The 143,495-nt window shown below is 32.1% G+C and overlaps 15 protein-coding genes across 21 annotated transcripts; 9 read left to right on the top strand and 6 right to left on the bottom strand.

Annotated features, from left to right (window-relative positions):
* Nucleotides 1–6,329: 6,329 nt before the first annotated feature.
* LOC124826362 (protein argonaute 7-like) lies at nt 6,330–11,417 on the bottom strand. 2 transcript variants are annotated; one of them, XM_088111035.1, is made up of 3 exons: nt 10,858–11,417; nt 8,221–9,457; nt 6,330–8,055 (listed from the first exon to the last, which is right to left on the bottom strand). In XM_088111035.1, the coding sequence occupies exons 1-3, from the start codon at nt 11,129–11,131 to the stop codon at nt 6,597–6,599; spliced, it is 2,970 nt and encodes a 989-aa protein (XP_087967161.1). In that variant the 5' UTR covers nt 11,132–11,417; the 3' UTR covers nt 6,330–6,596. The 2 variants fall into 2 exon arrangements, with proteins under 2 accessions (XP_087967161.1, XP_087967162.1); XM_088111036.1 differs by lacking the exon at nt 10,858–11,417 and adding an exon at nt 10,208–10,850.
* A 23,694-nt stretch (nt 11,418–35,111) lies between these two features.
* LOC124826361 (protein argonaute 7-like) lies at nt 35,112–38,741 on the bottom strand. Its single transcript, XM_047299177.2, has 2 exons — nt 37,070–38,741; nt 35,112–36,904 (listed from the first exon to the last, which is right to left on the bottom strand). The coding sequence occupies exons 1-2, from the start codon at nt 38,338–38,340 to the stop codon at nt 35,446–35,448; spliced, it is 2,730 nt and encodes a 909-aa protein (XP_047155133.2). The 5' UTR covers nt 38,341–38,741; the 3' UTR covers nt 35,112–35,445.
* A 510-nt stretch (nt 38,742–39,251) lies between these two features.
* LOC148202905 (uncharacterized) lies at nt 39,252–40,922 on the top strand. The gene is made up of 2 exons (XM_088109696.1): nt 39,252–40,455; nt 40,695–40,922. The coding sequence occupies exons 1-2, from the start codon at nt 39,259–39,261 to the stop codon at nt 40,920–40,922; spliced, it is 1,425 nt and encodes a 474-aa protein (XP_087965822.1). The 5' UTR covers nt 39,252–39,258.
* A 1,413-nt stretch (nt 40,923–42,335) lies between these two features.
* Nucleotides 42,336–48,456, bottom strand: LOC124826360 (hyperosmolality-gated Ca2+ permeable channel 2.4). Of its 3 annotated transcripts, none has more exons than XM_088111034.1 (11): nt 48,172–48,456; nt 47,323–47,648; nt 47,031–47,186; nt 46,808–46,871; nt 46,413–46,622; nt 45,756–45,947; nt 45,173–45,471; nt 44,793–45,069; nt 44,345–44,620; nt 42,936–43,169; nt 42,336–42,826 (listed from the first exon to the last, which is right to left on the bottom strand). In XM_088111034.1, exons 2-11 carry the CDS (start codon nt 47,601–47,603, stop codon nt 42,671–42,673), a joined length of 2,145 nt encoding a protein of 714 aa, XP_087967160.1. In that variant the 5' UTR covers nt 47,604–47,648; nt 48,172–48,456; the 3' UTR covers nt 42,336–42,670. The 3 variants fall into 3 exon arrangements, with proteins under 3 accessions (XP_087967160.1, XP_047155130.1, XP_047155132.1); XM_047299174.2 differs by having other exon boundaries at nt 48,054–48,455; XM_047299176.2 differs by lacking the exon at nt 48,172–48,456 and having other exon boundaries at nt 47,051–47,186; nt 47,323–47,460.
* Nucleotides 48,457–52,979: 4,523 nt separating this feature from the next.
* LOC124826359 (uncharacterized) lies at nt 52,980–57,496 on the top strand. Of its 3 annotated transcripts, XM_088108572.1 has the most exons (7): nt 52,980–53,310; nt 54,315–54,366; nt 54,691–54,797; nt 55,089–55,118; nt 55,364–55,465; nt 55,899–56,006; nt 57,153–57,496. In XM_088108572.1, the coding sequence occupies exons 3-7, from the start codon at nt 54,703–54,705 to the stop codon at nt 57,217–57,219; spliced, it is 402 nt and encodes a 133-aa protein (XP_087964698.1). In that variant the 5' UTR covers nt 52,980–53,310; nt 54,315–54,366; nt 54,691–54,702; the 3' UTR covers nt 57,220–57,496. The 3 variants fall into 3 exon arrangements, with proteins under 3 accessions (XP_087964698.1, XP_087964696.1, XP_087964699.1); XM_088108570.1 differs by lacking the exon at nt 54,315–54,366 and having other exon boundaries at nt 52,981–53,310; nt 57,153–57,490; XM_088108573.1 differs by lacking the exon at nt 54,315–54,366 and having other exon boundaries at nt 52,981–53,310; nt 57,157–57,233.
* A 9,934-nt stretch (nt 57,497–67,430) lies between these two features.
* LOC148202904 (vesicle transport v-SNARE 12-like) lies at nt 67,431–72,811 on the top strand. The gene is made up of 6 exons (XM_088111025.1): nt 67,431–67,622; nt 67,716–67,823; nt 68,495–68,553; nt 68,654–68,842; nt 72,000–72,170; nt 72,416–72,811. The coding sequence occupies exons 2-6, from the start codon at nt 67,727–67,729 to the stop codon at nt 72,566–72,568; spliced, it is 669 nt and encodes a 222-aa protein (XP_087967151.1). The 5' UTR covers nt 67,431–67,622; nt 67,716–67,726; the 3' UTR covers nt 72,569–72,811.
* A 1,244-nt stretch (nt 72,812–74,055) lies between these two features.
* LOC124823960 (uncharacterized) lies at nt 74,056–76,265 on the top strand. The gene is made up of 5 exons (XM_088108659.1): nt 74,056–74,478; nt 74,782–74,881; nt 74,976–75,114; nt 75,755–75,850; nt 75,938–76,265. Exons 1-5 carry the CDS (start codon nt 74,193–74,195, stop codon nt 76,073–76,075), a joined length of 759 nt encoding a protein of 252 aa, XP_087964785.1. The 5' UTR covers nt 74,056–74,192; the 3' UTR covers nt 76,076–76,265.
* Nucleotides 76,266–77,780: 1,515 nt separating this feature from the next.
* Nucleotides 77,781–84,259, top strand: LOC148202903 (serine/threonine-protein kinase VIK-like). Of its 2 annotated transcripts, none has more exons than XM_088108467.1 (9): nt 77,781–78,271; nt 78,386–78,460; nt 78,721–78,837; nt 79,260–79,354; nt 81,838–81,897; nt 82,046–82,167; nt 82,690–82,775; nt 82,881–82,996; nt 83,613–84,259. In XM_088108467.1, exons 1-9 carry the CDS (start codon nt 78,002–78,004, stop codon nt 83,629–83,631), a joined length of 960 nt encoding a protein of 319 aa, XP_087964593.1. In that variant the 5' UTR covers nt 77,781–78,001; the 3' UTR covers nt 83,632–84,259. The 2 variants fall into 2 exon arrangements, with proteins under 2 accessions (XP_087964593.1, XP_087964592.1); XM_088108466.1 differs by having other exon boundaries at nt 77,784–78,271; nt 83,605–84,171.
* Nucleotides 84,260–85,340: 1,081 nt separating this feature from the next.
* LOC148202902 (transmembrane emp24 domain-containing protein p24delta9-like) lies at nt 85,341–86,917 on the bottom strand. The gene is made up of 4 exons (XM_088109695.1): nt 86,685–86,917; nt 85,966–86,178; nt 85,555–85,631; nt 85,341–85,464 (listed from the first exon to the last, which is right to left on the bottom strand). Exons 1-4 carry the CDS (start codon nt 86,907–86,909, stop codon nt 85,341–85,343), a joined length of 639 nt encoding a protein of 212 aa, XP_087965821.1. The 5' UTR covers nt 86,910–86,917.
* A 4,790-nt stretch (nt 86,918–91,707) lies between these two features.
* LOC148202901 (rhamnogalacturonan I rhamnosyltransferase 1-like) lies at nt 91,708–97,354 on the top strand. Its single transcript, XM_088111024.1, has 9 exons — nt 91,708–92,198; nt 92,298–92,612; nt 93,523–93,590; nt 93,670–93,761; nt 93,841–94,003; nt 95,046–95,335; nt 95,734–95,938; nt 96,201–96,358; nt 96,669–97,354. Exons 2-9 carry the CDS (start codon nt 92,342–92,344, stop codon nt 96,943–96,945), a joined length of 1,524 nt encoding a protein of 507 aa, XP_087967150.1. The 5' UTR covers nt 91,708–92,198; nt 92,298–92,341; the 3' UTR covers nt 96,946–97,354.
* Nucleotides 97,355–105,420: 8,066 nt separating this feature from the next.
* Nucleotides 105,421–111,811, top strand: LOC148202900 (uncharacterized). Its single transcript, XM_088111022.1, has 4 exons — nt 105,421–105,580; nt 105,907–105,996; nt 107,775–108,042; nt 111,249–111,811. The coding sequence occupies exons 1-4, from the start codon at nt 105,538–105,540 to the stop codon at nt 111,550–111,552; spliced, it is 705 nt and encodes a 234-aa protein (XP_087967148.1). The 5' UTR covers nt 105,421–105,537; the 3' UTR covers nt 111,553–111,811.
* Nucleotides 111,812–112,949: 1,138 nt separating this feature from the next.
* Nucleotides 112,950–117,733, bottom strand: LOC148202899 (phosphate transporter PHO1 homolog 10-like). Its single transcript, XM_088110483.1, has 13 exons — nt 117,264–117,733; nt 116,469–116,826; nt 116,300–116,348; nt 116,065–116,136; nt 115,591–115,720; nt 115,343–115,463; nt 114,932–115,190; nt 114,671–114,775; nt 114,390–114,434; nt 114,171–114,320; nt 113,547–113,825; nt 113,313–113,449; nt 112,950–113,239 (listed from the first exon to the last, which is right to left on the bottom strand). Exons 1-13 carry the CDS (start codon nt 117,730–117,732, stop codon nt 113,137–113,139), a joined length of 2,277 nt encoding a protein of 758 aa, XP_087966609.1. The 5' UTR covers nt 117,733; the 3' UTR covers nt 112,950–113,136.
* Nucleotides 117,734–119,713: 1,980 nt separating this feature from the next.
* Nucleotides 119,714–121,000, top strand: LOC124836233 (uncharacterized). Its single transcript, XM_088108722.1, has 4 exons — nt 119,714–119,889; nt 120,096–120,218; nt 120,311–120,413; nt 120,493–121,000. The coding sequence occupies exons 1-4, from the start codon at nt 119,795–119,797 to the stop codon at nt 120,733–120,735; spliced, it is 564 nt and encodes a 187-aa protein (XP_087964848.1). The 5' UTR covers nt 119,714–119,794; the 3' UTR covers nt 120,736–121,000.
* A 1,539-nt stretch (nt 121,001–122,539) lies between these two features.
* Nucleotides 122,540–124,590, top strand: LOC124836237 (uncharacterized). Its single transcript, XM_047311363.2, is given in 2 exon segments — nt 122,540–123,925; nt 123,928–124,590. Coding segments are annotated over 2 exon segments (1,473 nt in total). The 5' UTR covers nt 122,540–122,838; the 3' UTR covers nt 124,314–124,590.
* A 7,630-nt stretch (nt 124,591–132,220) lies between these two features.
* Nucleotides 132,221–135,401, bottom strand: LOC124836230 (uncharacterized). Its single transcript, XM_047311356.2, has 3 exons — nt 135,269–135,401; nt 135,031–135,160; nt 132,221–133,297 (listed from the first exon to the last, which is right to left on the bottom strand). Exons 1-3 carry the CDS (start codon nt 135,399–135,401, stop codon nt 132,268–132,270), a joined length of 1,293 nt encoding a protein of 430 aa, XP_047167312.2. The 3' UTR covers nt 132,221–132,267.
* Between the last annotated feature and the right edge of the window lie 8,094 nt (nt 135,402–143,495).

The following is a 143,495-nucleotide window of genomic DNA, read 5'->3' as shown; positions in this document are numbered from 1 at the left end:
AAATATTTATTAATTATGCAACAAAATGAAATAATACATCTTATCACAATAATTTTGGGTCAAACAACTTTCACTATACATTTTTCACACCATAATTAATTATTCAAAACCACAACATATATAAATTATTTTTTTTAATGGGTCTTACATTCAACAAACCAAAAGAGTAAATTATTTTCTTATCACAAATCGTTTTTTTAATAATTTCTCATAAATATAAAAATTTCTTAAAACAATTTAAACAAATTAAAGAGTAAGAAGAAAAGAAAGTTGCACAGCTAATTTTTATACTGATTCAGATCACACAGATCCTACATCTAGTTGTTAATTAACTCAATCGAGAATTAATGTTTCACTAGCACAAACCAACAAACTATTACAATCACAAAGAAAATAAACAAGTTTAAGGTTAAAACACCTCTCTTGTTACCACAAGAGATGAAACTCACTTCTCCTCAAACCCACAAGGGAAGAACACCTCCTCCAAATGCTTCACGAAGGATGACCACCTTCTTTGAATTTTCACAAAGGATGCACACCTCCTTTGAATCTTCACAAAGGATGACATACTTTCAACTCAACAATAGTAACAACACTCATTCACACTCCTAGTGAAAGTTCTCGCTCTATACCAATATGCCAAGTTATCAAAGCCACAACATAAGGGTTACACAAACCCTAGAACACTTATCACCCCACACAGCAGATAAGAATTTCAAAATACACTATCTTGTATGTTAGAATGAGAGTTCCAATATAATTTGTAAAGATTTAACTCAAGGATACTTCCAAAAATCTGTTGTCAGCTATTTATCGTGTAATAATCGATTATCCAATTATGGAAATCGATTATGCATCAATGAATGCACAAGAGTCAAAAACTTGCTTGAAAAAATCTCATAATTGTTCGTGATAATTGATTTTGGCAAGTCATATGATCGATTATTGATAATGGATTATCTTGAGTATAAAATGAAGTTTTCTGATTCAAAACGCATTTAAACGCAACCTAAGGCAAACAATACATAGAATCAAATATAAAACACACTCTATACATAAATCTACTAAATTACAAAAGCTTTAACATAAAAACAAGTATTCAATCTTCCCGCAACAAGAGAACTTGAAGTTTTACTTTGAGACATCATCAAAACTTCAGCTTTTTAGCTTTATGCTAACAACATGGATTTTTTGGTTGGCCAATGCCAAAAGCTGTTTGTTTGCCACAACCCCTTTTCTTAGAGAACTCAGAAAGTATGGACAAAGTGAAACCTGGTGGAGCTGGTGTCAGGGTTGCACTCACCTTTAGGTTCCCATATGCATCATACTTTCTCGACCTCTTTATCTTCTTCTTTTCAAGCAAGTCAAAACTCCCTTGCCTCACATGCTCCCTAGTGTTGTTGTTACCAATCTTGTTGTCATTGGTGCATTTGGCACTACAGGAACTATCATTGTTGGTGTCGACGTTGGTGCTAGCGCATGTGCTGGTGTTGTTGTTCCTTCGCTGTTTCCCACGTTCATGTTCATGTTAGATTCATGTTCATTGACAGAGACACCCTAGATGTGGTGGAGTTTGATAGGAAAATCTCACAATACACACACTCATATATTTTCCTGAAATTGAGTTTCGCTATTCATTGATAATTGAAAGGCTTTAAATAACCATGACACTTATAATATTACGGGGAATAAAAATAAAATATCAACTATCTTAAAAATAAAATCTGCTTAATCTATCATAAAATAATATTGTACCTAGATAAACCGAAAATCATAACTACGTAGGCCTATTTTATCTCTATCAAATCAAACTAAATATTATTATACCCAAAAACTAATAAAATAAGATTTAAACAGAAATTATTAATAAAACCCTAACATTTAAGTTTATCCCAACAAACTCCCCCCATAAACTTAAATTCTTCCTTCCTTCGTTCGATTTTCCATTTGCATCATCCCACTCCGAGTTTGCATCTTCTCTCCAAGATTTTCAGCTCTAGTTCATACAACTCGTTCTTCTTCGCTTTTACCTGGGTTGTTAGACAACCATGCTTATCCTTTAAATACAGTACCTGATTTTTCATAAAAACTGAATTACCTTTTTCAATCATCTGACCCATGCTTAAAATATTGTTCTTCAGCTTCAGAACATAGTAATCATCCCTAATCTCTCTAACTCGTCCATTCTTCTGCATATGTCGGATTGTTCCACGCCCTTTCATGGCCACCTTGGAGTCATCTCCAAAAGACATAAATTTGGTCTCCACCTTGGTGAGTTTATAAAAAAAGTTCTTGTTTCCACACATATGATTGCTTGCCCCAGTATCTAGATACCATACCGAGTTGGTAGAAATCTCATCAACCTTCATCTCTTCTTCATCTTCTTCTTCCCTATTTTTATCTCGTTCAAGAACGCTAGATGCTTTCTCTTCCTTTTCAAGAGCTGCCTTCTTCAGCTCCTCAAGCTCAACCCTCTGTTTATTCATAATTTCATTAGCTTCATCTAGAAGCCTCCTTATCCGCTGAATCTCTTCATCTTTTTGTTTGAGTTCTTTCTCTAGGTTTTCCTTCTCCACAACTGTTGCATCCTTTACTAAGATCACTTCATCCATTATTGGGATTGGGCTCTCCATGTCCATTGCATTCGAGCTCTTTGCCTACGACAGGATTCCACACTCTTCTTCAACATCTTCAGTAAAGAGATTCGTCTCCCCCTTTGTCTTGGACTTGCAATACTTTGCAATATGACCAACCTTGTCATAGTTGTAGCACTTGCTTGATCTACACTTGTTTTCAAGCAAGTCAAAACTCCCTTGCCTCCCATGCTCCCTAGTGTTGTTGTTACCAATCTTGTTGTCATTGGTGCATTTGGCACTACAGGAACTATCATTGTTGGTGTCGACGTTGGTGCTAGCGCATGTGCTGGTGTTGTTGTTCCTTCGCTGTTTCCCACGTTCATGTTCATGTTAGATTCATGTTCATTGACAGAGACACCCTAGATGTGGTGGAGTTTGATAGGAAAATCTCACAATACACACACTCAAATATTTTCCTGAAATTGAGTCTTGTTATTCATTAATAATGGAAGGACTTTAAATAGCCATAGCACTTACAATATTATGGAGAATAAAAATAAAACATCAACTATCATAAAAATAAAATCTGCTTAATCTATCATAAAATAATATTGTACCTAGATAAATCGAAAATCATAACTATGTATCCCTATTCTATCTCTACCAAATCAAATTAAATATTACTATACCCAAAAACTAATAAAATAAGATTTAAACAAAAATTATTAATAAAACCCTAAAATTTAAGTTTATCCCAACAGTGGTATCAGAGCCGATTTGTCTTGGAGACCAGCTCAGACGAGTATAATGATCATTATACCGTAAGTCTTCCTAGCAAAGGTATTTAGGTAAGCGAGTTCCGTTAAGATGAACGACGGTTGGAAATGGCTACTCATGGTTGTGGTTGGTTGGGAATGCTTCTCCTAGAGGGGGAGCGTACCTATGTAGAAGGGACTCACCCTCGAGGGAGAGATTGTTGAGAATCCAAGTATGAGTCCAGCTCCCACATTGGATAGAAATAAGAAAGTAGAGCAATATATAAAAGTGAAAGACTCATTAACCCATTGCCTTAAAGTTTTGGGTAAAGAGTGGTGTCGATCCCTTATATAGTTGGCTCAAATGTTATTGGTGTTTATGTAACCCACAAAGAACCTCCTCCTCGATAAACTCAACAAAGTTAACCTTACATAAATGGTGTTGTTGTTGAATGTTGCTTCCATGAGGATGCTTGTATTTCCAGAAATAGAAGGGAAATAATGGAGTTTGGATAAGGAAGAGTTTGCAAACGGCGAAGGAGCAAAGAAAGTGTAGGCTTTTTCTCTTTTTAATCTTTAGAGGTAAAAATTGTGAATACTTAAATACAACTCACCTCAATTACTCTCTCTTTCATTTTAAAAAGATATTATTTTTCTCCTTATAATTTTTACAATTAAATATATTATTAATAATTATTATTTTATCTCCGTTTTATTATTAAATATATTTTTTATCTGTCACATCGATTAAATTTTACATTAACATTTTTAAATTTTATATCTAAATTCTCATCAATCTCTAAATTTCTTTAAAAAAATAATAATTAATTTACTTTAAAATCTCCTCAAATTCTTCTATAATGATTTTCCTCTTAATCCATCCATGAAACATAGCCTAAAAGATTTTGTATTATACACTCCACAGTTTCCAGTCTTTCGGTTGTCGAGTGTTCTATGGTATATGGCGGTCCAAATTTCAAACTTTCATTAATAATTTAGAAATCACTGTAACAGCGAGATGTATTTTAAAAACCTAACGTACTATTCAGTGAAAACATTATTCATGAATTTGATATATGATAAAAAAAGGAAATGAAAAAGAAAAGAAAAGGAAACATAATTAAAGAATCTAAGGTGTACTATAGTGGGACCCTTAAGGGAGAGTGAAGTTGTATGTTGTAGGATCTTAGTAAGGGCAGGCCACTATCAGTTGCAGAAGCCATATTCATTTATCAGTCTTTCTGTCCCTTCCCTTGCCATGGACGTGCAGTTCTGAAAAGCATCTCATCCACATGCAAAAGTAAGACACACTGCATGTCTCTAGGCTTCCTCTCATAAAAACAAAACCTCTTTGCTTTTAACCTTAAACTTTCAGTTCACATCTTCGATATACAAACAACTAATATAGTATAATCCCCAAAATTATTATGTTGGGATTAATGAGTGCAAAAATAAGATGAAACAAGACAAAGGTAATAAATGATTTCATGAAAATAAAGGAATCTAGGACAAATATAGTTGGGAAATTCATTTTGATAATAGATATGTCTGTGAATTATCGAAGATAATCAGTACAGACAGTATGGAAAATTAAAAATATTGACTTTTCTAAGGTAAATATTGAGCGAAACTATGAATCTATGATGGTTGAAAACTGTGAAATAATTTATGAAAGTAAAATGAAAGAGAAAGTGAAGGTTGAATATAATAACCATATGTTACAGAGCTTAAAGGGACAAAAGGGGAACTTCAAAACACTTACTTTACTTCCTTTTCAAACCCATTCTTTTCTTGGCTTTTGTTTTGTTTCTTCATCTCTCTCTTTCTCTGTCTCTGCATCTCTAATAATGCAATTTGGCTGGCATTTGCTGTGCAGTGTGATTCTGTAACTGAGCTTCTGTACCATTCCCTGTGGGTCCAATAACAGTCTTTTACACCTCTGATTTTTAGTATACCCATAAACTTCATTGTCTTTTCCTTTCAAATTTGGATTCTTTACTCTGCCACATACACTCTCATGGTTGCATTGCATGCCAAAAAAATGCTCCAGTTCTTTCATTTACACCACTTTCTGTGTTTTTTAACCCCCTTGATTAACTACGTGTACAAATGGTTTAGCAACTTTTTCAGTGTGTATTATTGAAGAAGTGAAAGAGGTAAAATGCAAAGAAGATATTACAACAGAAAAGAGATGTACAAAGCTATGGTTGCATTGACTGCATACCAAAACAATGATCCAGTTGTTTCATTAATGCCATACAGCCTTTCTTAATCACAAGTATTATCTGTATGTAATGGAGTGTTTAGCAGCTTTTTGATTGATTTATATAATGTGTGGAAGAAATAAGAGATGAAAAACATTTATGTTCTAGTTTTCTTTGACTTGACTTCATTTCTTTACTATTGTGCCTAGATGAAGTCATGTTTACAGTTATATCAATAGGTGCTATTAGTCTAGTTTTTGTACCACCAATAGTTCACGTTTGTCAGGGTAACATGTTAAAGCTGCATGCAGAGATTGGATGCACAACTACCCATACCTGAAAATTGAAGATTATAGATTGTGAGGAACTGAAGCATTTTGTCTTTTGGTTGAAGCTATTTTTTTCTCTCTGCCTAATCAGTTGTTTATTCACATATGAATTTGTTAGCATTCATCTAAAATATGCATTAAATTTAACATTGTAAAGAGATATTACACAGAACCAGGGAATATAAAACGGAATTCTGGTAAAAGTGGATTGAAGGAAGAGAAATAGGCTGTGAACAAATACTAACATATCAACCTCTGACATTATTCTGTAAGAAAAACATTACATGGATCTTATAGATTAAGATAAGCATTTTCTGGTGTAGCAATCATTTGCTCACAAGTCAATAAAATGGCTTTTACTTGTGAATATGTTTAAAAGCAAATGTAAAAACCATTTAAGTAGTATGTAGAATCCAAGGGCTATTCTAACTGAACGGACCTTAAAACCTTCAGAAGTAACGGAACTTTTACAAGAATCATAAAATCATACTAATATATTTATGAATGTCTTAGTTTAATTAGAACTGAAAAATACAGTCAGAAAAGCCTTCTAATCAGCCTGCACTTTGGCCTTTGTGCGGAGAGCTTTTTAATTAGATAAAATGCAAATCTTACAGGTCTTCAATTTTTTTCTGCAGCACTGATATTGATCCTGCACATGCTATATCAACTGATTACATGTCATTTAAATAAACTATCTAGAAATGGAATGGCATTGGCGAAGAGTTATCACTAGCAGTAGAACATGAGCTTTTTGATGTTTTCACTAAGTTTAGGAAGAGGTGCTGTCTTTGGAGGAGCAGCTCTGGATAGTGTAGATGTACTTCTGAACAAACCTAAGGACTCTGATCTTTGGAGGTAGAGTCTGCCTCTGTATGCAGCTAAATGGGCGTAGTATGCTGGAGGCACCAAAGAAATTGGCTTGGTGCACCTGACAAAAGTGTAGCACAAGTTGTAAACCAGTTTCTGCAGTTCATCAGAAGTAAACTGGTTTTCATCCCACAAGACATGGTAGTGAGTTGGCCTACTTGTTCCTTTCACACCCCAATGGCTACAAAGGTAGAAATCAAATTCATTTGGATGAGTGATCACTGAATCAACCACAGTCCCTGGAGGAATGTTTTCATATAGAAAGTGGTTTTGAGTTGAAGACTGGTCAGTTTCAAGGGGAAACAACCTTGTGTGATGCCTCTTTTGCACAACTGCAAAAGTAATGGAAGGTTTGTAACCTGGAAACCTTGTGCATGCACACCTAATTGACTGAAGTTCGTCTTCCAACACTTTGTAAAACTGAGTTTCACTGACCCCATCTCTGAAGAAAATAATTCTGCTGGGGAGTTTCTCTACCTCCTGATAAAAATCATCGAGCAGTTCCCCCACCATTGCACCAAGATCCTGAATGATTTCTTGTCTGTGTGTTTGAGACCTTATTCTTGAAATGTATTTGTTTGCTGTCGGCCAATTCATGCTACCGACAACAGCAGCAACAGATGGACTGAAATCATCAAGAGGGTGAGGATGTGTCACATCTGCACCCATGAATATCACTGGCTCATCAATATGAAAGAGACGTGGTAACTGTGAAGGCAATGAGTTGTACAAAGCAACCGTGCAACCACCAACTTTGGCGTTAATTTTGAGGGCCAAATTAGCCAGAAATTGTGAACTCAACTTGCTGAGATTGGGGTACAGGCAGCATTGGCTCACAACACCAACACTGGTCTCGGCAATTCGTTTCAAGTCTGCATACCCTTTGTGTTTTCTCTCCATTATGCAAATAAGAAGTTGGAGATTGTTTGAGGCAGTCCTCTGGATCCTCTTGAGCTTAGATTCCAAAAGGGTGACATTGTTAAGAATCTGGCTTGATTCAAACTGGGGACTAATAACTGTGTTCTTGTTGAGAAAAATGCCCAACTGTTCACACCTTTGAGATAACTGGTTTATGAATCTGGGGACACTGGACTTCTGCTCAGGTGTGCCCCCAAAACTAATCAGTGCCCACCTTTCAATAGTAGTTCCTTCGGAGACATGGCCATCAAGAAGGTTCCATTGCCGGTCATGACGCGAAGGAGTCAAGTTTCTCACATGACCTCCATCTCCAAGCTTTAGTTTGGGAGGGAAAAGAATTCTGCCAGTCAACTCTGTCATTTCTCTTGACACTTGGAGCTTGAATTCTTTTTCCTGATCACCACTGCCAAAAAGATTACATATTTAGACATTATAAACCAATACAAAAAACATTATTAATATTTCAAAATAAACAACCAAAGGATCCATAGAAAGTACATAAGAACCATAAATAATATCTATTCAACAAGAAAACATGGTGTACTATATTAACATGTAATTAAACTACCTGGTAGGCCCAACATTTCCTCTCATGACTCCTTCAATAATGGTTTTTCGTTCTCCCGGTCTTTGGCAGCCCATCTTGAGTATTCTTGCCGTTTGATCATCAGTGAGTTTTCCAAGGAACTTCTGGCCTTCACAGATCACACAAAGCTCCATAGGAAGATAACAAGGTTTACTCCTACTAATTTGCAAGCATGGCAATTTTCGGAATTGTATGTCATAGTTATAGTGATCTTTAAAGTAATCGAGCAGCCTCAGATTCTTGCCATCTCTGTCAGAAAACCAAAGGTTTTCGGTAGCCTCCTCAGTTAAGCCACAGACACGGTATCTTTGAACAGTTTCCCTATGGCAAACAAAGACCCTGATGTTCTTCAATGCCTTCTCAACTTCCTTCCTTTCTTCAGCAGTTAATTGAGCTGTCTTCCTTTGAGAAAGGTCTCGAAGGAACTCAAGACGTTTCTGCAGGTATGAAATGACTCCTATGCTCTCATGGAAAGCAGTTACTGAGAAATCCACATTGAGAGCCAATCCTTGTTGTGTTGGTCTGAGACTCTGAAAGAAGCCTCTCAATCCAACAGCTCCTCCACCAATGTCTTTGCTTCTTCCCATTGAACTCGAGTAGAATGACCTTCCAACAGGAATGCATTTCTCGGTAGGGCTCTCCCTAAGAACTACATCCAAAGCATGCAGATAATCCTGTGGAAGTGGAATCCAGTCATCACCCTCTTTGCTCAAGTAGTTATTCAACTCCTTCCCATTGATTTTGGAGACCAACTTGATATTTATCCTGAAAAGTTTAAGCTTTTGATGCTTGTCATTAAAATGAGAGATTTCTCCATAAGGTGATGGAAGCTTGGTAGTGGGGATTGGAAGACTTATGTAGAACTCTAGCTTATCATTTTGGAACTGAACTGGACTGTAAAGATTCTTTCTGCCATCATATGCTGGAATAGCACCTGAGAGGACAGGAGAATTGTTATTTACCAACTTGTGCTTGATTTCTCTGGCAATATCCTTGGAGGGATGGGGAGTGATTTCAACATTGTAATGATATATCTTCTGTGATGGATCAAATTGTACCAAAAAGTGGTTGGCAAGAAGAGAGATGACAGTGCCTTCTTGGCCACCAGAGTCAGGCCTCCTTGCAACCATCACTGACTGTGCCTTCCTTTCTGGAATTAGTTTCTTCCCATCATCTCCTTTCAGGGATGTCTTTGTTTGCTGCTCAACTTCCTTTCGAGCTGAGTCAGTGTAACAAACAACATGGTTCATCATTTTTCCAATTTATTTTGCAGCCAATGGATTGATTCAAAGGAGAATAAGAGGTAAAGAAGAAATAAATCCTTCCATTTTTAGACACAGACAAAAGTCTGGCCTTTTTAAACTTTTGAACCAAAAAATAATTTTTATCAGAATTCCTTCCTCGTGTCCAGTTCCTTTCCAACCGCACAGTATGGTAAGCTCAAGTTACTAAGTCTTTATAGGCTTATTGGACATTTCTTTGTTTCCACTCTAAAATTTAATTTTTCTACATAAACACAATAGATTTATTTTTCTAAGAAATGTTCACTATTGCAAAATATTATATTATTTCTTTCTTGTATAATATAAATATTTTTATAGAAAATCCTTATTTTGGATAATATAAAAAATTAAAAAAAAATTATCATGCCCTCCTTTTTTAAGTAACTAATTACAAACTAATAAACACCTATATAACTATATACCCATATATAAACAGGAGAGAAGTGTGTCTTTTTTTTCTTATCAAAATTGTGTAATTTTACACTAAATTTATCATAATCGGGAGATTTTGAAAATTTTACCGGTTTTAAATAAGTTGTATTTGGCACGAACACTTAAACCGGAACAATCTTGCACTTTTTTTATATATATATATAGCCTAACAGACTTAACAGAACAAAAAAAAAAAAAGTAGAAGGATCACATATGAACTTGGACAAGATAGTGAATAGGAAAATCCACCATACCTCAGAATATGCTAATACTGCCTTCCAACAACTTACTGGCACCAAAAAAGGGAAAAAGAAGGAAGGCTTTCAACATCGCTGGCTTACAGAGATAAATATTAACGAAGAAGATGTGTAGTAATAAAATTCAATCGTGAAATACTATAGAGAGAAAAGAGTTGAACAGTTTTTCCCACAACTGTTTAACTGTTTGATAAAACAGAATACACTGGAGTACTACTTTTGACCAAATCAACATTGAAACATAACTCATTGATTGCAGCAAGTCGCACACTGATATGAACTTTGTTTTCCCCAGCAAGACCTTATACTTTCACATGAAAACCACCAAACTAATGCAAAACATTGACCAAACCCTTAGTGATTGAACTCTAGAAATATACCAATATATGAATTTCAACCCCAAATGAGATGTTTCGAAAATATACGCATAACATAGAAAAGAACTAGGCAGAAATGTTTTCTTCATGGTATTGCCATGGTGGTTTTTTTCTTTTCTCAGAAACTGAAGGAAAATTGTTTTTTTTTTTTGTTTTCAAGAAAACCAAGCAAGCTGGCTAAGAGAACAATGTTTTGGCTAGTGAATTAACAAAACAAGAATGCAAACAAAAGGGTTAGTTTGAAAGGGAGGGAACAATGCTAGTGCTTACCAGGAGCAAGTGGTGGTGGAGCGAGCTTGTAACACGAGGAGGGGGAGCTACTGAGTTTGCATGGAGGTTTGTGAAAATGGGTTTTTGATTTAACGATCTGATTTTGAGGGAAGGGTGGAGTCAAAGGAAGTTGTTGCAGATGATAATGGTGTTGAAAGTGATGATGGTGGTGGTGGTAACGGTGATGCTGATGAGAGTTGACTCCATTCCTGAAGCTCATTCTTCTGGTGGTGAATTTTTGGTTAGCATTGGTGCACTCCTCTACCTCTTCCATGGTTTGGTGAAGAGAATAAAAGAAAGGAAATGAAGTGATAAAGCTATCAGAGAGAGTTTATAAGAAGATGGGTTTTGTCTGGTTTTGGAGTTTTGAGCACAGGTTTGAACATCGGATCACAGAAGCAAGCAATGTTGTGCTTAGAACATCAGGCCTAGACATACCCTATATATCATTTTCTGTTCCTTTTCGTTCAACTCCCCTTGATGTGTTTAGATTCATTGTATAGCAATGGAAAGAAGATTTAAGAGGCTGTTTCATTAGAACTAAAAAAAACTGTCAACAAAGATCATAAACTGTTATTATGTCATGCTTATCTCTTCCTAATTTTCTTTTTAGTTCATTTTAATCTAATTTAAAATCCTTTCATTTGCCTCATCTTTAGTGTACATGATCAGTGGTGGTGGGACGTAAAAGGGTCATTCATGCACTTCATAAGGTGGGTCTGTTGAGACAAACATAAGTTGAATGTGATGATGGGACAATGTTATGTATGTGGAGCATTAAGTTTGGTTTGAATGTATACCGCATAACTCCACTAGTCTCTATTGGCTTTAATGCTGTTTACAGTATCTTTTTGCCATAATTTTGTCCATACTTACTGATGTAACTCTCAATTTAATTATACCCTACTTTCATTCTTTCATAATGAAATGATTCCTTCATTCTTTTATAGCTTCTCAGGCAATATTTGAGTTCAATTCAGTCTTATTTTGTAAATGGTCCAAAGCATATAACTATGTTTAATTATCCATATATATATATGGTTCTTGCTTATGGCATAAAAAGGTAATTATCCATATAACCATGTTTAATTTATCTCTCAAAGTCATGCTAACAATAATTGACCACAGACATTTATGCTTAGACTTTTTCCCTTACCCTCAGTTTGCATAGGGCAAAATCAACTTTGCATTATATGAAACCTTGACATGTGAAATGATTTCATATTAAATGGACCTTAATAAGTTGTTATCAAGTGAAAATATTTATATAATATTGCATTAACTCTGTGGGGGACCAATGTGACTAAAACCTACATTCCACAGCCATTTTGTTAACTGGGTCCATTTGATTTTTTTATTCATTAATAACAAAAGGGGTAAAAAAATATAACTTAATGCTGGAACTGAGAAGTTGCAGAATGATAGTTACTAAATTGAGTGTGTAAGTTATCAGAGACTTTAATCTCTAGCCAACCCTAAATTTGTGATGATTCCTATACCTTCCCTTTGTGTCAACTCTTCTGTATGTACAATATTAGTTTATTTTAGTATAATTTTTTATAAGCATGTTTATTAATTCAAAAGTGATTTTGTATGGTGACTTTATTTACAGATTCAACTGTGACAGTTATTACTACCTTCTGTACATTGTATGGAATATGGATATAAGATATGGTTGTAAAAAGTGGAATCAGACTACACTTGCTTTACCTAACAAATTTCAAAACTTTAATTTATTATTGATGTACTTGAGATATGCCTGCCATGAAAGATACAGCATGAGGAATCACACCCTTTTCATGGTTTTGTGTCTGCCATATTTCTGTGCTTATTATTGCCAATTCCCAGAATCACCACACCACATACAAGATTCCTTTCGTAGTTTGGAACTATGAAAAATTTTCAGTAATAGGGATGCAATTTAATAACATTGCTGATAACAAAAGTGTTTATTTCTATATAATTATTTAATGCCACTAAGACTGGCTAACCACTGAAACCTGACATAAATTTCTTAAGCAGCAACAATTATAGTTTGAAATTTGTGTGGACTATATAAACTTCTTGGTAGTCTATGCAGACAGGTTTAATGATGTGGTAGAAACCTAGGTATTGATTATGGTTGTCTAGGTAAGATTCTGTGTGATGTTTTAAGAAGTATCATAGTTTTTTTTGTGTGTGTGTTTAAATTTCAGTTTGATTAGAAGGGTTAAATTGAAAATTTTATTTTGAAGTGTTTTTTAGAAGCAAAATATTTAATGTATGAGAACTTCAAGTTGGAAAAAGAATGAAAATGGGTTATATTTCTTTGATATATGATGTTAGTGGATGTCATGTGAGTTATATTATATGAGAAAAACACTGTGTGCAATTAAAATTTTCTTCCAAGAAAACAAAAGAAAATGATTTCATCTTACTGTTTTGTTTTGTTTTCCTTAAAATACAATTAACAAAACATAGAAAAGGGTGTCTCCATGAAGGAAAAGATGAATAGGAAAGTGGAAAACAAAATCGATCTAAATAGAAAGAAAGAATAATATTGATTTTAAGGTGGATTTTTATAGTTTGGGTTTGGAATGAAATATTTGATAGATGAAGTGATTAACTTATGTATGAGAAAGGGAAATTCGAAGAGTGTAATTTTTGCATATTTGAAGAGATTTTAGAGCAATGGTGTGTGCAGAGAGATAAGAACAAATATTTCCAGATTGGCATCAAAGTGATTGAGAGGTCATTTTTGTTTTTACTTGTCACCTCTTGTTCATTGCTTATGACATGTTTGAATTCATTGCGCATAATTTTGCTTTGAAAAAGAGTGTAGGGAATCATAAACTTCCATTGTGTTTTTTGTCGGTAAATGGATTCCAAAGAGGGACAATTGTACAAACATCAATGTCAATAATTCATAGGACTTCACTATACCTCATTTCTTCACTTCTCTTTTTACATTTAATTCTTTTAATATGTTCTTTGAGAAACTTCAAACACGAACAATTTTCTTTCCCACTTCACCTTTTCATTTAAATTTATAATGAAATGACGGATTCCAAGTATAAAGAACCCTGGCTAGGGACATAATTCATGTACACAAAATATCAAATTTAATGATAAAGTTAATGTGGTAACTTTTTCGTACTATAGGTCATAAAGATTATAAGAATCTTGGGAGACATATATTTATATGAAGTCGATAATATATATATATATATATATATATATATATATATATATATATATATATATATATATATATATATATATATCATAGTGTTGACCCTAAAGACCTGCACTAAGACTACACTAAAAAATTTGGTACTATATTTTATAAGTCTAGGAGGCAGACATTAATTATGGTATGGACCAAGAAAATGTAAAGAAATAATTATTCCAATGAATGTATATGTATGCGTCCCCATATGAGTAAAATAAAACTGATAGTAGAATTTAATATTTCAAAAGAACCCTTACATTGGTATTGGTGCCTTAGTAAGTGTTAATCAATTTGATAGAATGGAAGCCGTTGGTTGGAATAAAATAAAATTGAAATGACCAAAGCAATAAACACATTTTAAATTCTAGTTGGCTGTTAGCTTCTTGGTGATGTTATATCAAAACCATGGTGCACTCACGAGTAAGACGAAGAAGCATATTATGTGTTTTGGGCGTGGGTAAGGTAAATTGTCCGATAAATTGTACGAGTTACATTATCACAACGATATTCTAATATTAAAATTAGTTAATATTTGATAAATAATAATGAATGTAATAATTAATTAACGTAACTTATTTTTTTATTTCAAATATTTATTTATAATTTTTGTGATAGGGTTTTTTATTAAGATTAATTTAATTATGAATAATTATTCTTTACTTTTAAATTGATTATTTTTAACGTTAATTTATTATGTCATTATTTATCTTGATTGATTCAATTAAAGGTAGGATGGTCTGTTTGGTGATCATTCGAATGTTGTGGCCGAGTCTTCAAGCTAATGTCTTATTCAAGATGGTGCATGGACAACTAGCCTGTTTAGAGGTCAGTCGAACTTGGTGATTTGCTATCTGAACTACGAGAAAACTATCTTGACTAGTTTGTTTGGTGGATAGACAGACTCGTTGGTTAACCACTCAAACTATCGTGACCACCAGACAATTGTACGTCATGTTATGTAATTAAGAATCAAATATTCATTCTTTTTAAAAACACTACACTTATTTTTTTTAAATCCATTGTGTTTAATATATTTTTATGTTTAAAATTATATAAAAAAAACACAAATATATTAATTTTTGGGTTAAAATTGATGTTTTGATATATTATGAGTTTACTTAGGCTTCAGAGACGTTAACTTTTTTTCATGTATTTTACATAAACTTCCGTTAAAATCATTCTTGTAGTAATTAATTATTTTGGTCATTCAGTGAAACAAGAATAAAAATAGGAAATGTAAAATTTTGAAAGAAGTATTTGTACACATTTAGTAATTTTTCAAACTCTCATTTTACATCTATAAATAAAATTGATGGTCGATAAATATAATTTTATATATAAATAAAATTTCATTTTGCATAAAGTGATTTTGTAAAAAATGAGTGAAATTAAAATGAGAGCTAGGTAGGCAGTAGTTGTTGATATGGTGGTGATAGGTGGAGTAACAACTTGTCCTTGCGATTTCCCTTCAATATTCCATTTGACCCTACTTTAATTTCATTTGTTGTCGTGTAGCATAATCACTTAAGTGTAGTGTTGTGTTGTTTGGGCATTGATTATTGTCCTTGTCATCTTCAAGATCTTAGGAGAAAGAAGAGTGTATGGTACTACGTAGTGTGTCTTCAAGAAGGTCTACCCCATCGCTTGTTGCTCCCTTCTTATGTTATCATGTGTTGGCTTTCATCAATATCTACCCTACACCCTCACTTTTTTATACTATTTTTATTTTTATCTTTATTACAACTAGTTATGATTCCATATTAAATATTTTTTTTATGATAGTTTATTTTTACTTTTACTTCTAACTAAATTTTATAATATAATTATCCTTTTTGTAATCAATTATATGTCTAACAATCCTTTTAATGTAATACTAAAGTTATATTATACAACATTTCATAAGGTTATATTAGTGACCAAAATAAAAGTTGACTATTGGTTTAATATTTTTTAGTAGTTAAAAAATTATTTAAAATTAATTTGTTAGAAATATGAAAATACCTTATATCAATAATAGTATATTATTTCAGTTACTAAAATATAGAAAGGTATTTACCATAGAATAATTAACTTAAAGTTAAGATAAATAATGTAATGACAAAAAAATAATAATTTAGAAGTAATAGTCATATTTAAAAGACGACTCTCAATTATTTTTGTTAATAAAAGGTCAAGGATATAAATAAAATTTCTATTAATCCACTTTTATTTTATGAAAACTATAATTTTTCTATAATTTCTTTCTAAAACTTCTTTTACCTTTTTCCTAGAATTCTAATTCCTCTCCTCGTTCTTTTGAAGATGAAAGATCATGGGATTGATCCTAATGAAGTGTTCTAGTCAAGAACAAAATAACTCTATTTTTTATCTCTTCTAATAAGTGTTTTGAGTTGCGTAAGGTCTCTGATCCAATGCATGACTCAAAATAACTCAAAGTGATTTTCTTTTTTTTCTATGATTATAAAGATATAATTAGATTTCTAATTGGAGTTTTGTTTGTATAGTTAGATCATATTTGAGTAATAGAGCTCTAAGAAGAAATTTTGAGTCAAAGAATAAACTTTTAAAGGTAAGAGAAACCTATTATTTTTATTTTGTTCAAGTCCAAATATGTGTGTGATTTGTGAAAAAATGGATGGAATGAATAGTTTCTTAATTTGGCTTGTGATATGTGATGTAGTAACTTAATTGGTTTATAATTGATGTGTGTGTATTTTGAAATTATGAAATTTGATTGAGACTCTATGATTGTTTGTCTCATTAAAAAGTGAAAATTTGAAGTATAATGTTATTAAATTTTTTGAATGGTGCTATCTAAGGATGTTTTGAATCAAATGATACTTATTTAGGACTTGAAGAAAGGGTAAATTATTCGGATAGATCATTGGAAAAATTTAATACATAAAAGTTAAAATATGATATATGATATGGTGTTGGACACAACTTAGGTATCATCGGGCGCCTTTCTATTAATGAACTCTAGGGATTTTTGACATTAGGTGTTACCTAGGTATCGTTAAACACTCTTTAAATAGTAAGTTCTAGGAGTTTCTAACGTTGAGCATCACTTAAACATCCTCGGACGCTTGCTTGATAGTGAGTTCCAAAGGTTTAAAGTGTTGAACACTAGAGAGACCACTAACACTCACTTAAAAATCCAAATTATATATATTTTTAACAAATGAAATAATCAAAACCTTGATTATTTCTACCCAAAAATATATACTATATTAACCTTAAATCCTTAAATACATATATAACAGGAAAATAAAATCGCAACTTTCAAACTTGTTAATTTTTAGAATACACAAATTTCATAATATCTATTTAAAAATAAAATACTAATTTACCACCGTACATAAATTTTCATTTGTAATATATATTAAAACATTATTATGCCGCATTATATGTAAACTATATAATAAAAACAATTCAGATGTGGTATATTATCTAACAATTTACTAAAATATTATATGCTACACTTATATATAATAAACTAAATATATTTAAATTTTTCTCGAATTCTATAATCCGTAATTACCTTAATACATTAACTATTTTCATAATATTTAATAAAACTATAAACTGCAAATCAACTAAAAATAACAATACAAAATCTATATTATTATTTAAATTGAACAAAATAGAATAATTACTAAAATAATTTCATAACAACACATAAATGCAAATATATTATTGGGTTATGTATGTTTTTAGTCCATCAATTATCAATCGATTTTGTTTTTCGTCCCTCTTTTCAAACTTTGTACACTTTGATCTTTATTCTTAAGGAAACTATAATTTTTCGTCCTCCAAAACTAACGCAGTTAGAATTAGGCTGAGTTGGCTAACGGATTGCCACATCATTATTTTTTTTTCTGACACTAAGTCAATCTTTCCCTCACCGTACGGTAATGACCGAACGATATTATTAATGGTCGAACGGTTATGATGACTGAATGGTGATGGTGACCGAACGGTATTGGTAATGACCGAACGATTATGACGACTGAATGGTGATGGTGACCGAACGATGATGGTGACTAAATGATGATGGTGACCGAACGGTATTGGTAATGGCCGAACGGTTATGACGACTGAATGGTGATGGTGACCGAACAATGATGACGATTGAATGATGATGGTGACCGAACGGTGGGGGACAAATTACCTCAGTTTCAGGAAAAAAAAATGTCGTGACACTTCACCGTTAGCCACCTCACCTGATTTTTAACGTTGTTTGTTTTGGAGAACAAAAAATTATAGTTTCCTTAAGGAGAGGGATCAAAGTGTACAATGTTTGAAAGAAAGACGAAAAACAAAATCGTTTGATAGTTGAGGGACTAAAAACATATTTAAGCCTATATTATTTATCTTTAACAAATAAATAGACATGCAAATGAAAGAAACAACAACCGCATTTGCTAAAATCCTTTTAGTTTTGTCCCACTTCAACATACACATAAAAGAATATCACCCATCAAATAATAAGCTTTATCTAACCAAAACAAAAATATATAATTTAGTCCAAATAAAACTACTACAAAAAAGTGTCATAAGAAAAGAAAACTGGTTAGCTCTCTTTATCTCGATTGACAGTACTTTCTTATCTCCTTAAAAGATAACAATGCAATCATTCTCCGTTTTCATTGAAAGCTTAAATTTCAACCGTGATCAGAAAAACACCCATACTTTACACCCACTAACTCATGAATTTTTTGATAAAATAAAATATATTTATCACTCTACCTTTCACTTCGCTGCTCAAAGTTTCTTAACCCAATTTTATTGTTACTATTGCATATTGAGTAATCAATTGTCAGTTTTTATTAGTGGAGGAGTTAACAATCTCTTCCACCTTCCTTTTAAACCCTTCAAACAAATCTTATATTTTTCAAATGTTATTGGAAAAGTTGAACCCACAATCTCACTCTCTCCTTCAATCTTACCATTATGTGATTAAAATTGGGGTGTTGCTCCCTCCACCCCCACACATCTCTTCCTCCACCTCCCCTTTACTATTTTGCCCCTTCCTCCACCTTTCCTTTACTATTTTGCCCATCAGTAAAATTTTATTTTTAAAATTGTTGTTTTTTAATTTTATTCATTTATAACATATTTCACTGATAACCTACGTAGTTTCTTGTATGAGTAAAATATTTTTCTACAAAGCTTGGTGATCGTGAAAAGAACTATCAAACAATCTTCTTCTTGTTCTCGGTGCAGTACGTGGTGCAGTGCGTTTATGGTGTAGTGTCCTTGTCGTGGTTCCTCTCCAGGTACGTAGTCATAATCCTTCCAATAATCCTAAACCCTAAATCCTTCCATACTTCCAATAATCCTTTTAATATCCAAGCCTATAATCCTTGCATGAGTCGCAAAACGTAGTAAAATAAAAACGAAACGTAAAAGGAACACTGCCTATGGACGGATGACATCCTTCAACGGATGTCAACATCCGTTTAAGGCAAAACGGATGTCGACATCCGTTTAAGGCAAAACGGATGTCGACATCCGTTTTGCCTTAAACGGATGTTGACATCCGTTGAAGGATGTCATCCGTCCATAGGCAGTGTTCCTTTTACGTTTCGTTTTTATTTTATTTGTTTATTTTATTTACAGTAATTTATATTTAAATTTATAATTTTAAATGTTATATATGGTTAGTTTTTAAACGTAATAATTTTGTTAAAATATGAATTTGTTAAAATATGAATTTGTTATAGGTGGAGAAGAAGCTTAACGGAAGAGAGAAAGGTAAACGAAAATGGAAGAGAGGAAGAGGTGCAGAGGGAAGTAAATCAGAAGTTTTAAATAAATTAAAATATTAAAATAATAAAAATAAAAAATTTTAACTTTTGAGGATATAATTGTCATTTTAGAAGGATATAATTGGCATTTTAGAAAATTGGGGAGGTGGAGGAAGAGACGTGTGGAGGTGGAGGGAGTAACACCCTTAAAATTGTGATTGTTATCCATGTTTATGTAATATATTTTGTTGTGTCTCCTAAATTAGTCTTTGTTTTTAATCATTTAAATCTTGATCACAAATTTCCTTGTCAAAACTGATTATAAAAGTCTTCTTTAATTTTCAAACATTTTTTTAAAATGTAAAAATAATCCAATTTACTCTTTCAACTCGATCATACTTTTTAATGTTATTATATTTATAGAAAATATTAAGGTATGTGTATTTCGTGTTATAATTTTTCTTTCTAAATGGTTTATTTTTAGTTTGATATGGCTAATGTTTTAGTCTATGAAGTATACACAATAAATATTTTGTATGATTACAATTTATAATAAATCATTATTTTCAATTTATAACTAATATTGACCGAGCTTCTCATGGTTTGAGGGGATTTTTGGCTCCTCGATTTTCTTAATATATATAAATTAGTATATAAAAAATTGTTTTATGAAGGTCTAGGGTAAGCCAATCACTGTAAATTATATGTTTAATCATATTCCTATAGATACAAATATAAATAAATTTAGTATAGGTAAGGAAAGAAAAGCACATTGTACTAGTAGTGTTCTGATTAATTGTGTGAGAGAAATATGTGAATTATACATTCAAACATTAAAAAAGCATAATTAAAAAGAAGTGAAAAGAATGAATTCTAATTTACAATATAGGGAGGAACTTATTGCTTCTAAGTAACATTGATATTATAGAAAAAAATGACAAGATACCATCCTTTCAAACTTTTTTTTTAATGAAATACACCATCTAAAATTTAATAACTAATCTAAATTATTCTTATTTATTTGCATGAGAGTAAAGGAAAATCAAGAAGAAAGTTGTAGTAGTATAAATTAAGAAAACTCTTCATGTCATGTTAGGGTATGAGAAAGCTCAAATTAGTTGTGCCCTACCATTTGAAAAGTTCATTGATTGATGTTCTTTGCTTGGTTATGGTGAGATGCATTTTCTGATCCAACCTTTAGCCTTTAAAGTCAAGCTTCACAATAATTAGGGTTTTTCAATTGATGATGGTTCATCCTCATCATCATGGTACTCTTCCTCCTTTGACCCCACCAATTCATCCCCTTTGGTATACATCAAATGAAGAAGGCTAACCAAACAAATTCAAGCACATGGAGGAAGTCAATGAGCCCACACCACACTCTTCAAACTCTCTTTTCAAGCCATCATTTGGTCATTCTTACCATACTCATGCTTCAATCACAAATCCTCTTTAACACCCTTTTGGCTAAATTCTTTGAATTAATAAGGGTTGAGTGGTATAAATCTCATCTTCAGATAATATTAAACAATTCTATACTAATTAGTGTAATTAACAATCTATTACTTTAAAGTACATTAAAGAATTATTCTAATGAGTTTTGATAAGACTTTTTATCTTCATTTTTTATTTAGGCTCAAAAAGATAACTCCATATGAGATACTAGTAATAACTAACATCTTAACTAGAGCATTTATACCATCTTTAGAGTGGGAAGTTCTTCTATTTATTGAAATAAATTGAAAATTTTCTTAGTACAAAATTCTCATATAGTCAAGCATGAAAGACTATTCTCCAAGATATAGAAATCTATTTGAATCAATGACTCCCACCAGTTAAATTTTGAAATTTCTAACGTAATGATTTTATAATTATAAAATGTGAAAGATTTGATATGAATTAAAAATAAAACAAATTTATAGTATTTAAATAAATACAAATATCACTTTACAAATTAATTTTATAAAATTTAAAATGATCTTTTTAATATGTCATGAAAATGTGTAATAAAGTAATAACATAAGCATGAGCAATGTTTGTAGATTTGAACATTAGCATGAGTACTTTTAATGTGAATAGTGACAGTGTTAGAATTGGGTTGAAGCATTGTAGTTGAGACTGTGATCTTTTTGAGGGCCCTTCAAACTTGGTACATCTACCTTTCTGTTGTTTCTTTAATTCAACTTTTTTTTTTCTTCAACTTCCTTTTTCTTTCATTCTATGCAAGGCTTCACGATCTAATGCTGGCAAACTTTCATTATGCAATGATTCATATACAGGAAAAAAAATTATATTTAATCTTTAAATTGGGATTGAACTTGATTTTAACTTTTGTACTTTCAAATCGACTGAAATCGGTTTTTAAACATTTAAAATTGTGTTTTTTTGTTTTTCCAAACTATTTTTTTTATTTTTTTAATAGCTCGAGAATGGCAAGAGTTATGTTTTCAAAAGTTAAAGAATTACTTTTATTGATTTTCAAATTATAAAACCTGAAATTAAGTTTTAAAAAAATACAATACCAAAATTGCACTTTTTTTTTTCTATTTATGAAATAACTAAATAATCCTTAAAACTCAAATGGTTGTACTTTACATGTCTGGCTCAAAATTACATGCTCAAAATTAGATAAACTTAAAGAAAATATAGTGTGTATTAACCACTATAGAGGTCAAGCAAGGAGATTTTTTTGTTATTACATTTGAAGAATGAGTTTTGTTAATTGCTTATCCAATGCTAGGAAGAATATATACCTACTTTAGAATTTCTGAATTAATTGAAAATACAAATTGGATTTAGAAAATGCCAACCGGAAATCATTTTTGAAAATCCTTGCAATGTATTTATTGTTGCTGAATTTAATCAACTTGCAATTCACAACTCAAATTGAACAATAAAGTTCATAAGACATAATTTTTTATTTTATTTTCATCAAATAATTAGTGTGCAACAAAAATTTAATATAAAATATTTATAATTGTCAAAACTAAATTTGATTCATTTCATTCTCATACATTCACAACTCAATTCCAATTTCATGTTAAAATCAATTCACAAATATACTCAAATCTTATCCCTAGAGATATTGAGCTTATGATAATCTTAACATTACTAATGAAGAAAATCTTATCCCTATATACAAGTTTCATTTGGTACTTAATTTAAGTTCTAGTTTCAAGAGACACTTTCCAACACCTCAAAAACCACAATTAAGTTATGGGTGTTCAAGCCACAACAAATTAAGCATAGAAATTGAATACTAACATTGAAATGGAAAAACATATGTATTTACATGGCAAAATACACAAGAAATCAGCTTATTACATCTAATATCAACAAATAGGTTTAGTTCTCTATGGTAAAGAACATAGGATTTACAAATTTGAAGGATATGGAAGAAATTGAAACTACATATCAGAAGCAAGGCCTTTTCGAAGGATCTAGGTAGCTACTCCATGCTCCCAGCCCCTCCCATTCGTGTCTTCATGTACAATTTTGTGACCCATCTTCCTCCTCAATCCAAGGGAAAAACCTCCATGGATGAAGATGAAGACCCAAGAAGGAAAAGCAAGAGCTTCCTAGCACCCCCAAATAGTCTCCAAGAGTCTCTCACCAGCACCCTAGGCGATTTTTATTTGTGAAAATCAAAGAAGATCCTAAAATCCTCATGAATACATGTTTAAATATCTAATTTCACATACCAGACCCGACATTCTCGTTGGACTAAGTAAAGTCGTTAGGCGACTTGACCATGCTCGTTGGACAACTTAGTCTTGCTTTTTAAGCAAATTGATCTTGCTCGTTGGATGAATTGGGTTAAACTAGCCAGGTTTGAAAAATGTGTTTGAATGAATTATAATTAAATGATAATCTTTGATATATTATTCAATCTTCTTATATTTTCACTTATCGATAAAATATTCTACAAACAAAAATTAAATACTCATCTTTCCAAAATTATTTAATAAAACTTTAATTATTTAAAAAATAAAAATAAACATAATGAAAACAATGATAATGAAAATGATCAATGTGTGAATATAAGTGCTTTTTTTAGAGTATTATTTGTGAAAGTGTTTGAGTTGATGCTCGGAAGAGGTAAAAATTTTAAGAGTTGTAGATAATTTTATTTTTTTGGGGAGTTTTTTATTTTTAGAGTTGGTAGAGGTAGAAGAATAATCAGAAATATTCATTTTCAAAGATGAAAAATTTTATTTTTAAGACCCTAGGAAATTATAATAACTAGAAAATATATCTTCCAAGTGATTTATTAATTTCAATTTAAAAAATTTATTTTATTTTAGAACATTATGATAAGAGATGAAATGGTTTATTTATTTAAAAGATTTATGTTATTTAAAAGGTTTTTTCGAAGAGATAAAAGGGTTTATTAACTTAAAAAATTAAGAGATAAAAGGGTTATTAATAGATTTATTTTATTTAAAAGATTTTCTAAAACATGAGATTTGGTGAATAATTATTCAATTAATTATCTATTAAAGAGACATAAAGTGGTTATACGGGACGTATAAATTGAAAGATCACATCAATATAAAAATATATTTTCAAGTTGTTTTTTGTTATTATTCTTCGAATTTTATGGTAGATAAAATTGGATTTTGGATCGAGTGTCAGAGAAGTTAATTAGATTACTTAGAATAACTCAAACGTGTGAGCAATTTATTAACTATATAGAGTGAATTTGAAATTATAATATTAAGAGTGTTGCCCTTTTACCTTCAATTTAAACTGATTTGCTATCTAATATTTGATATTGATTAGTTCATGTTTCAATTTAATTTGCTACAACCACAAAACAGACATCTTAAATTTTTTCTTATAACATTATTTTGGTCTATGATTGGGTTCGCTTTATAATCATACAATTTTTTCAACAACAATGTTATGTTACACTTTTTTCTTACATATATTTTTACCTTCAATTATTTATATTTATACTTTTCTATTGTCTCATGTTTATCATTCTCTTTCTCATTGTTTTCCTTTTCTATTCATATCTTCAACAATTATAAAAAGAACGTAAAAATATCGTTTTTCTACTTTTTCAACTATCTTTCAAAGTAGATTTAGTTTACCTTTCGGCAACCTTCTGTCACCATCACTAATCCTTTTGAATTTACCCATCATCACTAATAATGTAATTATATATATATATATATATATATATATATATATATATATATATATATATATATATATATATATATATTATTTTATTTTATTTTTGAAACATCTAATTCCGAAGAACAAGGGCCTTATAATTCGGGTTTGGTAGGTCTATTTGTTAAACTCTTATGGGTCGAGTCAAAACATGGATTGGTGATAGTGGTCCACCTCTAATTTGGTTTATTTGAGTTATTTATATTATTAGAGTTTATTTTCTTAAAATAATTTATATAACTAATATGTATAAGGAAATGTAAAATAACCAGTATTGAAATATTAAACTTAAAATAAATAATTTCTTGTTTAAAAAGTAAATTTTGAGTAAGAAACTTCATAAGTATAGTTATTAATTATAATTAGACTTTGTGAGTTCGAAATGAGAATAAATATGTGCTTGTGGGTATTCTCAAAACTGTCGACATGAAATACTCAAATTGATAAATTATAAGTATAAATAATATTTAACTTTTTTTATGGGTGTGGATATATATATATATATATATATATATATATATATATATATATATATATATATATATATATATATATATATATTTGCTTCTTTTTAAATTATTAGAAGTCTTTAATTTAGTTTGTACTCTAAATTTATATAATTATTATAAAAATTTTCATTATTATTAAGCATTAAACAGTAAAAAAACAATTTTTTATTGAATCCCTAACAATATTATTTTTTTTATAAAAAGTGATTTAATATATATTTGGATAACTATAAAGATAAATATATTTATTACTTAAAAAAAAGAAGGATGAAAGTTTTTTAATATTTATTGAATATGCAAAAATAAATAAGACATGAGCCTTTACACCTCTTTTAACTTCAATTTTATCAGCTTAACTAACTTATTTGTTAAGTTTTAACTCTTCATTATTTTAAGAAATATTAGAGTTTCCAGTTTCATCAATTGGAACAAGATATAGATTAGATAAAGTCACTAGTCCAAACAGCTCAGAAAAATGGTAACTGATTCTAAAAGTTTATTTGAATTTATTTTTCTTTTTAAATTTTAAATAAATAAAAACTCATGAGATTACCTGTTATATTGTCATCTAGCTGATAACAAAAAATGGTAAATATCATAATCTAACAATTTATTTTGAATTATTCATCGTCTAACATATCCGTTAATGTTAATTTAAGTTTTTCCTAACTTAACTTAATTTCTCACAATTGTATATTAATTTATGTCTGATATTTAATCAATGGACTGGAATCCAATACTTTCTTTGATTCACTGACCAGTTAGATTTTAAAGAATTAGTTATAATTTATTTTAAGAGTAAAATGTCAAATATCATGTATTAAAGTGTTCTTTAATCAAACTAGTTTCTTAAACTTCCAAAATATCTATAATAAATTTAAATATAGTTTTGGTTGTATTATACCTTAATTTAAATATCAGTGTTTTTTGATAAAAAAAAAATTCTATTTGCATTTTCACTATTGATAATATGTAGGATATAAGTTGGTATATAATAAAAAAATATCCTAGGATAAACACAAAATTACAAACACTCTAATCAAATAAAGAGTGACTCATTTTGTATGCTCAATTGTGTAGAACGCAGAGGTTGTATATTTATCTCTCCAACTCAATATGTCTTCATAGTTATCTTGCCAACTTTCTTGGTTATTTTCAATTCTCAACTAGCTAGTTAAACTTATAAGATTCAACTTAGAACAACCATGGACATAGCTCTTTCCATGCTAGAACAAGCATTAGAGGCTCGTGACCAAGCTATCAAAAAAGCCATTAAAGGTTATGCCTATACTAGGACTTGGACCCAAGGCCATCTTTGCTAACCACTTCTTCCGATCAACATGTCTCATGTCTCATATCTCATGTCTCATGATAGATATTACTACAAAAATAAGTTTTGGCGACCATTATTTTTTACTTTTGTCGTTAGTCCAAATAACGTCTTATTTGGATACATCAATTTAACATTGGAGGAGAAAACGATGTTGAATGACGTCGGTTAGCAGCCAAACCAACGTCTATTGACGACGAACATCACTCAATTAAATTGACCTTTAAAGTCATCAACGAAAGGATTTGTACTTTTGAGCGCGTCTTTTTGCAAAAGCTTTGGCGTTTAGTGATAGGACATCGTTGAATGTATATTTTTGTGAATGCTTTAACACTTAGTTGAAGGGAAACCATTGAGTGCGAGAATTTACACTGAAAATGGAGGGCAATTGTCATCGACTATGGTAAGGGCCGACTATTATGATTAAGGCTGATGCAAATGTGGCAATTTTTTTAAAAAAATTGTTTGTTTTTACAATTTTATCAAACTTGAAATACATAAAACCAACACTATTTTTTGTATTAAATGTTTCCAGCACACATTTTCAAGATTAAAAGCCTAAACTAATCAAAACTAAGACTAAAAGCTAAATCTATCAAAACTAAGAATTAAAATTAAACTAATGAATGTCTTGAAGAAAAACACAATTGTTGCTATAGTGGGTCCTAGGTCTTAACTCTATCGCTCTAGAAGATACACTGCCTACTCCGGTTGTATCTTCTTCATTGCGTCCTCTGTTATTGGTGATGGATTCTTAAACCACCGCAAAAATAACATAACTTCATTATGTTTTCATACTAATGTTTAAAGGTTAATATGATTTGTCATATGATAAATGTATATATTATTACCTCAATCAAATCATCTATAATTCCTCCTCAAATGATGGTTTTGTTTCAAGACATAATATAGTAGTCACATTCTCATGAATCTAGCTACTTGTTACACTAAATATAACAAAGAAAATAATCACATATCTAGGTCATAAATTGACATATGAAAATTAATAACTAAAATATCAATGAGTTCCAACCTTTCAATACAATATTTGAATTTATTATGCTTTAGGCCTACCTACAACTCTAATTACATTTGAAACATAGATTAATACTAATATATAATTAATTAATATGAAAAATTGTTACACTTACAATCAAGAACAAAACCATACAATTGTACATTGTCTTGGTATGATCACCATCCATTGTTAATGGGTCATATCATAAATCACAAATAGTTAGTCGATTAATTAAGTAAATCTTCATAAAATTTTATAATCAGTAACACATACCCACCAATTTTACTCAACCATCCATGTTTGCAAATATGTTTGCTTGAATTCAACTATGTTTCTAAAAGGTTGAATGGTCTAAGGTTCAATATATCCATACATGGATGTCCGACCTTGATCCACAATGATTATGTCCAAGTACCTATATAACAACAAAGTTAAGTATATATTAAAAAGTAACAATTTTAATATTTAAATATGAAAGAAAATGAAAAATTTTACATGCACCATTGTTGTAGAATTGAAATATTTAACATCTTGTTTTCCACGATGACTTCCAGCGCATCATTTAGAGTAATATACATAAGCACATGGCACTCGAGGTCAAATACTATAAATTCTTTAATGAAAAACAATTGTTTCAACTTAAGTATTATAGGCAAGTACCACACCATCTTAGGAGGTGAATCATCATTGTCTTCATCACCATTGTTTCCATTAACTTTATTTTTAAATTGTGATAAATTTGTTTCATGTGAATATTTATAAAGAAATTTTCATTATAAATAAGACCTCGTAGCTTTAGTTGAAACAAATTAAAACGTGTAATGTTTGAATTGTAATGAAAGAGCATGTACTGAGAGAGAAACTTTTGAGTTGTAATCTCCATTACAGTGAATGTTCTTCCGTTGATGTAGATTAAAATTCATTAACAATTCAATTGAACCACATTAGTTTTTTTTCTTATATAACCCCTTTCAAGTAAAGTATTCTTTATGTGAAAAACATGAAATAACACAAGAATATAGGGTTGAATTGTGCTTTAAAATTTTCATATTTTTTCACTTGCATCATTTGCGTAAGTAATCATAGTTTCATTCATTTTTAGAATATTTAATATTAGTTTTCTTGAATTACAATTGAGATTAAATCCATTATTTTAATTGGAATTTTCTCAAATTAGAGTCAATTGAGCTTTTACTAAAATCATTGATAAAAAACAGTTTTTAAGCCCTGATATATGCTAGACAATCTAGATGGACGAGTCTCACCAGATGATTATTATTAACTTTTACTAGATGGTCTATTGAATCATGATTATATATTATATGTTTGAATGTATACTGTTTCGGATGTGTAGGGCCGTGCTGCTCCAAGTCTCCAAATCCTCCTGTGGTCTTGCTTCGGGGCCGGTTCCTCTCCTCAAGGCTTAGCTCTCCTCTTGTTCCTGAGGGGTGGAGACCTGCAAAAGATTCTCCGATGCCAAAGTCGTTTCAGAGCAATGGCTTTTCTCAAGGATAGCAATAAATATGCATTCAATGTAACCTATCTATCACTCACCGTGGACCTGTATTTATAGTTTTTGCTATGGGCTTGGGATTAGTGAAAAGTTAATCACGGCCCAAAATGGCCCAATAGCTTCTAATTTCTACTTACCTCCAAACCAGATTAATTTACCTAAGCCACAACGATTAGCCATTTGGCCGGTTAACAAGGTACGGGCGTCCGCCCACGTGATATGGGCGTCCGCCTTACCCTATTCGATCCTTCACATTTATTTAATAGGTACTCTTCCAAGCCTCCAATGTCAGGGAAGGCGGACGGTCGTTGGCCCTTTGGATGACTCGGGCCACTGAACTGGGCGGACGCCCATTTACATGGGCGTCCTTCTGTACGGCGCCCGGCACTCTGGTACAGATTTGACGCAGTGGCCATACATACTTTCCAGACGTTTCGTCTCTCGGCCTTTTCTTGACGAACACCTTTTGTGAGTGTAGAGAGTGCGGGGTTATCTTGTGGTGATAGAATTCCATGTGAGTTCTTCAAAGTTTTTCTTACAAACAGAGGTTCTATCCACTTGGGCGGACGGACATTTAGTCCTTTGGGTGACGTGGGCACCGAAACGGGTGGATGGCCGCCTACTCGAGCATCCTTCCGTACGGCGCCCGGCACTCCCTGGTACATATACATATCTGAACATTCTAACGTATGTTTTGTGAAGTACCTAAAAATAGGGTTCTCACACACGCACGCACGTGTTTGTGTATTTTAAATTTTTAATATTTTTATTTTGTATTTTATTATGTTAATTTTGTAATAGTTGCAATTAAAGTGAGAAAACAATAAACTTAATACAAACATAGTGATCTTAACAAAATTAGAGATATAAAAACAACTTGAGAGATGATGAAAAAAAAAATGGTAGAACAATCACATATTGATATTAAAACTGCTAATAATAATAATTTCAGCAAGGGACAGAAATAACAAGTATAACACTCATTACATCAACTAAAAAGTTTACAAAATTTGAAGTGAATTTGAAAAAGTAGTACAAACCCCAAATCATAAATATGCATGTATCTATTTGGATTGTATTAATAAATTGTAGAGAAAAAGAAAATAAGCAGAAGCTTTTCTCATAGAAAAAGTTCATGTCAAAGATCGATTGATCGATTCTCTTCAATGCACACATTAATTATAAACAGTAGCACTGTGCTGCAATCATCACATCTATAGTAGGAAAGAAAGTGACCACAAATCTTAGATGCATGTGATTTATAAGTATTTGAAAATCATTATGATGCTACTTTTTTTTTATAATTTAAAACACTAACGAATACTTTTACACATATCTATTTACTCAATTGCATTTCTTTTATTCACTGTTTTTTCATTGTGAAGGTAGAGATTCCTGGGGATGCACAGCTGTGACTCCATTAAATTTAAATAATTTCATAAATTAAAATTAAAATTTTATTTTATTTCAACTAAACAATCACACCTTATTTTAAATAAATTTTTATTAATCACGTTTTTTTATTTCAAATAACAACTCATAATTCAATTTAACATAATTTAAATTAATTATATCTTATTTTAATTAATTTTAAACGTAAAAGTAAAATTATAATCTTATAATTTTATTAATTAAAACATTTTCTTTTAATCTATCACACATGTAATATCTCACTCTTTCCTCTCATTTTCCTAATTTTTCACCATCTTGTTTTAATATATACAAACTCATTTTCACATTTATTTTCTCATAAATTCATTTATTTCCATTCTCTAAACCAAATACTAAGAAAAGCTCAAATATGAGTTTATTATATATGATGAATAATGTAAGATGTAGTATAGGTGAGGAGCCTAAAGAGAGAGTGAAGTTGTATGTTGTAGGATCTTAGTAAGGACAGGTCCCTATCAGTGGCAGAAACCATATTCATTTATCAGTCTTTCTGTCCCTTCCCTTGCTATGGACGTGAACTTCTGAAAAGCATCTCTCACCCACACAGACTATCTAATATTTTTCTTCTCTTTCTATTCTCTTCTTCTATTTCAAAAGTATTAAAACAGTTTAGGTCAATTTTTCACTCATTTACACAATAGGTAGTGTAATTTTTTTGCTTATTCACTCTTTGGTACCTTAGAGTCAACAACAATTTTCTTGCTTCATTCTTATAGTTTAAATTCTTTATCAAAGTATATCAATAAGCTGTAAAACAAAAGAAAAAACATACTGTGCTTATTGGTTGTTATCTATTTTATATTTATGAAGAAGTGGAACACTTGAAAAAATATGGATAAACACTTGTCATGAAAGAGGACCATTGAATGTACAACATTAAATGTTCTTCACCAAATAGTCAAGTAAGCATTTAATGCTTGCAATCAAATGCCTCCAATATTGATGTTCTTGACAAAGAAGACAGAGTTAAAAAAAAAAGACAGAGAAAGAGAACCTCAAACCACCTTTGTAAGCTCCATTGCCTCTCCAAATCTTCATGAGAAGTGGTTTATTCTATCTTTTATAACTTTTTACAGAGTATATAGACTTTGTAGGTCTATCTTTTATTAATTTGTAAGACATTATTAAAGATAAAAAAAATTATTTCAAGAAACTAAAATATATAATTTTATTTATTTCTTAAATATTTTAAATTTTAATTTCTTTTATTTAGATAAAATATTTTAAGTTTCTTTATAAAATAAAATCCTATATTAAAATATTTTGATAATTCAATTTTATCTTTGAGTTTAAGTTTGTTTAGTTTGACTTTTTTATTCAGATGAATTCATCTCGAATCATTTTGATAGTTGGATTAAGACGAATCATCTTGACATTCAATTTATGTCAAATTGTATCAATTCTAGATTCGATATAACTAGTCTTGACCATTACATGAAATTGTTCAATTTGATTTTTGGTCGGACTAATTTGTTTTGACCTTTAATTTGGACCTAGTCGTCACGACCTACGATCCAAGTCGACTCGTCTTGACCTTTGACTTGAACCGACACATTAAGATCTTCGGTCCAAGATGACTCGTCGCGACCTTCATCCAGACTTACTCGTCGTGATATTTGATCCAATTCGAAGTCTCAACTTTCAGCTCAGGTTGATTCATGTTGCTCATCCAGAGTCAAATTGTCTCGACCTTCAACCTAGCTCACTCGGCAAGACCTAAGGCCTAGGTCGACCTTGCAAGACATTCGATCTTGGTCGACCCAGGTCTGAGTGACCTGTCTTACCTTTGACTTAAGTTGACTTGACTTTTTCTTTGACTCAGGCCAAATTAGTTCGACCTTTAGTCTAAGTCAACCTGATTAAGCCTTTTGGTTAAGCTGACTCGACTGAGCCGGCTTGACTCGACCTTCATAAAAGAACTGAAAAGGAGTGAAATTTTAAACTTCTTATATTTTTAAGGCATTTAAAAAGTTTTTACTTTGTTCACTTGTAATACCTTTCAAAATTTCTTAAATTTCAATTTTCTTTTTATTCGCTTTATCTAAATAAGTCATTTTAATATAAAAAAATTTAAATTTTTCAAACAAATTGTATTGTACTTGTCCAGATACATCTCGGCCACCCAGGATAAGATGCACTCAACTTAAGAATATTCTACCAAGACGAAACCATCTCAAACATACTAATAATGTAGATAAAATATGTTTAAGTTAAATATAAAGGTAAAGCGTATTAGCAAAAGTTAATTAAGATAATTATGTCACATTGATCAGACTCATCCAAATAAAAATCTATAATCATTATATAATAACACATAATACGAGTTAAATTAATTATGTTCATTTATTATTACATTCAATATTGTTGTCAGCTGTATTTTTATACTATTTCTATTTCAAATCCTAAATTCCCTATAAATTTTAAAACCATGCTAAAAGTGAAATATAAGACAAATAAAAGTCTTAGGAAAATGCAATAAGTCATAAGATAGGAGCATGAAAATTGAGTCATCTATATTGCCTAGGTGTAGATGCCTATGGAGCAAACAGTTTGATGATGGAGTAGTAAACCATCTCATGACCAATAACCATGTATATATGTTCTAGTTAACTAGTTAGTTAGAATATTGTTTGTAGTTCTAACCATTCATAACCACATTATGTCCCCTTTATAAGTATGTTTGCGTGCTTTCATAGGAAGATGCAAACCTAAACGCTTATCTTCATGATACAAAAGATTATTTAGTTTATTCTTTGGTCTTTGTTTTCATTTTGTAGAATTTGTTATTTATTTTATACAAATCTTTCATTATTTTGGACTCAATTTGACATTAGACGAACGATAACAATTTTTTTTGTAAGTTTATTGGAAATGCAATTCAACCTTCTTGTATATTTCTTGTTTTAAAGTAAATTATCATTATTTTATGATTTTAGATTATTATGATTTCAAATTATACTTATAAAAAAATCCCAATAAAATCACCGACCTAAAAGATGGATGACATTTTAAATTATAGTGAATGATATTTTGATAAGACATGTAATTGAATATTTGTTTTGGTAAATTAAAAATGTTGGATTTGTGTTAAGGAAATGTTGACTGAAATTATCTATCCAGGAGGATGGTTTGATGACTGCATATGTAATACTTTTTTATGAATGTACAGTGAAAGAGAAAGTAAACGAGGAATATAATAACCATAAATTATACAGTTTAAAGGGACAAAAGGGAAACTTTAAAGCACTCACTTTACTTCCTTTTGAAACCCCTGCTTTTCTTGGCTTTTGTTTTGTTTCTTCATCTCTCTCTCTCTCTCTCTGCATCTCTGATAATACAATTGGCTGGCATTTGCCGTGCAATGTGATTCTGTAACTGAGCTTCTGTACCATTCCCTGTGGGTCCAGCAACAGTCTTTTACACCTTTGATTTTTAGTATACCCATAAACTTGTCTTTTGCTTTCAGATTTGGATTCTTTACCCTGCCACATACACCCTCATGGTTGCATTGCATGCAAAAAAAATATGCTCCATTTCTTTCATTTACGCCACTTCCTGTGCTTTTCTTACCTCTTCATTAACTACATGTTCAAATTAGTGTTTAGCAACATTTTCAGTATATATTGTTGAAGAAGTGAGAGATGTAATAGAAAAACAAGATATTCAAACAGAAAAGAGATATGGTTGCATACATTGCATGCCAAAACAATGGTCCAGTTGTTTTATCAACGCCACTTATTGTATATAATGTGTCAGAAGAAGTGAGGGATGCAATGAGAAAGGATTATCTTCTGGTTTCCTTTGACTTGGCTTCATTTCTTTACTATTGTGCTTAAATGAAGTTATGTTTATAGTTATATAAATAGTTGCTGTTAGTCTGGCTTTTGTACCATATGTAGTTCACGTTTGCTAGGGTAACAAGCTAGTTGCACATATTGGATGCACAACTACCTAAACCTGAAAATTGAAGATTATGATTGCACAAGGAACTGACAACTATTTTGTCCTTTGGTTGAAGCTATTTTTTGTCTCTGGAAAATCAGATGTTTATTCTCATACCAATTTGTTAGCATCCATCTAAAAAATACATACAATTTTAACATTGAAATGAGATACATGGAAACAGGGAATAAAAGTGGAAAGGAGGGAGAAATGTGTTATGGATTTGGGTCTCTAGTTACAAATACCACTATATTAACATCTAACATTTGTCTGTAAAAATAATATTACATGGAATAGAACCAATACATTAATATAAGCATGCTGGTGTCACAATAATTTGCTCACAGGTGAATATAATGGTTTTTACTTGTTACCAGTTTAATAGCAAACATCCTTAAAACCTTCAGAACTAACTCCGTTTGTACAAGAATTATGAAATCATACTAATATTCTCTTGAATGTCTCAGCTAAACCAGAAAAATACAGTCAGAAAAGCCTTCTAATCAGCCTACACTATTTTCCTTTGAGCGGAGAACCTTTTAGTTAGATAAAACGCAAATCTTACAAGTCTTCAATTTTTTTCTGCAGCACTGACATTGATCCTGCACATGCTATATCAACTGATTACATGTCATTTAAATAAACTATCTAGAAATGGAATAGCATTGGCGAAGAGTTATCACTAGCAGTAGAACATGAGCTTTTTGATGTTTTCACTAAGTTTAGGAAGAGGTGCTGTCTTTGGAGGAGCAGCTCTGGATAGTGTAGATGTACTTCTGAACAAACCTAAGGACTCTGATCTTTGGAGGTAGAGTCTGCCTCTGTAGGCAGCTAAATGGGCGTAGTATGCTGGAGGCACCAAAGAAATTGGCTTGGTGCACCTGACAAAAGTGTAGCACAAGTTGTAAACCAGTTTCTGCAGTTCATCAGAAGTAAACTGGTTTTCATCCCACAAGACATGGTAGTGAGTTGGCCTACTTGTTCCTTTCACACCCCAATGGCTACAAAGGTAGAAATCAAATTCATTTGGATGAGTGATCACTGAATCAACCACAGTCCCTGGAGGAATGTTTTCATATAGAAAATGGTTCTGAGTTGAAGACTGGTAAGTTTCAAGGGGAAACAACCTTGTGTGATGCCTCTTTTGCACAACTGCAAAAGTAATGGAAGGTTTGTAACCTGGAAACCTTGTGCATGCACACCTAATTGACTGAAGTTCGTCTTCCAACACTTTGTAAAACTGAGTTTCACTGACCCCATCTCTGAAGAAAATAATTCTGCTGGGGAGTTTCTCTACCTCCTGATAAAAATCATCGAGCAGTTCCCCCACCATTGCACCAAGATCCTGAATGATTTCTTGTCTGTGTGTTTGAGACCTTATTCTTGAAATGTATTTGTTTGCTGTCGGCCAATTCATGCTACCGACAACAGCAGCAACAGATGGACTGAAATCATCAAGAGGGTGAGGATGTGTCACATCTGCACCCATGAATATCACTGGCTCATCAATATGAAAGAGACGTGGTAACTGTGAAGGCAATGAGTTGTACAAAGCAACCGTGCAACCACCAACTTTGGCGTTAATTTTGAGGGCCAAATTAGCCAGAAATTGTGAACTCAACTTGCTGAGATTGGGGTACAGGCAGCATTGGCTCACAACACCAACACTGGTCTCGGCAATTCGTTTCAAGTCTGCATACCCTTTGTGTTTTCTCTCCATTATGCAAATAAGAAGTTGGAGATTGTTTGAGGCAGTCCTCTGGATCCTCTTGAGCTTAGATTCCAAAAGGGTGACATTGTTAAGAATCTGGCTTGATTCAAACTGGGGACTAATAACTGTGTTCTTGTTGAGAAAAATGCCCAACTGTTCACACCTTTGAGATAACTGGTTTATGAATCTGGGGACACTGGACTTCTGCTCAGGTGTGCCCCCAAAACTAATCAGTGCCCACCTTTCAATAGTAGTTCCTTCGGAGACATGGCCATCAAGAAGGTTCCATTGCCGGTCATGACGCGAAGGAGTCAAGTTTCTCACATGACCTCCATCTCCAAGCTTTAGTTTGGGAGGGAAAAGAATTCTGCCAGTCAACTCTGTCATTTCTCTTGACACTTGGAGCTTGAATTCTTTTTCCTGATCACCACTGCCAAAAAGATTACATATTTAGACATTATAAACCAATACAAAAAACATTATTAATATTTCAAAATAAACAACCAAAGGATCCATAGAAAGTACATAAGAACCATAAATAATATCTATTCAACAAGAAAACATGGTGTACTATATTAACATGTAATTAAACTACCTGGTAGGCCCAACATTTCCTCTCATGACTCCTTCAATAATGGTTTTTCGTTCTCCCGGTCTTTGGCAGCCCATCTTGAGTATTCTTGCCGTTTGATCATCAGTGAGTTTTCCAAGGAACTTCTGGCCTTCACAGATCACACAAAGCTCCATAGGAAGATAACAAGGTTTACTCCTACTAATTTGCAAGCATGGCAATTTTCGGAATTGTATGTCATAGTTATAGTGATCTTTAAAGTAATCGAGCAGCCTCAGATTCTTGCCATCTCTGTCAGAAAACCAAAGGTTTTCGGTAGCCTCCTCAGTTAAGCCACAGACACGGTATCTTTGAACAGTTTCCCTATGGCAAACAAAGACCCTGATGTTCTTCAATGCCTTCTCAACTTCCTTCCTTTCTTCAGCAGTTAATTGAGCTGTCTTCCTTTGAGAAAGGTCTCGAAGGAACTCAAGACGTTTCTGCAGGTATGAAATGACTCCTATGCTCTCATGGAAAGCAGTTACCGAGAAATCCACATTGAGAGCCAGTCCTTGTTGTGTTGGTCTGAGACTCTGAAAGAAGCCTCTCAATCCAACAGCTCCTCCACCGATGTCTTTGCTTCTTCCCATTGAACTCGAATAGAATGACCTTCCAACAGGAATGCATTTCTCAGTAGGGCTCTCCCTAAGAACTACATCCAAAGCATGCAGATAATCCTGTGGAAGTGGAATCCAGTCATCACCCTCTTTGCTCAAGTAGTTATTCAACTCCTTCCCATTGATTTTCGAGACCAACTTGATATTTATTCTGAAAAGTTTAAGTTTTTGATGCTTCTCTTTCAAGTCAGGGATTTCTCCGTAAGGTGATGGAAGCTTGGAAGTGGGGACTGGAAGGCTTATGTAGAATTCTAGCTTATCATTTTGGAACTGAACTGGACTGTAAAGATTCTTTCTGCCATCATATGCCGGAGTAGCACCTGAGAGGACAGGAGAATTGTTATTTACCAATTTGTGCTTGATTGCTCTGGCAATATCCTTGGAGGGATTGGGTGAGATTTCAACATTGTAATGATATATCTTCTGTGATGGATCAAATTGTACCAAAAAGTGGTTGGCAAGAAGAGATATGACAGTGCCTTCTCTGCCACCGGAGTCTGGCCTCCTTGCAACAATCACTGACTGTGTCTTCCTTTCTGGAATTACTTTCTTCCCATCATCTCCTTTCAGGGATGCCTTTGATTGCTGCTCAACTTCCTTTCGTGCTGAGTCAGTGTAACAAACAACATGGTTCATCATTTTCTTTTCAATTTATGCACTGAATGAGTATCAAAAATTACACACCAGAGTGTGAACATGGAAACAACGTCCTTCTTCTCCCATTTCCCATCAAGCCAAGGTGTGTAGGAAATGTGAAGGATTTTTAAAAAAAGGAGAAAGCCACAATATGTTTGGTTTGACGAGGGTTCTATGGAATTTCTAACCGGGCGGCTCTGGAAAAAGTTGTGGAATGTTCACAAGGTATGGTATGTTTTGAGAAGGCGGAAAGCATGATTGATAGTTTGGATGAGGAAAAAAGATGAAAATCAATGGAAATCTATATGAGATTTGGATTGAAGAAGAGTCATGTGACAGTGAATGAGGAAGAAAGGCATGAAGGGAGAAAAGGAGAATGGCAAGGGGGGGATGAGGGAGGGAAAAAGGTTTTAATGAGTGGTCAAGTCAACAAGGTTGTACAGGTTGTACAGGTGTATCTTACGTGAGTGATTCAGAATGACAGTTTTAATGAAGAGTGGAGTGCTCTTACTTTTGGGCCCAACAATAAAATCATCTGGGCAGTCATTATGCTCCACCACTGCAATCTCATCAAAATATTTTCTATAATGAATTCTAAAATCTCAAATCTAAACTTTTGCATTTTAAAATATATTTTTATTTTATATTTTAGAATGTATATTCTAAAATACATTTTTTTTATTCTGAAAGATATTATCTAAATTATAAAAATTATTGATAACATATGTGTTGTTTGCTTTATTCCTTCTCTTTATATACTGCTCCTTTCGCTTGTATTTGCACTTTTCTCAGTTCAATGAAAAACTATTATTTCCTTTTGTCTCTCTCTTTCTTACTGAGTAGAAACTCTATGATGGTATCAGATGTTCTTTCTGCTGCTGCACATTGATTTTTTCTTCTTCTTGTTTTTTTTTTCCTTTCATGGCTTCTCAAGACCCCACACCTTCGTACCTTTACCTCCACCCCAATGAAAACCCTGCCATATCCCTCGTCTCACCGGTTCTAAATGCCACCAACTATCATTCCTGGAGCCGATCATTCATCACGGCTCTCTCTGCTAAAGACAAGGTTGAATTCATTCTTGGATCAGCCGTCCGGCCCTCCAAGACTGATGCTTCTTTTCCAGCCTGGTTCCGTTGCAACAGTATGGTTGTTTCTTGGCTTCTGCATTCGGTCTCTCCGTCCATTCGTGAAAGTATCATATGGATGGATCTTGCCATCGACATTTGGAATGATCTGAAACACCGCTTTGCCCAAGGCGATCTTGCCAGAATCTCCACCCTCAAAATGGAAGCCTCCACTTTATCCCAAGGCGAACTCTCCGTCACTGACTTCTTCACAAAACTCCGGGTTATTTGGGATGAACTCGACAGCTTCCGCCCGGACCCTGTCTGTATCTGTAAGCCAAAGTGTTCTTGCACTGTTTCTGCTATCATTTCTCAACGTAAAAATGAAGACCGTGCCATGCAACTCCTACGAGGTTTGAATGATCATTATAGCAACATACAATCTCATATCCTTCTTCTTGATCCTATTCCTCCTATTTCAAAAATTTTTTCCCTTGTTCTTCAACAAGAACGCCAAATAATGCATGAACACATTACTGCCACTATCAACACTTCTTCAACGTCTGCACCCACCCCCATTACTTGCAATTATTGCAACAAAACTGGTCACCAAGAAAATACCTGTTTCAAAAAATATGGCTTCCCCAACCAAGAACACAAATCGTTTAAAACCAACACTACCAATCCTCGCAAGATCTGCACTTATTGCCACAAAAATGGTCATACCATAGACGTATGTTTCAAGAAACACGGTTATCCACCCGGTCAAAAATTCTCCCTCAAACCCAGTCAGGTTCACAATACCATTTCATCCACTGATGCTGACACTCAATTGAAAAGCATGGGTCAAGAGTGCTCCTCTCCTGAAACCGTCCAACTTACTCCCCAACAATACCAAATTCTTGCTACGTTGTTTAAACAGTCCACCTCCAATGCGCACATCAACCAAGTTGGCACTGTTTCTACACACAATACTCTAGGTAATATTGTTTCAATTTTCCAAATGCAATCTTGTAATATCTGGCTTCTCGACTCTGGTGCTACTGATCACGTTTGTATATCTTTAAAATTTTTTACTGCTTATCAAAAGATTAAACCTATTCCTATATGCTTACCTAATGGCAAAATCATACATGCCCATTATAAGGGAACATTCAACTTAATAGTAAACTTTCTCTATCTAATGTGCTATATGTCCCTGATTTTTCGTTCAACCTTATCTCGGTCTCACAACTCATAGCTAACCATAAATGTCAACTAATCTTTTCTCCTTCTGGTTGCATTATACAGGACATACAGACACAAGAGAATATTGGTCTGATTAAACATCACCATGGCTTATATTTCTTTGATTACTCTACATGTAACACTGACAATAACTTTTCTCCTGTTATCTGTTCTGTTCAACATCCCAATCTATGGCACGCTCGCCTTGGACATCTCTCACATACTCGGTTACAGCTTTTACAAAACAAACATGCTTACATAAATACTAATGATAATCAGAGTACTCTATGAATTATATTCTAAATTTTTTGTAATTGCAGAAATCCTATAAGAAAATAGCTAATAACAAGTTAGTAAGCTAAGTGAAGCTACTAGTAAGAGAAATGAAGAAACCGCACAAAAATATGGACAAAACATCGTTTGCAGAGGAGATAAAAAGTGTACAAAACCAGATAGAAAATGCAAAGGATGAACAGTAATAATTAATTAAATATGTTAAATTTAGTAATAATTAATTAAATATTAAATTATCTATAAAGCACAATTTAATTATATATATAGATACCTTGTTCTTATCTTATTTTTTTAATTTAATCTATCTCTGTGTCGGTATCCTGTCCTTTTCCATAATGGATGATTTTAGATATAATTAGTTTTTGTTAGTCAAGTTATAATCATGTTTCATTTAATTTGAGGTTCTCTTGGTTAAACATGTTACGGTTTTCATTTTCTGTATAGATTTAGATTAGTCATTGTATTCATGCTTGTGCAGTGTTTTAAATGATTTAGATGAAACAATATGAGGTAAATTAGATCTTAAACTCATTTTTGTATGATGATACATAATTAATTCCATTGTTACGAAATCACTTAATATGAAAATTTTTGGTAATTTATTCTATTAGTTCATTGCATTTCAGTTAGTCTCTCAGTCTAACATCTTAGTCAAACATATTGTGATTTTCGTGTTCTGTATATATTTAGATTAGTCATTAGGCTTGGATTCATGTATGTGCAATGGTTTAAATGATCTTGATGAAGTAATTTGAGGCAAATTAAATCTTAAACTCATTTTCGTATGAAGATGCATCATTTATGTTATGTTAATTAATTAATTTTATTGTTTTGAAAATACTTAAAAAGGAAAATTTCAATAATTTTAATTAATTGAAAACACGATATAATCAATTAAAAAAGGCATGCATTCAAATTTCTTTCTATTTTAATCAATTAAAATTGTCAGTGATTGTGTTTTCCATTTTTTTTTCTGCCTTGTTTTTGTTCAACCCTGTTTTAGAAATAAAAATTCAAATCATATCAAATGAAAACATCTCTAAAGATAAGAAAAATTATCCTCAATCATCATACAATCTGGAGTAGTCAAACTATCTACAAACCTTAACAATCTCATAGTTATAGCCAAAGAGCAATTTTAATTTATATTTATGGAAATAATATAAATTTAAACTTAAAAAATATTCATTTATTTATTTTCAGAGATTGTGTCCAAAAAGCCTTTTAAAAAAACCATGTCAAATGCAGAAGATTTCTTTCAACCTTTTGAGAATTATTCTTAACTAAACAACCAAGAGAAACAAACTGGTTTACACATACAAGACGTGACAATTCAACTTCAACCAAATTTACAACAGAAAAAATTAAGATAACAACCAATAGAAAGTTATTGATTAAGCAAGAATAAGATAAAAAAAATCTAAACAATTTATATTATTCAGCTCAAATAAGCACCAACTTCAGTGTCACTTACTCTAAATGTGGCAATCAAGCAATAAGCATTCTCTTTGGCTATGACATATTTTGTTTAGAACAAATATATACAAACAATGGTATAGGTAAGTTTTAGGCTCTTCATCTATGACAGTGGTAAAAATTGGCCACTCCTTTGGAATTCAAGACTTCTCTATTTGCACAAACAAGAATATACAAACACCTTTTGATTATGAAATGTGAATATTTTTCATCGTATAGTGGAGAGAACCACCACAACAGTACTAATATTGAACCCTTGTGCCTTAGCATTAAGCCTGAGGTATAAGGGGAGTGCGAAGGTCGTCATAGTTTGGTAAGTATTGGAGTGGAAGCAATGCAGGATCTTTGTAAGCATTCACCAAATTCTCATAAAACTGTGTCATTGTAGCACCATTTTGGTCTTGCCTATCCTTCTTTATTAAGCTCTGCAAACATAAACCAAAATCAGAATCAGAATGACAATGGATGAACCATGCAATAACCCTCTATTGTTTCAGAAATTATAAGGGTTGGATGGATAGTGGAGAAATGTACCTCTGCAGAATATGCAACAAATATGGGAAGAAATCGTTTTCGGCAGTACTCGTTGAAAAGAAGTGTGAGGATTGGTAGAGGCATTGTCAGAGTTGAGGCCATAGAAAGCTTTTTCAATGCAAAGATTCCCACTGCAATAATTTGCATGAGTACCAGAGAAAATATCATTGAATTGTGTATAATGGGCCAAAATTTCCCAGCTGTATCGTACTTTGGTGCATATACATTTATGAACTGCATAATATAATGGAAGAGCATCAGACTGAGTTATATCAGAAATTTCTCACTATTTCATGAATAAAATTAACATTGGCAAAACTTCTACAGAATTATAAAGGCTATATAACCAAACTTCACCGATCCTATAGTTTTCTCGATTATTTGGCAAGAATCTGGGAAACCAAACCGCTGCTCAACTATTAGCAATGTATCAATAAATACTATGCAGAACTTTCTTAATTGGAAAATCAGCTTAATTTCTTCTTAATAAAACCATTTATCAACTACTATGATCTCAACACTTTCAAGTATCTACTTAGTTCCATTGTTTTACAGAAAAATATTTCTCAGCAACATCGACCTTCCTAAGTTCAGAACTCCTCCCGAACAAATTTTCAATAATGGACAAAATTAACCAACATCAGATTTACTTTCATAGACACAAATCAATGATCTCAAAGATGCCTCCTCATCTAAAAGCCTTTTGCATTAGAAGTATGATTAACGTTATCATTTTACTTGGTGCTAAATTTACTTACTTTATATACCTAGATATGGCATAAATATCAATGTCCTTACGTATCCACGTAAAAAATCCATTGGTATCTTCGGATAAATCGGTTGCAATATTATATTACCTGTACCCGCGTATATCTATTATCCAAAAAAATTTAAGATTATAATTTAATTTATATTTTATTATTAAAATTTAAATAAATTTATATTTTATTAGACTAAATTTAATTAAAATTAAATTTTAATTTATATTTAATTAAATTTAATTTATATATTTTTTTAGTAATTTTATTTAGATTTTATTCTAAAAATTTATAAAATATATTTTTTAAAATATACTCATATATTATATTTTTTTTAATTTTATTTTAAAAATTTATAAAATATCTTTATTTAAATATATGCGAGTATTCATGGTTTTAAAATATTCACGAATATTTTTAAACAGGTATCCCAAGAGTTATCTAAACGGTTAACGGATATATTTTTTTTATTACAGGATTGGATAACGAGTAGAGTCTATATGTGTCCGACGACCCGTTGTCATACTTAACTTTTAGCAACTTTGGTACCACAAACAGAAGATAATTATAATTATGAAAAATTAGAAATGTTTGTAAATAAAATAGTCTTCTAACATATATCAGAAAAAAAACATCGAAAGAAATGCTAACCTGGTTTCGATAGATGATGTATGCAAGACAAAAGTAGGCCAAGAGGAATGGCAAAATTAATGGAGCAAGGAAAAAATATGTAATACCAAGAAGTCCAAAAAAGAGGACCCTCGGAATATCCTTGTGGTATGGAATAGATGGAACTTCAAATTCATCGTCGTCTGGACTTGTGAAAAGCCTTGTTATCCGACACAAAAGAAAAGGAATTACACGGAACAGTTCTGAAGACACACTTGTCCATCCTTGGGTGACAACATAGGTAATAAAAAATGATGCCTACAGTCAAACCAAAATCAACCACATCAGAAATATAGAAATAACTTTGTTATATTATTGTAACTTTGTTGCTTAGATCAAAGTGATAGATAGTATAAACAGTTTTGTTCTTAATCAGTTTTGGGAGGACAATTTTGCACATGTGTTAGCCATTAAATACTTTTATTTTAACCTGTGCTGGAACTGCAACTGCCAGCTTCCCAGGAATGTTCTTAGGATCAAGGATGGCTTGCAGCATGGATAGAATTGAGCCAGAAAATACAGATGCAAAAAAGACATTCCATACTGTGAACCACAGCACTTTTCTAGATGCACTCATTTCTATATCACTGTGTGAGATGTATCCTTGAATGGAGGAAAGGAATTTCATGGCCGGAGGCACCACTTTCAGAAACAACTGAAGAATAAGACTGGGGAGGTATCCTGTCACTATTTGACTGAAAAATTTTCTGAAAGCAGATTCACAAAAGCTTCAGTAACTTTTTGCATTAGGAAATAAAACATCAAATGACAAAACAAAAGTTATCATGTTAATAAACGAAAGTAACTTACATGGAGAGAAGACTTGTCAAGAAGGGAAACAAAATTTCCAATTCATTAAGGTTGGTAAGTCCCTGTACGAATACTACAGGTAAAAGGAATGAAATAGTGAAAAGAGTACACACAACTACAACCACCAACTTAGAAATCCATCGACGCATGAATGATTCAGAGAAGAAAGGCCAATACACATCACGAGGTTCTGGAGCAAATTCTGTAATCCACTGGGTGGGATTCACTGATTGCTTTATATGAAATGCAGTTGCAGCACCCAAACGAGACCTGAAGAACACAAAGGCAGCTCGAGCCTCCTTCAATATTCAACAACAACAGATATTAGTGGATGTAGCATGCACTTTTACACAAGAAAATTTTAAATAGTTAGATTTAAAACATTAAGAGATTACTTTTAAATGAGTCCAGATTCTCTGTTCAGTTTTTAGTGATGACCCTCTACTGAGTCTTTCAAATACACTGATGTCAGTACATCAAAATCAGTATATTTTCAAGGCTCAGTCGAGGTTCAGCACCAAAAGCTCAACAGATCCTTTTAAATTGTTTCTTTTGGAAAAAAGATTGAAAGATTACCACATACTTCTCCTGCCAATGAAGCCTCTGATTGCTTCAATCTGACACTCTCCTCAATGTCCTCTAATTTCTTTTGATATTCCTCTATAACATTGGTTTTCTGCCCAAAAATTCCAGAAATACCACGATTCATACGCTTCTGCCGACTGGGATCTGATCGTAATTGAGTAACTCTTTTGTACAATTTTTTGGCCTCACTCTTGATTAAAGCAGTGGAAAGATAGAGATATCAGTTGTATAAATCACAAAAGTGAAAACACAAATAAATAGAATACCAAAACACCTAATCTGATCAACAACATAGAAGCCATGTTCTAATTATATGTTCTAACTGTCTAAATATATTACTTTGTATTGCTTTTGTTCTTCCAAGTAACTATCCTTCCTTCTATCATAACTAATTAACTGTTCTAAACATTCAAACTAGATACTTTGATTTCTTTTATTCTTCCAAGCAATCCTAAATTGTTTCTATCATCCTTTTGTGATTCACTCATAGCTCTAATTTGATTTCTTTGTCAACTATAAGGGAAGGATACACATACATCTTAATGCTTAATGCACACCTTTAAAAGACTAAAAAAGAAGTTTCCAACAAAAAATAAAATATAGAGGTGAAAATCAATTAACAAGAAAGGAAACTAAAATCAAACATGATTCTTACCACGAGGCTATGGATTTTACCCGTTCGAGGAACAACCACATGCGACAGATATGTAGAAGGATAAAGCTCACTAAAGAATCTCTCAACACTGAAACTGATGCTGCTAGAAGAGGAAGTGGGAATGCTGTGAACTAAAATGGTGAAGTGATGAGGCTGAGGTTCGGAAGAATAAAAGTAAGAAATTCTTTTAGACGATATGTATTTATATTCCTGACAACAGAAAGACAGATATATTGTCATGTGTGAGTTGTATCTACTTGTACACTTCAATTAATGAAGAAAATTAAAAAGAAAGAAAAAGCCTTGTATTAAGTATGAAGCACAATGCATAAAACTATTCAGATTGCTTAAGCAGTTACAAAATATTGCCAAAAGCTAAGAGTTTGTGTTCTTACAAAAAAGAGTAGCATGCAAATGAAGCCACTGACAATATATACAGCACTGAAGTGGACCCACAGCCTGAAACAAAATCATAAAGAATAACATTCTGATACAGTTCAATCCATAATGAATCGGTAACAATACACCAATGTTGGAAAAAAAGCACTCCCAAGTCTTAGGTAAAGCTCTCTAAAGCAAGCTAATTGGAAAAACAAAAATTCTTGAGTTAGTATTCACCAATGAGAGCCACTGTTTACATTTGATATGGTGAACACATCCAAGGAGTTGCTGACAAAGTCCACAACATCAATATCTTTTAGCTGATTTCCCCAACAATTAACTGGAAGAATCACTAGCATCCCAATCATCCCAGCAAAGGTAAACATTTTCAAACTGCACACAAGAAACATGAGAAGTCAGTTCACAATTTAAGAGGTTTTATTCAGATGCTTCTGTTGCTTTGCTTTGGAAGAGTTGAAATATGGAAAGGGGTGACACACAAGTTTACTAATCATGAAGGTGAATGTACCTGAAGGTTATCATGCGCATAAACACAACACCATCTAACCCTGATAATGATAACAGTTCCTCCTCAGAAAGCCTCCATGCTTTTGCAACCCAACCTGCAGAAGGAATCAGTCTTTCTAAGTTGAAACGACTCCTCCTCTTCGATATTCCTTCATCCAGCAAGCGTGGCACATAAACTTCATAATTGCTTGGTTGTTTCCTCAATATAGAATACAGTGTGAAGAACAGCACACACAAAGCCGTGTTGATGCCAACAGATGTCAACAGTGCAGACACGATCATGTTTCCAAGGAAATCTCAGAAATCAAGAAAATGGTGTATAAGCTACTGCAAGAAACACAAACAACGGAAACAAATAATCAAATCTTTTTTCAGATTTGAAGCAAGCTTTGTAAATAAATTGCTTGAGGTTAAAATACCCTTTTGGCTCATCTTATTCTTAGTTTCGGTTTGGCCTTCTAAGTTTAAAGATAAATCACTTCATTTCTTCAATAATCTCTGTTAAGCCAAGTTGATTATTTCACTAGTTTACCACGCTATCTTAGTAAACTTGGCAATAAACAACGAAAATTTTATACATCATATGAGGTTTGCTACACCAGTCAAAGTTAACAGGGTTATGCAACAAACTATAGGAAGAAACAATTTCACTGGATTATTTGATTATGCTGTAAGACTCATACTAATTGTCAAAAGAGGAAAATGAAATCAAAACAAAGAAACTGCTCATACTCTTGAAATAGATGTTGAGAAGCCTGAAATGAAAAACCCAGATTCAGAAACTCCCAAAGTATGAGACTTTATCACTGTATGATTGGTGCAGTCTCTGAACACCAAAAGTTGAACCTACCCAAATGGCTATATTGGAGTGTTGGAAGGAATAGCTGATATTATGTTGCAAGTTTTGCTGCGTTGACTAGAATTACAGAGTGAGAAGAACCAAGAGTTGAGAACAGAAAAAGTGTGGGAAGAGAACAAAGATTACTCAAACGTCGTCGTAGGGAATACGCGTCAAAATAGTACGTGTGTCAGAAGAACTTTGGAACATGAACCAGTTATGCCAACTACCAAATTAGGAAGAGAATTACATCTTCTTTTATCGTTGTGCAACTACTTTCACTGATAGTTTATTTACCTTAACTCCACCAAACATCTCCTGAAGATTCTTTTCCTTAATTTTTCCAAGCTTTAAACTTCAAAACTAGACTCTTCTTATTCAAAGGAAAAGATGAAATCTGACAAAAGATATACGTGTATTATTTGAAGCAAATTAAAACTACATTTGAGAAATGAATACACCAGAAATTGTTTATTTAAAAATAATTTTTAGAAAGAAAAGTCAAGTCAGTACTCAATTATTAGCCACTAATTAAACATGTTCATATATCACTTTCAACTTAGCATTATAAAACATTAAATTATACAAGAATTTAAATTATAACATTGTACAAAATTTAGATTACAAGTAATATTCTAATTATTTTTAATTATAGTCAAATCTCACTTTAACTAGTCGTGTATGAAAGCGATGGAGAGGTTTTCAATTTCCAGTTGGAAAATTTATGTGATTAATTGATTTTACATTTACGAATTCATATTTTATTTTGGAGGTAGTTGAAAGGATGTTATTATAATTATGGTAGAACAGTCAACCGATGGCTTCCAATTTTCACTCATGGACTGTTTGTTTAAATAGTTTACGAAAAACGTGTCATTCTCATAATTTCTGAGATTATGTGAAATCAATTTTTTTGAAGATGTTTTGTATGATTTTTTTGTCATAACTTTGGTGCCTTAATTAAAAATAAATAAATAGTTTATAAAAACATATTGGAAATTAGGTTGCAAGTGTGAATGGCTTTATGCATCTCTTGTTGTTCACACTTCCCACTTTTTAAACTATCTTATTTTATCAATATTTGTATACTTCGTTTTATTGTTTTGAAATTTTAATTCTAAAAGATTAAAATTTGTCCTTTAACTTTAAGCAAAAATTAGAATTAGTCCCTCTTCAAAAATTTTGCACTAATTTAAATAAATGTGTGAATTTAATTCTTTTAATTAAATTTTGTTAGATTTATTTGATGTTTCAAATCCGTTTCATAATAGCATTTGAATTGTTTATACTAATTTCAATTTTTAGTGAAAGTCAAGGAACTAAAAACATATTTAACTCGTTCTAAAACTACAACAAAATTTGACTTTCATCATTTCAAATTTGAAAATTAACGTTTTAAGATTACAAATATTTCACTTTTTTTTAGTCTAAGGTAGATTTTTTTTTATTTCCATTTAATAACATTTTAAGATTACAAATTAAAATAACAATTTTTTCTTTTTTTTTTTTTTACGTGTAAGACCCCAATATATATAACACTCACTAGAAAATGTTATTTTGTGGAAGTTGTAAAAATTTTCACAAATTAACAAGATTTAGGATTATGGTAGATGATCTAAATGACAATTAATTTAATTTTTTTTCTTGTTTTTCATTTTTCACTGTTGGGTGAGGGTATTTGTTCATTCAGTAAACATGTCTTGGCTTTTGATTATCGCTTTGTTGCTTTCCAGTAGTGCAAAATTGTATGAGTATAATTATGATGAAGTGATCTGCCATATGCCCCCTTTCTCTCCTTCCATATGTAAATAAAAAAATTTAATGATATGTAAAAGATCTTGGTATACAACACTTAAAATAATTGGCTTCTAGAACTTGATAGAGGGTATATTAGTTTTTTAGTTCAAATTAGACTAATACTTATGCAAAAATTTAATTTAACTAAAATAACCTTAAGACGTTGAATATGTTATACCTAAATTTTATCTAAAATTAAATAATCTATTTTAGCGATGTATTATTATTACAATTCAATTCGGTCAATAGATACGAATCAATATTTTAAAAGTTACATAACATTTAATAGATAAGGGAAGATTTGATTTACTTTATGACACAATATAGAACAAAGCAGCACCCCCACAGCTATAAGTGCAAGAATTTGGATGCATATTATTATTTACTTTTATTTTTATTGTTATCATTATTATTATTTTGTTATTATTATTATTATTGTATTGTTAGCTAGAAACAAAAGAGATGGGAAGTAGCACACTACTCCACACTTCAAATTCAATTCTTCATATTATGAATTCTCCTACTTTAGCTACGGACATCATGGACCCAACTATCAACCAATCGTGGTTTCAAAATGGAATTTTTTTTTTTAACCATTGACAACTTTTTTTAAAATACATTTGTGATTGGTTCGTTTTAAATATTCTTTTAAAAATAAATTCAAATAAACCAATAAAATGATGATAAATGTTCTGTTAAAAAAATGGTTAAAATATCATGATCCTTTCAAAATACAAATAAAATCTCTCTTTTACTGGATAAGTAATCATGCAATTTTAGCTTATCGCTATGCATATCCCTCTGTTTTGGTGGAAGTAAAATATTTACCTACTTCATCACCAAATGGGACCATATTGTCCATGACTGGTATGGAATATAAGTGACTTTATAATTTTAGGTGATTGAACATAATTGTCAGATATGCAAGTCAAAACCTCATTTGGGTACTCTGGTTGGATCTAAACGAGAATAAGCATGACTTAGACTAAGAATGCAAAGTCTAGTTAAATTGAAACCAATGAAGGAAGTAACTTAAATGACATTTAATAATCAACATTTGTTGATTTTTACGTTGCTTAAGATTGCTTTAATTGTTTTAAAGCTTTCTGTATTCGGTGTTGTTATTCTTGTTTGATGAGTCAAGATGATATAATTCTATTACACATTGACTTTGTTTTTAGAAAATGTTTCCTACTTTGCCTTTTCTTCTATCAGAAATTGATTATAAACGTTTTCTTACTTTCAACTTCATCGTAAATTTGTATTATTGTACTTCCATTGGTTGAACTCTATTTCTAGGATGCAATGATGTTCGAGACAGTGTCATCATCTGAACAAATTAGTTTCTAGTTGCATGATGCAGCCAAAATTTATAGTTGATTCTTATCAACATTGAAACTTGCCTAGTGGGTAGTAAGAAAATACCTTGGGATACCTGAAAATCATGTTGTTTAAGTAAACAAAACCCTAAAGCAGTGTGGCATGTTGTCTAAGTAGCTTTAAAATTGGAAAAGGATTGCTTATGATTGTGTGTTTTCTGTTATATTTCGGAATGCAATTGTCATAACAAAACACTACTTAATTTTGGATTCTATCTTTGTGGTTATGGATATGTTTCATTTTATCCCATGTTACAAAGTAGATTATGCAAGCTTAATTACAAATGTCGTTTTCAAGGAAGTAGTAAGACTTTGTGGCATCCTTAAACCCACAGTGAGTGATAGGGACATAAAGTTCTTAAGTTACTTTTTGAGGACTTTACAGGGAAAGCTTGGAACTAAACTTCTATTCTCTATCACATGTCATCCCAAACTGATGGTCAAATCGATGTGGTTAATATGACTTTTATTTAAATATTGAGGCACATGATAATTTATGATTCTAGAAAGTGGGAAGATGTTCTTCCTCACATAAAGTTTGTATACAATAGGACGGTGCATTCCAGTACTTTCCACTCTCCTTTTGAGGTTGTCTTTGAGTTCAATCTCCTAACACCTCTAAATCTCTTTGTTTTATCTTAAGAATAACTCTAAGTGGTCACATACACCACTAATATTTTGTTTGTGAGCTTTAATGCCTCTTAAGTACTATCCTATTGAACTCCCTTCTTGTCTTCTATCTTTCATCTTTTATCATCTTTCTTGTTTTTTGATTATATATGTCTTCATTTCATTTTGTATATTATGATTCCTCTTATTCTTTTTTTAGTTTATTTTTTAATTGAATAGTTTATGTCAAACATTTTGAAGTGAACTTTTCAATTATTTTAATGTCTAGTTAAAATCTTTCTTGAATTTTCTTAATCACCATAAACATTATATTTACTATTTTTTAAAATGGATATTTATAAAAAAATAAAAAATAAGTATATAAATATAAATATAAAGACATAAACATAATGAATTTGAATTAAGGAATACAAAACTAACTTGAAGTTTTATATAAAAAATTATAACACAAGTTTGCAAGTATATATGGTGTAGTTTTTTTATTTTGTAATTGTTTATATTTGAAAATTTTGAGTTCATAAATGAATTTTTAATATGAAAACGGAGACTTAGACTAAAAAATAAACTCATTTAAAATTTTATAAAAAATATTACAAATAAAACAAATTTGTTGTTTTACTTATAAAACATGTTTTACTTCCCTTTTTAAAAAAAAATATTTTTTATGCGTTATTCTTAACATTTAATGAAAACAAAAGCATAAAAAATAAAATAAATAATTTATTTAAAAGTACACTAACATATTTTTATATATACTTTTCATTTATTACTTTATTTTTTAATCTCTATTGTTTTTAAAAATATAAAAATTAAGATTTTTAACAACAAAATTACTCATAAAATATAAGTTGCAAAGTAATGTAGGTCAGTAAAACATTTTTCTTTTGAAAATCCTAATGAAAATTTAAACTTATATGTGTAAATCTTTAGACATAAAGATTAAACTTACACTAACCCATCTTAATTATTACACCCTTAAGACTGAAATGAAATCAATAAAATGAAACTAATAAACTCTGATTCCAAAACATTCAAAATCAAGAAATCCTAAAATCATTTTTTCGCAGCAAAATTGATAGCCCAAAATTGATAACCCTAAAATCAAGAACGCAGCTCCCACGAAGACGGTGCTCACCCTCACAGCCATTCTTCCGCAACCAGCCGTCGCTCAGAGCCAGCCGCCGCTCAGGGCCATTCGTCAGAAGCCACCATCGCTGTCCACTCCACTCACAGTTCACAAGCACATTTTGGTTGTTTAAAGTGTTCCGTCACCGTCTTCAAAGCAGAACGGTGTGCAAGAGCAAACTTTAGCTAGATTGGAGACGAAGGGGGTGCGTCAAGTCAGGTATTTACCAACTCTACTTTCTAAGATTTTTGGGTAACGTGTGTTTAGTATTTTGTTGAATGTGTTGTGCTCTGTGGTTATTTATTAATCATCCAGTTATTTATCTATGGATGTAATGCACGAGTCTTTCTGGATATGAAATGCTTAATTCTTATGTATATTAAAATGGTTGGAAATAGTTATGCAATCCAAAATTTCATTTTTGGATTGTGTAATGTCTGGAGCAAATTGTTATTGGTTGTTTATATCACAGTGGTGTATGGCTTCGTGCATAGTCCAACAACTGGACCCTTAATCCACCAAACAAAAAACTATTGGCCAATATTAATTTCTTCAAAAAAAAAAAAAAAGACTCAAGTTTCATGTCGTGTGCTAGCCGCTAAGTGGTTCAGCATTCTAGAGCACACCAAAAAGTTCCCTCCTCCCCCCTTATTATATTTCTCTTGTGGTTGGTTCAATGTTATGGTTCAGTAACAAATCATGTCAACTATGTTTGCTCAGATTAATTAGTCCATTCCTACTACATAACCAAAACGCAATCTGTTTATACTCTGTATTTCTTATTTCTCACTATAAACAAAAGTTTCCACTAGATATATCCTATACGTAAAATTGAATATGGAATTGTTAAATGTGATAAGCAAATTTAACTCCTAAAACTTAAATCCAATAACCAAAGTTAGTATTTTCTTGACTAAGAAAACGAGAGACGATGATAATTTGTTCATTTGATTTTTTTTTTTATGAAAGACTATTATTTATAATATATTTTCTATTGTATTTTTTCCATGTTTGTTTATTATTAATTAAAATTTGTTCGTCAAGTGAGAATTAAGATAAGTATAAATTTGTAGTTTTCAGAAGTTAATCACCATCAGAATGATAAAGCCATGAAGATTTTCAACAATAAACCATGAGCTGTGCTAGGGTCATCAACAATTTATTTTTTTATCGTTTATCATCTAAAGTTACCACTGGATTCCCTTGGATTTGTGGCTTTACAGTAAAAGAGTACATCCTTCAACGAAATCAAAGTCTAGAATAAACAATTATTTGGTAAGATTTCCGACCATATTAAACTCTCTCTCTCTCTGGAGTATCTTCAATGATCTGTTATCTACCTTTTTCTTTTTTCTTGTAAAAATGTTTTTTTTTTATGAAAATAACGCAAAGTGTTTGTTGTAAATATTGTTACAATGGATTTGTTCCTTGTCCCCCTCATACTCGATAAAATGCTCAAATGAACCACAAGTTTGGATATCTGTAATGTTTCAATCATGTTTGTCTGTTGATTAGTGTTGGGAATTTAAGCATGTATGTGATATTGTGTATGCATTTTACTAATATAGTACAATTTGTTGCTGGCCATTCCTTTACTAGGACTCTCATTATATGGAGGACAGCGCACGCCAGGAGAAAGTTAGAAAGTATGAAGAATTTGTTGACAAACGCTTGAAACCCGATCTTATTCATGCTATTAGTCAACGGTATAATGTTTGCTCCTGTGCATTCTATTTATTGTTTTGAAACAATTTGTATGAAATGCTTGTCTTACTAAATGTGTTTTTTTTTTCAATACCCTAAATCCTTTTAATGGGAAATTTATTTGTATATAAGCTATATAGTTAGTTCATTCTTTATAATAAGTAATTTATGTGTGTTTCTAGGTTTTTTATGGCAAATTATGTCCTTGAAAATGGATTTAAAGTAGTTTTATATGTGCATGACTCAAATTGTGTTCAATGGTATTTACTCATTTTCTCATCTCTTTGTTTCAGGGACAAGGTTTTTGAACAACAGAAAATTTTGTATCCTTTTTAGGTTCTGTGTGTGCAGATAGAATCAGTTAATAACCTTGTAAGACTGAAACATCAACACAACAACTTTATGTATTATTCATTTCTCATAAAGTCTGCAGTAGCATTGAAAGTTCAAGTCAAGTAAATCTTAGTAGTAGGCTGAACTGAATTGGAGATTAATCTGCTTCTAATGAATAACACCTAGAGGTAAAAAGCAATTTTGACGTTGTTATGTCACCTGACTTGTTCACTAGTGCTGATCTGCGAAGAAACATTGAAAACCTCGAGAAGAATAGTGTAACCAGTATAAGAACTTTGGTCAATCTTGGGTCTGAAGTATACCTGCAGGCAGAAGTGTAAGTCATTAGAATTTCTTTCACAAAATTTTGTTTTTTTTAGTTTTGCTATGGGGCACTCATATTTTATCACTAGTCCATATAAATCATGATCAAACATGTTTTTCAATTGCATATCTTATCTTTGTAGTCACTAGTCATTGACATTTTTGATATATTATCATTATCAACGTCAGTCATCATCGTCTTATCAACTATTAGGATTTGTGCTACATGGGCCAACGTGGATGTAGACACCGTTCTACTGCCACTCCCCTCCTTCTTTTGGGTACAATCAATGGACAGAGATTTAAACTCTAGGAAACCCCTCCCTCACTACTAGTACAGCTAGTTCATTTCATTTGTGCATTATAATTTGTGCATCTTTGTTTTTGTCTGAAGTCCATGAAATGTAAATCTCCTATATTTCATGTATTTTATTTAAACTTTACAGGCCAGATACTCAACGCATATTTGTGGATATAGGATTTGGATTCCATGTGGAGTTTACTTGGTCTGAAGCTTTGAACTACATAGAAAAAAGGGAAGAAAAGATAGCCAGGTACAAGTTTTGATTCAACATAATTTACTCAGCTGAAGCTTGAAAACCAGTCTCTTTATTTTGACTTTTCAGTCTATTTATTATATTGAAACTTACTTTAGTCAACTCATGGTCAAGATCCATATATTTCCTGTTGACATATTCTGTATCAATATTCTCTTGAGTTTGATTCATCCATGTACATGCATTTTTCAAAAATGAACTGAAACACTTTGTTTTCTTTAGTTGTGCTTTGTTATTTCTTTGGCTAAGAGGGGTAGTAAATGATTGTATTCTATACTTATGTAGGATTCTTATCTTTCATATGATTGACATTAGAAAAATTTTCTGTGGTTTTCCTTTTTAATCTCACTTCCCTTGCATGTGTTTTGGACATGGACAGGCTGAGAGCTGATGATTGATGTATGTGTAACTTAGGTTAGTGAACTTTCAGGATGGTTTGTGGGTCATAACACTAAACAAATTTCACTAATATAGAAAGAGAAGATTGTTTAGAAGGCTTCATTAACGTTATAAAAATGTGTGCTTAAGCATTTTGGGTAATATGATATTAGTCCATCAATTCTAAGTGATAGGACAACAGCTACTTGGCTTTGTTCCATTATGAGATTAGATGTCAAAATACAACTACAAAAGTTTTGTTAAAAATCATTATGGAAACAGTTAATAGATCCTAGTTTAAATTTAATGCGTTTAGTCCTGGAATTGTGATAAGGCCTCGAACTTTTTGATCTATTTTTTATCTTTTGGCCATGAGGGTCAAAGTTATCTTCATTTCGTTCTTCTTTGCCTATCTGTCTAAACATGGTCAGGTAGTTTTATTTTTGTTAGATATAGTGTTTAATGTTAATTAGGAAAACATAGCCTCTATTGTTAATTAGGGAAACATAGGCATTTTATATTGTGTGATATTGGTATATATTGTTTGTAAACTATCTTCTATTTACCATATTTATGTTTGGTTGTTGTCATATATACTTGTATCAGTCTCCATTATAAATATATTACACTATGTGTACTTTAGATACCAGGGACATTAACCCTACACCTAGTTTTTTTCTATATTCAACAATATCCTTTTCATTTTAAGGTTGAAACCTGAAAATAATGTTGCATGTTGATATTTAAGGCATGCTTATGTTGCAGGCAGATAGAAGAGTACACCCGGTTGATTGCATCAATTAAAGCCCAAATCAAGCTTGTATGTCCTTAATTCCTTTGCTTCTTATAATTATTCTTGCGTAAGTGGTGGTAATTAGTTAATTACGTACTACTTGTCAAAGCTTTCAATATTAGCTTGCATATCGTACACAGCCTAAGACCACATGAGACAGATAGGAAGCTCAAGCTGAAGAACCCTCAAAGGGTCTAATGCCCTTGAGGCCAAAAGCCTACATGGCATGTAGGTTATGACCAATTTTTGGGTCAACTCACTAAGAAAGGAAAAGGTACCCCACCTCATAGGGGGTTTGCTCTAGCATGAACTGGTGCATACCAATAGAATTAACTATGGACATTAAAATGTAATCTACATTACCAAATATGTTAATTGAAACAAAATGCATGTTTTGTTTTGAATACCAGTGGTAAAGCGTTTGCTGTGCTTAAATTTTTTATTACCACTCGTTTGACTACGTTAGATTTAATTCAAGTTGAAGTCTACCAAGGAAATTTTATTACCACTTGTGTATTGTTCTTGACTAGTTTGATTAATTCTCAAAATAATATTATAATTAGTTGGAATTTAGACATAGGTTATGTGAATTTTCTAGTCATGGGGCATGAACATATAAACAGTAGAGTCTAACATGGTTGAAGATCAAGTTGAAGTCTACCAAGGAATTATTGTTTCTGTCCTATTTTGCTAAATATATTTATATTGTTCGACTAGAAAATGTTGAATTAAGTGTTAGATAGTGAGAAAAGTAATATGCACGGTAAAATTTCACCTTACTGTCCCCAAGTTATGGGTCTTATGTCAATTCATAGGATTAGCACATCTGAGAAGTGAGCTAGATTTTTAATGGACTGGACTCAAACCTACTTGGGTCTGTCTGTTTTTGTGTTGACCATTAGGTTTGACTGAGTTGAGTGGATTTGCCAAGTTAAGTGATGGCTTTTTTATAAAAAAGATGCTGGGTGCGGTTAAATAATTCTAGTAACCAAGGATTGAATTTTCCATCAAGATATTTAGGAAAATTGTTATCTATTTCTATCCAATAAAAATTATTTATTGTAGAGTTTCATGAACGTTAAACTCTTACAATGCAGGTTTGTGAAGGATTCGAGAATTACTTCAACTTGCCAGCTGGAAATCCTTATCAGAGCGGATATTTTGATATTTACCAAATATTACCAAGTTTGCTCATGTCTTTAGCCGTTATTAACGATGCAAAGAAGGGGTGGGGAAAAAAAAAAATGCTGAACAAAACAGTTCTGATATTTATCCACCTCAATCTTAAATCTCTTTATGTGATCTTGTACCAAGTACATGAAAGATACATTAAATGTATTAGGTTTTCTAGCTACCCTTTTTCTTTGTAGTTATATAGTACCATTGTGATGCCTCAGCCTTCATGTAATTTTTCAAGGCGAGGTCTAGGCTTCAGTTATTGTATTTTTGGGTACTTAAGATTGAAAAGAAATAATTCTTGAGGGCTTGATTGATCCCTCTCACAATCTTCTATTTATAAGAATAAATTGATACACAAGTACATGATAAATAGGGTAACCCTAGACACAATATAATCATGATAAATAGGGTAATCCTAGACACAATATAATCATGATAAATAGGGTAACCCTTGACACACTATAATGATGATAAAATAGGATAAATATCCTAACACTCCCCCTCAAGCTGGAGCATACAAATTGTATGTACCAAGCTTGGAACAAATAAACTCAATCCGAGGACCCCTTAATGACTTAGTCAATACATCTGCGAGTTGATCGTTTGACCCAATAAACTCAGTACATATTTCTTTGGTCAACAACTTTTCACGAACAAAATGACAATCAATTTCTATATGTTTAGTCCTCTCGTGAAACACTGGATTTGATGCAATGTGGAGAGCAGCTTGATTGTCGCAATACATCTTCATAGTATGGATGTCACAAAATTTAAGCTCTTGAAGGAATTGTTTCACCCATATAAGTTCACATGTTAATGATGCCATTGCCCTATACTCGGCTTCCGCGGTTGATCGAGCTACTACATTCTGTTTCTTACTTTTCCATGAAATAATGTTTCCTCCCAGAAAAACACAATATCCTGTTGTAGACCGTCTATCAATAGGTGAACCTGCCCAATCTGCATCACAATACCCAGAGACATGAATGCTTCCTTTATCTTCATATAACAATCCTTGCCCGGGAGCCTTCTTTACATACCTTAGAATGCGAATGAGAGCATTCCAATGGTCAACACATGGAGCCTGCATGAACTGACTAACCACTCCAACTGCAAAGGATAGATCTGGCCTTGTAATAGTGAGATAAATCAGTTTGCCAACCAGCCTCCTATACCTCTCTGGATCGGAGAATAATTCACCTTCTTCTGTCCTTAATTTCTGGTTTGGGTCCATGGGACTGTCTACCGGTCTACAATCAATCATGCCTGTTTCTTGTAATATATCAAGAGCATACTTCCTTTGGGAGATTACAACTCCATCTTTTGATTGCGCTACTTCAATGCCTAAAAGTATTTGAGACTTCCAAGATCCTTGGTTTGAAAATGTCTACACAAGTACTCTTTTAGTTGAGATATTCCAACAGCATCATTTCCTGTAATGACAATATCATCAACATATACTATTAAGTAAACACATTTCCCGAGAGAAGAATGACAATAAAAAACTGAATGGTCTGCTTCACTGCGTTTTAGCCCAAATTTTTGAACAATGGAGCTAAACTTTCCAAACCAAGCACGTGGGGATTGCTTGAGGCCATATAGAGATCGATGCAATTTGCATACCATACCAGACTCCCCCTGAGCAACAAACCCAGGAGGTTGCTCCATATAAACTTCTTCCTCAAGATCACCATGTAGGAAGGCATTCTTGATATCCAATTGATGAAGTGGCCAGTGACGAATGGCTGCCATGGCAAAGAAGAGACGAATAGTAGTCATCTTGGCTACAGGAGAGAAAGTGTCACAATAATCAAGACCATAAACCTGAGTGTAACCTTTGCAACAAGCCGAGCTTTGAGCCGATCAATTTCACCATCAGGGCCAACTTTAACTGCATACACCCATCGACAACCAACCGCCTTTTTTCCTGGGGGAAGGGGCACCAGCTCCCAAGTATTACTGTGGTCAAGAGCCTGCATTTCTGCAATCATAGCTTGTCGCCATCCAGGATGATCAAGTGCTTCTTTCACATTCTTGGGTATAACAACAGAGGACACTGAGGATAAAAGAGAAAAATAGGAGGGCGACAATCGATGATAGCTTAGAAAATTATAAATGGGATGAGGGTTCCGAGTGGAACGAGTACCTTTTCTGAGGGCAATAGGCCATGCTGAATCATTTGCACCAGGAGGCGTGGGAGGAGGTGACGAGGGAGAAGAATCTGAAGTAGGAGATTCACCATTGTCTTGGGGAGGTGGACTATCCATTGAGGCCCTGTGTGGGATGATCTCAGTATGTGGAGAAACAGGTGTAGAAGGATTGTGATCAAGACTTGGAATGACAGAGACAGTGGAGCTATTTGACTCAGCCATTGGAATAGGAAGGACTTGCTGGAGGATAGAAACATCCTGAACAGATGGAGAGAAGTAAGGAGTCTGTTCAAAGAATGTGACATTGGCAGACATGTAATACTTCTTAGTTTCAGGAGAGTAACACCGATATCCTTTTTGAAGTCGAGAATAGCCTAAGAAGACACATTTGAGAGCGCGAGCGGAGAGTTTGTCTAGACCTGGAGACATGTCATGAACAAAACATACACAGCCAAACACTCGGGGAGATGTATGAAAGAGAGGATCATTAGGAAACAAAATGGAGAAAGGGACTTTATTATCAAGAGAGGAGGAGGGCATCCTATTAATAAGATAACATGCAGTTAAGATGGCATCCCCCAGTGATGGACAGGAATATGGGCACCAAGCAAAAGGGTACGAGCAGTTTCAACCAAGTGTCTATTTTTTCGTTCTGCTATACCATTTTGTTGTGGTGTATGAGGACAAGTAGACTGATGTAAGATACCATGGGAACTCAAGATGGCAGAAAAGGAGGATGAGAAATACTCTTTTGCATTATCAGTTCTTAATATTTTGATTACTTGACCAAATTGATTCTTGATTTCATTCAAAAAGGATGTAAAGATAGCTAACAATTCAGAACGATTTTTCATAAGATAAACCCAAGTACATCTTGAATATTCATCAATAAAGGTAACAAAATATCTAAAACCAAAGGAGGAGATACGACTAGGTCCCCATATATCAGAATGGATGATGGAAAAACTAGAATTACATATTGATTGAGACCTTTTAGGAAAGGAAGATCTAACATGTTTTCCTAATTGACATGACTCACATTCTAAGGTTTGGAGACCACTAAGTTCAGGACACATCTTTTTTAATTTGGACAAATGAGGATGGCCAAGTCGATCATGTAGCACTTTAGGATTAGGAGCAGCAACACAAGACACCCTTGGACGAGATCCAAAATGGTATAATCCGCCAGCTTCATATCCTTCTCCAATCTGTCTCCCCGAACCACGCTCCTGTATAACAAAAGATTTATGATCAAAGGTTATTGAACAATTTAACATTTTAGTCAACTGGCTTAAGGAAATTAAATTAAAAGGACAATTAGGGACAAAAAGGACTGAGTTGAGATTGAGGGAGGGAGACAAAGAAACATGACCGACTCCTTTGGAAGAAGTTTTAGATCCATTTGCAAGGGTTATGAAATGAGGTTTTTCTCGAAAGGAAATAGATGAGAACAAAGAGGTATTACCAGAAATGTGATCAGAAGCACCTGAGTCAATTACCCATGAATTTTGACATTCCATAGATTGAGAAACGCAGGCTGTTGATGTATTGGGAGATTGAGATGGTTGTGCCAAGCTGTTAGACTTTAACCTTAAATACTCTTGATATTCTTCCTCAGAAAACATAGAAGTGGAGGTTTCAGTTTTCGAAGTGAAGTTTCAGTCTTCGAAATATTGGCGGTTTTGGAAGGGAAACCATGTAAGGAGTAGCAATTCTCTTGAGTATGACCCATCCTTTTACAATATGTGCATTGAGTACGTCCTCGACCTCTTCGTCCTCCTCCTCTAGTGCCACGTCCTCCGCTTCCTCGTGTGGCAACCATGACAGATGGTTCCACTAGTTCATGCGCTTCTTGAGTTTGAGATACCGGGACACGCAGAAGGCGAGTGGTCAATGTTTCCATAGAGGGGACCTCATGACTAGTTAGAATTTGATCTCTGAGATGATCAAAATCGGGATGTATGGCACGAAGGATCAACACCATGTAAAATTTGTCTAGTTTCTTTTTTATATCCTCTAATGGATCTACTTCCAAAAACATCCTAAGTTCTTCGACAGCAGATTGGGCTTCAGCCATGAAGGACACCATATCATGGTCTGCCATTTTAAGAGATGCAAGCTTGTTCGTAGTGTCATAGAGACGTTGAATATCGTTGGCATAAATGCTTTGGGCTTTCTTCCAAAAGGAGTGGCAAGTTTTGAAAGCCCTCAAAGATACAAAAAGTTTGGGTTCCACTGATTGCCATAACAAGGCACACAACTGGAAATCTGCTTGTTTCCACTGATCAGCTTTTTCAGTAGGCACATGGCTTCCATCTCGCTCAAGGTGGTTATAATGCCCTTGGCCAAGGAACCACATTTCAATGGCAGCAGACCATGATAGATAATTTTTTCCATTTAGCTTCTCGGAGGTAATTGATGGACTTCCAGAGAAGGAAAGAGTACTGCCAGACGCCATTTTTGAAGAAGACCAATCGTACTAGCAAGGAACAAGAAAACCCTAAGGGTTTAGACGAAGGAAACTATGACAGTAATGGACGACGGTGGCCGGCAACGGCGGGCGGTGGCGGCGGCCGGCGACGGACGACGGTGGCCAGACGGTGGCCGGACGGTGGCCGGCGGCAGGCAGCAGCGGGCAGCGGCGGGCAGTGGTGGGCAGTGGCGGGCGACGAAGAACTGTGGCGCCGGACAGATATATATTACGAGACAGAAACCAGAGCGGGATCGACCTGCTCTGATACCAACTTAAGATTGAAAAGAAATAATTCTTGAGGGCTTGATTGATCCCTCTCACAATCTTCTATTTATAAGAATAAATTGATACACAAGTACATGATAAATAGGGTAACCCTAGACACAATATAATCATGATAAATAGGGTAATCCTAGACACAATATAATCATGATAAATAGGGTAACCCTTGACACACTATAATGATGATAAAATAGGATAAATATCCTAACATGGGTCAGCAAATCAGGCTTATCAGAAAGAATGATAAGATAAAAGTGATGAGAGTTATAAATAGAAGAAGGGTCATGTCGAATGTCTTTGAGATTGGCGTGATAATGGGAAAAAAAGGGAGAAAAGTGGGAGGTAGGCTTGAGTTGCATTAAATGAGAGGGTATAATGTGAGTTACCAAAGAGGTTGTTGGTTATGCAGTTTGCAATTTGTCTGTGTAAGAGTGTAAGAGATATTAAGGGCATTTATATCATCTTACATGGTCCTTCACTCAATGTCAATCACACAACACTAGCCTACACTTTTCTTTGAATATGCAATGGCAAGTCAAATTAGGAGGGAATGACCAAACCAAACCTCCCTCTTGCTCGCTAATTTTTACATCAATTTAAGCTTATAGGGATTGGGTTTTCATCTTCCATTTGGATCCTTTTTAGTTCACATTTTGTCTCTCCTTTCACTGAGGTCTAAAACATCACCATCCTTTCACTGTGTCACGGTTGTTGTATGTTTTTGTGCAAGCTTTACCATGTTCATGCATTCAATTTCCAGCTTCCTTTGCTATGCTAATTTCATCATCACCATACCATTCCTTCCATATCTCCTTCATTTTCCTTAATCGGGACTACTTTGTAAAAGGCTTCAAAATGGCTGAACATGTGCTAACAATATTGTTTAAAATAATAAACTTTTGAGAGTTATGTTATGTAATGAACAATAAAAATGTATAAAAACAGCACCTCGAGATAAGAATAAATATTCACTTTAAATCTCTATTTTCTTTTTAAGTTGGTATCAAAGTTGATCGATTATGTTTTGTTGGTTTGTATAAGGATTATTTCAGTTGTTCTGATGTTATTTGACATTGTTTGTTGTTCATCATTGTTTGATTGTTTAATGTTTTTCTTGCCTCTCATTGACTACCATTACTTTTCAAGGAGTTGGTCAAATTTCCCTTTCTTCCTCTCAAACCTCAAGAATGTTCTTATTCTTAATTGTCTTTTTCACCTAATTTCTTTAAGTCAATTAACTATATCTTTGAATTGTTTTATAACTTTTGATACCAATTCCTTTGTTATACAAGATTGTGTTATAGGATATTGATTGGTGAAGGATATGAATTTGGAGGGCTCTATTATCTTGGTACAAGACCATTTGTATCTTGTTTAGCTTCCCAATCTCTTAAGCTTTGCATTATTGCTTAGGTCATTAAGTTTATCAAAATTAAAAAGGATGATTCTCGAGTTTGGTAAATTTCAAGTTTTAGAATGAATCATGTTAATTAGGTAAGCATGTTTGGTCTTCTTCAAAAGGAAGTGAAACAAAATGCAACTCTGTCTATTCTATAGAGTTAGGTTTTTTCTTTGAGTTTCATTGATTTTTCAATTTTATTAATGAATATTCTCGACGTATTTAGGTTTATCCTTAATGAAATCAAGAACTAATTTGGGAAAATGATCATGGTCTTAAGGGTGATAATGACTGAGAATACTTTTCTTCTGGTTTTTTCACTTTTTAAATTGACATGGCATTTTATATTAATCTGCATGTTCTTATACACTTCAAAAAAATGGTATAATAGAACAAAAGAATAGACACTTAGTTGAAACTGCATGTACATTGTTTTCTGGTGTCAATGTTCTTGTCCATCATTGGGGTGATGTCATTCTTTTTGCATGTTATTTTATTAATAAAATGTCTTTTTCGTCTTTAAATAATAAAGTTCCATTTTTTATTGTGTTTCCAAATGAACCTCTATTTTAGACACTTGAGTCTTTGATTGTGTATGTTTTGTACATAATTTCAACCCAAGCCATCATATGTGTTTTCTTAGAATGTTTTTGTTTTCAATAAGGGTATCGATGTTATTTCCTTGATACTAAGAAATATTACATGTTTGCAATTGTCACCTTTTTTGAAGAAACACTTTTCTTCCCTTCCTCTATATAAGATGTAATCTTTGTCCAATGGGTCTTGCTTATGCCTTTTGTTGAATCTCTATGGATACAATTCCAATCATTGTTTCATCTTCTTTTAATACTTCAAGTTCCTCACATTTGCCTAGTTCTCCTAATCCATCACCTTCGACTTTAATGTCTACTCAAATACCACACTATGAGTCCTCTTCGTCAAGTCCCTCACCATTAGCATCCCTCACCACGACTCCTGATATTAAGGATTCTATTTGCCTATTGCTATTTGCAAAGGTATTCGTTCTATTCAGAACCCTAATCCAATTTATAACTTTTTAAGTTATCATTGTGCGTTTCCACTATATTATTTTTTTTTATCTCATTTGTGTCGTTTTACTTAGAACTCTCATCGCATTATTCTTTTACCTCATCCTGTGTCTCCATTTTGCTTCCAATATATTGTTTTATGATAAACCTAAGCACATTGATATAAATTGTCATTTTATTAGAGAAGAATTATTGGCCAAAGAAATATACACAAAGTTTGTTGGATTAAATGGTCAACTTGCAAATGTATTAACAAAATCATTGAAAGGTCTCCAAATTAAATTTATTTATTCTAAGCTTGGTAGATACAATTTACATCCTCTAATTTCAGAAAAAATGTTAGAATAAATTATCTTTAACAGGATTTATTATTAGGTGCATTTTATAAAACTAGTTCTTAAAAATGTCTTATCAATTCTCTTATCTTCATTATATTTATTATATATATATATATATATATATATATATATACATATATATATATACATATATATATATATACATATATATATATATGAAGATATTGTAAATTTAAAGCTTTCGAAAGAAGTTTACACTGATATTCACTTTAAATATTTATTCTTATCTCAAGTGCTATGTTATATAATGAACAATAAAAATGTATAAAAGAAACATGGATGAAGATATGAAAAGGTTCAAACGGATAACAAGTTTCAAAAATTAACATGCAAAAAATATTTATGATGTATGGTATCTTATAGAATATTATTAGATATATTCTTTTAATAAGTCACATAACAATTTTTTTAGATGCACTCAAGACTTTCTATTTGAATAATTTTACGTATCCAATACTCGAACTTAATGCCAGTTAATTTGGAATAGCATCATACTAATTAATTAATATGGTCAAATATATGGTTTCTTGATATCTAAATATGGTTCCTATTTTCCTTTTGAAAATTTTATGTATTTTTTCATAGACAAAATAGATAGATTATTTATCTTTACAATTCACGAAATAAATAGGAGAAAGATGCTAAATATTGTTCACTAAAGGAGAGACACTTTAATAACCGTATTAGTTTTTGACTAAATAAAGATGACGATAGTATTATATTTTGCTAATATTGTTAACCATCTATTTTTAAACGGTGAATCCATATAAAGATAAAAATATTCTTAATGCTATACAAATATAGCTGATGTGTGTCATTGCTTGAATTAATAACAATATGGTAAAGTATTTATAATAACACGTTAATATAATGATGACTAAGTTTTAAATATAATATATAAGTAAAAATAAATTAATGTTTTATGATTTTTAATTCATAGAATTCATTAAGTTAAACTTATTTTTCACTATTATTAAGATTTTTTCAATGTTTTTCTCTTTTATCACTAATGATAGAATGTGATTTCCTTAATACATAAAAATCAGAAGCTGTAAAATTTTATTTTATCAATCTACATTTTCCAAATAAAAAATAATATTATTTTGACAAAGTAACAAATTTTTACACATATTTTACATTTATTATTTTATTCTTTAATCTCTCTTTTCTTATAAATATAAAAACTAATTTTTTAATGAACAAATACTCTTAAAAATAAATTATCAACCGGTGTAAAAAATTATTTTCTTAATTCAATTTAGGAAAAAGAAGTTTAAAGAAAAATTTAGTTTCACTTCTAGAAGCTTTGGTAAAACCAAAAATTGACTATTGACTTGTATCATCCATACCAAAGCGTTCGAACCGAACCGCAGGTGATCCTTCCCTGCGGTTGGTGAAATTACAGTTCATTCAGTGCAAAGGGAAAGTTGTTTGGTCTTGCTCCTTCTCACCTCACATCTTCCACGAAGATATTTCACTGTTAACACCAACAACACACCCAAAGCCTCAATCTTGTTCAGATCCCTCGCACCCTTTCCCATTCAAATTAGGGTAAAATTGAATCATCCATCACTTTGCATTCATGCAGTTTCTATTTCTGTTTTCCAATTTTCAATTTTAATTTCTTCATCTTTTCGATCAAAGGGCGTGGCAAGATGAGTGAGGTTTTCGAAGGGTACGAGCGCCAGTACTGTGAGCTCTCTGCTAATCTCTCCCGCAAATGTAGTTCAACCTCGCTTGTTTCTGATCAAGGTGCCTTCAAAATCCTAATTTTATTGTCGTTTAATTCACCCCTTTTTTCGTTTATCGCTTATTTCTGTGTTGCGTTTGGTGTCTTGAACTGCCCCTGTTGCTTTCTTGCTGTGATTAGCTCGGAACGCATCATAGGATGCATATCTGGCTCAAGAGTTCGTGTGTTGGGAAATGAATTTTCTCTTAGCTGAACCCCTCATAAACCATGGCTATGAGAAGGGAAACTAGGGTTTATTATTCAAAATTTGTTGTGCTTGATTGTTTAAGTGTCAAGATTTGGTCAAAGCTAGTAAAAGTCGTTGTTTTATCGTGTTCAATGATTTTTGTGCGACTTCTATGTGATTCGATGAAGTTTACTATATTGTTGGTCAGTTAGGCTAATTATACTACCGAGACTAGTCATGTTCTTAGATTTCTCAGATGTTTGCTTGTTGCTGTTGTCCTAAACGGTGATCCCTGGTGACATCGATGGTTCACGTGTTTCTTTTGTTGATAATAGTGTTTACGTTACTTGATGAAAGTGAAAACTTAGAAAAACTTTTGGAGGATTTTATCTACTGTGCTTCGAGCCAGACGTTTTCTGGATTCTGCTTATGTAACATGAAGATGTATGATGGCTTATTATTTAATGTTAAATTTTATTTACTGATTTTTTAATCAACACTATTCAGAACAGAAGCTGCAGAAGTTTTCTGAGATCAAAGCAGGACTGGATGACGCTGATGTCCTGGTACTAAGATGAATGTTTTCTTATGTGTTCGTGCTTTATTTTTTTTATTGGTATTAATTATCTGAGATTCATTTTCTATATCACTCTTCTCCCTCTTCAGATTCGGAAAATGGACCTTGAGGCAAGAAGTTTGCAGCCAAGCGCAAAGGCAATGCTTCTTGCGAAGTTGAGGGAGTACAAATCTGATCTAAGCAACTTGAAAAAGGAATTTAAAAGGCTAACATCACCTAATTCTGATGAGGCTGCCCGTGAAGAATTGTTGGAGGCTGGCATGGCAGATACTCATTCGGTAGATTTGGAACCCTAGATTGTATTACTTTATGGCATCCTTTTCTTAAAAGGATAGTGAAAATAGTTTATGGCTTTGTTGGTTAGAGATATGAAATATCTTCATTAACAGTTTAAACTTTTTGGATAGTTAGTCCTTCCTTGACATGGTATCAAAGCTTTTACGACCAAGTTGTCTAGAGTTTGATAAAAAAAGTTTAGTTTCAGCATGAGATAGTTGCATTATCTTTGCTTCAAACCTGAAGGAATATGTTAGAAATATAATGTAAAACTATAGGAGATCCCATACTGGCTAGAGATATGATCAAATTTGGAGGGTTGAGTTAGGCCTATCCCACTTTCTAAGAATAATCATTAGTGTGTCTTCAGATACCAACTTAAACTTTTGGAATAATTGGTTCATGATAGTAACTGTATTACCTTTAAGGTGTTTCAAATGACAATGTTTTTATTGAGATATTTGTTATAATTAGAGAAATTGTCTATTAAATGTGATCAGGGAAATTATACCATCTTTCTGTTATTCTATTATTTCTGCAGGTAGATTGATTTTTGTCCTTGATTCTAATCCCTAAACTTATGAGCTTGATTCTCTTAGCCCTGTATATGAATATATGACTGTTATCCTGGAATAAACACTATTCTTAAATTTCAACATTGTATTAGAGCAATACAGTCCTTTGACCTACCCATCATTGTTTCATTGCTATGCTTCTTAAAATTCTGAGTTCTACTTTAATCTCATGATTATTCTTGCAAATTAATCATCTTCCATGCTGTGTCAACCTCCAACATCTTGTGACATTTTAAATCCCCTTTGTTAAGTTATTGATTCCTACAAGTTCAGCTGTCTTCCAGCTGTGTTATTCATTCCAACCATATCTTTTGCCATCTTAGCCTCCACCTTGCATATTACGATATTACTAGTGTGTTTCAGACAATTGTTTTGCTACGCATTCTATTGCCATGTTTCAAACACATTTTCAGCCACCTTTTCTTCCTTTTTTAATCCTTGTTTTGTTCTTTGTTCTGATAACATTTTTCATTGGTCGTGCTCTTGCACTCGTGTTTCTGTCTCAGGTGTTATCTACTTTGCCATTCATACTATAAGCATGATTTGAATAATTTTTTGTCATTGCAACCAATCCCCTATTATGTCATTGTTCTTATAGATTTTCTCTTTTGTTTCAAGTCATACACTATGAGATCAGAGACATCAATCTACTCACATGACTTTACCAAAAGTATCAGTTGGCCCTTCTATAGTCTGAAAGAATCGTCACAGTCCCTTCATTTTCAAATCTCAAATTATGTAGTTTGATTTCTTTTATTTAAAGAGGATATTTGTTACTAGTTTAGATCTTAATTTGAGGGGGTCTGCTAAGATATTGCAGGAAACATTTTTCAGATATTTGTTATCATTAGGGAAATGATGTCCTAAATTTATGGGATGGATTCTACGTCTTATGTATAAAATATAGGTACAGTGCTGTCATCATTCTTTCGTTTCAACATTTTTTATTTGTTGATTGCTTGTATAATTACAGCATGAGATAGGTGGACCTGTGCATTGTCTACACTTCAAGCCCAAAGGCTTTTGCATGGAGGGACATGCTTGGAATATAACATAGTTTGTCATTTTAGAGTCTTCACATAATAGCTTAAGATTTTGGGAAGGTTGGTTTATGTCGTAGCTATCATTAAAGCTCTAAAACAAGTGATCTTTTGATTGATTGAAAGATGATTGACCAAAGTAGGAGACTTTTAGAAACTATTTACTAAAAGGAGGCTGTTTTAAAACATATTACCAAAGTGTGATGTTTTTTACTGTTTACCAGATCAATTCGCTAGTCAAAGCAGCAAGTTCAGTGTCACATCAGTGTTCACATATTCTTTTAAATTGGACAGATAGTCTATGTAACGTGCCATGCATGTCACATGGATGACTAATCCAATTTTTTTAAAAAAATATAAATGCTGTAGTGGTACTGAACTAGCTACTTTGGCAGCTGGATTGACCTTGTCAATGGCCAAAACTGTCCCAGGTTGGTAACGAATCAAAACGGGCCCTTCTAATAAATAGTTTCTGTAAGTACCCTACGCTGACTAATTAACCATTGATCGAATATTTTCATAATTGCACTCTAATTTTCGCCTCTGGTTTACTACTTATTTTCACTGTTATGTTTCCCTTTTTTAGTAGTTCATGTTGGGGTATTTAATGTTTTGTCTGTAGCCTCTTTAATTTGCTATCCAATTAGTTCCTTAACACCCGTTGATGTTTGAAGAAATAGCTGTGTTTTGTCAGTTTGATCAGTTACCTTTGCCAGTTTAATTGCAGGCTACTATTACTTGAGTATTTATAGTAGAATTCTTGTTAACAACCTGTGAATTATGACATTAATAAAGTATTATTGTTGTTGTTATTATTAAGCATGTCATATATATCTGGTTAGTAGGGTTGACAAATTGGATGTATAGGATCTATTTTATTTCAGATTAATGGACCAGATGAAAAAAAAAGTCCATCAATCCATTTTGATCCATTAAAAATTTAATAAAAGATATGATCCATTTAATAAAAGTCAAATTCATCCATCCATTGACATTTTTTTCCTGGATGGATTAAATAAATTTTTAAAACAAATTAAAAAATAAAGTTTGTAAAACATTTAAAAAAAAAATTTTTGAAAACTTTTGGCAAAACTTAATTTAAGATAGATTTAATCATGAAAAAAATTAGGTGTATTGATTTTGATTGTATTTATAGAGATGATTCCTTAATCATCCCATAAAACTAATTTGATATAAACCAATTTTTTATATTTTTGTAATGGATGAATTTGATGGATTTTCTTGTGGATGGATAGGATGAGTGATGGATAAATGGTTTGTTTTGCCACCCCTAATAGTCATTGAGAGTGTTATGCTTGTGATGAGAATAGGTTTGCTTGTTTCTTGCAAATAAGGTTGCAGACGTGTGCATATGCATATCTTGGGCTCTGTTTTATATATACTGAGAGTGCAGCTTAGATGCATATTTTTGCTTTCGGAATTACGAAATTAGTAGGCTTTTGCAGTTGGTTCCACCTGTAAGCCATGTAAACGGTTCTGATGTTATTCTATTTTTTGGTTGGGAAATATGGATAACATTGCAGGCTTCTGCTGATCAGAGAGAAAGATTAACTATGTCTGTGGAGAGATTAAACCACTCCAGTGACAGAATAAGGGAGAGCCATAGAACCTTACTGGAGACTGAAGAACTTGGTGTTTCCATCCTCCAGGATTTGCACAGTCAGCGAGAGACTCTATTGAACTCCCATAAAAGGGTACGTTGACATGTATAAGCTATTTTTTTTTAAGTTGAATTCTGATTATGTGAACTTTAGGTTGTTTTAGTCCTTTTTTCATGAACTAGGAAAGAATCATGAGATGATCTTTATTATCTGAGAAGTATTAAAACCAATCATGACACTTATTTGGGGAACAAGATTATGAACCTCCTTCAACTTAACAAATGCAATGAGAAGTTGTGATGATTATTGGTTGATGGTCATGTTTCCTTGCGTTGCAGCTTCATGGGGTAGATGATGCTATTGACAAGAGTAAGAAGGTTTTAACTACCATGTCACGGAGAATAACTAGGAACAAATGGATCGTTGCATCTGTGATTGGAGCTCTTGTTTTTGCTATAGTTGTTATTCTTTTTTACAAGCTATCTCATTAGCTTATAAAATCATAAAAGATATGACAGAATGGAAGCAATGTTTAATGCTTTTATGTACTTGGTTGTATATAGGAAATGTATGGACATAGGTGGCGTTATCATATATCCCTGCAATTATTTCGCCTCTGTTATTTTTAAGATTGGAAAGTTTTCAATGATATACCTTGCTTTTTATGCTCTTAATTATGTTTTTCTTTTGAACTGTAAGAACAATTACTTAATGCAAGTAAGTCTGTTCGAGTATACTCTTTTTATGACATGATGTATTTGTAGTAGCATATCTGAAGTTCATGATTTCCAAATCTTTGTGCTAATGCCGTGTGCGAGTGCCTTGTTCATTGCCTTAGCTGAAGTGTTTACCTGAAAAGAAACTTTTTGCGGAATATGCAACTTCTATTACCTTCTCTTTGTGCTGATTCTTTTTGTTAAACTTATTAAAATAAGTCAAAAAGATTTATAGAAAATGTCAAAATTATGCTACATAATTTCATTTCATAAAGCGACGAAATTCATATATGTAACAACTCTTATTTATCAAAAACCACTCATTTTGTTCAAATATAAACAAAATAACTACTTTTTACACTAACGGAACAAGTTAATTAATGTAATTTAATTATATTAACCATCATGTTTAAAAAAATGAACTCTTTAAAGGGTCATTTTTAAAACTTGATAAAACAAAATAACATACTAATTAAGAGTGTATGTTTACGGATATTTTTCGCAATAGCACACTTTTTCTTTTTAATTTCCCACATAGATATTATTTATGATATTATTTATTGTGATCACACACTTTTTGGCTAGTTTAGAATTCGAGTAAGGATCGGCCGAATTTCTATCTTTATTTTGTCATCCCATATCAATCGAGACAAAATGAAGGTGGGAATTTGATTACCCATAACCCAAATTCTGAATTAGCCAAAAAAAATATACGTAAATATTATATACAATGTGCTATGTGAAACATTAAAGAGAGTGTGCTTTGACGAAAAAATATATCTATATTTATGATATTATTAAATAAAATAAAAAATAGTTAAAGCTTGTTTATATTTAAGTTTATTAAAAAATTTGATCTATATAATTGAGTAAGGAAAATATTTTATTTCCAAACTAAAATATAAAAGAAATAAAGTTAACATTAATTAAAAGGATTGGTAATATATTCTGATTATTACATTTTTTTTGTTAAAATGTTATTCACTTAAACTTGATATCGAGAATAAGAAGATTAGAGTAAGACTTTAAATTAATTAAAAATTGTTTTAATAATTATGTCATTAAGTGAATAAAAATGGTTGAAATATTTTGAGTCATAGTTGTTGGTAGGAAGAATAACCAAAAAACATGGATCTTGAAATAGCGTGTAAGTTACAGTAGCGGCGATAGGAAGCACGTAGTAGTGAATGTGAACGTGTGTGTAGAGTACAAAATGATCACGAACTGAAATATGAACTGAAACTTAGAACAAGTAAGATCCACGTGGACCCCACTTAACAAAAAATCTTGTTTCCCAATTTCACAAACTCAACTCCAATTTTTCCTTTGCTTTTCTTTTCTTCCTTTCCTAATTTCTCTTCTCTCATCTTCATCTCCAATCCAATCCATTCCAATTCTCATGGATTCCCTTCCTTCCGTCTCGCCCTCCATGGTCCTCCCTCCCAGCCACCCTTTCCGCCGTCTCCCTCCGCGCTTCCTCTCTGCCCGAACCCGAACTCGCCGCCGCCACCTGTCCGTCTCCTGCACACTCGCCGGCGACGGCACCGACGACGACCTCGAAAGGGCTCTCCACATGGACGGCGCCATTCCACGCACCTCCAACGAGTTTGTCAAACGCGTCTCCTCACGCGCCTACGACATGCGCCGCAACCTCCAGCAGTCCTTCGATTCCAGCAGCTACGACGGTACTACACACACCTTCTCTTTCCTTTTCTTGCATAAACATTGGTTGGGAGAGCTAAAATGTATGACTAACCGTAGTGATCTATGGATGATTTATCCTTATTCTTAGACCTCCAAAATTAACTTTTATCTATGTGTAGGGATTAGAATTTACAGTTGCATAACCGTAGTTGTAAGGAGTAAAACTTGAAGTAAAGATTGTCATAATGACTAAGTGCATAGTTGTTCTACCCTTGAAATAAAATTAAAGGGTGAAAGAAAATTGTTGTTAATGTGTTGTTTATATTTCCTTGATTTTTATTCAGTTTTAGATGCCAACCCTTGGAGAGAGACTTCGAAGGCCGTGTATGTACTCACGCAAAAGGAAAATCAATTGTGCACAATGAAGACCCGCAGAAATAGAAGGTTGGGTTAACTAGAGATTGGATATGTTGTGTGCTTTTTCTTATTTATTGTGTTTGGCATTTCTCGTAGCTGAGTTTGCTGTTTCCTGTGACAGTGAGGTTGAAAGAGAACTGGGATTGTTGTTTTCTAAAGGAGGCAAGTGGGGATCTGGAATTGGAAATCAGTCCAAACAGGCGAGGGGAGGGACTACTAAGTTTCAAATGCTTGTGGAAGATGTTAGAGAGGGAGTACTGGTATGTGTTCTATTACACATGATATTGTGATTTAATTTATATTCATCAAACATGTGGGGAACATTTTTTAATGTGCGAAAACGTCGAAATATTATGATATATGTGTTTACCTTTTGTTTGAATTCAATCGTTATATATATGATTTCTTCAATTTGAAGCCACTTTTTATAGGGTATTTGGTTAGTGCAAACCAGGACGCATGTAAAAAATGCAGTTCTTCCTATTATAATTGGAGAATGGTTTTAAGAAAGGATCTGCAACTGAAAAGCCTCAACCTCAATGTTAAATGTCTTGATGTATCCACTGTTGCTATTGTGACCCCATCCGCTGCATTTACTTGTAATTTCTCACGATTTCAAGAAATTAAACAGTGACCATAATTTAAAATCTTAAATTGGATTTTCTAACTGGAAAACTTACACAATCTCCCATGCAACTTTTCCTATACATATCATAAAATCGAAACCCCAATTTTGATTGAAGAACAACGGAAACAATATCTGCAGAAGAAGTACATCTAAGTTATGTCCCTAAATGCAATGAAACAATCTTATGTCCATAACATATTGCATGGTTTATTGTAATTTTCAAGCTATTGGAAGATAATTTAATCCATTACAATGTGACAATATGGTTGCAGGTATTTGAAGATGAAAATGAGGCAGTAAAGTATTGTGACTTGCTAGAAGGAGGTGGTCAGGGTTGTGAGGGTGTTGCCGAGATAGAAGCCTCATCGGTACAAATAACTGACCAATTATCATTTGTCACTGTTCTTTCTGTTGCTTGGAAACAATGTACCACAACAATTGCTTTGTTCTTGCAGATATTTGATCTTTGCCAGAAAATGAGGGCTCTTGCAGTTCTATTCCGCAGAGGGAGGACACCTCCTCTTCCTGAAAGTCTTAAACTCAATCTGCGAGCTCGTAAAAGGTCCCTTGAAGATCAAGATGATTTGATGTGAAATTCATATTCCCTTTTGATGAGAGCAAGCATCTGTGCTAATTGCTAATATTCTTAGCCCCCAAAGGAACAAAATATGTATATTCATAGAAATTCATTCATCATATAATTGAAAATAATATAGCATGTATATGATTGTTCAATGCTTATACTCAATGCATATGGTAACAAGAAAAATTACGGTTCTCCAATGCTTGTGCTTGCTTAAAAATTTAAAGTATTTTGAGAATTGATTTTTGTTAAATTATAAGTTATGAAAAGATGTTTTAAAATAATTAATTTTGTCCGAATGTAAGAAAAACATAAATATTTGGAATATGTATGAACCTGAAAGAAAAAAAGTTGTTAAAAAAAGCAACTATACATTATATAAACATTTTATTTTTCATAAAACCAACTAAAATTAAAGCAAATTTTCTTAAGCATGTTGTTAGACACCTCTTGTATGGAGATCATGTTAATAAGAAATCTCTTGGATGTTGCTTACTGTTGCAACATTAAATACTATTGATTAAACCCTAATCTGGTTCTTGAAGTATTAATTTTGAGCATAGCTTATTTAGTTCCAGAACTATTTAGAAAATAAAATGATTGCTTTTGACATAAAATCAATGGTTTGTTTTTATATATTCATTTATATATAAGCTACCTATCACTACCATGTGGCAATACATTGAGTGCTGGTCCTATTTTTTAGGTTTATGAAAGATGTGTGGATAAGTTTCTCAATAAAGGAGATAAAAGAAAAACGACAAAAATGAAATAATTTTTTCGTAAGCTAAAACTTACGTATAAGTTAAAAAAAGAAAGATGAGAATTGAGAGAAGTTATTAGAGAAAACTTCTACATTTTTTTATATAATTTTAGCATCTAAAAAAGTATAATTTTTTTTCTCAAAAATATTTATGATGAACTTTGTACAAAAAACACTAAACAAAATAAGGGTTCTCCAAAATACTTTTATTAGATAGTTTTGATTTGATTTGGCATAATATGATAAAATGAAAGAGAAAATATTTATTTCAAAAGTTTATTTAACTTTTTTTTTTCTTAAATTTATAGAATAGTATAGCAACAAACAATAATCTCAGACTAAATTAATTGTTTAGTCCAAAATGAAAGCATGATTTGATCCCCTTTGGTGGATCAGCACGACCCATTTCTTAATGCAGTGAGAACAAAAGTTCTCCACTTAAGAAATATATATATATATATATATATATATATATATATATATATATATATATATATATATATATATATATATAACAACATTTTTAACAACAATCTCTGTGATTATCTAAAATTATTTTACAATTAATAATAATAATTATAAACCCATCAATAAAAAAAACAAGAAAATAATATTAAAATATTATAGAAAATGTTTTCAAATATAATTATGTCAGTATATATATTTTGATATTAAACTTTGACTATCTCTAAATATTAAATTAGTAAAAGGAGCACGAAAGGTGACATAGCTATACCCCACACCTGATCCTAAAAAAAACAGAAAAAACAAAATGCTTCCAAGTGAAGATAATATTTAAAAATAGAATTCGAATACGGAATTTAATTTAATCACGATACAGTTGATTAACTAAAGTGTAATGCACTTGAATAAATAATATTTAAATTCCGAATACAATAATTAACTCATTCGAAAAAAAAATTGACAGTTGAATTAGTAAACGCAGGATAACTAATAAAACTGATAAGAGAGCCAAAAACTTCACAATCACATGACACCAACAAACTAGAAATGAGAAGAAACAAAGCCACAAATTAACACATTACACATTACAGCGAACCGTTTTCTGATCTTCAATTTCATTTGCATGTGAATTTTGCAGCATATGATTTCCGCGTTGCATTTCGCGAGTAGTAATCAAAACATAGCAATTGAAGAGGGCGGCAACCGGCAATGAGCACCGGCAGTAGCGGATCGTCCGCCACGGCGGCGATGGAGAAGGCTCGGGTGAGTCGAACGTCTCTCATTCTGTGGCATTCGCACCAAAACGACGCCGCGGCTGTGCGGAAGCTTCTTGAGGAGGATCCATCGCTGGTGAAGGCTAGGGATTACGACAGCCGCACGCCGCTGCATGTGGCTTCGCTCCACGGCTGGGTCGAGGTTGCTAACTGCTTGCTTGAATTCGGTGCTGACGTCAATGCTTTGGATCGTTGGAAAAACACTGTACTCTCTCTCTCTCCCTCTCTATTTATGTCGTGTTATGATAGATTCGTTAACTAGAGAAATTTTTTTTTACTTCTTCTGACGAATAAATTAGTGTTGTTTTGTTCTGGAAAGCCTTTGGCTGATGCAGAAGGAGCTAAAAAATTGCCGATAATTGAGCTTTTGCAGTTAAACGGAGGCTTGTCTTATGTAAGTATATTCAATGGAAGGGACATTATTTTGTAACAACGAAAATATAAATGTGAGCACGTCGATTAACTGACACTAACATAGATTGTTCGAGCTTAATGAAATCGTCTTTAGTTCTAGTCATGTTGCCTTACGGGGAGAATGATACCTGTTGTCTCAAACCAAAAGAAAATAAAAATGTATTTTCTATTGCAGTAAAACGAGGGAAGAATGAGTTTGTGATACTGATGTGTGTATGAGTTTGATGTTTGATTACGCAGGGCCAAACTGGAAGTCATTCTGAAAAGAGCCCTGTTCTTCCCCCATTGCCTAACAAATGTGACTGGGAAGTTGACCCATCCGAGCTGGACTTCTCTCATTCGGTTTGCATTGGAAAGGTGTTTTCTTTATTTTCTTGATCTCATTTGCATTGTACTGTATCAAAATCTTACTGTGAATTTTAGAAATTGCACTGTATTTATTGTGATATAGCTGTAAGTATGAAATTGTGTCTTCATCATATAGACTGGATGTGAGTATGAAATTGTTGTTTTCATCATAGACTGTATCGTATGTGAGTACAATTAGTTGTGAGTCTTCAATTGTCAATCTTCGTGATGATAATCTGGTCATTTATGTTTTTTAATTATTTGTCTTGGTTTTTTTAAGTTTTTTAATTTTTGTATCCACTCTGTTTCTTGCTGTCATTTCTACATGATTGCTTTACAGCTCATGTCATTTTACTTTTACTTTGCATTTATACTGTTAATGAACCAAATCTGCTCTTGAGGTTTGATCTTTGTGGGTGTGTTTTCTGAAGGGATCTTTTGGTGAGATCTTAAAAGCCCATTGGCGTGGAACGCCTGTTGCCGTCAAACGTATTCTTCCATCTCTGTCAGATGATAGATTGGTGATGTAAGATCCTTTATTTAATTTCTAGATTTTGTCTTGATTTGATTGCTATATAGTTAACAGGTTATCGCTGCAGTAAAATTCTTCTAATTGTCTGTGGTTGATTAATGTGTTAAAACAAACACCTTACTATTATCTGTCTTCTGTCAAGGCTTACTTGGGGCTACAGGTAAATTCATTTGGAGCCTGAGAAGGCAGATATGGTTCTCCACAAAATTTCTTAAATACGTGTTTTTGTAAATTTTACTTTCACATTTACTTTTTTTTTTATCTAAAAAATTAACTTGTCCTTCGTAAACTAAAACTGTCTACTTCTGAACCCTGGCTATGGGTAACCATTTCAATTTTTAGACTGTTCCTTGCGGTGATGTTTGTTCTGTTTGAACTAGCTACCTCTTTGGGAAATATGGTTCACATTAAAGCTCATGTATAATCAAACCCCTAAAATATGAAATAATGAATAATAAAAAGGAGAGGGGAGGCAATACACAGACAAACTAGTGATTAAGCTTGTGCATTCAGAAATCGACCATTTTTTCTATCTTGCACCTTTTTCAGTCACTTATCCCTTTATTTTTGTTGATCACTTTTTAATACAGTCAGGACTTCAGGCACGAGGTTAATTTACTTGTGAAACTTCGACATCCTAATGTTGTTCAATTTCTTGGAGCTGTTACAGACAAGAAGCCCCTTATGTTAATTACTGAGTATTTAAGAGGACGTGAATGCATATAAATAGACACCTAGGTTCAGATGCTCTGAACTCACGAAATCTTGTTCTTTAAGATTAAACTTATTAAATTACTATTTCGTTATTTATAGGGTGATCTTCATAAGTACCTCAAAGACAAAAGTTCTCTTAGTCCATCAGCAGCTATCAACTTTGGCTTGGATATTGCTAGGTATGGTGTGTCATTCTTTGATGTTTCTCTTGTTTTTCTTTTTAAATTTATTTATAGAAGAACAAACAGAAAACCTCAAAACAAGAGAGAAATTGACCCCCTTATCTTTTCAACCTCTCTGTAAATCTTTTATATAATTATAAATTATAAATCACTCCTTAAATGGATAATTCTCGTGGGACAGCGACTGAGAAGCCGAAACAACTGTTAAATTTGACCCCACCCAAGACCTGGGATTGCAAGGAGAGCACTCTTGCATAGGACCTTAATCTATTGCAAGGAGAGCACTCTTTCATAGGACCTTAATCTATTGCAAGGAGAGCACTTTTTCACAGGACCTTAATCTTTTGCCTTGTCCTACGCTACTGAAATGGATGGACGGAAGATGTTCCAATTTCAAAAGAAGTTTGCCAAACCTACTTCTAAAAAATTTCCAGAAGTAATTTCCTAAGCTTCCAAACAACATCAAAATCAATAAAAGATGATTGTTTGTAATGAACTCCCAAATCACAACTTGAGCATTGGTATAGAAAATAGTGCTTTACCGTCTTGCCTTACAATCTAATTGCTATGGGATATTGTGAATTACTGATGTCTGTGCCCTTGTAAAAGTCTTATATCTTTATGGGTGTCTCTTTGCTTCTCAACTTTGAATTTGTATTGGACTCTGCTTGTGGCTGGCTTTGGGGGTTCTTATGGATGCTTCAGGGTGATGGATTGGAAAGTTTACTGCTTTTTTCCATGTTCGAAGATATTCCCTCTCCTGCTTTAGACAATGTATTCTACCCATACTTTTCTTTGGCTTCTACAAATATAAAATAGAAAATCAAACATTGTCGATATTATAAAGGAATGCAAATAGTTCAAGTCAAATAACTTAATCACCTTTCTCTGAAATCTGACTTCCTCGTTGCTGATAAGTGAACTACACTTTTGATGGAATTGGTTATAGCTTAAAAGTATCGGCTCTCAGGCTTTTATTAATATAATGTATTTAAACAGCTTAAACATTGTTGGAGATAAGGTTGCAAATCCATAAAAGAAGATTTCCCCGTTCCAGTGCTTGTTTACTTGTCACTACCATTGCTGCGATCTAATGTTTGTCTTGACTTAGACTATGAACCAAAGTTTCTTCATAAGGTATAAGAATAGTGGTTTGTGCCTGTAATGAAGAAATTACATGCAGTAACACTTTTAAGCATATATATGTCCTTTGATATAATTTTCTACATGATTTTTTTTTTTCGATCATAGTCAGTTTTGCTGTGTATGAGAATGAGGATACAGGAAATGCTATCCTCACTTGCCATTTTTGTTTAAAACAAAAACTGTATTCACAAAACTCACTAGAAAAATTTAAGATTTTTTTTTATTTTTGTTAAAGAAACTGATTAATTCTTTTGAGGTGAGTAAGGGAGGAGCTTCAAGAATGTTGTCAAACGCATAACTAAGCCCATCTGAGCATCATGTATTCCTAACTGTGCTGATAAAACATTGTTAGGAAATCTAGAAACACTTGAAAGCATGCAGGTTCATTGAATCTAACTATTTTTATAATCTATATTTTGTAAATACTGTTTGTAGAGGGATGGCCTATCTTCACAATGAACCAAATGTCATCATCCATCGAGACCTAAAGCCAAGGTAAATATGTTATTCTTACAAATTGATTTCATTTTTTCTGTCCAAGGTTTAGAGTATTTAACTTGATCTAGAACATCATAGGAATTTATTTATATGTGATACAAGAATGCACTAGAAGTTGAAATCTTTTTCACCCCTAAAATTTCAGGAATGTTCTTTTAGTCAATTCTAGTGCGGACCATTTAAAAGTTGGTGATTTTGGACTTAGTAAGCTTATTAAGGTCCAAAGTTCTCATGATGTATACAAGATGACTGGTGAAACTGGAAGCTGTGAGTATGAGAAATTCTTTCAAATTAATAAGGGAAAATGCATAGACATGCCATGAACTTTACCTTGTTTTGAAATATCCATCTTGAACTTGAATAACGAGGTGAGTGCTTAACTTTCAAACTCTGCTGAGACCAATCTGCTCAGTATAAGTTAATATGACTTGCATGAGATAATATCTGTCTTTTTTCATAAATTTATTTTTAAGTTTCATAAATTAAAAAATGCAGAATAAAAGGAATATAAAGTAAAAGTATTTTAAAAAATAAAATAAAATCATGAGTTCCGAGATTATCAAATGAGTTAATCAATAGGCATGTCATATGATGAATGGTTGTTATTAGGCTTATGCATGGACGAGTCTATCTAACTGAGGTTTAGGAAAAATCTATCTAAAATGGAATTTTAATATGGCTATTTCAAAATGAGGTAAAGTTGAAGGAATGTATGAATTTTTTTTAATTAAAACTAGTAACAATTCTGCACAAAATTGAAATCTCCTTTATTTTGGTTTAAAAAAATAGACCGCTACATGGCTCCTGAAGTTTTCAAACACCGGAGATATGATAAGAAGGTTGACGTGTTCTCCTTTGCAATGATTCTGTATGAGGTATTCCACACTTTAAGACTTAGAATTTTGTTTGATAAAATGGTAAAAAGTTGAAGCTAGTTCTAAATTTCGAATTCACTATTCTTGAAATCTTCTTTGGGTCAGATGCTTGAAGGTGAACCTCCTTTTTCAAATTATGAGCCATATGATGGAGCCAAATATGTGGCAGAAGGACACAGGCCTTCATTTCGCTCAAAGAGTTATACCTCTGAGCTGCGAGAGTAAGTAATTACCCAGTTCCCCGCCATCCTCTCAAATCCAATTTCTTCTCTTTTTGTATCTCATTTGCGTGTGCTGTCTGTCAGAGACGTATATCATTCTTTAATTTTTTGCCATTTTTTCTAAATTTTTTAAACTGATGAAATCAATATCAGACGTAAATTCTTTACCTTTGAAACTAGTAACATAGCATCCATTTTTCCTCTTCTTTGCTTTTACACCAACCCAGCGTCTATATTCTTAGTTTATGAACAGTTACTAAAGCTTGTGACGATCTGAGTCATAATGAATGAGAATAAGATTTAAGTTAAGAGAACAACAGTGAGACATTTATTTTTATCCTGCTTCTCTGTCGTACTTGAAGAAAATTTTACAACTATGCTTACACTTAAGGGTGCCATGGTAATACTCCTAGAGTCCTAGTGTGACAAGCATAAAAATGAAATCTCTCGTTTTGAGATCACTTGGTAGTAGGTTATGAATGTTGTACAATTAGGCTGTCAGAATTCCAGTCTAGTCAAATACTCATCTCTGTTATTCAACTATTTCTTAGAACAGCTTCAGGGTTGTAATTTGTAATCATATGGAATTTGACCTTGTGTGTTCTTAGTTTAACAGAGGAGTGCTGGTCTTCTGACATAACTAAAAGACCTTCGTTCATAGAGATCCTTAAACGGCTTGAAAAGATCAAGGAAAATTTGCCTTCAGATCATCACTGGAGAGTGTTTGCTTCATGAATTATAAGAGCATTCGTGTCCAGATATTCAGGTGATTATCTGCTATTACCATTCCAAATCTGCTGCGGTTTGTCAAAGAAGCCAATTTGGAATACCTAGCTGGAGTCATACACGGTGTTTTAAACTTAAGACTCAGATAAGCATAACTGGTTGATGCTGATTCTTTTAGCAGGTGTTTACATTCAACTACTTTTTTGTCTCATTAAAATTCTTGGCTGAGTTCCATTCAGCTATTGTTGTGAGCAGATAATAGCGGTTGTTCGAGTGTAATATGTTGTGTACAAAACCTATTAAGGAAAAATATAACAATTCTAACTAATGTTTAAATTTTTCTTATCTTTGAAAACTATTGGTAGTTTTCATTTCTTGGACATTGTTTGACAAGTTCATGTGTTAAATTCTACCAACTACTACCAGATTTCCTTCCCAATTTTTAGGTTGTTCTTGTATTGGTTCTGAAGGTTTATTTAGGAATTGTCCTCCTATGTCATCAAATATTGGGCCTGTCCCAATCTATTCTGTCAGCTTGATTCTCTATGAGAAGAGGTCGACAAAGTGGCAGGCTGCTCAATCCAATTTTATCTCTGTATGTGAACATGGTGATATCACCTACGCCTAAATTATCCTAGATTAGTTATTCCATAATTCCGTGTGACATTTGTGTTTATAGGGCGTTGAGGTGATTCTTGCATTTGTAGCCAAATTATTGGCTAACTTTACAGCCTTTTGAGATCCAGATGCTACCAAATCATTATGTTTTAAGATGTGAGAGTATTGTTAGCTGAATTATTTGGCTAAGGGCATAAGTTCAATTCTGATAAATTTGTTTATAAGTACTTTATACGAAAAAAGGTAAAGTGAAATTAATTTCTCCTGCAAAATCAAGTGGACATTACAAATTAAAAATTATGTGCTAACACTACCAAAGCCATGCTAATTTGTTATATCCAGGGAAATTTTTGCATAATCATTATAAACATGTTCATTACCTGAATTGTACGTGGCATACGTATGGTTTGCATAATAAACTTTTAATACAACTAGCTGACTAAAGACCAAATTAGAATAAATAAATATTGTGGTATTATTCACACCTTTTTCTCAATAGGGACTGTCACTTGACAGACCTTAGAACTGCACCTTTTCCAGGGTAGTGAAGGTCACTCTAGGCCATGAGCCTTCATGATCACACCATCACTCAACCAGAGTGCTATACTGTGAATAGAAGTGCATAGTTTGAACACATCTGTGAATAGAATTGAAAAGAAATAATTCTTGAGGGCTTAATTGATCCCTCTCACAATCTTCTATTTATAAGAATAAATTGATACACAAATATCGTAACAAGAAGTGCATAGTTTGAACACATCTGTGAATAGAAATGCACTGTTTAAGCACACATTATAATAACCTATTCAATTTTTTTTGCTGTATTTTAAAACTCAACAAAATAACTTCCTTATGAATTTATCTATTTTCAACAAAATAAAAGGAACAATATTGCATAACTTAGAGGTCTCCACATGTGTATATGCTATAAACTGATGCCCTGGTATGCTATGAGCACAATATAAAAGAAATGAAAAAATTTCAGAGGATTTTCTTTTTCTCAAAGAAGGTCTTCAAGTGCCATAGTTGCAACCCTGCTACTGACATGCAGACAAAAAATGAAAGCAAGCACAGCCACAATATCCTGGTGTTGGTTGTCCAGTTGTGCAGTTCCATTTTCTTCTCTTAAAGCAAATATGGTGAATAAAAGAAGCATTAAAATCCTCTTGAAATTTGAATTAAGAATTCAGGTACAAACTAATGTACATGCTTACTGTTTTCGAAGATAAACAGTCTCCTCGTGAATGGAAGAGGCAACTTCCTGTAAAATCTGTAGCTGACGAACCATTCCCTGCAAATATGAGACAAATCAGTGTATGATAACTGAAGGGTTGAAAAATTCACACTATTTGCATTACACAAGGATGAAGGGTGGGGATAAACAGTAGGATTTGAGTTATATGTTTCTTTAAACAAATCCTTAAATTACATTTTACTAATCTTTCTTTTTTTAATCTCACATTTACCTTTCTTATTGTTATATCTAATAGCTGTATGAGAAAATATAAATATGATTATTTTTACTCATCTTAATTTATTTAACATCCATCTTTGTATCTATTGTTTTGTGTAAGAAAGTGTTTAACAAATATACATCCTTAATACTAATACAAACACCCACTTACATCTACATGGCTTTTCTTTGCAACATTAGACCAATCTTTTGCTGCAACACCTGTTCTCCAATCGAGATCAATTGTGAGTGTTACCTGGGGTTTCTGATGGCCAACCCAGAAACATGCTATGTGATCACCATTTTCTCCTGCCACAAATGAAAACTGTCCTGACTGAACATGATCACTCTCGTGATAAATATTGCTCCCTTCCAGTGAACCCACCTGATAAACCAAATAACCCATCATTCAAATTTACCACTATTAATTCAGGCACAAAATTTTTTAAAAATGAGCATCAAAAGTTTAATTTTCTACTTCTTGATTTTCTTCCTACCCTCTTATTCTTCTGTTGGATCCAATTCAGAAAAGTGGGTCAAATTTTCGATCCTTCAAGTGTATTCAAGAATTCATTTCAAAACTACAAGTTCAACGGAAGCAATATTCCACACTAATTCCATGAATCTTTTAAGGAGATTCATGGAAGAAACAGCGTCAATAAAATGATATGAATTCAGTTTATATAAGAAACTTACACCACTTTAATAAAAAAATTTCAAATCTTTATTAACTTATAGACTCCGAGTGAAAATGGAAAATAACTACATTGGTGAAATAGAAATGAAAAGGTACACCCCAGATAAAAAAAAACTGATAACCATTACATCAAACGAAAAATTACTGTATAATAAAAACCTAAACGAGTGTTGAGAAATAAGCAGTAAATATACCCGAACACTGACAGTATGAGAATCAGGCAAGGGTTGATGAACATTGGGATTAATGATACTGTAATTGCCCACTGTCATTGAATTCTTCCTTATGTCTTCGGTTATGCATTTGGTCTGACCAGATTCCAATTCAAACCTCAGTGATTGAACTGAATATGAAAACAGTCCAAAAATCAGAAGAAAAAACCAATGGGGTTGTGGGTTTAGTTTAAACATAGTGTTCATGTACAATCAGTGACGAGGTCTTACAAAACATGAAACATGTACAGTGAATTCATATATATATATATATATATATATATTATGTGCCATTATTACAAAGTTGGCCAAGTTTTGATTCTTTCCCTGTTTATCGTTCAATGGAGTATGTTTGTCAGATTTGTTTCATAGTTCATCGTGGTTGGTTACTTTGTATTTCTTTCCTTCTTTGTGCTGTTTAACAAATATGTAATATTAATAAAAAAATATATTGTAGTGTAAACAAATTCTTAGCAATTTTACATCAATTCTTATCAATTTTATATTTTAAAAATTGATTGCCTTTTCAATTTAACAATTTTTTAAAGTTAACCTTTTTTAAACGAAAAAAAAATATTTATAATAAAAGAACTATCCACAAATAGAAAAATAAAGTTTTGAATATACCTAAGTTATATTAATAACAATAATAATAATAATAATAATTTATTATATTTTATTATTATAATATATATGTGTATATTTTTATATTTATTATCAATACTTAATTTCATCCGAATAATTAAAAATATTATATAAAATAAGATGAAACTAATTTAAAAAACATATAAAATTTATTAATTTGAAATAAAAGAAAATATATTTACATTTTTAGAAAATTATGAAAAAAGTTATTAAATGAAAATTTATAATTTATTTTAAAAATATATAATAAAATAAACATTTATAATTTATTTAAATATTAATAAAGTAAATTATATATAGTAATAAAAATTCTTTTTATATTTTCTCTCCACCGTAATCCTATCTTTTTCTTCTAATTCGGGAATAAAAAAATAATATATTGAAAAGATAATATATTTGTATGAATGAGTTTAGGAGATGTAGATATAGATGTTATAATTATATATGGTATATAGATATGTTATTAAAAGGGATTTTTATTTGTGTAAAGGAATAATTAAATAATTAAATTATTACATAATAACATTTAATAAAAAGATATTTAACATATGATAGTGCACTAACATACATCAAATGTTGCACAATTTTATTTTGAAATGACATCAATTAAAAGTTGGTATTTTGTAAAATTCATCATTAAGGCTTTGTTCATTTTGATAGAATGTATACTGATTGACGAGGAAGGAATTGCGAAATTTATCGCCCGTTTTCAAAGATTTAAAAACGAGTGATCAAGAATATTTGAAGGATGGTAGCAAAAGTGAATCCTCTCAAGGTAGACCGGATTTACGATGATTACGAGTAAAATTACCAAATGTCCAAGATTTACAATGAAGAGGAAGCGACCATACTCATTAGCCATTGAAGTGGATCTTTGTGGTCTATGTTAATGTGAATGTCGAAGATGAAGGGTTGTCTATTGTAGAGGTTGAAGATGAAGGTGTTGTGATGGAGGTTGCAGATGAGGTGGAAGAGTAGGACGTTGTTGGAATAGCATAGGCTCAATTCGATTCCACTTTGAGGGATATTTATTTGCCTTTATTTGATTCTACAAGGACTATATTCAATTACAATTCCCTGTATTTAGTTAGTATTTGGTCTCACATGCGTTGTAATGATAATAATAACAATAATAACAACAACAATAATGATAATAATAATAATGATAATAATAACAATAATAATGATAATAATAACGATAATAATAATAACAATAATAATAATAATAACAATAATGATAATAATAATAATGTTATTATTATTATTATTATTACTAAGAATATTTTGATAATCTTAATTTCTACTAATTAAGTCATTTTTTTATTTGTCACATCTATTAAATTTTATACTAATTTTCACAAACTTTACTTTTAAATTCACTCTCACTCACATTCAAATCCATTTTAAAAAATAATAATCAATCCACTTCCAAATTCTCTCACATTTATTCCCTTGATATCAACCAAATTCATTCTCTTAAATGAACACAATATAAAGGACATTAAACTCTCGAATGATTGTTGTTTTTGAATGTCTATTTTTAATTTTAACGTCAATTTAATCACTCTGACTAACACGTGACATTAAAATTAAAAAATAATAAATATCAAAACTTGATTTTACTGTAGTCTAAGACTTGAGTGATAGTCGAAAATTTGCTATATTTAGAAGTAGGGTTTTAAATTTATTAGTTTTTGTTGTTAAACTTGATCAAATGGTTGTAAATTTAGATATTAATTCTTTATGGTTAAAACTTTGATAGATAAAGAACAATTTAAATTTTAATTCAAAATTAATTATAAATTTTTATTTAAAATAAAAAATAAATTAAATATTAATAATTTTTAATTTATAAAACAATATGTTAATGAATTAATATAATTATTAATTATTTTTTATCTCTAGAAAGTTATTATTAAAGATTTTTTTATAGGATTAATTTGTGATCTTAATGCATGCCATAGTATTTCGATATCTATAAGGTTGTGTTTACTTTCAAGGAAAGATTTGGAGAAGGGTGAGTGGATGAATTTGAGGATATTTGAGGGTGAATTAATTGTTGTTTATTTGAGTGAATTTGGAGGTGAGTGAGAGTGAATTTGGAAGTAAAATTTGTGAGAATTAGGATAGGATTTGATCGATGTAACAAATAAAAAAATGTTTTAATTGATAAAAATTAAAGATTACTAAAGTAGTAAAAGTAATATAAATGATAATTGTTAATATTATATAAAATTGTAAAAATTATTATAAAGAGAGAAAAAATAAAAATTAATTTAAAATTCCATTATTATTATTATATTAGTAATATATATATGCAAAAAATATACATTAGATGGAAGTAAAAAAGAAATAAAGTAAAAAGTTGTTTTTGAAGAATAGAAATAAGGAGATGAAGAAAAGCTGGAGGCTGCATGACACATATCAACACCTGGAGAAAAGCATGGAGAGGTGTGCAGGCTCATATATGGAAATGAATAAATCACCATGGAAATAGAATAAAGGGTGTAGTAGAATCGAATAAGGGGTGTATGGAACCGAATACAAGTTTGCGGAAACTGAGTACACGTATCAATTGCATTTGTTCTTTCTATTGGAACCGAATACTCAAAAATGATAATCGAATACAGCACTATTAGAACCGAATAGAACTCTTCTTCAACTCCTTCTTCAAGCTTTGTTATTCACCTTCTTTCTCTTCAACAACTCTTCATCTTCATCTTTAACATGGCAGCAGCCATCAACCTTGAATCACCATAGACCAACCTCCATTCTTGGTCATCTCCAACCTCTACAATCAAAATGCTTGCATTTTTACATAGTATTTCACGTTTGTATTTTTATATAGTATTTTACAAATAATGGAAGGTGAGATTTTAATCAAAATCACCGTAAATCGGAGCATATTAGCAAGATGATGAAAATGTGCATATCCCGCATATAAGCTCAAATTCATCTTTGTATATCAGTTGAAATGAACTCTCGCAAATCCGTTCTAACCTTTTCTCTTGAACATTCCAATATGCTGATACGAACACACAGTCTAAGGCCTGTTCTTTTGAGTGGATTTGAGGGGATTTGAAGATAAATTTTTTTGTCGTTTATTTGAGTGAATTTGGAAATAAATTTGTGAGAACTAGTATATAATTGTATTGACGTGATAAATTAAAAAAAATTATTTCCAAATTCACTCTCGTTTACCTCCAAATTCACTCAAATAAACGACAAAAAAATTTATCTTCAAATTCTCTCAAATCCTCTCAAATCCACTCCCTCAAATCTATTCAAAAGAAGAGAACCTAAGTGTATTTGTGAATTAAGCTTGTGTACCTGAGTTCTGGAAAGAGATCCGTGAGTGTCCGTGTGTTTGGTGGTTAGCTGGAAGATAGAGATATGAAGCAGTTTCATCAATAAAAAAAAATTAATGATATGAATACAATTAAAATAAATTTATATAATATTTCCCACATTAATTGACACCTTAATTTCATATGAAACTATGATAATATATGACTCTGAATTGTGTTCTAACTCCAATAAATTTGAATTGGATTCTAACTTTATATCACTTATCCAAGTAAATGACAGAGTACAACATGCATACTTAATGTTACTTGGGATGATTGTATATATCTAACAATAAACCTAAATAATTGATGTTCACACGCATACATAATTTATTAGCAAAGACAATTTCATCTTAATTGATGAACGTTTGACAATTTTAAGGATGCTTAAATTACTTTAGAGAGCTATTCTTACCATTGGTTTACTAATCACTCAATATCTTATTATTTTTCAATTTACTTCCCATGCAATGTGCCAAAAGTGACTAATTGATAATTAAGAGTAACTAATTGATAAAGAATACTGATATAAACCAAAAGTGACTTATCAATAATCAAATAATATTCATATTCATGTAAATTAAAAAGAGTATTAATATATATATATATATATATATATATATATATATATATATAAAAGTTAATTAAGTTTAATGTGTTTAAATGGAATAGACTCAAGTGCTTAGTTTATGAAATCTAGCAAGTATTTAAATTACTGTATTTTGTTTTGTATATATAGATATTGTAAGCTTTAATAGAAAACTTGTACATCATTTTTAAAATATCAAATAAATGATATAAAAGTATGAAAAATTCTATACATTCAAATACTAACAAATAGGTATATATAGATATTAAAAATTAAAAATTATTTAAATAATTGATTTGTGTGCTCGAGAATTTTGAAGCCATAAGAAGTTGTTAGAAGTATAATAGAATGATTTGAAAGTCTTTAATTTTGATTAGTTGATTCTTATCCATTCATCTCGTCTGTATAATTTTCTTGTGAAAAGGTAACTGATTTTGGGTTATTCCCCTTTTCTTCTTAAAACTTCCTGTAAAGAAAGAAAATCAGAATCGGAGAAAGAGAAAGCTAACATTTTTTTCTGTGGAAAAGAGAGAGAAACTTCCATTGAGATTGGCGAAATCGTGGTTGGGATAGAAAAGGCAAGGAAAAAACGAGGGAGAGAGAGGAAAAGAAAAACGATTTTCCCAGATAAGGGAATAAAAAAATTCATTGCAAGACCGTTTGTTTGTCGTTGAGATTTGATCCTTTGCTTTCACTCCCTTGTTCTTGGATCTTTGTCTCGTCGTGCTATCCCAATCCTTCTCTATAACACTTTCCCCCCTCTTTCTCCTGTTAAATTTTTGTTCATTGATTCTTGAAGAACAAAAAGATCGTGTTTTGAGTCTCGTGCACGAGAATCTGCTTCAAATTCAATTCTGGGTCGGTTTCAGTTTCTGCAAAAGATTCGTCCTCTTTGTTGCATCGTTTGTGCCCGAGGTAGGGCTTCACGGGGTTGCATTAATGAGTTTATTATTCAGTTGTCTATTTGTGTTATGCTGATTTGGTTTGTGTGGGAATGTTGGAAACTGTGTGAAGGTTTTAAGGTTCGATGAAGCGGCAATGAGGTGTGTGGCTGTGAAATGGAGGTTAGATCAGAGGGCATACAAGTGAGGTGTGATAAATTTCCGGGTCCTGTCATTCCTAGGACACGTTTGAGGATTTGGTTCATTCGTGTGTGCTCAAGCATTGTGCTGTGGACGTGTCTGGTTCAGTTAGCGACAGTGAGTGAACTATGGCATTCACATTTGATTTCTGGGATTACTAATGGTATATATAACATAGCCCAAGTTCAGCTTCCAATACAAGCGGATAATGCGATTGCTCAATCGCCTCCTGCTTTTCTTCCTCGAAGTTAGTTTCTCTACTGCATACTTGTCTTACAGCTAAGTTCTTGTTTGCTTAAATGAATAACTTGAACCTGTAATGTGACATTGGATACGTATATAATATGTTTGAGCAATGAAACCCATCTGTTAATTGTTATTAAAGGCGACTATGGTTCTTACAAAAGTAGGTGCAATTGTGATAGATTTGTGGATGGTGAAATCACTGGGGAGCGTCGATGCTTTATGGACTTATGGCTGTTAACTAGCAATTATTATTTGGTATTTATGAAGGTGTGATTCGGGTTTTGTGATGCGAGCATTAGAATTTCTAACTAAGATTAGAACAGATCTTACTGATTTCTGAACATCGACATTGATTTTGATATTTAATCATCATATTTTGAGGATTTCCTGCAAGAAGAGCTGCTTAACATTAATTCTGGTTTGTGGTCCCGTACAGTTTTGGTTTGGGGTGGCAGGAGCGACTTAAACGGAAAGCAAATATGTATGACAATAACATAGGGTCTTAAGATATGCATACGTTCATACCTGGTAGTTTTACATGTACCTGTTTAAGTTGTAACCAAAGAGGTAATTTTCTCTAAATATTACAGAAAGATCTCCATTTATAGATTTATGTTATGTTATGTTCTTCTAATATGACTTCTTTTATAACTATTTTATATGAATGGACAATAATTTATTCAAATCTGCTTGCTTGTTTTGGATTTAGTGACAATGTCCTGAGTTCTGGACAAAAATTGTGTCCTGTTGGTGTGCCTCATCTTTTGATTTCCATTATTGTGTATTTTTGTTGTTAAAAGGATTGCGAGTGGGTATAGTAGGTTTTTTGGATAAGATATTTTAACTGTTCTACCTCTATTTTCTAACTCCTTTTGGTATATGTTAAAAAATTTTGACCTGAAACCTGACAGGAAATTATACAAGTAATGGTTTTCTAAGAGTTTCCTGCAATGGGGGCTTGAATCAAATGCGTGCTGCGGTTTGTACTTCCTATTCTGCCGTTTCTCTTTATATTGTATGACAAGCATAAATACTCATTTAGTGGTATGACGTTTCAGATTTGTGATATGGTGACAGTTGCTCGGTTTTTGAATCTCACATTGGTTGTTCCGGAGCTTGATAAGACATCATTTTGGGCAGACCCTAGTATGTACTTTGTCTGAAAAAAAATGAGTATCCTGTAATTTGGCCTCCTTGTCATTTTAAGGTTTTTAGTTTTCTTTTTGCAGCAATTTTGAGGACATTTTTGATGTGAAGCATTTTATTGATTCTCTAAGAGATGAAGTTCGGATAGTGAAAAAAGTGCCAAAAAAGTTCAGTGGCAAACGTGGATACTCTACCTTGGAGATGCCTCCTGTTAGCTGGTCTAACGAAAAGTATTACTTGGAACAGGTGGGCTCATTTTATTTGTTTCATGCCATTTGAGAAAAATGCCAAAAACTATATACTATGCATATTGCAATTTAAGTTTTGATATTGTGATTGTGATTCTTCACCTTTATTTTTATGCAATTGAAATTTATAAACTTAGGACAGCATGTATTCTTTTATTTGTTAGCATTATGATGATACAAGTGTGTCATTCCCTCCTAAATCATTTTTTAATTCTTTTTTATTAGGCCATGAAGCCTTTCTTAACTTTTATGATTGTATGGCATGTTGCTACTGTCTTATTTAATAGACATGGAAGATACGATGAATTCTATGTGTCAATAGATTTGTCCTCCTGCAAATTGATTGGGACTTGGGCATTATTGTTGCCCCTAGTCTATTATTATGGATTTCTTGTTCGAAATCATACTATACTTACTAATTGTTACTTTTGCTATATTTTATTACTCTTGATTTTGTTATGTGATGCAGCAAGACTAAAATGCAGTGTGAACTTGTAGTATATAAATAGGAGTGCATTTTAATTTTTCTTTCATCTTGTCATTGGTACTGTCTGTACCCATCCATGCTGGAGGGTAAATTGGGATAATAGTTAAGAAATTGTTTTAACCTTCCATGACTCATATCTGAGGTTACTGTTCTTCCTAAATATCTCATTTGTTCTCATTAAAAAGAAAAGGACAAGAGAGGCAAGTGTGTAATTTAGGAGAAGAGATGTGTTATATGTTGTTGAAAATGGAGACCATTGGCTGTGTTATATTAAGAAATATATTATCATTGAAGTCAGGCATTTTAATTTCTGAATTAAATTGAAATAATATGAAGAAAGGCACAAGTACTACTTTAAGTTGCTTTTCTTGTGTTTCTTATTTAAAAATTGGACTGGGTTGCTTCTGATGTAGTGCCAAAGTAGGTATCAAAATTCAGAACTATGGCTTCCATGAGTGCATAGAAGAAAATAATTAGTTTGTAATATTGTGTTACCTTTTTATGACCAATATATATAGTGAGTTTAATCTAATGCTGTTAATTCCAATTGCAGATTTTACCACTTTTTGGAAAACATAAGGTGTTACATTTCAACAAAACTGATTCCCGTCTAGCAAACAATGGTCTTCCACTTGATTTACAGAAACTCAGGTGTCGTGTCAATTTCCAGGCACTTAAGTTCACTCCTCAAATTGAAAATTTGGGGCACAAATTGATTCAGATGCTTCGTGAGAAGGGAACTTTTGTGGCATTGCATCTCAGATATGAGATGGACATGTTGGCTTTCTCTGGTTGTACCCATGGTTGCACTGATAAAGAAGCTGAAGAGCTCAAGCAGCTGAGGTCTTTTATGTTTCTTGTTTGGCTTTATATATTGGATTTTTAACCATTCTTGTTTTTGTCAATAATTGAGAGAGATGGTTCTTATCTGAGAGATGATGGGGAGGATACAACTGAACATCTTTTCTGTTTTCCCTGTGATAGATATTAACATTGATTTGAAATAGTTAATCATGCCTTCTATTCATTTTGAGATGAAAAATAGGAACATTATAGTTTGGGACTGATAATAGGTACTGGTTAGTTGTGCTGTTGGAGGAAACTTCCAATTGGAGAGTAGACATTCTATACTATATTTCATGAATTATATATGTTGATTTGGAGTACTTTGAGAAAATAAACATTTTTATGATCATAAATTCTGCTATGAGCCACAATATTGAATTCCTCTTGTAATTCAGGTATGCTTTCCCTTGGTGGAAGGAAAAGGAGATCATTTCTGAGGAGCGGAGATCACAGGGCTTATGTCCTCTGACACCAGAGGAGGCAGCCTTAGTTCTGCGAGCCTTAGGTTTTGGTAGGGAGACTCAGATCTATATTGCAGCTGGTGAGATTTATGGTGGTGAACGCAGACTTGCACAATTGAGATCTGTATATCCACGAATTGTGAGTTTTCATTGGATTATAGTTTTTCCTACTAACTTTCTGTTTATTTTTTGGATATTAAAATGGTTCAGAATAATACTAATGGGTTGTTGTGGATTATGCAAATTTTTCCTTGTGCATTCTGTCTGTGGTTGAAAATTAGTCTAGCCCTCTGACCTGTTGGCCCTGATCTAAATGTGCATTTTCTCTTTTTGATCCTCCTTTCTTCCCTTTCAAATTGTTCTGCATGGAAGCATCTGACTTTTCTTCTTCGCAATTTTAGGTGAAAAAGGAAACATTGCTAACCTGGGACGAGTTGCGACAGTTCCAGAATCATTCATCTCAGATGGCAGCCTTGGATTTTATGGTTTCAGTAGCCAGTAACGCATTTGTTCCTACCTATGATGGGAACATGGCGAAACTAGTGGAAGGTCATCGCAGGTATGTATTTACCCTTGCAAGTTGCAGTTTGGTTTTGGAGAATGTAAACACACCCTGTATTAAAATGAGTGAACTTCACATTACTGATTTAGTGGGATCCTTCTGAATTAATCTAAATTGTTACCAAGAGAAGTGCTAGTATAATGCAATCTTTCTACAAAACCAGAGTGCAACTCATCAAATAAAAAGTAAGACACTTAATCTTAGTGTTTTCTGATGAAGAGTGGGTTGCTAGCATTTTTCTGTTTAGTAATTATGTTTTATTTCACATGAATATCCTTGCAAAGTCTCTAAGCATTTTTGTGTGCAGGTATTCTGGTTTTAAAAAGACCATCTTATTAGACCGAAAAAAGGTGGTAGAATTAGTTGATATGCATCAAAATGGAACCCTTTCATGGATTCAGTTTGCAGATGCTGTGAGAGTGGTTCATGAGAGGAGAATTGCTCAGCCAACTAGGCGTAGAGCTATCTTAGATAAGCCAAAGGAAGAGGACTACTTCTATGCCAATCCTCATGAGTGCCTCTGTGAGGAAACAAATTGTGATGACTTGCTAGGTCCTCATAACTCTAGTAAGGTATCATCATGAGTTAGGAGGAGGAATCCAAAATATGCATTCATTCTTGCTCAGGTGCTGTGTTAAGAATCAAGATTACAGCCCAAAGATACGGTGAGATCACAATAATTTTGTAGGGAACAAGTAAATGAAAGCAAAGGAGTAAAAATAACAAGAAAAGAGAGAAGCATTAGCTTATATTGTGGCTGGCAAAAGTTCATTTTTTTCCTTCATTAGTTAATTTTTTCTTCTTCTGTCTCTTAATAGTTTCATTCAATGAATATTTGACAATTCAAATTAAGTATACCATAAAATAGGATAGAAGAGAAGGAGTAACTCATCATGGTATCCTAAAAGGATATCATTTAATGAATTGACCTATGACTTTAATGAATTGGAGTATTGATGGTTCTGAAATACATTAGAATTTTATTTCCTAGAAGACATTTCTGTTGGATAAGTCGTCAGACAATATGAATGATGTTCCTTTTCGACAAAAATGCTACAGTTATGGAGATATTAAATACGCCTGGAAAGATGGTTGAAATATATGCAAATAATACTAAACTTAGTACTAAGTCAAGGCCATTTCGTTTTGCACCTTCTACTTTCTTTTGTAACTCTATAAATATTAAAATCGTTACTTTCTCCATTGGTTTAAAGTTCTTCCTGGACTTTGGAATATAGAAATCTTGTGAGTTGTGCAATCCAGGATTAAGAAATTTATATTGGATTATACAGTTCCGAACAGTAATTTAAAAGTCAAGTTTTACTTTTGTAATTGTATAATTGAAGTTAATTTTAACTTTGTAATCCGAAAACAATATTGATTTTTGGACTATACAATATGAAAATATTTGTTTTAGAAAAAAATATTTTTTTATTCTATAATTTGGAAGTATATTTTATTCTTATTTTTCAGAAAAGAATATCTTTCGGATTGTAGAATTTCATTATTTTTTTAGAAAAAATTAACTTCCAGATTCTATAATTCTAAAGTATTTCTTCATGGTATTTAAACTGATATTTTTCATAGGCATTCCTCATTATGTGGCTTATGGATTATACAATCTATAATTAAAAAATGTACAGTATACAATTTTTTAGATTATACAAATAAGGATCATACAATTCAGTATTATATTTAAAAGTATTTTCTTCCAGAAAAAAATAAATTTTGGATTGTTGAATTTGAACTTTTTAAGAAAAAAATTAATTTTCAGATTTTATAATTCGAAAGTATTTATCCATGGCATCCAAACCTATATATAATTTCTTGTTACAATTAAGCAAAATTTCTTGTAACTGGGTATATGAAAAAGCCATTCGTGCGAGCTTCAGAGCTTAAAGATATAAGATTAAATATGTTTTTAGTCCCTAAACTATTGGTCGTTTCTGGTTTTCGTCCCTCTTTCAAAATAAGGTACAATTTGGTCCTCATTCTTTTCGAAACGTTCGTTTTAGTCCTCGAAAACTAAACACTGTTTAAAAATTTGGTCCTCATTTAGCAACAAATGAGGACTAAAACCAAAATTTTGAGGACTAAAACAAACGTTTCGAAAAGAATGAGGACCAAATTGTATCTTACTTTGAAAGAGGGACGAAAACCAGAAACGACCAATAGTTTAGGGACTAAAAACATATTTAACCCAAAGATATATAGGACAGAGAGAATAATTTTATATTGATTCATTCTAACATCGAGACTTATCTCACTTGAACAGAAGAATCATAACATGGTAGAATAAAGTTCATTTTTATGTTATTTCTTTTCAACATAAGTCATCATTACTAAGTCAACATTTTCATATTTACTATATTGCTTATATATATATATATATATATATATATATATATATTATATAACCATGACATTATTTGTAGATAATTTAAAATTGATTATTGAAAGACCTTTTAAATTAATTATTTCTCAAGTCAAAATTTTCTTAACGATAAATCGTCTAAGTTTTCTTCAATAAAGATTTTTTTAATGTTGATGAGGAAATAAAGTTAAAGTTTCTAAATCAAGGTTCTCGCTGACTCAAGGAAGGAAAGAAGAGTTTAAAAATTCAAAGATATAATTTGAAACTTGAAGTCAAGATTTGGAGATCATTTTGAAAAGATTACCAAGACTTTCCCTATGAAGAGTTATATGAAGAAGATACCAACTAATGTTAGTATGAAATAAAAATTTTCAAATTCAATAGAACTCCAAAAATTATATTTTCAATAGCTACAAATAGATGACAAGTTGATCAATAATTAAACAAAAACAATCATAATGAAAAATTTTCAAAGATCAAAGAGCAAATCGTTGTAAAATTTCCTTAGTGAAAAGTCTAGTTTGAGAAAAAAGTGATAAGCTACTTTAATGTTTTTTATACTCTGAAGTTTACCCTTATGAGCCTTATTTGTTCTCTTTTTCTTTATAAGTGTTTTATTAATATTCAATTGAGAATTCTTATCTCAGAAGGAGATTAATAATGATATCTAGAGAGGTTGTATTCACCTAGAAAGGTTGATACTCATGATACCTATATAGGTTTTATACTTGTAACTTGAAGTTGTTTGTTATTTGTTTTGTAATAAACTTTATTAGATTAGTGAAACCTCTTAACTAAAATGCTTAATGAAAAACTAAATATCACCTCTAAGCTTGATTGAATTAGTATAAAACTTTCTTTTATACTTTTTATTTGCTAATAAGTATTTCAGTTTACTAAATGTAGAAAGAGTCTAGACTCTATTAAATCTTCCTTTTTAGAGTCATGTTCACCAAGAATATGATTACTATCAATTGAATAAAGATTAAAAAGCCGATTAAGTGATTGTTTTTTTCTTAATATTTGTCTTGATATATCTACTTTAACAATCATCCTATAATATGTTTTAAGTGTGTTGAATTTTATTACCACTTTCATATTAAAATTCTGATTACTTAATATTAAAATTATTTTATTTATGAATATTCAAAATTTTCATGATGAAAAAAACTAGTATCATTTTAAACCCACTTCAAATTTTAAGTTTACAATCAAATATTAACCAGTATAGTTTTTATCTGAAGATTAATTTATAAGTAAATGATAATTAAAAGATGTAACATCCTAAAAATATAGCTGTAAACTATATTTAAGAGTACTTACATTTATAATAAAATAGAACAATTACAGGAAAATAAAGGTAACTTATAGTTATCCTAAAATAACCATAAATTTAAAACTTACAAAAATCCTACACTGATACAAATCATAAGAGTAGACTGATCGGTCATACAAGAGGTGTATCAACCGAACAGTCCCATCCTAAAGGGATTGAAGACTCCTTGCTTAGCACTTGCTCTAGAGAATCCTCTTCGCACTCTGCTCACACCCACATGGTGATCATTACAAGGACGCAGATGACCGAACGAACAACATGATAAGACAGAAAAATAAGGATAAGCTAGTGTAATTTAATTAACTATGTTAACATACAATTCAGACAAACATATAATACAATCATACATATACAGAAACCATACAAGCATGTTATAACCGACCTCTTTTACTCTGACTGTCCGGACTGTATGAATATGTAGCTAGGCCGTTCTTGCACTCATGGAAAGGTAAACTGGAAACCTCACGAATACCATAGCTGGAAACCCAAGCCGCCACACGAGGTTAGCCCTTCATCCCTCACTATAGCTGGAAACCGCAAGCTACAACATGAGTTTAGTCTGTTAGCTGGAACCCCAAGCTATACGCGACCAGGCCTCCTACTATTCTCACCACATTCGTCACTTGAGACTCGGTGACCATTAGAATGTCAGGATGAACGCCAACTTAGACTATCCATATTCATACTTTTATCACATTGAAACCAACCACCGAGACATTCCTCATTGAAATTCTCTCTCATATCCATATTATAAATATCTCATCATACCTTCACATTACATTAGAATTATCATACTTCCTCATCCATAACATCCTTAAATAAAAATCACACAAAACAGTAAAACAACCCCCACCCTTGAGCACGACCGAAAAGAAAAGATCAATACAACCTATAGACAATGCCGAACGGGAGAAACTCTCCCTACATGCGAACATGACCGAATGATCATTTAGAGAGTAAGACTCAAGAAGGAGTCGAAAACTTGAACTTATACCGAACACATATAGCTTAGGCCGAACGCTAACTCTATCATAACTGCTAGTATAATACCGAGCACTACCAAGAACGAGCGCTAGTACGAGACCGAGCACTACCAAGAACGAGCGCTAGTATGAGACCGAGCGCTAGTACGAGACCGAGCACTACCAAGAACGAGCGCTAGTACGAGACCGAGCACTACCAAGAACGAGCGCTAGTACGAGACCGAGCACTACAAGGAACGATCGCTAGTATGAGACCGAGCACTACCAAGAACAATCGCTAGTATGAGACCGAGCACTACCAAGAACGAGCACTAGTACGAGACCAAGGACTACCAAGAACGATCGCTAGTACGACTAAGAACGAATGATAATACCAACCGGAAGACTATCGAGGTCGAAAACGAGTACATTTAAAACTGAATGACAATATTAAACCGAACAACACTAAGACCGAATATCACTATGAAACCGAATACCGCTAAGTCCAATTAACTGACATGACCGAGCGTTCAACAATGAGCGCTCGACTTTCTACATAACTCTGCAGAACTTCTCAACCAGTTCACAGGTCTCGGCAATACACAGAAATCAAGCCAACATCAAATTATCTACATATGCACACGTCCAACAATGCGGAATACCAATTCATTCACTTTTACATACATGCATAATCATCAAACAACATATTCATACATGATAAATCATAATTAAATTAACTAGTTTTCGTTACCTCTATGATCGAACCGAGAGCTCAACAATTGCAGACTCGATTACCACCAGAAATTCCTATGAACACCTACAGTTCACCGATTGGTGAGAAAGGACCACCCAATGGACCAAAATGGAGTTAGAAAGGGGAAAAAAAGGTTGAAGAACACATGCAAGCAGCCAGACTACCTTGCATGTGATAAAATTTTCCAGATTTTAACAAAACTCAAGAAATGAAACTTACCCATTCAAAACACAAGTTTGATCGGTGAGAAGGGAAGTCCTTGACACTATGATAGCTTATGCACAATATGATTGTAGATCAGATGAGGTGAGATGGAAGATTTTTAGACAGAATTTGTAGAGAGAAGGAGGAGAAAAGAGAGCAGAGCTTTGAAGAGTGAAAATGGTTTCTTAGATAATGAAACCAACTTTGAATTCAGCGTTTATATATCAACATTATTTTATTATTAAATGTTCTGTCCCATTATCTGGTGCCACTTGTTCACTCCCAAGGCTGACTCCTCTCAGTCTTTACATGAAACACATGTCCCTCTATAAACTAAATTTTTCTGGTTCTTACATTCTCCCCAACAACAAAAATTTTCGTCCTCGTAAATTATGCTTACTAGAGAACAAATGAGAGAACAATTCCCTCATGACATTTTCAAATTTCTAGGTAGAGTCACCTATTCTCCTATCCCCAAACAACCTTAACTAGACTGATGGATTTTCCTCTAAATTACTTAGGTAGGCTCTCCATACTGTTGACTGGCTGCATCTCGATTGAACGATTATGTTGGTGAAAGGGGTCGGGTGGTGACATTTAAATAAAGAGGTCGTGACACTGAAGGGAGAACCGAACGATAATGTTAATACCGAACGGTGAAAAATTGATATTAAAGGGTCACAAGTCTGTTATGAGAGAAAGAAATAGTGAAAAAGTTCGTTAACTGTTTAGGGAAGAGAGAGTATAAATAATTGCTGAGTGGTTCGAAGAAGGGGCACCATATATTTTAGGTTTAGGGTTGAGACTAGATCTCTTGGTTAGTGGAGGAAACGAGGCTTCCTAGGGATCATTTACTAGTGTTCTCTTCTTTATTTTCACTACAGATTGAATAAGATACATATACCTACAGTATATGTTCCTACTGTACAACGAGTGAGTGAGTAGAGAGTAAAAAAAAAATTAGATTTCGTGACTAAAGAAACCTAAAGGTAGTACATCATCCCTGACTCCTAAAGGATCCAATACATACGCCCGTACATATCTACAAATGTCTGAATCGTCCTTTCCGTCTGACCGTTCGTTTGGGGATGATAAGTTGAACAAATCTTCAACTGGTTGTCCAACTCTCTCTGCAATGGTTGCCGAAATTGAGAGGTGACTTGAGGATCCCTGTCTGAATTGCTATTAAACGGCACTCCAAGCAACCAAACCACTTCCCTGCTGTAGAGTTGAACCAATATTTGACATTGACTTCTCAAACCGATGATCATAAAGTAAGCACTCTTGGTCAACCCGTCCTTAACAACTCAAATAACATTACGACCTTATGACCAAACGGGAAAAGTGATTGACTAGGTTCGTGGTAATTCTATCCCATTTTCGTACAGTCTCTAATGTTTTACCTTCACCTTTTGATATGTTAAACAATAACACATAAACCGAGCGACGTCTGCTTTCATACACGACCACAAAAAAATGATTTTCTTGAGATCCTGATACATTTTAGTCATGCCTTGATTCATACTAAAATGATTATGATGTCCTTTCTCAAGAATCAATCTCTTAATTTTCCTATTATCAGGAACACAAATCCTTTGACTGAATATTCAAAATACCGCCCGTTTCCAACGCAAAATCTCACCTTTGCTCACTACTGATCGGTTCTCTGGAAATCTGCAACTCAACATTTGCCGACTGCTTATTTCAGGTCTTGCCGAACGGTTCACTTTCTACCTCCAACTGATGCATCTAATACCGTTCGATTTTAACCTCACTTGTAATCTTAAGTCCCTGAAACTCAACTAAACCCGACTCTCGAATTATCATTGCCTACACATGCCCTAGAATTTGTACTTGATTCATCCAAAATTCACACTTGAACAATTTTAGCATACAACTCCTTTTTCCTTAACATGCCGAGCACTGTCCTTAGATGTTCCTCATGCTTCACTCTAATTCATCCTTCGTCTTTACTAGAAAAACAGGCGTACTCCATGATGAAACGCTCGGTCTATAAACTATTTCTTTAGTTCCATCCACTCTGCTGAAGCTACTCTGTAAGAAAAGACCACCTAATGGACCAAAATGGAGTTAGAAAGGGGAAAAGAAGGTTGAAGAACACATGCAAGCAGCCAAACTACCTTACATGTGACAGAATTCTCTAGATTTTAACAAAACTCAAGAAATGAAACTTACCCGTTCAAAACACAAGTTTGATCGGTGAGAATGGAAGTCCTTGACACTAGAATAGCTTACGCACAATCTGATTGTAGATCATATGAGGAGAGATGAAAGATTTTTAGAGAGAATTTGTAAAGAGATGGAGAAAAGAGAACAAAGCTTTGAAGAGTGATAATGGTTTCTCAAATAATGAAACCAACTTTGAATTCAGCGTTTATATATCAACATTATTTTATTATTAAATGTTCGGTCCCATTATCGGGTGCCACTTATTCACTTCCAAGTCTTAGTCTTTGCATAAAATACGTGTCCACTATAAACTAATTTTTTTAGTTCTTACAAAATTAATTGACTATTCAATCCTAAGTAATATCACGAGTCTTTTGATAAATTTGAGAATTTTCAAATTGAATTCCTACTAAATTTTTATGGTTTATTGAATTTTTAAAAGTTTAAAACTTTACAATTGAATTTCTTTAGTTAGATTTTCCTGTTAACTATGACGTGACTATCACTTGCACGTGTCATATAATATTTTTCTATTTTTCTATAAGAACGAAAATCTTTTCTATTAATTTTTAGTATTTAATGAAATTCTTTTAAAGTTATTTAATGTTTTGAAATTATAAAATTAAAAATAAAATTATAAAATTACAAATTAAAAATTTTAAAAATTTTAAAAAATATAAAAAAATTATAAAATTATAAATATTATATTTTTATACTTTTATGATTTTATATTTTTATGTTCATAATTATATTTTTAAATTTATAATTTTATATTTTATAATTTTTTAAAATTTTAAATTTTAAATTTTTTGTAATTTTTATTAAATATTTTTTTGATAAATATTGTAAATATTTTGAGAAAGAGACAAATTTAACGACATAATCGAGTGAGATTAATTTAGGATTAAACTAAAAAAAATGCAGTGTACAAAAGATTATTCGTATTAAAATTAATTCAATAATAAAAGATTATCCGTATTAAAATTAATTTAATAATTTAAAAAGTATTTTAAGGATTGATTTAAAGATAATGATATTAGACAATATTTTTTTATAATATTTTAATATTATTTATGTGTCATTATATAATTCATATTGGTATTTATAATTATTAAGATTAGTTGTGGAGTAGTTTTGGACCAATCATAATTATTTTTAAATTTTTATAAAACTGTAGATTTTGCAAACTGGAGAGAAAGGAAAAAGAAAAACTAAAACTCCTCAATATACAAGCCAAACAAGCCCTCACTTTGTGTAATCGTGCTTTAAAAGTTATTTTGTCATTGCTTACATTATAGATGCAAGACATATAATTTATCACAGAGGAAGGAGAGAATTGGGTCTTTAGGCCTAGACATGTATCATCCAACCAGAGGTGGCGTTCGTGGCGGTCGAGATCGTAAGTTTTCTGTGCTCTTCTCTTGTCCGGACACTATCAATTTCTCGTTATTTTCCATCTTTCTTTGGGTATCGAATTCTTTTAGAAATATGTTAAATTGAAATTTCAAGAATTCATTCTTGAATTTGGTATGGTGAGCGGTTTCTACAAATCAGGGTTTTGTCTTTTTTTTTTTTTTTTTTAATTTTATGTTTTCATGAGTTGATTGAACCCTAGAACTCTGGGGTTTACAAAGTTAATTCTCAAGAATAAAACCTATGTTTATAATTTTAATTGATTATGCATGTATATAAATTTTATGTTTGCTTTTTACCTTTGATGACCAGAGTTCACTTGGGACGATGTGAAAGTTGATAAGCATAGGGAGAACTACCTCGGTCACAGTATCAAGGCTCCTGTTGGAAGATGGCAGAAAGGTAAGATTGATTGTTTATTTCAGGATTTTGTTCATTGAGAATTTTGAATGCTGTTTTTATACTCTTACATGTAGCAGGGTGACAAACCATTAGTTAGTTACATACACCGTATACCTGGGAGATATGGGTGCCCTCGACTTGTAATTCTGATTATTTGGTGATTCATAACATGCTTTTAATTGGTATTTGTAGTTTTATGCTTTGAATTGAATAATGGAATAATTAAACTCTGTGCTGAACTAAATCCGAATTGATATTCCCAATTAATAGTTCAGATTATATGTTAATTTTTAGTTGGATACTGTTAGACATCAGTTCACAGTATCGAAAGAATATCTCATTGTTCTGTTATATTATTTAAAGTCTATTGTTCTATCTTCTCTTTCCTAAGATATATTTACAAGCAGAGGACCTTCTACGATGTGTATGTATTTTCTCTTTATCAGCTATTTCTACCAAAACCACACTTAATATTGAAACTGTAAAATAATTCTTGAGGGCTTGATTGATGCCTCTCATAATCTTCTATTTATAAAAATAAATTGATACAAGAGTACATGATAATTAGGGTAACCTTAGACACAATATAATCATGATAGGGTAACCTAGACACAATATAATCATGATAAATAGGATAACCTAGACACAATATAATCCTGATAAATAGGGTAACCTAGACACAATATAATCATGATAAATAGGATAATCCTAAACACAATATAATCATGATAAATAGGGTAACCCTATACATAATATAATCATGATAAATAGGGTAAATATTCTAACAACCACCAAAGTTTCCATATGATATCTTTTTCAATATGGTTATTCAAACAGATATTTGTTTATAGTCTTGAACAGATGTTGAAAACTTATGTTTGTCTTATTCCCTGTTTGAGTCAATTAAATTGGTCACTCTCTGGTTTTCAAAATCTACTGAAGTGGCTTCTTTTTTCAATAGAGAACAATTTGTCTTCTATATAAAAAATTTGGCCAATTTACTCTAACATGAGCTTCTTCTGAGTGCTTCCCTATCTCCTCCTCTTAGTCTTTTTATTTTATTGGAATATATTTACAACTGCTATTTAACTCATTGGTATTGGATCTTAGGTTGTTTCATAATATTTCTAGTAATGTGTGATGGAAGTATATAAGCGTAGCATATGGCATGTTGGTGTTGCTGACATTTTTTTCATTGTATTTATATCTATTTGATTTACTTGAATTGACTTATAAGAAGCTGGGTGAAAGAAAAACTATTCCTCTGCTTCCTCTTTCTAAGATGCTTAAAAAAGGCTCAAGACACGAGCATAAAAACATTCACTATTTTTTTGTTCTTTGCGTCTTTGCTTTTTATGACTTTCCTTGTTTTCTTCTCACTTTGTGTTACTTGGAAGAAGTAGGAACCCATTAACTGTTTTCCGGATGCCTTACTTTTTTGTATTGACGGTGTATTGCCAATGAAATCTAATTACACTTTAGCTTTTCCAGTGTTCAAAGAAATGTCCTATGTTAGGATGCTTTGAGCATTGTAGTTATTTGAACACACGAGCTTTAGCTACTCTATTGCAAGATTCACTTTGTTTGTGACCTACCATGATTATGGTTTCATCTCTCTGTCCTGAATCTGTACTGAGGATAACTCCACTTTTCATTGTATTTATTGTATAGATTTCTCTTTGATTAGTATAGTTCATTGGTCAAGTTTTCTAGCAATGCGCAGTTTGTTATTATCTTCGTAAAAGAGCATCATTGAATCTCCTCCTTTGATTCAACAGGGAAAGATCTTTTCTGGTATACCAGGGATAAAAAGTCCCAAAATGCAGAAATGGAAGCTGCAAAAGAAGAGATAAAAAGAATTAAGGAAGAAGAGGAGCAGGCAATGAGGGAAGCACTTGGCTTAGCTCCCAAGCGTGCTAACCGTCCTCAAGGTAATCGTTTAGATAAACACGAGTTTTCAGAACTGGTAAAGCGCGGGTCTACAGCAGAGGACTTAGGTGCAGGTCATGCTGAAGCAGCAAGGGTCCAAGGTCTTGGTTTTTCAAGGTAAAGTGACTTAGAAAGTAAAACATTTTTAAAGCTATTATTGTCTTCACATTTAATTTAATTTTTGCTATTTTCTATTTCAGTTGTTTCTGATTTTGTTAGCTCATTGTTTGAAATATGATATAAAACCTTTTATGTGTTTTTACCTACTTGAGATTAAAGTAAAGAAGATTTAGGGTGAATTTGAGAGAGTGAGTTCTCTCCTCTTAGGTTTTCATATTTATAGTATAGTTTGAGATACATTAGATACAATGGATGAGAGAAAAGAAGAGAACTCTAGAAGATGCTCCTGGCATGCTACTAGGTACAACACATAGTACAATAAATCATATTTAAGACTATTTATTCTAACACTCCCCTTAAACTGGAGCATACAAATTATGTGTCAAGCTTTATTAATACATCTACAAGTTGGTCATTTGATCTGACAAAGTCAATACAAATTTCTTTGGACAACAATTTTCTCCAATAAAATGACTATCAATTTCTATGTGTTTGGTCCTCTCATAGAATACAAGATTAGAAGCAATGTGGAGAGCAGCTTGATTATCACAATATATCTTTATTTGCTGAATGTAGCAAAAACCTAATTCTTGTAAGAATTGTTTAACCCATATAAGTTCAAATGTCGGGAATGCCTTTGCTCTGTACTCGGCTTCAGTAGATGATCGTGCAACAACATTTTGCTTTTTACTTTTCCACGAGACTATATTTCCTTGAAGAAAAACACAATATCAACATCTATCTATATGAGAACTAGCCTAATCAGCATCACAATATCCAATAACTTTGCTATTTCCTTTATCCTCATAAAGTAGTCCTTGTCATGGAGCTTTTATAAGATATCTTAGAATAGAATGACAACATTCCAGTGATTGACACAAGGATTTTGAATGAATTGACTTAACACCAACTGCAAAGGATAGATATGGTCTTGTAATAGTAAGATAAATAAGTTTTCCAACTAGTCCTCTGGACCTTTCTGATTTGGATCCATGGGACAGTAAACTAGTCAATCATATTTGTCTCTTTAAGAATATCAAAAGCATATTTCATTTGAGAAATTACAACTCCTTCCTTTGTATGGGCTACTTCTATGCCCATAAAATATTTTAGATTTCCAAGATCCTTGGTCAGAAAAGATGGCATAAGTGTTCCTTTAACTGAGATTTTCCCAGCATCATTGCTTGTGATCATTGTATCATTGCATACACTATTAAGTACACACATTTTCCAGTAAGGCAATAGAAAACAGAGTGGTCTAGCTAACTGCATTTCAGCCCAAAGGATTGAACAATGTTGCTGAACTTCCCAAATCAAGCATGTGGAGATTGCTTGAGACCATAGAGAGAGTGGCACAACTTACAAACCAAACCAGACTCCCCTTGAGCAATAAACCTAGGAGGTTGCTCCATGCTCCATGTAAACTTTCTCTTCAAGATTGCCATGCAAAAAAGCATTTTTTAATGTCTAGTTGATGAAGGGGCCATTGACAAATGGCTGCCATTGCAACGAAGAGTTTGACAATAGTCACTTTGTCTACTAGTGAAAAAGTATCACTTAGTCAAAGCCCATACATTTGAGTGTATCCTCTAGCCACCAATTGTGCTTTAAGTCGATCAACTTCATCATTGGGTCCAACCTTAATGGTGTAGAACCATCAACAACCTACTGTCTTTTTCCCAGAAGGAAGAGGAACTAACTCCCATATTTTATTGTGTTCAAGGGCCTGCATTTCTAAAATCATGGCTTGTCACCACCCAAGATGATCAAGTGCTTCTTTCATAGTTTTAGGAGTAGTAATAGAAGAGACACATGAAATAAAAGAGAAATAGGAAGGAAATGTTGTGATAAGTAAGAAAAATGTAAATAGGGTGAGGATTTCAAGTAGATCAAGTAAGAAAAATGTAAATGGGCCAACTCGAATCATCATGATCAGGAGTTGTGATGATGGAGAATGACCTTCGAAAGAGGACTCACTGTTGGGTATTGGGCTAGCCATTTGGTTTCTGTGTGGTGACAATGGTTTAGTAGGATTTGGTATAGTATTTTGGACTATAGGAGTAGAAGACTCAATTAATGGGACAGGTAGAACATTTTGAACAAAATTAGAATCTTGAGTAGAAGTAGGGAAGAAAGGAGATTGCTAAAAAATTGTGACATTGGCAGTTATGTAATACTTGGTCTTGGGAGAGTAACATCGATATCCTTTTTGAAGACAAGAATAACCCTCTGGTTGAGAGTTTATCTTAACCTGGAGACATGGACAAACTATACACAACCAAAAACATGTGGAGTTATATGAAAGAGGGGCTCTTTTGGAAATAGAATGAAATAATGAACTTTATTTTCAAGAGAAGAAGAAGACATTCTATTAATGAGATAACATGGTGTTAGGACCACAACACCTCAAAAAATTGTCTAGTTACTTAGTTGGTTTTATCAGAAAATAAGCTGCCAACCGTTTGTGTAAATTTTTATTTATCAGAGTTTATATTTGTTGAAGCATTAGATGGACCAAAAATAGTCTAGTCCTTGTAATTCATGGTTTTTATCACAAAATGGGACTCCTTTGTTTATTATTTCGTAGAAAAGGATGGGGTCTAGTAGCTTTATTTAGCACATGTCAAAAAGTGATAACCCAATGACATTTGGAAGAACTGGCATGCAACATAGTGAACTTGTGTTTTGGATATTTCTTTTTCTTCTTTTTGTCCTTATCATTCTTTGTATTTTGCTCAACCAACCATGATCTTTGCAGTGCAGCGGTAAAGATTAAAAAACGGCTGATTGAGAATTGTATATTGTGAAATCACCTAGGACCTTAGGTAGAGAAAGTTTTCCTGCTACAAATGCACTTTCATTCTTTGGCTTTTCTGGTCTATCACTGAATGTGAGGCTTACTCAACATTTATTGCTGTGGTGTATGAAATATACACATACAATGGTCAATAATCTACTACAGTAATACCAATCTACTGTCCTAGTTTGTTATAGTTGTCTTTGGCAGTTGCAATTGGCTATAATGGTAGATTGGTGTACTTGTGTAGTTTTTCACACTCGTTTTTGAAAACTGATATTTTAGAATATTCAACAGATTTATTCTCTTGAAGATATACTCCACACGGAGTTTGTTTTCCTTCTAAATGAAAACAATCATGTTTATTCTCAAGGAATTCCCTACCAATATTCTGTTACTTATGTAGAGAACCACGCCCTTGGGAGGAACCTGGTTCTTCAAAGCTTTCAGTGGATGATGCACCAGCTGAGGTGGAAAATGTGTCTATTCCAGATCAACCTGCAACGAAGACTGAAGATGCTTCAGAAGATGAAAATAGAAGAAAGAGAAGACGAGAGGAGAGGAAGAAGGAGAAACATGAAAAGCGTGAGAAGAAGCATTCTCGGGAGGATAGGAAGCAAGAGAAACGTGAGAAGCGGTATTCTCGTGATTCAGATGACAGGAAGAGGCACAAGAAAGACAAGGAGAGGAGGAGACATGATTCAGATTGAATTTCTTCTGGGGGTGTGTGTTGTCATCTTCTATGTGAATTAGCATGTTTATTTCTAGTTACATAAATATGGACGGTTTATCTTGGTAATTGGTTCCTAATGGCCTGCATGTTGGCACTGACAATCAGGCATTCGTTAAATTTGAAGTTATCGCCTAGTCTTTCTCTTCCCTCTTAGAGCCAATAACAATGTTTGTATCATCTCTCTAGAGATGCAAGTATGCTCTATTCTTGGGAGAGAGAAATCTTTGTTTTCTTTACTCTTTTGTACGCTTCTGATTTAGCTTTCATGAAAGGTTACGTTCTTTCAGAATAGGTTTTGCTTCCTTTGGAACCCTTATTGCACACCTGTTTTTTTGTCTTTTTAGTCCTATCAGGTTCAAGTTTGAATGTTTTATCCCAACAAAAAATGACACAGGATTCGAAAAAAAAAAGATTTTTCGCTCTTTCAGAATTCCATAGAAATTTTTTATTAATCATTTCTATTTCGAAATTTTTTTATTCCAGTCATAATAAGTAAAAAAAAAAGAAGTAATGTTCAAATAAAGAGAAAATTATTAACAGGAATGATTCGTTTGTTGCAAAGGACGGGAGGTTAAAACTTCATTTCTATCATTTATTACTAATACTAAGATTCGATAGGTAGATTTATATCTAATACTAAACCGGGAAAAAAAACTTTGGAAAATATAATTTTTCAATAAAAAAATAAAAATTTGGTTTAGGGACAGAACATATTGAATCCATTTTATCAATGATTAGATGAAATAAAGTAATTATTGCAAAATTTGTTTCTTCAATCACTTGCTCAATTTGAGTAGGCACAAGAAAAAGTAAAGTAATGTTTTTGTTTTTTTAACCTCATTTTAGAATATCATGCTTTTAAGACTCATGGGGAAAAGCAATCCAACCATGAATAGAAGGTCTCTTAATTAAATTAAACATGTTTCGGATTATTTAATTTAAAATAAAAAATGTTTCGGAACACAATTTTTTTTCAAATCATACAATTCGAAAGTTTCATTTAATACGTTCCAAAAGCCTAATATAAAAAGTAACAAAAAAAATGAGATATCATGAATTTTTTAAAATTATAGAAGTTTCATAACGAAAAACATAGCTGTCCCTAATAAATTGTGGCCAGATCATCCTAAACCCTGAAATTAAGTAGCTTTTTTTGTTACGCTAAAGAAGTTCGCAATTTATTTTTAAATGAATAATCCAATCATCTTTTTTTCCTTTTCTTTTTAATTTTATATTTCGTAACTAAAGTGTTTAAGAATTTTTAAATGTATCACGACTTCTTCTAATAACCTATCCCGGGTATGCTCTAAATACCGTAATAAATAAAAGCTAAAAAAATCTTTAAATTTGAAAAATCAATACTTTATTCGACACACTTGAGGGGAATTTAAATTTTTCACAATTTCTCGACTTCCTAGTAAATATATATTTTTATAACTACGTCAAATCAATTCTTGATTTCTATGGTGAATTTTCTGTGATACAACGTTTCATATCCAATTCAAAATACGCTGTTTCTTTGTACTGTGGGTGTAATCATGCAGTACAAGGTACTGTTTCCCTACTCATCCTTGTCCTTTTCGTCATCGTAGTAACTGAAAGGATGAGGAACGGATTTGAAGGCACGGTAGTTTCCAACATTGTTCAAGTGTTCGTTCTCCAACCTGAGCCATCACAATGTGTCATGCAATCTAATAAAGCCAATGCCATTGAAGTTTTCTATGTCAAAAAAGTTACCTGAAGAAGTTCCAAATGCCACGACGAACAATCTCAAGGCAGGAAGTAACTGTAATTATTGTCACTTTTCGAAGGGGACTCCAATTCATTTCAAACACCAACTGCATCCATGAAATTCTAAGAACTACGTCCACAACCTGTGAGTAAATTCACATGAGATTGAATTAGCAATGTAATATGTATACAAGAACCATATGCAGAAGAACACACCTTTCTGGTAAATTTTATAGTTACCATGGCTATGAAATAGATACTTCTATGGGGAAGTATTAGTTTATCTCTCAAATAGGGGTTCTTTGAATGCCTTTGCAGGAGCCCCCAGTCCTTAACGATGTCCCAATATGTGTTCTGAAGAACTGCTAGCGCTGAAGTTACCAGTGCCAACACCTTCCAACTTCTTCCCTTCTTTAGTTCAAAGGCTGTCCGAAAGACCATGGCAGTAATTGTTGAGAGATAATTTAAACTATTGAATGCACGGTTGATGTCTTCCTCTTCATAGAATTGACGCATGCACTGCACAAACATCATGTGCTCAGTTCTGTCAGTATAGTTGAGATGATTTTTTTAAAAACAATGGTACGGTATAACACATTTTTACCAGATACATAATATAAGGGAAGGGTAAAATGGTAGGATAGTATTAAATGAATATTAAAAAATTTAGGTATGTAAAATAATCATTTTTCCTTTTTTAGCTACTCTATAGGTGGTGTCTTCAATCTTCAATGATGATACTTTAAGTGCATAACACTTCACCTTCACCTTATAATTTCAAAGGAGAAGATATTTTGTATATTTGTCACAACAAACAATCACAGATATTAGAATGCATATGGAAAGAAAAGATTGTATATGGACCTGTGCTAGCCGAAACCAATAAGGAATGATGCCAACGATGAAATACTGTATGTTATAGATACCACGAGTGTGACATTTCTTTTGCCTCCTTGAGTGTTCTCCAAGCCCATAATAGCATATGTAAAGCTCCACACTCTTGAATGCTTGGAACTGAAGTCAAAATTAGAACATGCAATGATATATCAGAAACATACTAATGTCTGTGGAATATGAATCTACCTGGCTAGTGAGCTGGTCAGCCAAGAAGAAATCTGCAAGACGAACCTGCAAAGATAACTCAGTTTTGTGTTATAAATAAACTTTTCCATTAAGTGAAATTAGTTTATGGATAACATGATTTATAGAAACTATATCAGATTTTTAAAATGTAAGTTAGCTATAGTTTATGGAACAACTCTTCACTTTCTTCATCTTATTCTACTCTAATACAAGTGAATATCCAAATAGACTACTTTTCTTTTTCATTCAAATGGACTATGGAATTCTTCTGTTTCCATTACCGTGAAAACAGGAGCACATATACAGCGAAATAAGCACCGGATGAAGAAGAAACGACTTGAGCGGTATATGATGTTGAGAGGGCAAAAGGTAATCAAAAGAACAAGCTGCACAAGAAACCAAAAGTTCAATAAATTGAAGGGATTGCTTGAGTACAATTGAGGGTGATTTTTGGTAAGTTTCAATGATTAAGGCAAGAAGTACTTCAGAAATTGTATTGGAAATGGTCAACTAGTTGGTTAAATCCAAACTAGGAATCTTACAACGACTAAGATCAGAGGAACAAGTTCAGTGACTGTCTTATACTGTTGACTACTTGAGTTCATTTCAATCTGCAAATTTATCAAGAAACATAACAGTGCTACCACTGCATGACCAGAGGTCAGAAGGAAAATTTCTCTGTAGTCCAATTCAGTTCCAGCCCTGAAGCCAAATAAGAATGGATAATTGACCCGATAACGCTTCCAATAATATGTGTTTGCAGCATACACAAGCATATGTAGAGTGATATATCCAAAAAGACTGCAAAAAATACTCCCTCTTAAGAAATAATATCGAAATGAACAGATCAAATAATCGTGAATATCATGGAGACAGAACAAAAGCAACAGTCTATTTTCTGATCTGCATATCAATAGATAGATATGCAAAATGGTTCATTAAAATGCAGTCACCTGTACAATGGGAAAATGTTTTCCATGTAAAATGTTCCCTTCTTCTTCTTTATGAATTGCTGAGATGTTATTCTAAATATAGTAGCAACCAATAGAGCAACAAAGCAACCAGAAAAGAAACCTACAAGTAAAAGTGCAAGGTACACGATATAATAATACTCAACACTCAACACATAGCTTAGAGAAATACTTCAATTCAAACATTTACATAACATTAACCCACAGACATTCTGTTATTTAGTATTTACCTGTAAAAAATGTTATGTTTTGTTTTTCTGTTTTTGCTTTTTGCCTTAATAACTTCCTCCCCTTTTTGTGATTTGAGCGTGTGAAGTTTCTGATGAAGGTAGACTCTACTTTCTCCAATAGAAAATTAACCTAAAATCAGATGAAACAGATAGGATCTATAAGATGATTGGGACAGAATGCAACAAAAGAACTTGTGGTTTTGTGTAGGAGTTTCATTTTAAAATGTGTTACCATCTATGTAGTAGCACTGATACTGACATGTACAGTTCGACACAGTCTCTAAAATATAGGAATAAGTTATAGCAATAATGTGCCAATCTTATGATTGATTATACATTAGGAAAAGGCGCAAAGGAAACAATTATGATTTTGTGCTGATCTTTGGGCATGTTTTGCTTCTTGAGACTAACTTAACTAGTTAAGCACTACTAGGAAGAAATAATCATGATTGATGTTATATGATTCAAACCAACCTCATCAGAACTTCCCAGATAGGAATTATCCACTACTGTCATGTAGGCTGCAGATGCTGCTCTTGATGTACGCTTATTGAAGAAAATAAAATGAAGTTAAACAAAAACTGTCAGAATTGTGTTTCTGAACAGAAAAAAAAATGCTTTTTAAAATGCCTTCAGTCTAATTTAAATTTTGGAAGAATGTAACCAAGAAAACTGAAGTTCTCAAGGACTCAGGAAGTATGCTTCTAACCTTTTCATAGGTCTTCATGATCTTGGAAAATGCTGACAGGTTCATAAAACTGTCGCATCCATTTAATAAATACCAAAGCACATTAGAAAACTTCTTTTAGAAAATGCAAGACCATTTGGTTTTACTAGAACTTATAAGGTTCCATGGTTTGATGGTTTGTTTATTTTACCTGTAGTCTTTGAGATGGAGGAGTTTCTGATAGAACTCAACAAACACAAGTCTTAGTTGCTTTTCAATTTTTTTCAGCTCCTCTTTGCTGATGCTCAATTCATTATCACTGGAATCAGTAAAAGCTTTTTTAATTGTTGATTTTGGAAATTGAAGAGAATCATCAACCTTTACATGCTCAAGGATTTCCAAGGGATCTCTTCTGTTGTAATTATTGTGTTCTTCTGCTTGCTCCTCATGATGATGAATATTTCTGTTGGTTTGTTGAACAGGATCAACTTCAGGGCCTATCATAGAATCTTTTTGCTGATGATTTTGATCAGCAGTCTCTTTAGGTGAGGAGACAATCTGCTTCAACTCTACAAATTGAGGTCAAACTCAGTCTTCTAGACACTACATTGAATCTAAATTTAATTTTACTGATTAACAGTACCACCACTGAGTGTCAAGGAGTTCTTCTGAATCAAACATCCTAAACATTCTCACCTGCATGGTGACATAGAAATCATATATTGAATGTATATTTTTTGGACCTTAGGTGGTCTCAAATTCTTTCATATACTATATTTTTTCCCTTTAGGATTAAATATAGGATTAAATGATGTTTCAGACTTTTGAACTGATAACATCCTTAGATTAAAAACATATTTAATCTCAGAAAAACTAAACATATTTAACCAAAAAAAAATGGTGGATGTACACATCTCAGATTTTTCCTCAAGAAGCTTACAAGTCACCCAATAGTATAATTATTTACCAAGAAACTATGAAACTACTGCTTGAATTTTGAATTTACCTGCATCAGGACTTTTCACCTTTACTCTTAGAGCAACCAAAGCCTCCATCTGTTTACTCAAAAGGTTGAATTCATGGTTGGCTGCTTCCACCTGATCCTTGTAAAATGCATTGACCTTGTTGAGCTCTTCATCAAGCTTCTGAAAGAGTCTTGCCTCAGCTTCTCCTCCTTCTTCATGGAGCTTGTGAAAGTTGGTCTTATATAACTGTTTGGAACCACCTTCTTCTTCTAATGTCTTAACTTCTATAACCTGCTCTTCATTATCCTCCTCTCTCTGCTGATTGCTACCTTTCAAGTGAAGTCCACTGAATGCTCTTTCAAGTTTCAGTCTGTGCTGCAATGACCTGTTGTGTTTAGTTTGTCTGCTACTTTTCATCTCTTTCAATATTCTTTTGAGGCCCTCATAGTCCATGTACTCTTTCTCCCACTCAGGCACCATTTGTTGCTTAAAGTCTTTCTTAAATGTCATCTTTCCTGTGTAAGAAACATTGAAATATGTTATAACAAAGAACAGATCATACAAGAAAATTCAACATGTAACATACACAAGGAAAAAACATCTTAGGATACACTGAAACAGGAGTTAACACAATATGCAGCCTAGATTTTCCTGATATGTAGAGCTACTCTCATCAACATCTCAATTCTAACAATTCATTCCTATGATGAGAAATAGAAATCCAAAATTATTTAATCATTAGAATTTGGAGTTTGATTATGACCCAAAATCTGGACTTATATGATATTCATCCCTTCTTACACTAATTCTGGAAGAAGGAAGATTGATGATTGATATGAGTTCCAAAATTCAGTAATTCAAGAATGATATTTGATGAAGCTAATATAAGATTATTACTTAATAATAATAATGATAATTAATTAGATTATCAAATTGATCCTTCTAACCTATCAATCATCATTGCATTATCCTATCTATTACTAACAATTAATAATAATGATAAAAGGACAAGAAACTAGAATTTCAGTGTCCAACAGAAAGCAAATGAAAGGGACTTTACAATCTAGTCAGGATTAGAACAAAAAGTAACACATGAAAACCAAGAACTTCATAATTAGTAGATGTAACAAGTTCGTACACTAAAATTACAAGAAAGGGAACTCAGAAATATACACAGACTAGCAGCTACAACAACAAAACTATAACAAAGCCAACTTAAATGTTTAAGCTCTTTGTCTCATACAGAAACTCTCTCTCTATATATTTATATTATGTATGTATGTGTAAGAAAAAAAGAATACTCCACACTTTTTAGGAGAACATAATTTGAAGTAATGTTGATGATGTGTTGGCAAAAGGAATGCTCCTAGACAGTGTTGCATGTCTTCTTTACTATTGAACTTACACGTGGGACAAAGTAAATAACATATCTTACTTAATTGTTTGTGTTTCAAGATAGTGACATGTTGCAAAGGATAATAAATGTTTAATTTATACTTTGAACAGATTAAATTTTATTATAAATAAAGTATTAAATATGATTTTAGTATCTTGAAATTTTTTATTTAAAATTTTGATATATTTTAGTTTTTAAATTTTAAAAATAAATAAATACAATTATTTAATTTAATAGTATAATCTTTTAGGTGTTAAATTATGTTTTAAATTAATATTTGAATTAGAATTAGATTGTATTAAACAATTCAAATGTTAACTTGAAAATAAATATTTGAATTAGAATTAGAATTAGATTGTATTAATATAACTATTGAAAATAAATTAAGTAATAAGATTATTTCGGCATTGTATTTCAACAATGATGTGAGTACACAAATTATTATTTTTAATTTAGAAATTCTTATGAAAAACTTGGATGGTCCTATTTTCCTGGGTATTTCACTTTTATATTCCTAAGTTATAATTTTTATTTTTTATTTTTTTATTTCTAATTTGTGATTTAGATTTGTGTATTTTAGCATTCAGATTTTCAAAAAAAGTAATAATATTAGTCTAACTATTAATTTTTTGTATGTTTTTTTATGTTTTAATTAATGAGATTATGTTTTAGTAATATATTAAATGAAAGCTTAAATTTATTTGTTATTCCTGTTAAATTCAGAAATTTTGGATTTAATCTCTAATAAATATTTTTCTTTAATTTTATTTAATCTTCTAAGGATATTCTATTTATTAACAAGATATTTCCTTATACTATAAAAATATGTATTGATTGTTAAAATAAAAGAATTAAAAGCTTAGAAAGATATTTCAAAAACTTACTAAGAAAATTAAAAATAATAATAATAAATATAAATAGATATTTTTTTAAAAACCAAATACAAAATTTGTAAATATTTGAAAGACTAAAAAATAAGGAAAAAGTTATTACATAGTAAATGAAAATTCAGCAATTTTTCAGAGAATAAAAATATTTAAATCTTAAAAAAATATAAAATTGAACTCCAATTTAACTGCTGGAGCAAATACCCAGTGACAATGCATTGCTAAAACCCTTCGTCTTTCGCTATATTCATATTCCACACTGCAACACCCAACACCAAGAAGCTAAACGATGTCGTTTATGCGGGGAGATTTGCTTTGTCGAACGAGGAAGGTGGTGAAGGGTCTAGCGAAGGCAGAACCCGTATGGCTGAAAGCGATGGAGCAGTTAGTCTTCTAATTCAGATTCATCTTTTCCCTTTTCCATTTCCTAATTTCCATATCTTATCAATCTCTTTCTTTTTTTTCCTTCATTTTTCCGATTCAATTCTTCATTTTTCCGATTCAAGCTTTATTTCACCATCTCCATTCCTTTTTATTTTTGTCAAAGCTTTCAAATTTGTCTGATGTTTTATTTTTGACTGTGTTACCAGGGCGCCACCTGCAACATTTCCTGCAGTTGGTGGCAAAATTCCGACCATCAGTCTTCCTGAGGATGTGTATGTGAAGAAGTTCTATAAAAAGTATCCGGAATCCAAACACCATGACCCCATTAAGTATTCTCCTTTTTCCTTCTCTCTGTTTCCTATGTTCGCCCTATTCTTCTTTCTCTGTTGCTCTTTCGGATACATGATTCGTGTTTCCACAGGTTTCATGCTTTTGATCCTCCTCCTTCTCGTATCTTTGCCTTGAGGGTTCTTCAATTGAAAGACCATGGTGTTAGTGAGGACCGAGCAATGGCTATAGCTGATGTATGTAACCTACTTTGCTTCCTCAACAACTTATCTCTACAATTTCTTTCTCTAACAATGAGTTTATTGTTTTTCTTAGATGGAATATCTGACAGAGAAGAAAGCAAAGAAGAAAGCATATAGCCGTTTGAAGGAAATTGCACGTCTTCAAGGAAAGAGACCTCCTCCAAACCCATATCCTAGTGCTATCAAGGAGATACAAGCCGAGGAGAGGAAATATGTTCGTGATCGTTTCTTTAATCCAAAGATACTCGAAATTGTGAAGCAACAGAAAGCCGAGGCAATGGAGAGATTCAGTGCCCGTGCTGGTGCTGATTGGTGACTTTTGAGGGAAACTTAAACTACATTCAATGTTTGCCTCTCACGATAATGTTTATCATTCACCCATTGAAACCTGCCTATTTCTTCCTCATATGAGGTCAAATATTTACTTGTTGTAATAGATAAATTTCACTAGAAAGCTTTACAAAATTTCTTGTGAAGGTCATTTTTTCCAGGCTACTCAAGTTTTGTTAGAGCAGCAAATATTTGCATTGTGTTGAACTCTCTCTTTTGTTGAATTTGAACCTTAACCGGTTTTTCTTGGAGTGTCTTAGCACTGTCAGCACTCGAATTTGCTTGATAAACATACTTTGATTACTTGCTACACAGGGTTTGAAAGTATCTACAGCGCCAATTATTGATACCAAATTTTGCTAGTATTATTTGAGTTTGACTAACCTTAAATCATCAGCTATGAATTTATCATTGTAATCTGGTATAATTTGTTTCCTCTTCCTATTCACCGGTTTCATCCAGATCGAGGTTCCAGTTCTAACAGTTGCATTGTTGGTCGAAGATTTGGAGTGTTATCTCGCGCGCAGCTAAGTGAGTAAAACTTTGTCGGTTTTGCACTAAAATATTTGGAAGACTGGCTTCCTGAGAAAACTTCCAATGGCTGAATCATTGAAAGCTTTTTATGATTGTTTTGGATATATTACCTGTAGAATAAGTTATATCAGATAAAACTAAATAAATGAATCATTTGATTAGTTTATGATATCGAAGATGATATAAAGTGGGTTGGTCTGTGGAACCTTTCGGCTTAGGACAACAGTGTATCAAACAAACTGTACTTGAAAAAGGAAATAATGAAGACGGAAACCGAAAAAGTAGAACTCAGTCAAAATCGTAAATTACGAAGATCTTCAGAAGAATCAATATGTTGATGTGAAAGTGTGGGTGAAGTCGTATCAACTATGCAGAGAAGCACCCGAGGAAAAAAAAATCTCAACCTCAACGAGAATTCGTCGTATACTAAAAATGAAGTGTTATTACAAGGTCAAAACAAATGTAGAATATTAATATGCAGATGCTATGCAAAGTGTGAAGTCAGTAAATATATAGAACAGCAGAAAGGGGTGGCGTACACTAACTAAAAGATTGCTTACTGTTCGTTTCTGATTTCTTGGAAGCAAAGCGATGCCATTCCTTTATCTCTTTCCAAGCTTTCGTTTATTCTGCCGCTTAAAAGAATTATTATATTAGGTAAAGAATATAAAAGAAATGTTATTGTACGTAAAGATATTCTTTTATTAGTGGAAACTTTCACAGTTCTGGTTTTACAAAATGTCTGGACTGCAGCAAAATCAAACGAAAAGAAGCTCAGAGAAATGATTGGTTTTATGTCCTTCTCTCCCCAAGGAAAAAAATAGTAGCTTGTATGCACATATATCAGTTTCTTACATATGTCCCCATCCAATGATATCAGAGGACAAAACATTGATCCTTATGCTTTCTTTTGAAATAAATAATATATATTAGTGTGTGTTTAAACTTTGAATGGGAGGATAAAGTGATAGAAAAATGAAACTTAAATTTCGTATGCAAATTCTTAAAAATTTTATTGGAACTGCAAAACTACACCACACAAATTTGCATCCAATTCCGAAAGAAGAGAAACAAGTGAGACCCAATAAAGTCATTCCCAACCATGCTTTGAATTTGTGATGTGTAAAATTGGATCATATTTCAGACAACACCATTTTCCTTTCCTTTCCTTACAAGGTGACCTCATGCGTGGAAAGTGGGACAAACCCATCTGAACCATCCAAAATAAATCCTGATTTTCTTGGGGGTAAATGCACACCACCACCACCATTTGAGTCTTTTGCCAACATAGCACAAACCCAATTTTTTCAGAGATTACAAACACAGCACCAATGACTCGTTATTTATTAACATAAAAATAAAGAACCCTCTCATTCACTGCATTTCTTTTCCACTCTTTTTGTTAAACTTGCACCACACAAACACACATCCGTTTTTGTCTCATTCAAATTCCCTCTTCAACTTCTTCCCCTGTCACCGTCCATTCAATTGGTCCTCAAAGTCGTGTTCCGCGTGCAAAACTATTCAACAGGCCCACATTGCTCGTTTCACAGCCATGGACTTGGCATCACCATCATCATCATCATCATCATCAATGGTACTTCCTTCTTTGCAACTCCGTAACACCCTTTCAAAAGTTTCAATCTTCCAACATTTAACCCCTCCGACAACCTTGTTTCCATCACGGGCATGTTCCGCCAAACCCAGCATCACCATCTCTCCGGTGTCCTCAAAGTTCCCGTCTTTCCTTCGCTGCTCCACAAAACCAGACACCAGCGCTGATAGCGAGACGCAACACAACAAGTCAAACAATGAACCCAATTCAATTTCCAACTCCCAAAGTGTATCACAATCTGATTCAGCAGCAAGTGAAGCCTTTTGTTCTTCACCACCTTTAGAATCATCACATTCCTCTTCCTCAAGAGGGTTGGTGTTGGATTTGGGTCCTTCAAACGCATGGGACAGTGCAGATATTGGGTCCCCAGTGGTGAAGAGGTTTCTGAGTGACGAAGAAGAGAGATGGTACATGTGGTACCATGGGAGGGCCAAAGGGCACCCTTCTTTCGATTTGATAGGGTTGGCGATTTCAAAAAATGGGGTTCATTGGGAGCGTGGAGGAGGGCCTGCTAGGTCAAGTTCTGATGTGGGGTTTGTGATGAGTTGTGGCAAGGATTGGTGGGGTTTTGACACTGGTGGCATCAGGCCTTCTGAGATGGTTATCATGTCTAGTTACAGGGTTAGGGCTTCCAGTGCTGTTTACTGGCTTTACTACACTGGCTATGTTTCTGATATGGTGGAGTTTTCTGATCAGTCTTTGGAGTTCAGTTTGGAAAACCCTGATGGAATCAATGGTGATGTGAGTTGTGGTAGTGGGAAGGTTTTGAAGTCCTTGCCTGGTTTGGCTATTAGTCAGGATGGGAGGCATTGGGCTAGGATTGAAGGGGAGCATCACAGTGGAGCATTGCTTGATGTTGGGTCTGGAAAAGAGTGGGATTCTTTGTTTATTTCTTCCCCACAAGTTGTTTACCATGGGAATGGTGACCTCAGGATGTATTATCACTCATTTGATGTAGAAAAGGGGCATTTTGGTATAGGCATTGCCAGATCAAGGGATGGAATTAGATGGGTGAAGTTGGGGAAAATCATGGGGGAGGTAGAGATGGCTCCTTTGATGAGTTTGGAGCAATGAACCCGTACGTGACAAGGAACCGGAGTGGCGGGAACTATGTGATGGCATATGAAGGTGTTGCTGCTGATGGGAGGAGGAGCATTGGTATGGCTGTATCTCCTGATGGATTGAAGGAATGGATGAGGCTTCAGGATGAGGCAATTTTAAGGCCTTCAGACCAAGGTTGCTGGGATGATAAGGATGTTGGATCCCCATGTTTAGTTGAAATGGATACTGAAGGAAATGAGTGGAGATTGTATTATAGAGGTGTTTCCAATGGAGGAAGAATTGGAATAGGAATGGCTGTTTCAGAAGGGAAGGACATTGGAAGTTTTAGAAGATGGAAAGTTTTCCGGGTATAATAAGCTAGGTGCATGCAATGTTTCGTTTACAGTTATTTAAACATAGTCTCTATTCTTTGTGAATTGAACTTTTTTTCTGGGTTTATATGAGTAGTTTTGTATTTAGCCTTATTGTTGTACAGTAAGTTTTGAATTTGTCCTAATTTTTGTAATTATGGTAAGCCTTATTGCTCTGAAGAGCAGCAGGAATCTCCAAGCCTTAAAATTAACTTGTCACCTAATACAATGCCGGAGAGCAAATATGTAAGACACAATCTAACATTCTGTTTCTGTTTTATTGTCCTGTGATGGATCATTTGGTTTATGATGTAACAAAATCTCTTCTCAAGAACTTCCAAAATTGCAATGCGGCCCCTGTCTAGTAAATGCCATGCTTGAGAATTAACTCTGTATAGTAACTGTGCTGTACAAATCACCTCAATGAATGACCACTTAATTCTATAATCCCTCGTCTTTTAAGGTGAGCTCTTGCATCATGTAATCCCAACGTTATGATTTGTTAGACATTCATGCAAGAATTGCATCTTTGTTTACCACTTCATCTGCTTTGGTATGCGTGTGTTTAGAGTTATGCATATTTTTCTTTGATGAAATGCATCTTAATGATTAGTTGTAACTAATGTTTAATGGTTGGTTGTTCCCTTTAAATGGCCAAAGTCATGTTTGGACTCTACATCAAATTCCCATGTAATTCTTTATGTTGATTCTGTTGCACCTACCATGTAAACTTGGTTGTTTCTTGAACATGTAGCCCAACAAACACAACCTACCTGGTTCAAAGCCATGGAAAGTAGAAGTTGATTTCTTTTCCTCCAGTATTCTTCAATTTGGCTTTACGTTAACAAAGTGTTTGAGCTTCATTATGCCATGTTATTGTCATTTCATGTTGATTTCTTGTTTTTGCTTAATACATTTTGGAATTCTTTTCTGGGTTTATATCTAGTGAGGCCAATTTTACCCAGCATGCTCTATCTTTTTGGATGTTTGTTAATTCGTTTCAGTCTTGGTACATGTTTTTAAGAAGCAGCAACAGTTCTTTAAATGGTTAATGAATTTTTGTGAGATTTGTTTGAGCTTTATTCTTTTGCTATTTAGATGAACTATTATGATAGTTTTGTATTATAGTAACAACCACTTGTATCAATTTTCAATTTTTAGTTTTACCTATTCCTGTGATGTGAATTTTTCTCTGAATAGTTTTTTCACATCAGTGTTATACTTTTATTATTCTTTAAGTATATTATTTCTATCATCTCTTTACTCTGTTTCCCTTCTCGTTGATCAGCAAGCAGCATATTAAACTAAAACCAAATCTCTTGTTGGAATAAAAAAATGAACAACTTTGATGGGTCATTAGTTTATAATTCTTTGGAATCAATGGTACTATTCATATAAAGATTAAAACACTAATTTGAAAAAGAAAAAGTATCGAGTTTCTTAAAAGAAATGAATATTTCTACGTGGGTGTGAAAACAAGGCTGCTGGTGTGCTGTACTGAATAAATTGGTCCAAAAAGGGCATGAAGAAAACTAAAGATTGGTTCATGTTCTATGCTCCTTTCCTTGATGAACAAGAATACCAATTATTTATCTTGTTCAAGGAAAGTTCTGTTTATTTTGTGCCGTCACTAAAGAATTATTAAATTATGTAAAGACAATTATTCTTCAAATAGCATGTCCATTATCCTGGTTTATGGAAGGAATGCAAAAGAAGCAGCAGCATATTTAAGTAATTTTTTTGTGATTCTGTGTGGAGGATTATTGCACTGGATTAGAAGTTAATAAAGAATGGTTATGTAGGACTAAACATTGCTGTCAATATTTTTCTTTTATTATTTTAGAAAGTATTTATCAATTTTAGTGATAATTTAAAAGTTTAACTGCACAAATTATCGTTTTTATCCAAATTCATTTCAATATTTTTGCGAAAATATAATTTAATGACCATCTATGTACATTCACTGAATTAAAACGATCCATAAAACAGACAAACTATTTTGCACTATAGGATTTTTGAAATACTTTATTTTAGGTATGTTGATTTACAATTGATTTTGGAACAAGAAGTTTAATTTGAATTGTACTAAGAAAATGAAAATGAAATTTATGTTATATTTAGATCAATTAATGTATTGTTGATGGGAAAAGAATGCGTAAATTTATAAATTTACAGGGCATAGTTTGTGTTTGGACAGTAGATTGACGTGGAAATGCAAAGATGCAAACATGAGGAGATGGAAACATGAGGTGTGGTTTGTTCCTTTTCTTAGTGTAATGAAAAGAGTGGAAACACAATGGTATGTTGTGTTTTACAACTTTGTCTATTATAAACACAAAATCGTGACATTTTTCTTTGTTTATAGGATTGACTTAATATAATTTTATTTAAGAGGTTCCTAGACTATTGGAATGAGTTAGACGATTCAGTTGTATATGCACTAGATTATATGAATAGAATGATAGTTAGACGATCAATGTTGTATCGTTAATTATATGGCATGTATAATTTGTTTGTATAGTTTGATGAGTGTTGTTTAATGTTTATTCGGTTACGTTAAGAAACATTGTTCACATGTCTTTTTCAAAGTGTTGTACACATACCATTGAATATAGGTGTGTCTTATGCTTTGTTAGTAACGTAGAAAAGTTTTTTTTTTATAATGGTTTAAAATATTATATAATGGATTAGAAGAAAAAACTGAGTGCATGGCCGTAAGAGTAGAGGAGAAAGAAGAAAATTACAGATTTCTTTATTATGTCATCATGGAGTCAACTCAGTTTCTGTCAATTTAATGGAAGAAACATTATTGGTGCAATTATGCTATATGTGGACGCAATTGAGGCGTTTTTAAATGCAAATACTAACGAGACAAAAAACTTTGAATGTAGGAACCATAAAAGCAATTAAGCCTATACATAACATATTAATGCCAGAGAGAACTTCAAAACATCCATCGAACATATAAAAAAAGAGAGGTGAGATGTCTTGTTTGTGACTTCAAGAGGCATTTCTAAGCCTACAGGTGTCTGGAGATCTTCACTGTCAATCCACAATGTTGTTCTAGAATTATCTATTGTGACAGTTGTGGTGACTGTGGCAATTGTAGCAACAATTCATTCACATATTCCTCTCCTTGTGCTCCAACCTCGTATACATATTTAAAAACTTAAATAAAACTAGTATACACCAATAAAAAATGTGTATTAAAACAACTAAGAACAATTACCTCCTTTACAATTGTTTTTGCTAATCTAATTGGCCAAAGGATAAAATTTGTTAAGGTTCTACCCCACTGTCTCAACCTCTTAAGTAGGCAACAAAACTCACACTATAGCTTCTCGAACATCTACAAACATCATCTTCATCATATCAATTGTAATGGTTTCATGGTGTATGGTTGATCCCAATATATACATGTTATCTAAGGTAACCAAAAAATATTTGTAAAATACATCAAAGAATATAACTCAATAAACAAGTGCATGCCAAATAATATAATTAGACAAATTACCTAAAGCCACCATGCACTAGAGGGCATCATCATTAAACAACTCGTAGTTTGCATTAACCATGGGAGAAGCCTCTTAAGGAAAAACATCACAATTCCCTTTTGTGCTTATACAAATAGGAGAATGTTGTTAAAGGGAATTTCTAGGTTGGTCCGAGGGATAGGTAACTCTACTCACATGTATGCTAACAACTATGTTCGCATATTAGATACTCATTATTCAATTTTCCTATATATCACAATACTCTTTCATAATATTGCTCATCTCTTATTTGATTTCTTCTTTGATAGACATGAGGACTTTCTTAGTGATATAGAATTTACTATGATGAGTTGATAAAGGATAAAAAAATGGACAAAAGCCAACAAATTTTTAGATATTTTAAATAGAAAAGGAAATGTTTTTTTAGATAACTCAGATTGGAGAGAAGAAAATATTAAAAAAAATTCTCACGCTTTCCTATTAATTTTTTACAATTTTCAAATATTTACTTAAATGCACAACAAAAATTATTGTAATCTCGTTAAACAAAAACACTTTACCGTTTTCCAAGCTATATCTAACATTTCCATTGCACCCTTTATCATCAATCAACAACTACATCCCATCATGCAACACATCACCATCTTCATAAAATAAATTTTATCATTGAAAGAGACCTCATATCTTTCAAGATTCCCATCATCAAGTAATTCGATTTATCTAGATATTGAAATTTGACCATCATATTTCAATTTATCTTAATTTACAAACTTCCATTTGTGATGGACCACAACCTCAGAAAATTCTTCTTCAGATTTGGAGTGAATGAATGAAGATAGATAGAGAAGAAAAACAAACAAAAGATAAAGAACTCATAGATGTTACATACATAGTAATGTTTTTTTGTTATTTCTTACCTATAACCTATTGTGTAGGATGGGGTGAAGCAGAACCCTATGAACAGAATCTCATAGAGGTAACAGTCAGTCAGAGGATCAGACTCATTTACTGCAATCTCAAGTATATATTTATTTCTTACCTATATTCTGTTCTCTAGGTTAGCTTCAAATACTTCCCATTGCTACAAAATCCTTTTAATTTATATTTTATTGTTGCTATTAAGACAAATTCTCATAAGCATGTTTCAACCCATTAAAATAAACATTTTAATTTTTATTTTTGAAATAATTTACACGAAAAAAATTAACAAAATTAGTTTTTTATGTATATTAAATCTATGATTAAATATGTTTCTAATTCATAAATACATGAAATTAGAATATATCTCTGTGTCAAATTTTGATATATTTTTATCTCAATTTTAAAAATAAATAAATATTTTTTTAGTTCAATGATATTGATTTTTTTTTCATATATTAAATAGTATTAATATTTGAGTTAAAACATTTCGTGTAAAAAATTCAAACGTTATTTAATATGGTAATTTTTTTTTGAAAAACTATTTTTATTTATTTTTAAAATTTAAAAACTAAATTATAATTAAACAAAACAGATTTTAGTTTTGTGTTAAATTTTAAAATTTTAAAATATATTTAACCTATAAATTTATTTTATAAGATATTATATATATATATATATATATATATATATATATATATATATATATATATATATATATATATAAGGATTTGGATTGATTGTGTAACGAAAGAAAGTTGATGAAATATAGATGGGGCATCTTCTCTCCGAATACGAGAAGAAGAAGAAATTCACATTAGACTGAAATTTACATGAAAATCCTTAATTTTTATTTAAGTAAAAATTGATTCATAATGTTCAGATTTTATTAACAGTTTGTTTTTATAATTTTTTTTTATATAAATAATACTGTTTCGACCGAATACGTGAGGACCCTGTTAAAACACACAAGTTTGTCGGGCGGACGATAACAAACGGTGAAGGCTGGCGGACGCTTCCTCACTAACTGATGCAGATCGGGCGGACGATAACGAACGGTGAAGGCTGGCGGACGCTTCCTCACTAACTGATGCAGATCAGGCGGACGTTTTTGAATCCCACGAGCTGAAGAAGGTCGGGCATGCGTGTGGCGGGCGACACAGTGGCGGACTGACGCTACTCCACGCTCTAGGTTGGAGGCCGGACGGGTTTCTCCCTATGTGCTCCCAGTGGTGGTTCTCCTGCTCCAAGACGGGTGGTCGGGTACCTGTCAAAGGCACTCCGACGCTCAAGTCAGTAATATGACAGAGCAATATGTGATGCATGTGTTGCATCGTAAGGAAAGTTGGTCCCGAACTCATACCTGGAACCTTTATTTATACTGATTGTAATGGGCTTTTACCTTTAGTGGGCCTGATAACGAGCCTTTTGCCTTTAGTGGGCCTGATGACGACCCTTTTACCTTTAGTGGGCCTGATGACGGTCCAATCACACCCTTTAACCATGTAGGTTAGGAAGGATGGCCGGCCAGGGATGTTAACCTGGGTGGGCGGCCATCTGGTTTTGCTGTCCGGTCGCATTGGACGCTCGGCCTGGGTGCTTGGTCCGGGTGGACGCTCGGTCCTGTTTGGGTGGACGTTCGGTCCTGGTGCTCAGCCCGGGTGGACGCTCGGTCTTGTTTGGGTGGACGTTCGGTCCTGGTGCTCGACCAGGGTGGACGCTCGGTCATTGGCAGGCGGCAGTGTTAACCGGTCGCGGATGTCTTTCTGTACGGCGCCCGATCCTGCTGGTACATAAATGGGCGTCCGCACTGACACCTTCTCGACAATCAGGAGGATGACATGGGCGGCCGGTCCGTTTGGCGACGTGTGTGTCTTTCCGTACGACGTCCGGTCCTGCTAGTACAAATACTATTTTAAATAATAAAGTACAGGGATATAAATAAATTTATATAATATTAATAAACTGATAAAAATAATGATAATAAAAAAATTTATAAAATAATAATAGTAATAATTAGAGAATCACACATAATAATAATAATAATAATAATAATAAAATTTTAACTGAGTTTAAAATAATTATATTTTATTTTAAATTAATTTCAATCATAAGTGTAAAATTATAATTTTGCAGATTTATTAACTAAAATATTTTTTAATCTATCAAAAATAAATTATAAATCTAATCCAATTATATAAAATAAATTTACACTTAAGTATTATAAATTTAAGTTTGTTATAGGATTTTTAACACTATTATTAAAAAACCATTATATAAGAAATTAATTATAATATCTATTAAATATCTAATTTTTTAAAGATTATAAATGAATGACAGGAAAACTAGTGTAGTTTTTTGCTTATTAACAATTTATTTAACTTAAATTAACAATTGATTTGGGGTTTTAAATAATATTTCTAATGCATTATAATATTTAGAAGTTTGATACTTAATGAAAATGGTGTAACTTGTAAAACAGGCTGAAACATTTTCATTGCAAGCTAAGAAATGTCTGACGTTGGGGACAAGACATATGTATCGAAACTGGGAGTGATTATTTTGATTTAAATAATATATAAAAGCAATAACTGAAAACAGTGAGTAAAATGTATCTAATTATGACAGTTCAAAACATAAATGTCTTAGTATAGGACAAGAAAATACTCTACATACAAGAAAATATCTATACGGTGATAAAAAATAATTAATTATTATAATAACTAATTTAAATGTCAATTTATAAAATTTAAAATTATTCATTATTAAAATTATAATTAATTTAAAAATTATTTTCTAAAATTAATTATTAAAATTTTGATTATCAAAAGAAATTACTTTTTAAATTGATCACTAAATAGAAATTAATTTATTTTATAATTAAATTTTAGTAATTAATTTTAAATGATTTATAACTTTTTATTCATAATTGTAATTACTTTAATAATTAATAATTTTTAATTTTATAAATTAATAATTAAAGTCGTCATTATAATAATTAATCAGTTTTTTATTATTAGAATTAGTTATTATATAGAGATTTTATTATAATCATATTTGTTGTCGTAATTTAACCTGGTCAATTATGGTTTAATATTTATTCTATAGTCACTAAATATTGTTTTAATATTTTGGAAAATGATCTTAGTACGTACCACTGGTCCCCCTTACCAAAAAATATTCCTATAAAGTTGGCAAAAATTAATAGGAATGCTAGTATCGTTAATAAATAATTATAGGTTATTTAAACGTGTGACGATAAACTAATATTATGTAAGGAAGAGTTTTCAATACAAAATAAATATTTGTTTGACATTTACATTATGTTTGGCCTAGTCTTCATACTAAATTAAATTAATTAAAAAGTTTATATTTATATGAAAAATAATATTTAGTTGTAAGACTTAATTTGTGGTAAAATAACTAAATAAATAATAAAAAAAAGATGTGAAGAATGAGAAAAGATAGAAGTCACTACTTTTAAAAAAAAGTCAATCAAACAACACACGATACCAGTACTTGACATAGGATCCTAGATACCTAATTCACTTATAACCAAGCACGCTATTCCAATAATCCTTATTCTCCTCGAAGTGCACTTCCAAGTTCTCCGTCGCTAAATCTTGGTTGGAATCAAAATCCTGGACGTCGTTATTGAAACCAACAACCATATTGACATTGCTAGAGAGAGGTGTAAATGCCACCACATCATTATTAATAGTATCATCATTATTACCATAATATCCACCACCTCTTAATGCATCAACAGCCACCATTATGTCATCATCTTGCAAACATGGCATCGTCTGGTACATAATTCTCTTCGCAGTTTCAGCTAATTCTTCATCACGATCACTGTTGCGTTTGGTGAAGTACCTCCACGACTCACTGCTGTCACCATCACCGCCACAACAAGCATCTTCCTTCACCGTTGCTACCGTCATAAACTCTTCCACAGCAGTTGGAGGGAGTAAATAGTTCTCATTGATTAACCCAACTTGGTTGGTCGACACCATAATGCTATTGCTATTATTATTGTTACTATTATTCATTTGCATACTCTCAGGGAAACACAAGGTGGATGTTGGGGATTCAAGGTCATCAGTGGCAAGCATCATGGCATACATGCTATGCACATGCACGGTTTTCTTCTTGTCGTGTACTGATGAGTATTTCTGGTTGTTGTTTTTATTTTCTGAGCATGAACTTTGCCATGCTTTGAGGACGTCGAGGCACGGTGGTAGTGAGGGTTGGTGGTGGTGTTGGGGTGTGATTTTGTTGAGAATGAGTCTAGGTTGTCGTGGTGGTGAGGAAGAGGTTAATACGATGTTGTTTTGTTCCTGCAACTTGGATTCTCGTACGAGTCTGGCTTCGGCTTCGAGGCGAGCACTCTCCCACTGAGCCATGTGGCTGAGGTTTGAACCGTCTTTGAAGTGGATGAGGGACTCCATTTTTGGTTTGTGCGTGGTCGGATCGATGCCCAATTTGTCGAGCCTTTTCTTGAGATGGGTGTTCCAATAGTTCTTGATCTCATTGTCAGTTCTCTTCGGCAAGTGAGATGCTATGGCTGACCATCTGTTACTCAACAATTCAAGTTGCAACTGTCATCAGTATCATATCATACAAACTAATTGGTGTAATAAACTCCTTAAATTTCAGTATTCTTTTATTAAATTTTTAGTTTATTGACTATTTAAAACTTTAATACTTTTATTTGAATTTTTATTATTTAAATTTGTATTAACTAAATGACATGATTGTTATTTTATTTCGTTATCCTGCTAACTTTTCATATGTTAAAGAAATGTGTGATTTTTAGGTTAATAGAAAATTATATATAATTAATATAAAAGAATGAGTAACTTTTATTATTTTCATCGAAAATGTGTGTTGGATAACAAAACCAGTCTCATTAGTTACGATAATAGAGATAATTTCTTGATCAATGTGTGTAATGATGTGAAAATCATAAGAAAGATGATCACCTAGTTGTTGAACACATTTTCAATGAATAATCAATTAGAGTCACTATTCCTTTCGAATTAATATCAATGTTAAAGCCTCATATTTATTAACATGTGAAAATAAGTAAACAAGATATTGTAATGAAATAAATATCACGTCATTTGTCTAGTATAAATATTGAAGGAAAGATATTCAACTAGAAAATATAAATCTTTTTAGTATTCAACAAATAAAAGATTTAATTAAAAACCTACGTAATATATTACAAAATTTCATCTCTATTACCTTTCTAATATCTATTTATCATTCAATTAAAATGGATACACTAACAAGAATCTTTTAATATGTTTAAAAAAACTATCTTATAATTAACCTAATTAGTAGTTATAAATTAATTTCAGTAGTTAAGTTTGGTGCTCATTAATATATGTCTAATTTATAAGCTTTTTTCAGATAAACTAGTTTAGAAATAATAAACTAGTTGATAAATATAAAATAAAATAAAATAAAATAAAATAAAATAAAAATATATAACTATAAGTTTTAATGTATAACATAATTATGTTGTATAAATAAAATTGTTGTACTAAGCAAAACAGCTAATGTAATATAATAATATGAAGTAACTTATTGCAGTAACTTAAAAGTTAATCGAAGTAACTTACAGTTTAAAAAATATAAATTTTTAAAGCAAATTAATTTGAAATACTTCTTATTGCACACATATTAAAAGTACTTATAAAAAAAAAAACTAAATTAGTAAGTAACTCATTCTCTTATTATAAACACATAATAATTAATATACATCAAATGTTTATCTATTCTTATATAGTCATATATAAAATAAAAATGATTTCGATAATACATTCCACGGAAAATTATGTAAGTAACACCACCCTTAAATGCATTACAACAAAGTTGATTGCAAATTATATCTTGACAACTGAGTACCATTTAATGATCTGAGACAATTTTTCTAATAGTAAAAATTTATGAAAAAAATGAGTCATGAATAGTAAGAAAGTACAACAATATTTTTTTTCAATTAAAAAATTACAATTGTAAAGGGATTTTGAATGTCAATATTACAATGACATAAATTAAATTAAGGAGTTTCACACTCTTTTTCCTTCTAATTTTAAGAAAGAAAAAAAAATGATAAAACCATATTATAGTTTAACTTATTGCACTATAGATGGATTACTTGTTGATCACCTCATATAGATATGTTTATTTCTCTTTATAACATAACAAATGAATAATAATTCATTATTTTTCAACTTCAGGTAATCAATGATATTGGTCTTCAGTTAATTACTGTACATGGTCCATGCTTGACTTACCTGTTTCCCAGAAGAGCATGAAGTTGAATAATGGTTTGTTCTTCCTGCAAGCTGAACTTTCCTCTTTTTATATCAGGTCTCAGATAATTAGTCCACCTAAGTCTGCAACTCTTTCCACATCTTCTAAGCCCTGCCAAACAAATCCTTCATTACTTATGTAAAAAACTTACTATTCATATTGTTCTGGTAGACTGAGTAACATTAAGATCAAATATATAGTTATAGTGGAAATAATCACCAGCTTTTGCAGGCAAAGCACGCCAGCTTCCATGGCCATGGTTTTCAATGAAAGCCATGAGCTTTTGGTCTTCTTCTGGTGTCCATGGTCCTTTCTTGAGGCCTGTCTTCTCACAGCATGGTGGCCTTCCCATATTCTTGAGCTTAAATGTGTGTATGGTTGATGTTTTGGTGGATGGAAAATGTGTTACAGCAGAAGAAGAAATGATTGAGAGAATAAGAGGAACAGAAGACAAGAAGGGAATCTTCTGAATGAGATATATATAGAGGAGAAACTAAGTGTTAATAAGTTGGTGTGGTTATGACTCCGTAACCTACTTTGTGAGTCCGGTCATACACTTAACTTTACACACCTATGTTGGAGTGCCATATTTATTGCATTAACGTCCTATATTCACATCTTCACATTCATACGTAGCTATGAGGAAAAAAAAAAAGATAAGATAAAATAACTATTTATTACTACTATTTTTTTTAAAGGTGTGATAGAAGAAACATCTCAACTTGATGAAGTCTAACTCTTTGTCTGCATAATTATAATATGCAAGAATCTTTTATGTGTTTTAACCTTTTAATATCTGTATAAGTGGATTGACACCTTAATTATTGCTATTTATACATTTTTTTCCGACAAGAAAGATTTTCAATTACATGTGGGGTTTATGTTCATCTTTAGTATATTTCTATAGGGAGGTCCTGTCTGTCTGTCTTTTATTAAGTTTGTTTTTTTCATGTTACTTCTTGTACCCCTTTATTGTTGTTTGCCTAGTGTGCTGATTGAAAAAGAAAAATTATCTTTTTAACAAGAATACTGTCTAATTGAAAATGTCTTTATTAAAAGTATGAAATGAAGAAAATTTATCCACAGACAATAAAAAGGTGCTTCAACATTTAGTGTATATATATATATATATATATATATATATATATATATATATATAGAGAGAGAGAGGAGAGAGAGAGAGAGAGAGAGAGAGAGAGAGAGTAAATATGATAGATTTATAAGTTATATAACGTAATAAGAAGAGAGATAGAAAGAAAAAGTAAGTACATAATACGTGTAAATAAAATGAAGGATAATATATGTATCATTGTTTTAAAATGGATATCTTAAATCGTATCTTTATAATTTACAAATTTACCAAATAAAAACTAATTTTATATGAGAAAATTAAACTAATTCCATGTTCAACATATCTATTCTCTTGATATAATTTATTTTAGTCTAATAATATGTATTAATATTTTAAATTAAATAAAAAACAATAATATTTTCGGTGATCAATTAATTGTTTTAACTTTATATCAGTCAAAACATGACTTTGTTTTATAGGGAAAAGAATGTTATATTAATATAGAAATTATTTCAATCAATTAGAAAAAAAAATCTATCTACTGCTAAAATGGTTGAACATTAATCAAATCAAGTATATCAATCAGATGAAAAAGTTCATCGACAGAAAACAACATAATTCCACAATCATAAAGACTAAACTACTGCATTTGAAACAATATACCAAGACTTAACTTTTTTGACGTACATATTGATGAAAACGAACATCTTTATAGGAAGGTATGGTGCAGAATAAAAAATTGTCCAAGCATATATGTGGTCCAATCACAAAGTCCAAGAAAAAGTCTCATCTTAGGTGCAATGTAGCATCTACAAATGTTAATAAACATAGATGCATAAGAAGAATCTTCTGATTGATACAGTGCACATATTTAAGTATAAGAACATCAAATATTTCTAGAAACTTTTTCTTAACCAATCTAGTACTGTCTCAACTTTTCATAACGAAGCATCTTCTGAAAATTTATATAATTTCGGAAAAGTTTCTTCGTGAACCTAAACCTTGCTACCAATATCCACTACTTATCTACCAAAACCATACTACATCTTTTGAAACCTTTCACTTTTGCATAAATCTTGCAACCACATTGAAGCATGATATTCCTCCAATCATTATATTATACATTCTTTATTTTTTAATAAATATTTAAATTTATTAAAGACTTAAATACTAATTTAGTTTTTATTTTGATTGACTTTATTTAATATAGTCTTTTTTTTTCCTATCAATAGAGTTTCAATTTTTTGTTAATTTAGTCATTTTTGTTAACTTTGTTTAAATAGTTAAAAACATATGAATAGGGTATGACACATGTGAATTAACATGTTTTTAGTTTTTTTTATTCTTTACTTTTTCTTAATTTAAAAATTGTCCATATGTCAAACCAACATCATATTACGTGACAATATCAATGTTACATGTGAGTAGTGTCATGTGTAAGTGACAATGTCAAGTGATCAGTGTCAATATCAAGTGTTAGTATATGTATCACGTGTGAGTGATATTCATTTCAATCTCTATATTTGTTATTTTGACTCAATTCAGTTTTAATATTTTTTACATGGAGCAATTTTGTCCCTCTTTAAATTGAGACCAAATCTAATTTTTATATAAATTTTATAATATTTTTATTAAAATTTATTATATTATTGGAATATAATTATTAGATTTATGTATTTTTTTATTACGTTAAAAAAATAGGGTTAGTTAGTTTAAAATTAGAAGGAAAATATTTCACTAGTTTTAAACCAACTCTAATCTTATTTTTTACATTTAGCAAAAATTAATAATAATTATATTCTAATAATATAGTTAGGGCTGGTTTAAAAATAATTTAAAAAATATTTAATAAAAATGCGAATTTTAATAAGAATATAGTATAATATTTGTATAAAATTTAAATTTGGTTTAGAAGAACAACATTTGAAAATTGCTTTGGTTCTATATGCAGATATAATCCATGAACTATGCATATGCTCAAGGTATATAATGATAATTTTAGAAAGTCTAACACATTTGTAAATATATATATATATATATATATATATATATATATATATATATATATATAACAAATCATTAAATATATTAGGACTGTTATATTTTATTTGTCAATTATAAAGCGATCTAATCAAGTAAATGTAATTAAGGACATATAAGTAATGGAAAGATTGTGTGTAGAGACCATACATAATATTTTGTAGAGAGGTCAAATTAAAATATTAAAAGTTTAAGAAAAAAAACTATGAGAGGTTACATAAAAGGGTCATGCTTTCATGAAAATACTTATTATGTTTCTTTTTCTTTATTTTCATCAAAAGAAAAAATAAAAAAGAAAACTAAAATGATGAAAGAATAGAGACCAATTTACAATTCATTAATTGAGAACGAGTCATATTAAAATTTTATTTTTATTAATTATTAATTTGATTCATAAATCTAACATATAAGACAAATAACACTACTACTAATGTATGATATTGCTAGACAGGAACAATTTTTAATTAAAGCGTAGGTTATGCTTTAGTTAAAACCACAACTTATATTTTGACAATCAGATATAAGCTACAAATCTGTAAAGAAAAATATCTCAGTCTATATTATGATAGTCAGCATCGATAACAACAGCCATATTCCTTCATTGCATCAGTATAAAGCTTTTTCTTAGTAAATTAAGCTTATGCAAAACAATTTCAATTAATAATTCATATTTTTCTCTTCATAAAAATGATTAATATACAATATATGAATACTGGCGAGTTCTTTATTATTTTCCTGTAACTGACAATTAGTTGATTTGAAAATTTATTCCATTTTACCTATTCTAATTATTCTGACTCCATTTCTATCCTGTGTAAGATAATAACTATTGACACTAAATTCCAATAAAACTAATAAATGTATACAAATTTAATTTAGTGCATTGTTGTTTCAGCACAAACTCCAACCACATCTTTCTTACGATTTTACTGCGGTTTGAGTAGTATAGCTCATTATTAATTACCTTCATAAATTCACGAAATAAATTTCACTGGAAAGAAGATATCTTTCCAGCTAAAGATATCTACTATCGTTCTTCAAATTTAATATATTTTTAAAAGTTTTCATATCCTAACATAAATACATTTTATTTATCTAATTGGAAAAGTTCCTTGCTGACTTATTTTATGTTTTAAACATTTATAAATTATCAGTCTTATGTACTATTGTATGACGTGAAACTCAATGAATTAGTAATATTTCTTAGAATTTATTTCGTGATATATACTGTCTAAAATAATGGTTTATATTATTAATTTAAACTGAATTTATTATAAATTTTAAGAATTTTCTCATGAGTGAGAAAATAATTATTTACAATTCACTTAGATGAGAACTTAATACCCTAGTAAAAGAATAATATAAAAGTAAATAAATAAGAGTGTCGTACTTGAACAGATAGATGGTTCCAGAAAATTTCATCACACTGATAAAAATTAAAGAAGCAGTAAATACGAAAATTTATATCGAATTAAAATCTTACTGACAACTCGCCTAAAATAATTCATGTTGATTAACAGCTATGGTCCTCAGCTTTTATCCTTACCAACGAAATTCTTCCACCGATTTTTTCTTCATTATTGGAGAAAATTAAATATGACAAGAAATATATTTTTGAAAAATTCTATCACTTTTTTTACTTTTCTTTTATATTTTAACTTTATACAAACTAAAGTGGAGATTGAATCTTAGTAAAGTCATGATTTTATTGGTAAAATTGCTTATATTATTTATAGTTGGATCATGACGAAACATGAACACTTCAGTAGATTCATATTACAGTGGACTCTATTGTGTATTTTGTAGATGGTAAATAAAATTGTATATGTGGATATTATTTGAACTTATTTATGTTTTCCCAAAAAAATCCTTTTTGAATATTAGTATGTGTAATATTTAATTTTTTAATTAAACATAAAGATGTGAATAAGTAGGTATTTGTATTTGTTCCGTTTCAATTCTCATATCCGTCCTAATATCTAAATAAATCATTGTCTATCTTTTTTGTTTAAATTATTAAAATACTAATAATTTATTAAATAAACTAATATATATATATATATATATATATATATATATATATATATATATATATATATATATATGTGTGTGTGTGTGTTATAACCTTTTATTAATTAGACAGTTTTTTTAATAGTTTGATTTACATTTATTATAGTTTACATTTTCAAGGAATATTTTTCTCTTATTAAAAATTTTGTATAGTTATATCCAAATGATAGTATGTAAATTATATGTTTTTTAGGTCTCATATTTATGTAACATTATAAAATCGGAGTTATCATATTAGAACAGTTAAAGATATAATAATAATATTACAATTATCCTAAAATAATCATAAAATATAAAGCTTTACAGAAGTTTGACACCATCCCAAAAGAAAAACTATACACTTAACCGATCGGTTAATACCGGATTAAGATGCAACCGAACGGTTCAACCAAAAACTATAAACAGTAATATGACCGAATGGTCATATTCTAAACAACAAGATTATCGTCGTCCAACTCCTACTCCAAGGTACACTCCTCCCCCTCTGTTCACACCCAAAAGGATGATCATCGCCATAGAAAAAGTTGAACGGAGACATGGACAAAACAAGAAATAAGGGTAAGCTAATGTAATTTAATTGTGCAAACATACATACATTTCGTACAAGTACAACCAATGCAATTACAGATAAACATATACAACTGAACATTATACTTCATGCATAAATCGAAAATCTGACTTGACCATCCGGATTGTATGAATATGTAGCTTGAGGCCGTTCACGCATTCGGGTGGTGTAGTATCTGGAAAACCATCAGCTGCCGCCCGAGGTTAGTCCGTTATAACTCACCCAAACCTATGGGCTAGGACCTTCTATCATTCTCACACAATGCATTACCCATCTCTACTTGAGAATTGGTAATCATCAGAGTATCAGGATGAACTCCATGAATTTCATTGTCCATATTCATACTATAACACCACCTTAATACACTTTTCACTGAGACATTCCTCCTTGGAATTCTCTTCCACCTTACTTGAAACATATGCCTTATCATTTCACATATAATTTCATTCAATAATCATATCATACTTCAATACCAACATACTTCCTTATCCATAACACATTTAAGTAAAATCAAACCGAACAATATAACAACCACCACCCTTGAGCACGACCGAACTGAAAAAGATCAACATAGATCAAGACCGAACGGGAAAACTCTCCCAATATGTGATCATGATCGAACAGTCATTTAAGAGTAAGACTCAAGCATGAGCCGAACACGGTTTTAGGGCCGAACACTAGAACAACCGAATACTAAAGTTAAACCGAACGCTTAAATCTTATACCAAACACTTATATCTTAGGCCGAACACTATTGGCTTAGGCCGAATACTATCGACTGAGGCCGAACACTTACTATATCATAACTGCTAGTATAATACTGAGCACTACCAAGAACGAGCGCTAGTACGAGACCGAGCACTACTACTAACGAGCCCTAGCAAGAGATCCCACAACCCACTAAGACCGATCGCTAGATTCAATAGAATACTAGTACAAGACCGACCGGTCATTAACTGAAACCCCACAGAAGTAAACTCAGTTAAGACCGAACACAATACAAACTTAACTCTACTAAGAACAAACACTAATACAAAACTGAGTACGGCTAAGAGACGACCACCCACCTAATACTGAAAACAAATTCCCCAATTTCAACATCACCCTTCCTCACAATTCACTCGGTCCTTGAACCAAAATTCTGCAGAAACCCAAACCTCATGAACATAGCATATAACATTCCACACCAAGATCACTGAACATCAAATAATTCAATTTCACACACATGCATAATCATTAACAACCTTTTTATACATTATCAACCAAACGATTAAATTAACTAGCTTCTCTTACCTTAGAAAATCTGGACAGCTTAACTTGAAAATTCCCAACCTAATGCTTGCACCAAAAGAAACTCTATGAACACCTATAGATCACCGTTTGGTGAGAAAACACCAAACATAGGACCCTAAATGATGTCAAAAACTAGAAGAGAAACTGATGAACACATGCAAGCTGAGCAGTGTTTGCATGCAACAAAAAGTACAAAAACTTCAAATGACTAATGAACTTAACTTACCAATTCCAAACAACAACTTGATCGGTGAAAAGAGAAACTCTTGTCACGAGGAAAACTCAGACATAATTTGATTGATGATCAGAAGAAGAAGAAGGTGAGAATTTGCAGAGAGAAGGATGAGAAAATGGACTTAGAAGCTTAGAGAGAAGAAGTGCATGCAGAGGAGAGTGGCACGAAAATTTGAAAAATTCCTTTATATACTACCGTCAAAACTGATCAGTCCTCTCATTTACATACATCTTTCTTCCACTTTCTCTGAATTTCTAAACCTTTACAATTTACATATTTTTAATATTTTTAATATTTTATTTATTGTTTATTTTTTTCATGTGAAAATATTTAATTCTTAATTTAAGTGTTTAATTACATAAATCTTTCATTTATTAGTTAATATAAAAAGTTATGTTTCTTATTTTCCTATTATTAACTTTTGTTTAAAATGAAGAACTTTTTTGTTTTTTAAACTATTTTATTATCTTTTAATATAGACTAATTTGACATTTAAAAAGTTTTATAATTTTTTTTACGATATTTTTTATTTTATTATATTCTTAATTACACATTTATTTACTTTATGTGATGTAATACTATTGTATAGTATATCAAATACTTTTTAAGATACACATTTATTTGTTTTATTTTTTTAATATTTTTATTTATTACTTATTTTTATCAAATTTTTTGATATTTTTTTATAATTATAATTATTTTCTGACTTATTAACTTACACTACAATTGTATAAAAGAAATTGATTTAATATAATATAATAATTTAATATCTTTTTCATGAATTTTGTTTATCAGAATTTTATATATATTAAAGTTTAAAAGATAAAAAATTCTTGCTAACTTTATTATTAGTTTAATCTTTTTTTTTGTGTGATTTGGGATATTATAATTTTTATTAGTATATAATTTTTTTTATTAAAATTTAAAGAATGAGAATAAAGAGACATTTAAAATATTTTTAAATTTGAATATATGTTTTTCTTTTCAATTCTTTTAAAATATTTTTAAGTTTTATTCATTTTGTTTCTTTGTAAATTTTAAAAAATGTTTGGGTTCTTATGAAATTTTATTTGGTATTATAATTTAAAAAATATATAATTATAATTTATTTTAAATATTTAATATTAAAAAATATTTAATTTTGATAATATTATGTTTAATTTGTAAA

Source organism: Vigna umbellata, chromosome 3 (genome assembly GCF_029865625.1).
Source record: "Vigna umbellata cultivar VRB3 chromosome 3, Vumbellata_1.0, whole genome shotgun sequence".
In the NCBI taxonomy this organism is placed as follows: domain Eukaryota; kingdom Viridiplantae; phylum Streptophyta; class Magnoliopsida; order Fabales; family Fabaceae; genus Vigna; species Vigna umbellata.
Note: the sequence above shows the minus strand (reverse complement) of the source record. Positions and strands in the feature narration are given on the sequence as shown.

Coding starts and splice junctions, on each gene's coding strand:
- LOC124826362 (XM_088111035.1), bottom strand. CDS start 11,131: ATGGAAGAGGTAGAGGAGTGCACCAATGCTAACCAAAAATTCACCACC. Junction 9,458..10,857: donor TCCACCACCACTTGCTCCTG/GTAAGCACTAGC, acceptor ACACTGACTCAG/CTCGAAAGGAAGTTGAGCAG. Junction 8,056..8,220: donor GGAAATGTTGGGCCTACCAG/GTAGTTTAATTA, acceptor TCTTTTTGGCAG/TGGTGATCAGGAAAAAGAAT.
- LOC124826361 (XM_047299177.2), bottom strand. CDS start 38,340: ATGATGAACCATGTTGTTTGTTACACTGACTCAGCACGAAAGGAAGTT. Junction 36,905..37,069: donor GGAAATGTTGGGCCTACCAG/GTAGTTTAATTA, acceptor TCTTTTTGGCAG/TGGTGATCAGGAAAAAGAAT.
- LOC148202905 (XM_088109696.1), top strand. CDS start 39,259: ATGGCTTCTCAAGACCCCACACCTTCGTACCTTTACCTCCACCCCAAT. Junction 40,456..40,694: donor ACTCTGGTGCTACTGATCAC/GTTTGTATATCT, acceptor TGCATTATACAG/GACATACAGACACAAGAGAA.
- LOC124826360 (XM_088111034.1), bottom strand. CDS start 47,603: ATGATCGTGTCTGCACTGTTGACATCTGTTGGCATCAACACGGCTTTG. Junction 45,472..45,755: donor AGGCTTCATTGGCAGGAGAA/GTATGTGGTAAT, acceptor TGAATATTGAAG/GAGGCTCGAGCTGCCTTTGT. Junction 44,621..44,792: donor CAGTTGCAGTTCCAGCACAG/GTTAAAATAAAA, acceptor GTTTGACTGTAG/GCATCATTTTTTATTACCTA.
- LOC124826359 (XM_088108572.1), top strand. CDS start 54,703: ATGGAGGACAGCGCACGCCAGGAGAAAGTTAGAAAGTATGAAGAATTT. Junction 55,466..55,898: donor GTATACCTGCAGGCAGAAGT/GTAAGTCATTAG, acceptor TAAACTTTACAG/GCCAGATACTCAACGCATAT. Junction 56,007..57,152: donor AGGGAAGAAAAGATAGCCAG/GTACAAGTTTTG, acceptor CTTATGTTGCAG/GCAGATAGAAGAGTACACCC.
- LOC148202904 (XM_088111025.1), top strand. CDS start 67,727: ATGAGTGAGGTTTTCGAAGGGTACGAGCGCCAGTACTGTGAGCTCTCT. Junction 67,824..68,494: donor CTCGCTTGTTTCTGATCAAG/GTGCCTTCAAAA, acceptor AACACTATTCAG/AACAGAAGCTGCAGAAGTTT. Junction 68,554..68,653: donor TGGATGACGCTGATGTCCTG/GTACTAAGATGA, acceptor CTCCCTCTTCAG/ATTCGGAAAATGGACCTTGA.
- LOC124823960 (XM_088108659.1), top strand. CDS start 74,193: ATGGATTCCCTTCCTTCCGTCTCGCCCTCCATGGTCCTCCCTCCCAGC. Junction 74,479..74,781: donor CGATTCCAGCAGCTACGACG/GTACTACACACA, acceptor ATTTTTATTCAG/TTTTAGATGCCAACCCTTGG. Junction 74,882..74,975: donor AAGACCCGCAGAAATAGAAG/GTTGGGTTAACT, acceptor TTCCTGTGACAG/TGAGGTTGAAAGAGAACTGG.
- LOC148202903 (XM_088108466.1), top strand. CDS start 78,002: ATGAGCACCGGCAGTAGCGGATCGTCCGCCACGGCGGCGATGGAGAAG. Junction 78,272..78,385: donor TGGATCGTTGGAAAAACACT/GTACTCTCTCTC, acceptor TGTTCTGGAAAG/CCTTTGGCTGATGCAGAAGG. Junction 79,355..81,837: donor TCAGATGATAGATTGGTGAT/GTAAGATCCTTT, acceptor TACTGTTTGTAG/AGGGATGGCCTATCTTCACA.
- LOC148202902 (XM_088109695.1), bottom strand. CDS start 86,909: ATGAACACTATGTTTAAACTAAACCCACAACCCCATTGGTTTTTTCTT. Junction 86,179..86,684: donor CTCATACTGTCAGTGTTCGG/GTATATTTACTG, acceptor TTGGTTTATCAG/GTGGGTTCACTGGAAGGGAG. Junction 85,632..85,965: donor CAAAGAAAAGCCATGTAGAT/GTAAGTGGGTGT, acceptor TCATATTTGCAG/GGAATGGTTCGTCAGCTACA.
- LOC148202901 (XM_088111024.1), top strand. CDS start 92,342: ATGGAGGTTAGATCAGAGGGCATACAAGTGAGGTGTGATAAATTTCCG. Junction 93,591..93,669: donor TGAATCAAATGCGTGCTGCG/GTTTGTACTTCC, acceptor ATGACGTTTCAG/ATTTGTGATATGGTGACAGT. Junction 95,939..96,200: donor GATCTGTATATCCACGAATT/GTGAGTTTTCAT, acceptor TCGCAATTTTAG/GTGAAAAAGGAAACATTGCT.
- LOC148202900 (XM_088111022.1), top strand. CDS start 105,538: ATGTATCATCCAACCAGAGGTGGCGTTCGTGGCGGTCGAGATC. Junction 105,581..105,906: donor CGTTCGTGGCGGTCGAGATC/GTAAGTTTTCTG, acceptor TTTGATGACCAG/AGTTCACTTGGGACGATGTG. Junction 108,043..111,248: donor CAAGGTCTTGGTTTTTCAAG/GTAAAGTGACTT, acceptor TTACTTATGTAG/AGAACCACGCCCTTGGGAGG.
- LOC148202899 (XM_088110483.1), bottom strand. CDS start 117,732: ATGACATTTAAGAAAGACTTTAAGCAACAAATGGTGCCTGAGTGGGAG. Junction 116,349..116,468: donor CTCCATCTCAAAGACTACAG/GTAAAATAAACA, acceptor TGGATGCGACAG/TTTTATGAACCTGTCAGCAT. Junction 114,321..114,389: donor CTGACCAGCTCACTAGCCAG/GTAGATTCATAT, acceptor TTTTGACTTCAG/TTCCAAGCATTCAAGAGTGT.
- LOC124836233 (XM_088108722.1), top strand. CDS start 119,795: ATGTCGTTTATGCGGGGAGATTTGCTTTGTCGAACGAGGAAGGTGGTG. Junction 120,219..120,310: donor AAACACCATGACCCCATTAA/GTATTCTCCTTT, acceptor GTGTTTCCACAG/GTTTCATGCTTTTGATCCTC. Junction 120,414..120,492: donor GAGCAATGGCTATAGCTGAT/GTATGTAACCTA, acceptor TGTTTTTCTTAG/ATGGAATATCTGACAGAGAA.
- LOC124836230 (XM_047311356.2), bottom strand. CDS start 135,401: ATGGGAAGGCCACCATGCTGTGAGAAGACAGGCCTCAAGAAAGGACCA. Junction 135,161..135,268: donor TGCTTTGCCTGCAAAAGCTG/GTGATTATTTCC, acceptor TTTGTTTGGCAG/GGCTTAGAAGATGTGGAAAG. Junction 133,298..135,030: donor CATGCTCTTCTGGGAAACAG/GTAAGTCAAGCA, acceptor GTTGAGTAACAG/ATGGTCAGCCATAGCATCTC.